At 36.9% G+C, this 125,253-nt stretch overlaps 1 protein-coding gene across 1 annotated transcript; it reads left to right on the top strand.

Moving 5' to 3' along the window:
* Positions 1–30,113: 30,113 nt before the first annotated feature.
* LOC146004774 (uncharacterized) lies at positions 30,114–90,657 on the top strand. The gene is made up of 4 exons (XM_083143789.1): positions 30,114–30,502; positions 56,021–56,182; positions 66,417–66,544; positions 88,443–90,657. The coding sequence occupies exons 1-4, from the start codon at positions 30,374–30,376 to the stop codon at positions 89,635–89,637; spliced, it is 1,614 nt and encodes a 537-aa protein (XP_082999915.1). The 5' UTR covers positions 30,114–30,373; the 3' UTR covers positions 89,638–90,657.
* The last annotated feature ends 34,596 nt before the right edge of the window (positions 90,658–125,253 follow it).

Here is a 125,253-nt window from a genome sequence, read left to right as displayed (position 1 = left end):
AATCTCACACAGATATAGAGCTTTGGAATTATTATAGATAAGTGATTGCCATGAAGATAGATATTCAATATCCTATTAGACACAAACACAGTATCAATAAATTTATAATATCTTTATATTTAATAGAACTGTGCTGTGATGCTGGTATTGAGAACAGGATTCAAATCATAGATAGGTGATTGCCATGAGGATAGATATTAGACACAGACACAGAATCAATAAATTTATAATATCCCTATACCTAACAGAGCTGTGTAGTGATGCTGTTATTGGGAACAGGATTCAAATCATGGATAGGTGATTGCCATGAGGATAGATATTAGACACAGACACAGAAATAATATTTATCCATCAATCTATACTCAATATCCCTATATTTAATAGAGCTGTGTAGTGATGCTGTTATTGGGAACAGGATTGAAATCATGGATAGGTTATTGCCCTATACCTAACAAAGCTGTGCGGTGATATAATTATTGGGAACAGGATTCAAATCTTATACAGATACAGAGCGGAATTATTATGGATAGGTGATTGTCATGAAGATAGATATTAGACACAGAGCCTTGCTGAGCTTGGAATTATTATAGATAGGTAATTGTCATAAAGAACACAGAGAATGAAATAATATCTAGTAAATAAATTTTTGTAAATCTATACTCAATATTCTTTTGACAGAGCATTGTTTCTTTATAAACGTTTCAACATACATTCCAGCAAAACTGTACCTATTAGGGTATGTATTATTCACATCTTATCCATAACATATCAGCAAGGGTAAATAATATTTTCAAAGCAACCTACACAACACAGCTCTGTTAGAGATAGGGATTATGACAATAACAATATCAACAAGGCTCTATATCTATGTGTGAGATTTGTACCTATATAATTTGGATGTGTTTCTGTATTTTTTCAAGCTCTGCTGTTACAAACACTTCCCTGTATACATACTCTGCAACATATGGGCCATCACTATAATAATATTTGCCACATGTTCTGTGATCTGTAATCTTGTAATAATTATTCCTGTCGGTGATACAAACATTGTCACAAATTTCCTGTCTTGAGGAAATATCAACAAGGCTTATTCTTCACAAACAAATCTCATCTAACAATTCCATAACAATTCCATGCTCAGCTCTGTGTCTGTGTGGGGATTTGTACCTAATAACATCAAAACAACACAGCTCTGTTAGAGACAGAATATTCAATTCTTCACAATTCCATAACAGCTCCATGCTTAGCTCTGTGTCTGTGTAGAGCAAAACAGCACAGCTCTGTTAGAGATAGGTATATTATATAAATTTAAAAATTATTTCATTCTTCACAAACAAATCTCATCTAACAGTTTCATAACCGCTCCATGCTCAGCTCTGTGTCTGTGTGAGGCAAGCACAGCTCTGTTACATGATAGGAATATTAAGTATAGATTTAAATTTCATTCTTCACAAACAAATCTCATCTAACAGTTCTATGCTCAGCTCTGTGTCTGTGTGAGGCAAGCACAGCTCTGTTAAATATAGGAATATTAAGTATAGATTTAAATTTTATTCTTCACAAACAAATCTCATCTAACAATTCCATAACAGTTCTGTTCTCAGCTGTGTGTCTGTGTGGGATTTGTACAGCAACATAGCTTTATTAAAAACAAAATAGATGGGTATAAATATTATTTCATTCAATTCTTCACCTCCATATCCATAACAGCTCTGTGAAATTTATTCTTCACATCTAACAATTCCCATAACAGTTTCATGCTCAGCAAGGCTCTGTGTCTGTGTAGATAGGGATATTAATATTTTTTTCTTTCATAACAGTTCCTGTGTCTGTGTGGGATTTGTACAGAGCACAGCTCTGAGATAGGGACTAACAGTTAGGCTATAATTAATTCTTCACATCTATTGAGTGTATAGATGTTATTTCATCCCTATGCCATGACAGTTTCAATTCTGTATTTGTATGGAATTTAAAACTTGTCTGAAAAAGTGGCAATCAATGCCTTTTGTTTCTATATAAACGTTTCAACATATGTTCAACATAATTTAAAACTTGTCTGAAAAGTGGCAATTAATGCCTATTGTTTCTATATAAACGTTTCAACATATGTTAAACATATGTTGAAACGTTTATATAGAAACAATAGGCATTGATTGCCACTTTTCAGACAAGTTTTAAATTATGTTGAACATATGTTGAAACGTTTATATAGAAACAATAGGCATTGATTGCCACTTTTCAGACAAGTTTTAAATTCCATACAAATACAGAATTGAAACTGTCATGGCATAGGGATGAAATAACATCTATACACTCAATAGATGTGAAGAATTAATTATACCCTAACTGTTAGTCCCTATCTCAGAGCTGTGCTCTGTACAAATCCCACACAGACACAGGAACTGTTATGAAGGAAAAAAATATTAATATCCCTATCTACACAGACACAGAGCCTTGCTGAGCATGAAACTGTTATGGGAATTGTTAGATGTGAAGAATAAATTTTACAGAGCTGTTATGGATATGGAGGTGAAGAATTGAATGAAATAATATTTATACCCATCTACTCTGTCTCTAACAAAGCTATGTTGCTGTACAAATCCCACACAGACACACAGCTGAGAACGGAACTGTTATGGAATTGTTAGATGAGATTTGTTTGTGAAGAATAAAATTTAAATCTATACTTAATATTCCTATATTTAACAGAGCTGTGCTTGCCTCACACAGACACAGAGCTGAGCATAGAACTGTTAGATGAGATTTGTTTGTGAAGAATAAAATTTAAATCTATACTTAATATTCCTATCATGTAACAGAGCTGTGCTTGCCTCACACAGACACAGAGCTGAGCATGGAGCGGTTATGAAACTGTTAGATGAGATTTGTTTGTGAAGAATGAAATAATTTTTAAATTTATACTTGATATCCCTATCTCTAACAGAGCTGCGCTGTTTTGCTCTACACAGACACAGAGCTGAGCATGGAACTGTTATGGAATTGTAAAGAATTGAATATTCTGTCTCTAACAGAGCTGTGTTGTTTTGATGTTATTAGGTACAAATCCCCACACACCAAGCTGAGCATGGAATTGTTAGATGAGATTTGTTTGTGAAGATCTTTAACAGAGCTGTGCTTGCCTCACACAGACACAGAGCTGAGCATGGAACTGTTATGGAATTGTTAGATGAGATTTGTTTGAAGAATAATTTCTAGATGTTTCAGTAATAATATAATTAAATCTATACTCAATATCCCTATCTCTAACAGAGCTGTGCTGTACTGACACACACACACAGAGATGTTATGGATATAAATGTGAAGAATTAAATGTCTCTAACAGAGCTGTGCTGTACTGATGTTATTAGGTACAAATCCCCGCACAGACACAGAGCTGAGCATGGAATTGTTAGATGATATTTGTTTGAAGAATAATTTCTAGATTTTCAATACTCAATATCCCTATCTCTAACAGAGCTGTGCTGTACTGATGTTATTAGGTACAAATCGCCACACAGACACAGAGCTAAGCAATATCAGATTTGTCCTCTCCATACATTGTGAGGTCCCTGTAATATTGTGTTTTGTACTTGCACATGTTCTCCCGGAACTGGTCATTACAAACAACAGGCTGGGCAGTATTGTGACAGAACACAAATCCCTCAATTTGTTCCAGGTAAGGGAACAGAATTGATTTCTCAGATTCTATTTTTTCCCAGAATTCAGGATTCAGGTGCACAGTTTTTCCTTTGATTATGTTCTTGAACCCTGCTTCTTTCAACATGTCAAGTGTCTTCATGCAGGGTCTCAGGAACATGCCTGTTGTTGCATTGTAGATGTCATGCACATAGACCTGCCGGCCTTTGGGTATGTAAGAAATGTTGTTCTGGATTTTTGGACCTACAGCCACTCCATACACAACAATTGTATCGGTTGATTTGACATTGAGAATTTTAAAGAGATTTTTCATTATGGGATGCATAACTCTTGAATATTTTTCTAGGCCATAGAAATTGCCTTGAATATTGTATACATTTCTACTGCAGAGCACAGTGTGTATGCCTTCCCGATATAGAAGAGCTATGCATGCACCATCAATTTTATCTGTTATTACCCACTCATGTTTAGGATCTATAGGGTATGAATACCTCTCATAATTCAACATATGTGGGTAATAGACATGTTTCAATTAGGAACTTGAAGAATATTTTCATATAATTATTTAAAGCTGTGACATTGGTTTTTTTTCTATCAGAAATTTATCCATGTAAGATATTGTGGATTCCAGCAACAAATTTTTTACAAATTGATCTCTTACATTTAGGCTTGATTGCTTTATGTTATCCATTTCTTATTTTGAAAAAATCACTACAATGTTTTTTGATTTCTGATTTTGGAGCACCTGGCATTGTATAGGCCTTATACCCTTGTGTTTTGTACTGAAACATGTTCTTCTGAACTTTGTGATCAGAAACAACAAGCTGGAAATTGTTGTGATAGAACACAAATCCCTTTATATGATCTAGGTGAGGGAACATGATTGATTTTTCAGATTCTATTCCTATCCAGAAATAAGAAGTTACATGCACTGTTCTTCCTCTGATCACATTCTCAAAACCTGCCTCTCTCAACATGTCAAGAGTCTTGGTGTAGGGTCACAGGAACATGCCTGTTGTTGCATTGAAGATATCATAAACATATATTTTTGATTCTTCAAACATGCAATACATGCTGCTCTGATTTGATTTGTAGCCCTGTCTCTACACCATGCACAACAATTGTGTCGCCATCATGGGCATTGACAATTTTGAACAGGTTGGGCATTTCAGAACCCATGCATGGGCAATCCCTGTGGCACAGCACAGTGTCGGACCCCTTATTGTATACAAAATGTATATGGTCCCCATCCAGGCTGTCAGTCATGACCCATTCATCCTGAACATTTACAGGGTGTTCATACTCATCTCAGGTCAATATTTTAGGATAATTGAATTCATCCATCATTGTGCATACACAACATTATATATGCATATATGTATGTATTATTACTTACAGATCATCTTGTATCTTAATTATAACCCATAATTTAAGAACCTTTTCTTCTTGTGTCTTAATGGGCCATTCTATAAATTTGAAAAACATGTTCATGTAATTCCTCAGAGCTGTGACCTGGCAAGCACCTATGTTGTAATCATGCATATAGGATATAGTGCTTTGCAACAGATACTTTTCAACAAATTGTTCCCTTACATGAGGATCTGATTTTTTCAACTTGATCATGCCATGTTTGGAAAAAAATTTGAAGCAATAATCTATGATTTCTGTTTCTATTGCCCCGGGACTCACATAATTTGTGTATCACTGTAATTTGTAATTGAACATGTTTTCATGGAATTTTGAATCCAATACATCAGGCTGGGCAGTATTGTGACAGAACACAAATCCTTTTATCTGTTTCAGGTGTGGGAACAGGATTGATTTTTCAGATTCTATGCTCTCCCAGAATTTATCATCAGAGTGCACAATTTTTCCTCTAACAATGTGATAAAACCCTGCCTCTCTCAACATGTCAAGGGTCCTGGTGTAGGGTCTCAGGAACAGCCCTGTTGTTGCATTGCAAATGTCATAGACATAAACCTGTGAACGTTATGAAATGTAAGATATGTTGCCTTTGATGTTGGGTCCTATCACCTCACCATGCACAACAATTGTATCTCCCAGACCGGCATTGATAAGTTTGAACAGTTTCCACATTGCAGGGTGAATTGTTTCTGCATAATTATCCAGGTTGGTTGCAACATTGTATTTTTTCCTGCTACAAATCACAGTGGGTGATCCTTCCTGATACACAAGGCCTATGTGGGACCCATCCAAGCTGTCAGTCATGACCCATTCATCTGTGGGATTTACAGGATAGACATATTTTTCACGGTTTAATATTTTTGGGTAATTGAATTTTGTTGTTGTAATCAACTCAGACATTATTGACAGAATATAATTATACTCAAAACTTACCTCTATAATATATAACAAGCTGCAATAATCTGGGTGTATGAGATGTTTTATTGATTTTATGTTTCTGTATTTTTCAGGCTCTCTTGTCGGAAAAAACATGCAATTTACACTTGCAGCAAATATTTATTTACCTTGATTGCTGTCTCTGCTGAAATAATCAGGGCTGCGTGCTGCGGGTTGATGCCCAACTGCCAGATTCCTGTACCTGAAATCACACTGAGAGGCTGGACAAAACTCTCCCACAGTTGCATATGCCATGCAAATTATTCTGCCCCAGTGCCTCAACAATACAATCATAAGTGCAATCTCTAAATTTTTGCCTTATAAAATACATGACAAGCTCATTCAAATATATATAGTCGGAATAAGATACAAACTCTGGATTGAAATCTTCACCACTGTACAAATTCCCATTATCAGTTGTAACAAATTCAATCTTCTTATATTTAGATATCTTGTTAATAATTTTATTTGAATATTTATAATGTCTCCAATTTAAACTCTGAGATGCAATCATGGCCATCCTATACTCAAAACAATTCTCATAGCAATTGTTAAACCAATAATTGTCAAACAATTTCAACCTTAAATCATAATGGCACCTGTCTGTATAAAAATTAACAAACAATCCAACAATTCTCTTGTACTTGTTGTATACAAGCCTTTCAAACTCACTGATAAAGTTGAGAAAGAGGCATTTGAATAGCCTGTTACTGGCAAGCACTCACTGCATTTCAGTTTCATTCTGCACAGCAAACAGATCATACTCGGACAGGCCACAGAATCTAAGCTTTAAATCATCAACAAGTGACTTAGATTTTATGTATTTTGAAATTATAATATATATATAAATAAACCAGAAATAGGCCACAAGTGGACCGGAAGTAGGCAAACCGGAAGTAGACCGGAAGTGGACCGGAAGTAGACCGGAAGTAAACCGGAAGTAAACCGGAAGTAAACCGGAAGTGAACCGGAAGTGGACCGGAAGTGGACCGGAAGTGAATATGTGTGGGTGGGCGTGGGTGGGTGTGGGTGGGTGTTAATACGTTTGGCATAGTTTCAGGTGTGGTCAAAAAAAATATGAGGAGGGGCATATTTTTGACAGGATTATGGACAACAATCTCACAGAAGTGCCTTTTATAAGTATAGGCAAATCAATCTGAGGAGGCTCTTCCTTTCTCATGGAATCCATAAGAGCATTTTTACAAAAATCTTGGATTAGACAGGGTTCCACACTTGAGCAAAAAGCTCATATGGGCATGTTGAGCTTGTTTTAAGTGTAAGCAAATCTGCTCGAGGGGGGCTCTTCCTTTCTCGGGTTTATAATATCACCTTTTATACTACTAACAACCCTACATACCAAAAGTTGATCCACCCCCCCCCCCACGTGAACTTTATATACGCCCATGTGCATAACAATATCCCATACTGAAATGGTACGATATATTTTGAATTTTGTACTGCGAAAAAAGCAGCCTCATCTCGTTACCCCGAACGCATTAATTGGTTGGTTCACAACTTCACCACTAAGGATCCTATCAAGAGGAGACATGGCAGCCTTGGTCTCGTTCTGGTTGAGAGTTGTAAATGTCTGTCTCGTGTTTATTTGTAAATGTCTCATTGACAGTCTCGTCTCGATTTATAAACATCCGTCTCGGTTTGCGAGGGCAATTCTCGTTCTCGTCTCAAGTCTCGAAAAATATAGAATTAACTACGTACGCAAAGGCTTATCATTAGGGCTCGGAAGTTGAAGACCTATAAATTGCCAAAAAAGGACCCATAAAAAGACCTAAAAATACCAAAAAAAAGGACCTAAAAACGGAAGAAGGGCGTATAAATGTGATCCAAATTAATTAATAACTTCGTTTTAATTACATATTTAACGAATAAAAAAATTCAAAATTCTCTTGGTATGGAACACACAGTGTGAAAAAACTATATGAATGAAATGCATCTTCTTCCAGACATTACATATTTTTTAGATTAACATTATTTGAAGAATCATATTTGGCCTAACCACAGTAGGGTTACAGAAATAGGAATTCGGATCCTATTTCAGTCGTCCAAAAATGTTTTCTCTCGTTTCAGGGGTGGTTCAAATATATTTCTTTCTTTCTCATTTTTTTATTTCTTTACTACAGAAAGGACTTTGAAGAGGTGATGATGATGATTCGAATTGAGAATGTGCAGTAAAAACGTAGTCGAAAGAAGGTGAAGTTGCAAAAAAAAAGCCGTTAAGACCTAAATAAGGACCAATTAGCCAAAAAACGCCGAAAAAGGCAAAAAAGGACAAATAAAACCCACCTTTTTCTGGCCTACAATGACCCAAAATGAACATATATTTTGTTGGGCATATTTTCCTCAACTTCCAAGCCCTACTTATCATTATAAATACAAAAAAAAAACTTTCATAATATATATATTTTTTTGACTCCTCGTTTTAACGGTACGAGCCCTCGAAAACTGAATATTATCTTGCTTATATATGTAAACCAAACCGCAGATTCAGAATTACCAGAAATGAACTGGCGTTGTAATTATTATACACAAAATTCATGATTTATCTGTGGAAGTCGCATGTTCCAGGTTTGACTCTCGACCTGGGCATGACTGTTCCCTTGTGAGTGACATTTCATTGAACTGGAAATTGCTACATGGGAGGATGTTTGCTCGAGACTTTGGGGACAGCTAGGGGGATGCTTCTATTGTTAATGTTAGTGTTGCTCACGAGACGAAACATTTTTAGTCTCGTCTCATAAAAGGAGATGAGACAAGAACTAGTGAATGTTTTAGAAATGAGATGGGACAGAAGAAAAAGTTCGTCTCGTATCGTGGCAGGTTGGGTGATGCTTAGATTGTGCTTGTTGTTGGTGGTGGTAGTGTGTGTGTGTGTGTGGGGAGGGGGGGAGGGTGTCCTTCTGGACCCCGACTTCGAATACTGCTTGTAGTCATTCATCTTCATTGTAGCGATTAGCCAAAAGTGGGAAGAAATGTGATGTTAGAGAAGATACATACTAAATTAACCATGCGTTCTCATCGTTGCGGTTAAACAAAGTGACGGAAAAGCTACGTAAAAGTAGGCTAAATACAAAAATTTGCAATATATATATTATCTGAAGAAAACTGTCATTAACTGAAGGAAATATAAAAACTCCCCGTACCTTTATATACCGTATCACCTCTTATATTGCAGAAATTGGCGTGTAAAGCAGAGCGTTCTGAACGTATTATCTTAAAATTTGCGAAGAAAATATTATGACGAAAATAATTGTAATTCCAGAAAAGGCATTCCTATAACATTAAGTTCTTGCCAGTCAGAACCAACCAGCCATTGACTGCTACAAGTTTTGCTTTGTCACCCTAATGGGAAAACCCTCTACCGAGTGACTGAATTATAGTAAATTCTGCTATACTGCTAGGGTATAATTCATCTCCAAGAAATGGAGCACAGATTATTGCACTGGAAGTTACAAGATACTTGTTTTACACAGTAACAAGTGACGTTACTCTCGCTTCCGCGGCTCATGCTAAGTTGACGGGATGAGGAGCAGAAGCCCAGCCTGCACGCATTTCAAAATGATGACGTCAGAGGGCCTCGTGTTTGTGGAGAGGACGTTTTCAAATCCGTGACGTAGGAGGTGAATTTCAGCGGTGTTTGAAAGCGTGTTTCTCGAGAACCAAAACAAATATCACCGAGATATTTTGGTCATCTCATGTTTGTGTCATTATCTGTAAAATGAATGGATTTAAAACGTTTTTCATGTCAAAGTGGAAATGTCCATTGATCTCGTTCATCTGAACTTCGAAATAATCAGCGTTGGTGCACGCGGCCATGAGGAGAAGAGTCGCTAAGGCGAGCGAGTCGTTAAGGTGCTCCACGACTCTTCGTGCCGTCTCGAGAGTCGTGAACGATGAGGGAGGAGAAGAGTCGCTAATGGCCGCGTGCACCAACGCCGATTATTTCGAAGTTCAGATGAGCGAGATCAATTTTAATCCACTCTAAATGAACTTGGTTTAAAGACTTGCATTGCACCAACGAAAAACGACGTTCACGAGATTCCGTTCAAATGATCCGAGATTAATTTGTAAGGCTATACCTGATTAGTTGGCTAAAACAAATGACAATCAAGAACCCCACCGAGTAGTGTGATGTGTTAAAGTATCAACGTGTAGGAGAAGAAAGTAATTCGGGCCGCAAACTTATCTGAATTTGAGAAATGTACTGATCAACCTTGTCGACGAGTACAAGGATGTAGTAGGGTGTAAAGAAATAATAATCTTAAAAAAGAACTGACGGCGCAAGACAAAAGGATAAGGAGAAAGCATGGAACCTTCATCTACGGGTCTTCAATGCCTTACGAAATGCATTCGCGAGAGAACAGCGTACGCTCATATGGTATGGTACGCTCGCCCGCTCAATAAAGATATTTTATTATTATTATTACTGTATTGTGGTAAGTATTTAAATTTTTCATTTCTTAATTCTTATATATTTATATTGTCGTGTCGTGTAAATAGCCAGTAACATGTATTTTCGTAAATTTATACAATCATATTTCCTCTGTTGTAATTTACCTTGCACATGCATATGTTTTGTGTTGTGGGATAGAAAGTACAGTATTTAGAAACATTTCGATTTTGTGCCACAGAACCACAAATTATTATTATTATTTTGGCAGTTTTTAGTTTACTTTACACATTTCTCGAATTATCGGCATTGTACATCCAACATCTCTAGCGTTTGCACGCCCTCGATATCACTTTCCGCTCTTTTTATATTAAAAAAACAACTGCCTGCAGTCGAAGCGTCAGTATCGTGAACCAGGATCAGACACCAAAACGGTGGCGAATGGCCGATCAGAAGATAAACTCGTTTTGATGTTCCTAGATCGCGATCAAGTGTTGAACCGTCTTGGTGCAATGGAATTTTCCAGTGATCCTTTCCCGATCCGAGTTTAAAATTTGATCTTCGTTCGTGCACACGGCCATAAGGCGAGCGAGCAGTTAAGGTGCTCCATGACTCTTCGAGCTGCCAGGAGAGTCGTGAACGAATGGTGGGGAAAGAGTCGTGGGACTGTGCTGTGACTCTTCGTGCTTTTTAAAGAGTCGTGAACGAGCGATGCTCTTGGAAATGCAAGCATGTGTCGCAGCGCAGGACTCGCTTTCTCACATTTGTTGCGATATGAAAACCACTGATAGAATGCAAAAAAGGAAGAATATTTATCTAATTGCACGATTACTAAGAAAAGGTTGATATAATTAGATAGCATTTCTGTGCATGCTATCGTACTGCATAATTTGCATTATCCGCAGGATGAAATGCAAACTGAAACAAGATACAAATATAGAAATCTCACCCATGAGGAAGAGTAATGAAAACAAGTATGTGCAATAAATTTTGTTTGTGTGTGTGTGTGTGTGTGTGTGTTTACTGTTTACACATATAGTATGTATATCCACACACACACACACACACACTCGTATTTGTATTTTTCTTATTTTGTGCCGTTTTCTTCAAATTTTAAGGAATCACAACGATGAGGATGATGCGTGATGATATAGGTGAAGGACACTCGTAAAGAATATCCTAGCCCAGACCGGGACTAGAACCCGGGAACTTCTGTTGCAAGATCAAATGTCGATTACTTCAGAATCTTGGCCATCTAGTCGGCTACACGCACACACACACATACACAAAAATGCAATACACTTTATTAATCTTGAAGGACAGAGGCTGATACGTTCCATTGTGTTCGTTTATTTAAATACAATCATCTAGGTTCAACACTTCCTACCCCCCTTCCCCCCTCTTCAGGCATGTGTTTCGAGGAAAAGAAGATTGACGACTCTTTTGAACGACTCTTCTCAGTGAGCGAGCGCTCATGAGTCGACTCACACAAATGAACGGCTTGAACCCATCACTACTTCAGACACAGATTAGAAATAGCCTCCAGATGTTTGATCTTATCATATAGTCAACACGCATGCGCAGTATACATTATACAACAAAATCATCCTTAACTACCAAGACTACAGCCGCAGCCATTCAACACAGTTTCTACCTGACTAATAATAACCTTGGTTTCTGTATTTGCATGTTTAACAATGGCCGTAAAAGTAAACCGTGGCTACTAATGTGAACTTTCAACTTCAGCGTTTCCAAGCAGGTCGAGTGTATCGTTTCCCCCCTCTCCGCCTTCCAATCATCATGAAATATGGCCAAAATTCACCTAACTATTAGATTGAGACCAACATATGAATGTCAATGTTATTTTATTAAGGTTGTGTCTGCTGCCACGTTCTTTTTCTGCCAACCTCAAAAGAGAGATGCGCGTGGCAGCAGATTCGGTCTTTGGTTTATCGTGATTTCATCATGCTATGTATGCAATTACATCTAGAACACATACTGTGTACTTTTAGCGATTACTTACACAAAAATGTTTTAAGATTAGGTCCCTTAGCATTCTTCTAATAACAAACCTAAATGCTCTCGTAGTTAGTTTAGGTCAGTGATGTGCCGTAGACTATACGTTTACGTCTACATGCGTTGTCTACACGTAATCTACGCGTAGATTACATTGGGTTGTAGTTTACATAGACTACGTAGACAATCTAAAGTGCATTACAATTCATTTGCAAGGGTTTCATGAAAGGAAAGTGACATTTTCAACTGTATTGGTTCCCAACGAAATGAAAAGAACCCTATTTACAACAAAATTTCTCGTCTCTTCTATTATCAACTATGGAAGAAGATAAATAGTATACAAAAAACAACAACAGATGGCAGTCGTGAGGCAAGAGTGGTCTTTTTCCCATAAAACACTAGAATATTCCCTATATTAGGTTTATTCCTAGGTGAGAAATTGTTCGAATTTGGAAGGAAGCGTATGAAAAATTCTCCTCGCACATCAGCAACTGATACGCAGTATCATTTTGCTTTACTTCCACGGCGCCCTTCGCTAAGTTATCACCTTTCGCCATGTTATTTACATAGATTACGTAATCTACGTGTATAAAATAGTCTATGTGTAGAATGTAGACCAGGGCTGTTTCAGTCTTATGGGAGATTGGTTGACCGTAGTTAGTATTCTGTGGCCGCGTCCGAATCGGCAGCAGATGTCACCTAGAGCACCGTTCCATCCGGGGACTCAGCCAACCTCCGTTGTCCGAATTCGCGGCAGACGTGGAGTCTGAGGGGAGAGCAGAGAGGCGCGACAGATGCACGCTTGAACTCGCTGTGACGCTGCGCTTGGCAGCCATATTCTAACTTTCACTTTGTACAGACAACATTTACTGATTAGACTATGTAAAACTCAGTGATACTTTAACATTTTATCGATAATACTGAATGTAGAAAAATTATAAATGATGAAATAGCATGTTACATTTTTAATATGAGTAGTAAATAGGTGGAAATCATTGTGATGTTTGTTTGGCGTCTGCCTTCCGCTTCCGTGCGGTGCGCCTGCGCCCCAGAGCGCGGTGGGTGAAGTTCGGGCTGACACCTGGCGGGAAAAGTGACAACCATACTACAAGGGGACATGCAGATTCGGACGACTTGGACGTGACTTCGACGGCACGCGAGAACAACGGGAGAGAACGGTACGGAGCGCTTGCCAATCCGGACACGGCCTGTGTTTCTACTGTTCCTCGCGAACCGGCTGAAGTCAAATTCGTGTCCATATTCACGAACCTTTTCTTGTACTAAATTTTATTGCGAGAATGTGAGTAGAATACGTGCAATATTTACAAATAGCACCAGCAATGTACGTATTCTACAACTCTTTCATCTACACACTATTTAGTTTTTAATTTGGATAAGTAGCTTCATCCGGCCGACCAGTGCCAGTCTGCTTAAATTTTGAAATTGTGTCGTCTGATTCTTGTCATTAGAATATTATTTTGGGGATGCGGTAAGTGTTGCCTAATGTAGTTAATGAAATCATAATTTAACATTGTATGAAATCACTGCGTAATACTTATCAAAGTTTTTTTTCAAAAGTGATAAAGAAGTATCGCCGAACGCGAACCAAATTCCGTTCATTTCATACATCACTACAGGCTTGCATTCAGTATCGAAATCGAACTTTCTGATTGTAATTGTGTATCATTTGTTGTGTAAAATAAAAACTCAGGAATTTTAATGAAATGGTAATAATATTATATACTGTTCTGTAAGGGCCAAGTTCCATGTGTATAACTTAATCTGTGATGTTATGCTTCTGCAATAACTTATTTTTTTAAATTTCTCTCGTATTTGCTTGCTTGCTTGAGTGGTTTAGGTGGACCAGGTTTGGTTCTCTTACTTTTATAATTATACACACGCGCGGAAATAATCAGATAATTAAACATAATGATCCTAACCTACTTATGTTATGATTCCGGTAATTATTTTGCTAGTGAAAATAACCCTACATGCTATTCTCACCACCTGGTGAAAATAGTCGCAGCCTTTTTTATTTGTATGTAGCTAATCCTTAAGGATCATTTGAGGTAAATGCAACTTTGTATTGAAAGCAGCATATTTTCAATTACTATTTTCACCCAAGTGGTCAACCTCGTTTTTGTGCTATTTTCACCTAAATTCATGATTCCTCACAATGTGGGAATTATTTTATAAAACATTCACGTTCTCTTGTAAGATTTTGTTTTGCAATGCTTGTTAGGTTCTATGTCTCAAAAAATAATCATCTATACCATGTGATATCACTGCTCTCTCTAAAAAGTGGTAATAATAACCAATAATCAGCATTTTTAATTTGCAAAAATTGACAATGTGTGAAATATAATAGCTAATAGATACCAGGATGAAAGAAAATACCTTGACTAACGTTGGAAACCTTAGAAAAACTCATTTCCGTAAGTAGTTTCTTCTGTAAAAGTGAAGAAATGTGTCTCCGATGTATGAAACTGTTACCATAATAATAAAAAAAACCTGCTGAAAATAACTTGTTCTGCTCGTCCCAACACCTCATGAATGTAGTTGCACATTTTTTTTTTTATTTTGAGAATAATTACTGAAAATCATGGTTCCCATTGTATGAAGTTTTTTTTAGAAGCTATACAAGAGAATGAAAAGGTGCTTTCAGTACTGCAAACAACTGTAGGAATAACTTTGCAGTTCGGAGAAACCTTTCTGTGGAAAAAAAACAACACTTCAGAGTGTGATCATTTCCACAATTTATCTATTTTAAGATGAACATTTTTGTGTTCAGTAACATTCATGTATCATGATACACACAGTACAGTGGTTACTGATATAACAGATTAATCAAGTCCAGTGAGATGTATGAAAGTAAGTAGTCTCTGCTGCACACTGTTTATGCTGTACTTCATTAAATACTAGTTGCTCATGTTATAAAACTATGCATAATAACTACAGAAAGGAGGTATGGAGTAGCAAGGTCCAATATGAATTTTTCATTTTTGTAATGGTGCTCGTATGTCCTTAGGATAAAGCAGCCAAAGTTGATAATAAAGTCATGCATTTCTTAAAGTGAATACATTAAGTACATTATTTTTGTTTGCCATAGCTTTGGTCGACTTTATTTTGCAAAGTGTACTCTCATTTATGTGGTGAGCACTCTAGCATGTTGGCTACTGAAATGTTAGTGTCACCAGGGAAACTATGTTACCCATTGGGCAGTTCCCAGTACATATTTTTTTAATAGTATTTGAACATGAAAACGCAAGAAAATTAATCCCACTGTACAGCACTAGAGCATTTATTTAATTTCTAGGAATTATCCACCTGTGTGCGTGTTTTATGCACACATCAAGATAGAAGAGATACAAATGCAAAGTTCGGTATGGGACTTGGACGTGGGAAGTGTAATAAATATGGCACTTCTCTGTTTAAGTCTCGTATCAGCTGGCACAAAGTTCATCGTGGAGGGAAATAAATCAACATTTCTTCATTCATGTTCAGCTATTTAGTAAATGATGAGTATTTGGTTTTTAAATAAGCTGTTTTATGTAAGAGATATTGTAGATATTATTTTTGTTAATATTTTCTGTGTATTTTTAAAGTAGAAATATTAATTTTCAATATTACCGGTTTTCATTCTTTCAATTGCTTTAAATGCTGAAAGAAGTCTTCAAGGAACAACTATTAATTTTCGAAAATATGTTTTCATACTTTTCTTTCAGTGTAAAAGCATACATGTATAGTAGGTGCTGCTACACTTGCTACAATAAGATATGAAATTTCACTTCAACTTAATGGTCCGTGTCATGACAGTAAATTTGTGTTAAAGGCTGAACTTTTTCGTAGCATTCAACCTAGTACTTTTCATTTATTTGATTTTTGAGAAAACGTCCGAGCATTCTCTTGGTAATTATTATATTTTTTTCTGTGCAGACTAACCTATTTCTAATCAGTGCCATAAAGTATGTGAACTGATCCCTGACAGTATTGAAATTTTTATTATCGAATGGAGTGTAGTTGCTGTACACAGTAATTTTTTCCGTTTTAATATGTGGCAAACAAAATCTTTTTTATTGATCAGTGTAAAATCTTGCAATACAATCCTGTATAGACGAAGGATCAATCAGGGAAAAAATATTTTTGCAAATATGGATTAGCATGACATAAATCATTCTGAATTCTTGTATACTTATTTCATTCTAGGAATTATCCACCTGTGTGCGTGTTTTATGCACACATCAAGATAGAAGAGATACAAATGCAAAGTCCGGTATAGGACTTGGACGTGGGAAGTGTAATAAATCTGGCACTTCTCTGTTTAAGTCTCGTATCAGCTGGCACAAAGTTCATCGTGGAGGGAAATAAATCAACATTTCTTCATTCATGTTCAGCTATTTAGTAAATGATGAGTATTTGGTTTTTAAATAAGCTGTTTTATGTAAGAGATAGTGTAGATATTATTTTATATATATGTATATGTAGATATTCTTTTTGTTAATATTTTCTTAGTATTTTTAAAGTAGAAATATTAATTTTCAATATTAGATGTTTTCATTCTTTCAATTGCTTTAAATGTTGAAAGAAGTCTACAAGGAACAACAATTAATTTTCCAAAATGTTTTCATACTTTTCTTTCAAGCATATAGTATGTATAGTAGGTGCTGCTGCACTTGCTACAATAAGGTATGACATTTCACTTCAACTTAGTGGTCATTGTCATGACGGTAAATTTGTGTTAAAGGCTGAACCTTTTCGTAGCATTCAACCTAGTACTTCTTATTTATTTGATTTTTGAGAAAACTTCCGAGAATTCTCTTAGTAATTATTATATTTTTTCTGTACAGACTAACCTATTTCTAATCAGTGCCTTAAGGTATGTGATCTGATCAGTGGCATGCCCAGGATTTTCGAAAGGAGGGGGTTATGGATACATTTTTTAGTAGTCAGCACTCATGTTGCCATCTTTACCTGCATTTGATGTTCTTTTTTTTTTTAGGGAATACTGGGCCAAAAGGGGGGGGGGTTATAACACCCACCAACCTCCCTTGGTCACGTCACTGGATCTGATCCCTGACAGTATTGAAATTTTTATTATCGAATGGAGCGTAATTCCTGTACACAGTAATTTTTTTCCATTTTAATGTGTGGCAAAGAAAATATTTTTTATTGATCTGTGTAAAATCTTGCAATACAATCCTGTATAGCCGAAGGATCAATCAGGGAAAAAATATTTTTGCAAATATGGATTAGCATGACATAAATCATTCTGAATTCTTGTATACTTATTTCATTCCATTTCTCCACCGAAGAAAAAAAAGTCACCTATTTTAAGACTGTCATTTTCGAATGATGAAGATTTTTTTAAAAAATGATTTTAGAGGAAATTATATATTTCCGCTCAAAGTAATAATGCAATGGACATTTCCACTCAATTTTTTTTACAACAATTTTAAAAACTACACCCTGGAAAAATGACCCATGCAAGTTCTCGCGTTTCTCTGCGTCCAGTTTAAGGCAGAAACGAAACTTCCAAAGTTGGGAGGCTAGCGTTGCGCTGAAAACACGCCGCCGCCATGTTACTACGTCACTCCTTAGGGAAAGCTCGTTTGCCGTCTGCTTCGAGCGTCCAGTTCCGGATGGGTAGCCCACGGTGAGCGAACACGTGCAGCAGTTTTACAATCTGTACCGATTTAAATACTGGAAGAAGGAGCGATAGGAGAAAGGAAAGCTATGCTTTGTAATGATCATTCTTCTATGAAATATCCGTGCTGCTCACGTGCAAGGTAAATGGAAGGGTTCAGTTGCGTGTGTGTTCTCAGGCCATGCGAAATATATTGCTTATAAAATTGGTTGCTGACCAGACACTCAAAAATATTTTTTAAACTTATATTTATCGATATTTACCGTAACCTATGTAGTGCAAAATAGGAATTTTCACATTCTTCACTTTATTTATAAAGCCTATTTAACTTTCTTTTCCATAAAGCAATTTCAGTTTGTGTTCCATTTCTGTTGCGCAAATTATGATAAAATATTTTTGTGCAGATAAGAGAAAATACACTGAGAAGATTACATTAGTTGCACAGTACACATCTATACTTAGTTTATGTATAATTATTACAAGGAAATAATGTGTATAACCATGGGCGTATTTAAGGGGGATTCAACGGGTCCAACCCCTCTCTTTTTTTGGTTCACTAAAATTACCAGTTTCCTTGTTCTATCCGCTTGTTCATGAAAAATTCCTTAAATTAGAGACGTATAGGACGGGATACGGATGGGAAGGAAATTTCGTAATTCCACACACCAGATGGGACTGCAGACCAATATCTGCAATTTCCTGATAGTTTCGGAATTTCTGCGATAAGAAACTACATTGAGACTGTCAAATCAGTTATTTCCCCCCCCTCGAATCATATTAAAGAAATTTGGTTCTTAAAAACGTAGTGACACAAGATGAACAGAAAAGTATCAATACTAGCGTGACTTATTGACTACATACACACAACTTTGTCGGGTCCAGCACCCCCTGTTCCCAACAAGTTTCCGACCAGCAGTGTCCTGGATTTTCACTTAGGAAGTAAAACAACCCTACATACCAAAAGTTGATCCACACCCCCCCCCCCCACGTGAACTTTATATACGCCCATGTGCATAACAATATCCCATACTGAAATGGTACGATATATTTTGAATTTTGTACTGCGAAAAAAGCCGCCTCATCTCGTTACCCCGAACGCATTAATTGGTTGGTTCACAACTTCACCACTAAGGATCCTATCGAGACGAGACATGGCAGCCTTGGTCTCGTTCTCGTTGAGAGTTGTAAATGTCTGTCTCGTGTTTATTTGTAAATGTCTCATTGACAGTCTCGTCTCAATTTATAAACATCCGTCTCGGTTTGGGAGGGCAATTCTCGTTCTCGTCTCAAGTCAAGAAAAATATAGAATTAACAACGTATGCAAAGGCTTATCATTATAAATACAAAAAAAAAACTTTCATATATATATATATATATATATATATATATATATATATATATAATTTTTTGACTCCTCGTTTCGACGGTACAGCCCTCGAAAACTAAATATTATCCTGCTCATATATGCAAACCAAACTGCAGATTCAGAATTACCAGGAATGAACTGGCGTTGTAATTATTATACACAAAATTCATGCCTATCTGAGGAAGTCGCATGTTCCAGGTTTGACTCGACCTGGGCATGACTGTTTCCTTGTGAGTGACATTTCATTGAACTGGAAATTGTTACATGGGAGGATGTTTGCTTGAGACTTTGGGGACAGCTAGGGGGATGCTTCTATTGTTGATGTTAGTGTTGATCAGGAGACGAGGCATGTTCCGTCTCGTCTCATAAAAGGAGATGGGACAAGTGAATGATTTCGAAATGAGATGGGACAGAAGAAAAAGTTCGTCTCTTATCATGGCAGGTTGGGTGATACTTAGATTGTGCAGTTGGTGGTAGTGTGTGTGTGTTGGGGGGGGGTGTACTCCTGCACTCCGACTTCGAATACTGCTTGTAGTTATTCATCTTCATTGTAGCGATTAGCCAAAAGTGGGAAGAAATGTGATGTTAGAGATGATACATAATAAATTAACCATGCGTTCTCATCGTTGCGGTTAAACAAAGTGAATGGAAAAGCGACGTAAAAGTAGGCTAAATACAAAAATTTGCAATATATATTAACTGAAGAAAACTGTCATTTACTGCAGGAAATTTAAAAACTCACCGTACCTTTTTATACCGTATCACCTCTTATATTGCAGAAATTGGCGTGTAAACCAGTGTGTTCTAAAAGCATTATCTTAAAATTTGTGAAGAAAATATTATGACGAAAATAATTGTAATTCCAGAAAAGGCATTCCTATAACATAAGTTCTTGCCAGTCAGAACTAACCTATGTATTCGCAATGAACAAGGCTGTTCACGTGTTCAGCCATTGACTGTTACAAGGTTTGCTTTGTCAGCCTAATGGGAAAACCCTCTACCGAGTGGCTGAATTATAGTAAATACTACTATACTGCTAGGGCATAATTCATCTCCAAGAAATGGAGCACAGATTTTTGCACTGGAAGTTGTAAGATTCTTGTTTTACACAGTAACAAGTGAATTTTCTGTCGCTTCCGCGGCTCAAGCTAAGTTGACGGGACGAGCAGAAGCCCCGCCTCCACGCATTTCTAAGTGATGACGTCAGAGGACCCCCTGTCTGTGGAGAGAACGTTTTCAAATCTGTGACGTAGGAGGTGAATTTCAGCGGTGTTTGAAGGCGTGTTTCTCGAGAACCGAAACAAATATCGCCGAGATATTTTGCACATCTCATGTTTGTGTCATTATCTGTAAAATGAATGGATTTAAAACGTTTTTCATGTCAAAGTGGAAATATCCATTTCAGGAAGTTTTGGTAATAGTACGTTTTCCGTATAATTTTCGTATACTTTTATTTTTTTTTATATAAATCAATTTTAATGCGAAAAGTTTGTAATTAAACGAAATCATTGCATATAATTAATTTCCGCCACTTCTAACTACGTTTAGTCAATTTGCGCGTATAATTTATTATACGCGCAAATCGCCTGAACGCGGTTAGAAAGTATCGGAAAGCGAATGGTACGGCACCAGGGTTGGCAAAATTTGTGTTTTTTTTAAAAAGAACAAAACAAACTGTTTTTTTTTGTTTAAAACATGTTTTTTTTGTTTTAAACATAGTTTTAAACATGAGTTTAAAAAAACATGTTTTAAACAAAACAAATTCAACCTTTTCCCAGTAAATTATAGTTAAAGTCGTTAAAGAGAAAAAATACTCATTTTTATGAGTATAATGGCGACAAGGACAGTTTATTTACCTTTGGAGATAAGGTTTACCATACTGCAGGGTAGGGGTGTGGGGTACAGAATTTTTTGGGTCGGGACGGGGAAAATTCTCAATTTCCCGAAAAAGTCGGAAAATTTTCGGGACGGCATGTGTTCGAAATTTCCCAAAGCTCTTGAAATCTCGAATTCTACATGTAATTTCCATCTTAAGTGCTTGTTTTTGCACTTCTGGTACAAAACCACAATGCAGAGAATGTCTAGAATTGACGACGTTTTAAAATGACCATTCGGAATTTCCAGACTGCTTGGGATCCCAAAACGTCGGAAAGTCAGGATCGGGACGGAAATTTTCTTTCCCGATCCCGGTCCCGACTTTTCGGGATCTCGCACACCTCTACTGCAGGTATAGGCGCCGACTCCATGGGGCTTAAGGGGGGGGGTCGAGCCCCCCAATATTAACAATGTGGGGGCAGAGCCACCCAAATAATTTTGCTTAAGAAGATCTAATGTATTATTTTGCTTCTCTTGTAAAGTTTACTCTGAACTGTGCCACATGAACTTAACTTTTAATACATATTTAAAATTTTCTACACCATCAACTTTGGTGGACTAAAACCGCTAAACCGTCAACTTTGGGGAGGCTATGACCAGAGACAGCAAAACGCATGATTTATTACTAGTATATACTAAGTATGTAATTATGAGTATTGTTAAAATTTTTACTAAACATGAGTTTCAAAAGACGATGTGCATGAACTAGGGTAGTGGATGGGACGTTCGGGCTACAAATGGCTCTCGCATGACATTCAGAACGAGATCATTGATATATTAGGGAGATCTGTTTTGCGCTCCGTGGTAGCAGATAATAAAAGTCGGGAATATTTTGCTATTATGGTTGACGAAACTTGTGACATATCCAACCGTGGACAATTAATATTCTGCATTCGAACTGTGAATAAAAAAATGACATTTTTGAGGAATTCATGGGCTTTTATTAGGGGTGTGCGGGACGGGAAAAATTTTCAATTTCCCTACTGAGTCGGGAAATGTTCAAAATTTCCCGAAGCTCTGAAAATCTCGAATTATACACGTCATTTTCATTTTAAGTGATTTCTGGATTAAAAACTAACAATTTACGGTAAGTTCCAGAAATTGACAATGCAGACAACGTCGAGAAATAACGACATTTTCAAATGAGCATTCGGTATTTCCCGACTGCACGGAATCCCGAAAATTCGGGAAATCATTTCCCGAAGTCCGGATCGGACTTTTATGAGATTCCGAACACTGTGGCCAAAACTTAAAAAAGGGAGAGAGTGAGTCATTCAATAATTTATTTCAGTGATCAGAGCCCCCCCAATAATTTTGACAAGTCGGCGGCCGTGACTGCAGGGACAAAAGTTGTGGGTAATAGCCCACCTTTTTCCGCCACTACTGAAGTAGGTTAGGATTTATATTCATCTAAATTTCAAGAAACTAAATATTATAGAATTCCTATCCTCGTCCTGAAAAAATCACGGTGAAATATTTCCTGCTGCCTGAACAGTTTATATAGCAGAAAACAACCTGCAGTGTCATAATAGATTCTCCAGATGATTTTTTTCAAAGTACAAAATTATGTTTCCAAAAGTAAGCATCTGCGCTTCATTCAGTTATACAAACCAATGAATCGTATCGCAAAAGAAAAAAAATCACGTCACGATCAAAATCACGCATTGTGTATTTAGATATTAGTTTCCATTTCAAGCTTCCACCAGTCTCAAACTTACAGGACGATACGAAACAAGGAACTGAGAGGTTTCGATTTCTACAGTAAAGCACGGGTCTTTCTTGTCGCACAACAATCTTGCTACCTTGTGCATAGATTGCTAGCCTGCCTAACCTAACAACATAGGCATTTAGCCTAAAATTATAAAGCTTTCTCCTGTGACGTCAGAACATAAGGTTGCTCAAGTGTTGTGCGATAAGTGAGACCTGTAAAGAACGGATTAATTGACACAGATTCAATGAAAAACAGGGTTGCCAAACAAAATAATTATCACAGACTATAAAATATCTACCACCAAAATGTGTTTTAAACACTTGTAAAAAAACATGTTTAAAACAGATTGTTTTAAACGTTTAAAACATTTGTAAAAAAAACAAAGCCGTGTGTTTTAAACGTTTAAAACAAAGTGTTTTAAACACTTTTGTTTTAAACATGCCAACCCTGTACGGCACACGATAGTGTTTTGTCGTTTCGAGCAATACACGAGCCCTTGCGCATTGCGTTCGTCTTCTGTTTTTCCCCGACGGTGCTGCCGTCGGTGGTCGCGAGGAAACGACCTTCCAGTACCGCCATACTGTCAACCATTTTTAACCCGCAGCTGTAACATCTTGTAGTAGTATGTCTATGATGTAGACTATCGTTGTTTACGCGTAGACGCACATCACTGGTTTAGGTTCTGTTAGCATTAAAATAATATCGCTAAATGCTTTCTAAAAAAATAAAGTTCTAAATTGCCTGTACATTCATTCTCACTAGTCGAACTTGCATTTTTCTTGTCTTCATCTGTTCTTAAGATTTGTAACATCCTCTTAGAAGACGAATTACGTGGCAGGAGCAAATTTAATGCTCTTTCTTACTGCTGACACGCGCGTGACAGCAGACTCGGCCTTATATTAATGTTGCTTTAACTTACGGATGTTTGTTTATATTGCTTTTATCATGTTGTATAAAATACTTTGTACGTAAAGAGGATAAAGAAGAAAACAAATTGTTGTTACCATAGTAACGGAAGTCAATAAGTACAAGATATGGTGATGGAAGTGATTCGCGTACGAGCGCTCGAAGTGATAGGTTCAGTCGTAAAAAGCGGTACATATCCGACAGAGCAACACATCGCGAGTGATTGGTTCAATTTCGACGACTTTATTCTCAAGTTAATTAAGTGTAGAGTGCAGTGCAACGATATAGTGTATTTTTCCCCTTGGTGTATACCCTAGCCAGCGACCCATTAGAACATCGTGGCTTCCGGCGGGCAGCCGGCTAGCATGCAGGATGCCGCAATGTTGGACCTGAGAGAGAGGACGGCGGCGGAAGGCTTAGTCGATCTGGCCACACAGGAATTTCCATTAAACCAACATGAAGATGACATCCCCATGACCGACTCAACGATACGCTCAGGTAAAAGGACACTGGACGAGGTGAGTAAAACCGAAAGCAAACAAGAGAAACTATTTCGCCCCATTCAACCGGAACCAAGACCTCCAACTCTTTGGTATTCGACCGACACCACCGGCCCATTTGTGGTCCTCTTAGAAGGACAAAATCAAAACATTGGTAAACTTTCTAGTGGCAGTTTGGGCAACAAATTCCGGAAGGCCAACATACCCGTGAGTTTAGTGGAACAATGTGGCAAAAACAGGGTCCGGGCCACCTTTAAAACAGCAGATACAGCAAACGCGTTTGTTCGGAACGGGACCTTTCTGGACTCAATTGGAGTCCGAGACAAAATACCACACAGTCTGATCCAACGGGAAGGGCTAGTGTATGGCCTGGAACTTGACGTGACAGAACAAGATATCCTAGACGGCATTGACTCACCATTTCGGGTAACATGCGCTAAACGACTAAAGAAAAAAATCTGGCGAGAGGATGGCACTTCCCACCTCGTGGACACCAAGTTGATATGCCTTACCTTCCATGGTAAACACCTACCTGAAAAAGTGCTAATAAATAAGGAAATCTTTACAGTCAAACCGCGAGTACGCTCGGTGTTACAATGTTCTGGCTGTTATCGTTATAATCATTCCCAGGGTCAATGCCGGTCTAAACCACAATGTGCTAACTGTGGGCAAGAAAGACACGGGGATGGATGCACCAACCCCCCTCACTGTAGCAACTGCAAGGGCCCCCATGGGGCACGTGACCGCAAATGTACTTTCTGGCAACGAGAACAAAACATTCAAACTCGCATGGCGGAGGAAAATATCTCCTATTACGAGGCGAAGGCCAAACTTTCCGGTACCTTCCAACCACCCCTAACCCGGGAAGATATTTTAAACCCCCTGCTCAACAGGCGCGACTTCCCCAAATTGTCTCCCACACCCACCTCGACCCCCACGAATGGAACACGCCAACTCGGCGCTTGGGACAACCCTTTTCATACTTTACAGACGCACTTTGCATCTGCACCTCCCACCCCAAGCGATCGTCAGACCGCCACACCGCAGGCAGTGAAAACAGCCCGCTCCACAAACAAAATCCACCCCCGCCGCTGGACTGGCAAGTCCAATACTCCTGTGCCCCATTCCTCCCACCAGGAACAACACCCAGATTTACAAGTTCAGGCACCCAGCCCTAACGTTGACAAAACAAGAACGATTTCCAGCTCCTCGACATCAGAAGATGAATTTACCCCCTCTCCCCCCATTGGGCGTAACGCTCATCCGGCCCGGAGGGCCCCCCCGGACAAGGTACCACCACCGTCATCGGAACCACAGCAAGTTCTATATTCCGAACAACAAACAATCTACAAATCACTCCTGGACCTCATAACAAACTTATGGGCATCAGTGCTCCACATATCAAACATACGCGAACAAAAGATTCTCATTCAGCAAATACAAGCCCTCACGACTCAACTGTTATCAATAATAGAAGACTGATTACCCATCCATTTTTGTTTCTCTTTATTCTTCGGTTTTTCTTCAATTTTTCCTCGTTTTCTTACCCTATTGACAAAATGAAGATATTACAACGGAAGCCCGTCAACTCCGGCATAGACCGCCTCCATGAGTCTCCCTCCCTTTTTTATTTTCCCTCCCTTCCTCCCCCTCCATGTCATTTCCAGTTATTATTCAATGGAACGTCCGCAGCTTTTCGGCCAGAAAATGTGAAATACAGAAACTTGTGGCGGATTATAAACCACATCTCCTCAGCCTACAAGAGGTGAAAGGAACTCGCTCTGAGAATTACAGACTCCCACATTTCATCTCCTACGGTCCCCCTTTCCCCGCAACACAACGAGGTGTTGCCATTTACGTCCATGAAAATATTCCACATTCCCCCCTCACTCTCCCCTCCTCCCTTCCGTTAATACATCAGTTCAATGTCGAACTTGTTGCTGTACGCATCCAGTTCCATCAACACCTATTCACACTCCTCTCCCTCTATATTCCTCCCCATCATTCTTCGCAGAATATCCCTTTATCCACCCTCACAGACCTCCTCGCCCTACTCCCAGGACCCTATCTCATAACCGGAGATTTCAATAGCCATAACCGAATGTGGGGCAATGTACAGACCGATAGATTAGGTTACAACATTGAAAATTGGATATTTGAGAACGACTTTATTCTAATGAATGACGGTACCCCCACCCACTACCCACACAATGGTTCCAGCCCGACCGTCATCGATTTAACAATAGTGTCCCCTAACCTCTTTCCTCATATCAACTGGACAAACGATTTAGACTTACGAGGGAGTGATCACACGCCGATATTTATTTGTTTACCAAATATCTTTCCGAATACAGGCGTGACTGACATCCCTGTCCGTCGATGGACACGAGAATCTATTAATTGGAATACCTTCCGGTCATATTTCCTTAAATTATATTACATGGACGACATACCCTCTCACCGGACAATGACGTACACCAAATTTCTCCAAATGCTTACGTTAGCGCTTGATCGGAGCGGTACGCGCCAAAAATTATTTTCCATTGACCGATTCCCTAAGATTCATTGGTGGAACAAACAGTGTGCCGCCATCAAAAAAAAAAAAAACACACTAAAAAAATTTTATGCCAAACACCCCACGCCCGAAATATGGCTGGAGCTCCATAAACTACAGACGCTCGCCAAAAATACGTATACCAAAGCAAAACGACAGGCGTGGAAACTATTCTGCCAGTCACTCGATGTGACTCTCCCCATAGGAGCCATTTGGCGTAAATTCAACTCCTTACGACACCCCCATATTCCCCGCCCCCGACCGCTCAATAATGCATGGGAAGTGGAATTCATGGACCTCCTCACACCCCCTACGGTTACCTTACCTCCCCCATCCCTAACCCCGACAAACTTTTCCTTTACAGCAGATTTCCCTACTGTTACCATTTCGGAACTCCAACATATCCTAGAGAATACCCCCTCTACTGCCCCAGGATATGATGGCATCACCTACGACACCCTTAAACACCTCCCAGAACAAGGACTTAATATCCTCACGGCAATTTTCAACTCTGTTTACCGTAGGGGTAAAATCCCGCGAGGCTGGACCCAACATATTGTCATTCCAATATTAAAACCGACGAAACCAGCTACCCATGCGACGTCTTACCGTCCCATTGTCCGTATACCTGTAATGGCTAAATTATTCGAAAAAACATTACAACACCGAATAACTTGGAATTTAGAGAAACGAAACTTTTTCCCCCCCTCTCAAATGGGTTTTCGAACCGGACTCGGCAGCCAAGATGCTATCTGTACTCTCACAGTGGCAATTCAGAATAGCCAAATCTTGAGACAGTATTGCTTTAGCTTATTCATAGACATTGCTCACGCCTACGATTCGGTCCACATTCCCATATTATACCAAATACTTAACAATATTCACATTCATCCGGGGGTAGCCCAATTAATATGGCAATTATATCACGAACGAATATTGGTTTTTTGGTTCTCCCATAACGTTACGGGACCACGAATAATTCGGAGTGGTGTCCCCCAAGGCTCCCCGCTCAGCCCAATTCTGTTTAATATATACACACAATACTTGCATCAAACACTAAATTCTAATCACCATATACTGCAATATGCCGACGATTTTTGTTTTTACAATAGCACACCAGATGCCACTCGAGGCATATTAGACCTACGCAAATTCATCATTCAATTACGTGATCAATTAGCGCTCCGCGGCTTATCATTTTCCCCGGAGAAATCACAGATCATTATTTTCAATCCGTATACGCTCACCCGCTATCCCAATACGTTAACTCATTTACATCAAATTCCGGTGGTCCAAACCTGTAAATACTTAGGCATCCACTTCGACCGTAAATTAACTTGGCAACCACATCTCACCTATTTGCACACAAGAGGGAAAAAATTGATCAACATTTTGAAAGGGCTCGCCACCACCAAATGGGGGGGTCACCCCTCCATTATGTTATTATTTTATAAGAATTGCTTCCGCTCCCTTTTCGACTATTCGGCGCCCGTACTGGGAGGGATGTCTGATCGCTGGCTCCAAAAAATGGATATCTTACAGCGACAGGCACTCCGAATCTGCCTCGGACTAATGGCATCTAGCCCTAATGTGAGCGTTTATGGAGAGAGTACTGAACTGCCTCTCTCATTCCGATATCAATATTCTACAACGAAATACATCTTGAAAACATGGGAACGACACCCTCACCCCTTTAATACCGTATTCGCTATTCAACGCCAACTGAATGCAACTCTCAATCTCGATAGCTCTCGCCTTCGGCTTTTCTTTTTATCTTGTTATAATATCGATAGCGACGCCTACCATCTCAGCTTTACATTTACATCCCCATTGATATACACTCTCCCAATACTCATCGCCCCTATTCCGCATATTAACTTTACTGATTTCGGAAGACATGAATATTACAAAGAACTCTGGCCCGACCATATTTTTATCTACACAGACGGGTCCAAAAATGCTGACCGAGTTGGATGTGCCTTTTATGTCCCCCAATACAATGTTGTACGACAATTTTCCCTCTCGTCAGAAGCATCTATCTATTCGGCTGAATGCTATGCCATTTATCAGGCCTTGATTCACGCTCGCGAAGCACACTACACGCAAACTTTAATTCTTACAGATGCCCTTAGCGTATTATTCGCGATCGCTCGTTGCGGTAAGGATGCTTATCGGTTGCAACTCTTTCCCATCTTAATCTTACAAGAGTACTTTCACCTCCAAAACAAAGCCCAACGCGTCCAGTTTACCTATGTCAAAGCGCATAGCAATCTTAATCCTCACCAAGACCTTGTGGATCATTATGCCAAAACAGCTGTGGACGTTCCTTCCCCCTCTACAATACGACTCGCCTATACTGATCTTCTCCCACGGGTCAAAAAAAAAATCCAATCTCAGTGGGAAAATCGGGTTCAAGACGCAGTAGCAAAAACCACTACTTACAAATGGTTTTATGATAAACTCCCTATTCGACCTTGGTTTCATCATCTAAAAATACCCCGTGAAGTGATCACCTGTATCCTTCGCCTAAGAACGGGACATGTGACCACAAACGAACATCTGGCACGCATTCATCAAACTCCCTCTCCCAATTGTACCTGCGGAGAACATAAACAAACCCCCACCCACTTATTTTTCCAATGCCCGCTATGGAACACACAACGCCAGGCACTTTTCCACAGACTACATCGACAACAGGTTGCCTCTCCTTTCTCCTTGCCCACACTACTTTCATCTCCTTCCCCCTCAACTATGTGGATTCTCTATGGCTTTGCCCGACAGTGCGAACTTCGCTTTTGATTCCCGCCCTCATCATTACTGTACTATAGTGACTGTGAAGTGAAGTGAAGTGTCAAATAATATAGTGATGTACATCTTAGTGCGCGAACTCCTAACCCTCAATGTTCTCAGACCGTTGCCCAAGACTGCTATCATCTAAGCGGTGCGGGGCATGAAGAAGAAGAAGAAGAAGAAGGTGATGGAAGTGTTGAGATTTCCTGCGCCTGTGTTGTATTTGTTTAAATATAACGATTATCGTTAATTACAGCAATTTTATGTGCATTGGTAATCGTTCTTCAAGTTTAAGCGGCAGTTATCAAATCGACACGAAAATGTGCAAGCCACGAAGCCAGTATACTGTGATGGTATTTCGTCTGTCCTGCTTATTTGTAAACAATCAGTTTGGCAGATTGTTCACTTTTTAAGTGGTTCGGATCGCACTTTAAACTGTAGGTCCGGTCCCAATTAGCCTTACTGTGCTTAAAGTGGATTTAAAACACCAACTCAATGTTGACTTTTTAAGTAAATTGCATCTAACAGAAAATTATAGTAAATGAGTAATGTAAAATAGCAAAGTTAAATCTGAATTAGTTGTATGAAATGATGGCATATTCGAAATGCTTTTTCTGTTCAGAACAAATTACATCAAACGATAGTATAAGTATTATGAAGGCAGAAGAAAATGGAATGGATATTCTAAGGAAAATTAAGAATTGCCTTGGTGTATGGGTAAGCATTAATCTATATGAAATGAAACATTATTTATTTTATATTCTTCGGTAAATCTTTATAAAACGTAAAGTAGAGAATAGTATTGGTACCAGTTAGATATGGTGAAAACAAATTTAATTCATTTATTTCCGAATTATTTACATTTGTACTTAACCTTATATGCATAGCGGAACATTTTTTAACTTTGGATTATGTTTTTTTCACAGAAGAAAGCGTAACTTTTCTAATTACAAGTATTTATTGGTCGTTGCTAATTCACATTCGTTACACACAATATGGCGGGCAAATCTTGACTCTTGCGTAAGCTGGTAAATATGCTATATCGCCTGGACGGATTTCTTCAAATTTACAGGAGAAAGTACTTACTGAAATGAGTTTCTTTAGCATTCTGGACGTTCTTGGAGGTATTTTCTTTCACGGAAAGTAAAAACTTCGTAGTTTAATGCCGCCGAACAAGAATTAATCACTTTTTACGTACGAAATTGGCATTGCCTGCCACATTATGCCCTTGTTTCCATTGTGTGCGTGCAGATGGCGAGAGCGGTGAAAGTCACGCGATCTCTGCCGTGTTTTCAAACGTGCCTTCTTTTTACGAAAATTTCTATTTTTAACTATGTTCGCCGCGCTTTCTTTTTTCGATGAATTTAGGGGTGAAATGAGTGCTAATGGAACCTTACCTAACAGGCCTAACCTAACCTTGTGTGAATGGTTTGTGGGGCTGTCCATGGATGGTTTTTGGGGTTAACGTCAATGGTTTGTGGGGCTACCCGTGGATGGTTTTTGGGGCTAACGTGCATGGTTTGTGGAGGTAAACATAAAAAAAATCGAAATAGTACGTAATTTTCCGTCATGAAGGTTTGAAACACTGCTTGTGCACTAAAAATCGACAAAACACAAGCTGGCGCGTCATGATGCGCGATGATCCATTATGAGTGCACGGCATATTGTCTATTACAGAAGCGGAACAAGTAAGACAAATAATCAATCGTAATATGAAAAGTTGACAGTATTTTATGGAAAAAGGCATAACTTCACCTTAAAGAATGTTCCGCAAGGCAAAATAGGTAAGTACCAGTGGTAAAATTAAGGAAATAAATGAATGAAAGGTGTCCGGGCGTTATCGCATATTTACCCTGATATGCAATGTTTCCAAACTTATGAACCGAAAAATGCCGCACAAACTATTCACAAAAGGTTTTTAAGCGAAAATTGATCCACAAACAATTCACGGAAGGTTAGGTTAGGCAAACAGACCTCTCACACGTCATCTTGTAAAACTACCGCATGGTTGCTACACTAACACTTATTAACCGAAAAAATGATGGTTTTTAGGCTAACATTGATCCACAAACCATTCACGGAAGGTTAGGTTAGGTTAATTTCGGTTAGGCAAACATAGAAAATTAAATTGAAAAAAAAAAACAACTGCTCACACGTCATCTGGTAAAACTACCACGTGGTTGCTACACTGACAGGGGGTTACATATTTGAACGCACGGGAACATTTGATTCACGTAGTCAACGGTAATGGTGGCATGAGCTATCGTGCAAAGGAGATACATTAATGGGCCCAAGTTCCTTTTGTTTTATTGCGATTTCATCATGCAATGAATGCAATTTTTACATGGTTCGATTTTGATGTACGTCTGTTAACACATACTCAGTAGCGAAGCATCCTATTAGGCCAGGAGGCCGGGCCTACCCACACCATTACTCTTCTAAAGGTGTTTTTACTTATTTCGTCAAATCAGTAACATTATTGTATGAGGGAAACGAATTTCTTCAAATTTACAGGAGAAAGTACTTACGGAAATCATTTTCTGTAGCGTTGTGGAAGTTCGTGAATGTAGTTTTGATCCATTTTAATGCGAAAACATGTCATTTTCTGCGAAAATGTCTGTCCGACATGCTGTTTCTGCTGCCGCCATTTGCTTTCTGCACGAGAGTACAATATTCCGTGTGTTAAGATGACGCAACCCCATAGTCAGTGTTTCAGCCGCGCCGTGTTTTCACTAGAACATGGCTTGTCGAGTATTTTTAATTTTCTTTTTTTTTTAACTATGCTTGCCTAACCTAACTTAACTTGACCTAACCTTACAGAAAATGGTTTGTGAGTCTAACGTCAATGGTTTGCGACGTATTAGCATAATTTTAAATCTGGGCATGAAAGTAGGTATTTTCCGGTGAACGAGGTTGCAACACTGCATAAATCGACAAAAAACTCTCACAACACGCCCTGAACCAGTACGCTATCAGCCGCCATAATGTGTTACAGAATCGAAATAACAAGTAAGAGTAAGTACTCGGTAATGTAAGAAATATACATTATCTTAGTTAGAAATGCATTATTTCAACTTAGGAAATGTTCCGCATTCCAAAATAGTACGTTAGCAATGTAAAAAAGAGAGGTTCTTTATTATTACATATTATGTATTATATTAAATTAAATTATAATTAGGAATTATAAATATATGATTTATAGGTGTTTCCTTTATACTATAATAGTAGCCGTCAAAACATATGTAATGCAATGGAAAAGTTTGAATTTTCATTTATGATAATTACAAATAAATTCTAACCCTGTCCAGTATACGAACTTTCCCCGGAGTGAGGCACATTTGATGGGGCCTCTTCTCTTCACATTCCATCGTACGGTCGTATATGCGGGAAGCCTAATCTTACGAGTACTGTACATATGCTTATAACGTGCTCGTGAGGCCAGCCTCGCGGTGTTACCAACTTGGACGAACAGAATATCAGCAACACTGCATTTCTGCCAGGGTTGGAAATTTGTGGTGTACCAGCATTTTTTATAAACATTAGCCTGTGTTCGTGCAGAGAGATTTCTATTTCATTGTACATTCTCCATATTTTGTATGAAACAGGTTTTCCTTCCTTTCATCGACAAGTGTAAGTTAAATTGAAAATTACGGAGTGCTGTAGTTCTGACTTCATTTTCAGTCAGAGTGCTGGTGGTCTTGATTGATTGATTGATTTAGTTTATTTTACTTCGCGTTTTGTGCCTCGTGGCTAATTTGCGAAGATGACGATGAGTGATGAAAGGATGAAATTGATGAATGGACATTCACAAACAACCAAGCCCGACCAGGATTCGAACCCGGGACCCTTGGCGTCGCAGCTGCTGGTGGTCTTGTCGATTCACCCAACACTGTGGCGTGAACAGAAAGTCTAAAGAACTTATATTTGTAAAGTAAGTCTTCATACCAAATTATGTAAATTAAAATGCTAGTTAATACGCCTCATATTTACAAAGTAGTTTTACTTTCACTGGAAAGAGAATAATTTATTTTTATCGTGAATGGGGATTCCCTCGTTTGTTCCCTGTCTGTGAAAACTTGCCTCCTGCTCAGGATGCTAGAAGGGAGCGTGGCTCGGAGCGCGAGGTTCGTGATGGTAGAGCTGTGTTTGTGATTCGTGTTGTGTGCCGTGATTAGATTTATGCAAGAAGTGCTGGACTGAAATGCAAGAACAACAACAATCTAGTTCTTAATTGAGTGAAGATGTAATCATCGGTACACAATAGCATGTGTACCGTTAATTTTAGCATTGATACTTACCTATTCTGCATTGCGGAAGATTCTTGAAGGTGAAATTGTGCCTTTTTCAATAAAATAGTGTCAACTTTTCATATTACGAGTCATCATTTGTCTTCCTTGTTTCGCTTGTGTAACAGACAATATGGCGTGCACTCGTCAAGGATCATCGTGCATCGTGCTTGTATTTTGTAGATTTGCAGTGCGCAAGCAGTGTTTCAAATCTTAATGACTGAAAATTATTTACTATTACGATTTTTTTTACATGTTTCCATGATTCTTGCATGATTAACTCCACGAACCATGAACGATAAGGTTAGGTTATGTTACGTTAGGCAAACACAGTTAAAATTTGGGGTCGTTACCATTCACGTAAGGTAGTTCACAAAAGGACATTTAACATCACAAATCATGAACATTGAGACACATTAGGTTACGTTAAGATAGTTAAAAGTAATTCATGACTAGATAAAATATATTATCTTTTCTTGTACATTGCATTTTATAAGTTCAATTAACACAAGATGCGCTATTTACAAGTTCAATTAACAAAAGACGCGCTATGTTCCGTGTGCTTGGAAGGTCTATTTTTGTACTCACATGTACTGAACGGTAGCTGCTTGTTTAAAAAACAGCCACTACGTGTCGAAAAGATGGTTTTCGATTTCAGGAAACAAAAGGCGTGTTTGGAAACACTGACACAGGGTTACGTCATCAAATGCAGGCAAATAGCAAGAAATTGGCAGCAATCACCTCTGCGTGTTGGAAATATTTCTCAGGAAAGAAAAAGGAATCTTGGCTCAGAAAGCTTAAACGATCAAAGAAAACACCTTCACGATCTTCCGCAACGTCATAGAAATTGATTATAGTAATTAGTTCCTTCTGTAAAAATGAAGAAATCCATTCGGGCGATACTATATATTTATAGAATAGTTTATGTATAACTTTTACTAGGGCGGACCAATTTCTACACTTGAATAATTCCAGTGTAAATATTAAGAGACTACTATCCGTGACAAGAATATTGATCCCTCGGTTTACGTGCTTGAAAAATTGTACTCAGTAGGAGAAAAAAGTCAAATGTACCTCACTGGAAAGTTTCAAGTGTCTGCTTTTAAGTGGGGACTATGGCGCAGATTGCCTAAAATTGTGAGTAGATGTAAGAAAAAATAAATGGAAGTCTCAAAAAATAACAAATGTATTAATATATTACATAATAACGTACAGACACTCTCAAACAAGTTTGACCAGATTGAAATTCATCTAGATGGATGTAGTAAGCCTGATATATTGCTTGTCTCGGAACATGGTCTTAAAGCTGAAAATTTAAATTTAGGCAGTTTTATGGGATACAAACTTCAAGCTGTTTATCATAGAACAGGGCAAAAAAGTGGTGGGACTGGTATATATGTAAAAGATTATATTAAGGATGTAAAAACCCTCACTTCTTTGGACAAACTATGTCTTCAAAATGTTCTAGAAATTGCTGGGATAGAAATGGCAACAGAAGAACATTCAATCAAAATAGAGTAACAATATGGTATAGTGAAAACACATTTCACTCACTTATTTCCTAATTATTTACATTTGTACTTACTTGTTATGCATAGCGGAACATTCTTGAACATGGGATTTTGCTTTTTTCACTGAAAAAAGTGTAATTTTTCACATTACAAGTATTTATTGTTCGTTGCTAATTCACTTTCATTGCACACAATATGGCAGGCAAATCTTGACTCATGTTGTCTATCGTAAGCTGATATGCAGTGTTTCCAAACTTATTAACCGAAAATTGCCACACAAACTATCACAGAAGATTTTTAAGCAAAAATTGATTCATAAACCATTCACAGAAGGTTAGGTTAGGCAAACATAGAAAATTTAATTGAAAAAAAAAATGCTGTTTCACTTTCACTACACATCTTGTAAAACTACTGCGTGGTTGCTACACTAACAGGTGGTTACATAATCGAACGCATGGAACATTTGATTCACGTAGTTGACGGTAATGGTGGCAAGAGCTAATGTGCATCGGAGACACATTAATGTCGAAAAATACATGATTTACCAGCCGAATAAGTTGAACATAGGGAGAAAACACTTCCACGAGCTTCCAAAAGTCTACAGAAAATCAGGTCTGTAAGTACTTTCTCCTGTAAATTTGAAGAAATGTGGTTTCACTATACCATACCGTTACCCAAAATAGTAGTCGCTTATAGATCACCCAGCATAGAATCAAATCTATTTCTCGATCATTTAGATAACATGCTGGATCAGGTAACTCACACTCAAAGTAGATTACTTTTAATAGGAGACATAAATATAGACCTTTTAAAATCCGATGCAATAAGTTAACGATATCTAAATATTCTAAGATCACATAATCTAAAGCAACTAATAAATGAGCCCACAAGAATTACGGAAACATCAGAAACACTCTTGGACCATGTAGTTACAAATATCTTGTCTAATAGTATTAAAGCTGAAGTATTATAAAGAAATAGGGGTTTTTCGTTCGAATCTAGATTCTTATGTTAAGGCAAGGACTTTTAGTCAGACAATATCTGGAGGGAGTGGGTTCGGATCTTACTTACACCAGGCATGGGTCATTGTTTACAGGAATAGAACCTGAAAATAAAGTGTAACACCTACATGGGAGTAATGTTTTCGTAACGGCCCAGAATCCGGCCAAAGGATAGGAAATGTTTAAATTTCTTATTCCATGGTCTTCAATCACAAGCCAAGCATATAACTCGTTGTTATTATATCAAAGTAATCAGGACATGAGAAATAATGTAAAGAAAATATTTAATAGAAGCACTGCATACTTACAATACCTCACCACACATTACACTTTCACCTTCTCTTGTCAACAAACGAGTTGACTACCCATAGTGCACTGGGACAGAACAATTGAATAACGCGAGCCCCTGATAGCAAGCATTGTGCAAGAAAACACCAATTTACATAAGTAACATTCTTATAGACACACCTTTCCTCATCGTGAGATTAATGAACTAACTTAACATCACAGTATATAAACAAAAACTTGTAGCACAATATGAGTTCCAGTGAGGAGAAAATTCTTTTCTCCTTCGAGGTTGAAGAAAGCTGTTGGAGAGTCTCTCTTGAAGTTCTGTCTTACACCCCCGTTCTCTGAGTACGCTGTTACAGAGAGGGATTGTCCTCGTTCCCTATTGGTCTATACACTTTAACTCCTCCCACACTTGACTCAATGTTTACACTGAAAGGGAAGATCACTTGTTCGCCAAGTATGTGGCTCTAATTAAATGAAGTTCCTCGTGAGTCCGCTGTGAGCACTTTCCGTTGACAAGGGGTTAAAGTTATGCTTTTCTTTTCTGTCAAATCTCCAGTGGTGGAAATAAATATTCTCGAGTAAGGTCACAGTTCAATTCTTCGTCTCAGTCACTTTGACAGGGAGATGTTCAAACTGTAGACTGGCTGGCACGTTCGCAGGAGTTATGTCGTCTGCTCCGGTCTGTTATATGCGGAGCTGTTGTTTTGGTTACGTGCCTGGGTAGCTGCTTACTCCCTCGAGAACAGATGAGGGCGAGAGTTGCGTTGGGAGTTTTAAATTTAAAAATGCTTGAATCTTCATGATTAGGTGCATCTCACCATTGGCCCCCTGCTTCTCTAAATTTCAACCATGAAGCCGAACGTGAATTGATGGTGACATGAGCCGAATGTAGACCGGATTGATTCAGAGTTTATTGCGGGAACACACTGGCTTCCTTCTCTTGAAGTAGGTCTGGTGATTAAATATAGGCCTGGCTTCATGGGAAAGAATGCTGGTTCGTTTGAGACAGCTGTGTCATTTTCTCAGAGAGCAGAAAATTGAGATCTTGGGGAAGTGCGGAGACAGACCGATGGTTATGGTAAATAGAAATTGATACATTGGTCATAGTACTACACACCTTAATCTCAGATCATGCTTGCCAGATAGTCCAAATTAACACAAATGAAGGCCAATTATAGCTTTGTAAGCAAAAAAAGACAAATGACGAAGCAAAATCTACAGCATTTAATGTGTGTATTACAGAGAGAAGAGTGGGTGGAAGTATATCAATATACTGATCCGGATAGTATCTGGAACTCTTTCATTAGTACCCTGACACACTACCTTAATATAGCTTGCTCAATAGTAAAAATGGAACAAAACTATAGAAATAAGAAAATACTTGTAAGTAACAAACTTATAGAATTTAAAAAACAAATGAAAGAAGAATATGATAAATTTAAGAAAACAAAATTAGTAATTCATTCACAGAAATATAAAGAATTTAATAAAAAGTACAAAAATGAGATTAAACAAAACTAATATTATTTGTAAACAAATTGTAAATGCAGAAAACAATATGGAATATTGTGAACCAACAGAAGAATTCAAACACAAAAAATAATAATGTAAATATAATACTAGAAAAAGAAGGAGTGGAAGTATCAAATCCAGTGGATATCTGTAACATATTCATAAACTCAACTAAAACAGAGCCTAATATAAATCAATTCTCAAATGATGTTTCAAAAACATTGTGTAAAGTGCGGCAATTTGAAATCGAGACTGGTGCTGTAAGAAATAAACAAGTCTTCATAGAAAGTTACTTGCCTTGCATCATTCAAAGTAGGACCCTCCTGCATCCACACATTGTAGCGCAATCCATACCAGTGCATAGAAGGATTGCTGGAATTCGTTTTGTTTAATGCTGTTTAAAATCCATGTCGTATCCATTTTAATTGTTGATACATCATAAAAGTAGTAACTTTTCAGTGCTGATTTTGGTTTAGGAAATTAAAAAATAATCACTTGGAGCCAAATCTGGTGAGTAGGCAGGGTGTGACAACACAGAGTTGATTAGGGCCAAAATGTTCTTCTCAATTACAGTCTTGTGACTTGGGGCACTCATGAAGCAGGCGTCAACTGCATTCATCCTGATACTCGGGCCTCACAGTGTTATTCCTTCACCAAACGTTTCAGTACCTCAAGATAAAATGCAGCGGTAACAGTCTGTCTGAAATTTCAGTCATCAGTAATGATTATTTTCACTTTCTCAACCACTTTTGGTGTTCTCACCGTCCCTGCTACACCTGGATGCTTGTCATGTTCAATTGGCTCCCGTCCTTTACTGAAACGTCTGAGCCATTCAAATACATGCATACAGGATAAACAATTGTTCCTATAGACTTGCTACAACATGTCAAAAGTTTCCGCAACAGTTTTACCCAAGAGTGCACAAAACATGATGTTTGCTCTTTGTTCCATGTTGAAATCACGATGCACTTTGACGACACGTCCCCACATTCAACAACACCACAAGCGGCAATGTCGCTCAAGGTCAACGAGCTCTGCGTCGATTGTTCGTGAGATACCCGTTACTTGTTCACACCACAGAAAGCTTGCACAGTGGCACCACCTACCGAGAAAAAAAATCAGTCTCGATTTCAAATTGCCTTACTGTGTATATTGCAAACAGTATATATCTAACAGAAATAAACATAAGTGAACTACAGTATGTCATAAAAAGCATAAAGAGCAAAACATCTGCTGGGCCTGATAAATGGTCCCCACAACTAGTAAAATACTGTGCCCCACACATAGTTGAACCATTATCGCATGCAGTAAATACATCTATTAGAACTGGAATATTTCCAAATGTACTTAAAAATAGTTTGATAATACCCATACATAAAAAATACTCAAAAACAGATGAAAAAAATTATAGGCCTATTACCTTGTCATTGACATTTTCAAATATTATAGAGAAAATTGTCTCAAATAATATAATAAAATTCTGTAATAAATATGACATAATAAACAATTCTCAACATGGATTCTAAAATAATAAATCAGTAAATACGGCTATAGGTCAATTTGTTGAGTATGTAACAGAAATATTAGAAAGGCGTGAAGTGGCAAATACAGTCTTTCTAGATCTGTCAAAAGCATTTGACAGAGTAAACCTTTTAATTATGTGATAAGAGGAAGACCATTTAATCTAATTCAATCATATTTGCAAGATAGAAATCAGTACACACAAATACAATATACAATAGATAGTGTGAAAACGATTTACAATTCAGATAAGAAATGTGTTGAAAGAGGAGTACCACAAGGGTCAGTATTAGGGCCTTTATTAATTATATTGTATATAAATCATGCTCTCCAACTTCGTGGGTGCTCCGGGGCTCGAGCACCCACATAAACAATCTTGTGGGTGCACCGCACCCACAAGATTTTTAGTTTGATATAAACAAAATAAAATAAATATTTCTCACTTGCCATTATCAAAAAATAATAAGCAATTAAACATTGAGATGGAAGTTAAAATTTCTAACCTCTAAAACAATATTGTTTCAAATGTGTTTGTGCAAAGACAACCAAGCAACACATTCCCCCCTTCCTTGCCTGTCTCTGGCCAAGTCAAAGGCAGTCCCCACAATAACAATGGAAGTGTATTGTATTGTGAATAGAATCCTATCTTCTCGACTTGCTTTGATGTTTCCTTACAAGTGACACATTACAATACGCCCACTCCATTCATCAACAATTATTTTAAAATAACTACTTGCCGATATTGAGCACTAATAAAGAATAAACCGAATGGTGATTCTTCGTGAATTAATATACAGTAATTTGTAAGACATTCGCCAAAGAGGCTAGCAGTTTTTCAATCGCTACAAGAAGCCAACGAAGATGGTGGTGTAAAAAACATTCCCAGACTGACTTTGCGACCATTTGGTCCCACAAGATGGTGTGTGAGGGTAAAATCACTACAATCGTTGGAAAGTAATTATGACGTTCTCTTGAAATTTTTGGAAGATCTGTCAGAAGGAAAAAGTGAAGTCGGTGGGAAGGCTAGTGGATATTTTTCAAACCTACATCAATTCAGATTTCTTATTTTCCTGAAAATGTTAATTTCAGTTTTCGGCAGGATTGAACAACTTCATTCTTCTTTTCAGAAGAAATCATTGTCATACCGAGAAATCAAAACTTTGGTGGAAACTTTGTCTGCAAGTTTAGCTTCACAAAGGGATATATTTTTTGAGTTGTGGAATGAAACCATGAGGAAAGGGAAGGAATTGAACATTGATAAACCAGTTTTGCCTAGAAAAAGCAAGATGCTAGAACGCTACGACGAAGGTAGTGATCCTTTTACGTATCAAATGCCGGAGGAAATGTACAGACAAATATTTTTTGAAATAATTGATGTGGCTGTGGATTCGCTTAATCGTAGATTTCAAACAAAGGTTTTGGAACTTATTTCACAACTTGAAGCTTTTGCTATCGGTCAAATTGGTGCTGATCGAATTCTGCAGTTCTATGGGACAGACTCTGATAAAAACAAGCTAACATTGCACAGGGACATGTTTCTAGATGTGTGCAGAACGAACAAAGAAAAAGTGGCCAACTTGTCAGACATTACAAATATTTTAAGTAGAGAAAACAGTAGTCGTATGCGTGAAATGCTCACAGAATTTGTTAAGTTTGTACGGGTGATTTTAACTATACCTGTTACTTCTTGTATTTCCAATCGGTCATTTTCAGCACTTAGACGATTGAAAACGTTTTTGCGGTCAACAATGACCCATAAAAGATTGAATGATTTGGCAATTTTGCAAGTTCATAAAGAAATGACTAAAAATATTGACATTACCAAAATTGCAAACAAATTCATAAGTGCAAATGACGTAAGAAGGAATGTGTTTTATATTGAAAATTAACATGTCATTATTATTATTATTATTATTTGGTACATAAAATTAGTCATTTTGTCGTTTCTGTTCACAACAAAATCCTTGCATAGTTCTTTCTGCAATACAATTAAAATTATTTCCGTTTATGAAGTTTTTTCATTTTAATTTGTATGAATGTGGTATTTTCTTTTTGTAACGTGTTGATAATATCATTGCATCTTGCAATCATTGTTCATGTAAGTTGTTTAAAGTATAAAATACTTGATAATTGCAGATCTAACCACCATTGATATGCACCCACAGAAATTTTGGAAAGTCGGCGCCCTTGATATAAATTATATATCAGATTTTGCACACAGTAAAATCATCAACTATGCTGATGACACAATACTAATATGTGGTGGTAAAGAACCAAATACACTAGAAATTAATACATATATTGCTGTAAATCAGCTAGTGCAGTATCTTCCAATGAACTACTCACAAATAATGATAAAACCAAATTTTTAACCTTTAATTCTGGATCAAAAGTTGAATATGAAGCACAGATATCCATGCAAGATGTAAATATTGAATCAGAACATTCAGTGACATATAGACAGTATCTGTAACAAAATATCGTCAAATCTCTTCTTACTTAAATTTCTCTCAAAATATAACATATCAGAAATCAAAACAAGCTTATATTCTTATATACCCATACATTGAGTATGGCATAGTGATTTGGGGAGTGGGCCTCATCATAGTACTGAGAGAATACTTAAACTACAGAAGCGTGCTCTCAAAATAATGTATAAATTGGGTTACAATTCACCATGTAGGCAGATATTCAAAGAAAAAGGCATAATGGCTATCTATTCCTTATATGTATACAAGACCATCTTATATGTCCTAAATACTGGTCAAATTATAAAGAACAAAGAAGTGCATAGGTATAATACCAGACAAAAAGTAGATTTTCACAGGAAAACGTTGAAACTTAACATAACCAAGTCAGCTCCGACAAATGCAGGTACCATATTCTACAATAAATTACCAAAAGGCATAAAGTTAATTCCTCAGAAAAATATTCAAATCAAAGCTATAAAAATGTATCTCACTGATAGAGCTCTGCACAATGTAAGTGAGTATATGGAAGAATAAAATATAATACTTGACTATTTCTCACTTCGAAGTTATGTATAACATTTTTTAATATTATTTTTTTAATACTTTTTACAAATTGTCAAACTGTAAAATAATTTTTATGTATTCTAACACATGTAATTACTAGAAATGTTAAAACGTAATAGTGTGTTGATACATGTAATTGTAAATGAATTGACCTGTTCAACATCATGTACATTATGATCTAATGAACAGAAAAAAAACATGAATTAATGAATGAATTAAATGCGCCATCGAGATTTTTGGGGAAGGTATTTTCCCCTTTCAAATAACATAAAATTCAACATTTATATATTTTTCTAAAATATATCTAAAAATGTTATACCTTAAATGCATCATATTTAATCCATTAGATGAAGAAAAGAAAGTACTTAGGGGTAGGGGTGGTCATAGGGGGTTTTGTGGATCCACCCAACTTTGGGGAGAAGGGAATTTTTATGATGAAAATTTGACGTAAACAATATAGCATTGGACATAAGTTACCATTGCTGCTGTAGCTATAAATAGCAATTTGTAGACTTCAATGAGAATTGTAAACGGTAACATGTATTATCGGGAAAAATAGGGGGAGGGAGTTGGAGGGAAAGGAAATATCCAACTCTTACATATTGACACGTGAATTTGAGGGGGGGGGGTTAATATCCAACTCTTGAATATCAGTGTTAAGTCTTAGATTATGAAGTGTATTTTAGTTAGGGGATTGAGCGTTATATTGAGGTGGTATTCAATTCTTGTATATTACTATAGTCTAGACTGCTGCGAAAATTCTGGTGACTGAGAAATATTGTTTTGAAGGAGGCAACATCCACTGTACAATGTAAACAGTAAGTCTAAAATTGGCACAAAAATTTTGGTGGGAGGATTGAATATTAAATTTGAGGGGGGAGATATGAATCTCTTGATAAAGTATTAAATCTTAGATTGTCAATGAATTTTTGTAGTGAGGGAGAGTTCTAATAATATATTTAGGGGACTCTATTTAGCGATATGGTATTCACAGGTTTCTTGCACCGAACATGCAAAAAGAAAAGCTGGAAAAGAGTAAATATCGCGGGATCCTAAGAAAGTATTGATATCCCATTAAATTAATAATCTTGAAAGCCTGAAAGAAATGGATATAAAAATTTTCTTGCTCACTTTGCTTGCTTTCTTGTGTCACGAAAATGCGTGTCTCGGATTTTGCTAAAATTTTATACTATACCTGCATTACAAGACATGAATTACATTCTCGAATTTGATTCATTACATCACTTCTGATAATATAATGTTTATAGCAGGGGTTCCCAACCTTTTTCGTTTCAAGGTTGCCTTTGTGTTTCAAGATTTTTCCGTGGCACCCAAGTCAGAATGTAGACCTATCTAACATTTGCAATGCTCAGTTAGTGTGGTCAGGTTGCTTTCCTTAAGTTAAAAAAAAAAGTAGGCTAAACACATATTTCAAATTCAGGAATATTTTGCACATCAAAAGTACTAAATAAGGACATACATTGGAATAAGTGTCAGTTTGGTGAAAATATTAGGAAATTTTGCGGTGCCCCTGTAAGCCATCCAAGGTGCCCCATAGTGCCACGGCACACAATTTGGGAACCATTAGCTTAGAGTGTTGATATTTTACTTAATTTAAAGGATGATGTACTTCTATCAGCAGTATTATTGTAGTATTGATTCTGTAATAATTGTACTAAGTGTACTTCATAGAGTAAGTAACACCTAACATGTTACCCAATAGAAAAGAAACGTATAATTTCTTCACGTTTCTAACATCTTGTCTCAGGACAATTTCACTTTAACAAGTGACATTTTCACTGAAGATACCGTAGAATCCACGTAATTATTGCTATGGATTACTAAAATCATTATCCCAAGCAGAGGGGCTGAGTTCTTTGAAGGAGGAACTGTATTAAATTTTCACCATTAGCTTAGGAATTTTGAGCTATAGTTCTGTAATGTCTCGCCCTCATGAAACAATAATTGATTCGGTTGTGCGGTTGCAGCATGTTATTTGGTTTGCCCAGGTTGAATTTTTTATCTTAAGTTGTGTAACAATTTCTGTTAAATACTCAAATTGTGGGTTTTATAAATTCCATTATTCTTATTCTCCATTCACAAACACTGTTTAAATGCATATTTATATAATTTAACCAATCAATATGCTAGCTTTCCGTTATTTCAAAAATTGGACTATTAAAAAGACATAGAAAGTTTAACATGGTATTGTAATCAAATAAACATTAATTACACTGCATGTCTTTACTTAAATTCATATAATTATAATTACCTATCATATTTCCAAATATGCAGCATAGTTTATCTTAACAGAGCTCGCAGATTGTTATTTCATATAAATTTAAGCAGATTAAAAATGATAGTGTATTTTATGATGTTAAATATGTGAGAGTTATCCTTATATCCATACCATGTAGTTTGATGTGGCAATTCATGGTAACAGTTCGTTATATCAGAGACACATTAAAATGGGATATTTTGTGTTTCGTGTGGTTCGTACTTACCAATTGTGTATTGCGGAACATAGTTCAAGGTGCAATTATGCTTTTTACATGAAAACAAACACAATTTTTCACATACAGAGTGATTTTTTGATTCCTTTCTTCGCTTCTGTAACACACAATATGACGGACACATTTTGTCTCATGTTCTGGGTATGCAGTGTTTCCAACCTTCTTCACCGAAAAATACCTACTATTGTGTTTGTCACGTGTGAAAATTTTACATTATACACAGTTAGCTGATGGATAGCCCTGGTACCTGACGGATAGCCCAACGAATCATTCACGGATAACCCCACGAACCATTCACGGATAACCCCACGAACCATTCCCGGATAGCCCCACAAACCATTCATGGATAGCCCCACGAACCATTTCTGATAAGGTTAGGTTAGGGTTGGTTAGGTTAGGCAAGCATAGTGAAAAAAATAGGGGTTGTAAACACTGACAGGGTCTTACGTCATCAAACGTATGAAACGTGCAGTTCACGTAGCGAAAGCAATGGCAATTGTGGGTCAGTGAGATATTTCTCTCGAAAAATACATGATTTCCCGGTCAAATATATTCCACGATGAAAGAAAATACCTTGACGAACATTGGAAAGCTTGGAGAAACACATTTCCGTATGTAGTTTCGTCTGTAAAAATAAAGAAATGTGTCTCTGATATAACGAACTGTTACCCAATTCATCTCTTATCCCCTGATTAATGGTAAACCTTGATCATACTAGATGCAAAACAGATCATCAAGTCTGCACTTTGCACTACACAGTATTTGATGTTATAGTGACATATTAGATTAAGAAAGGGGAGTATCAAGTGAAGTGTCCATTAAAACTGAATATATATATACACAATATATCCGGAAACACTGTCCCAATTAAATACTTTATGGGGACTTTGGGGGGGATATGTCATTGGATTTTGGGAAGGATTGCACCATTGGCCTTGGGGGGGATGGGCACACCTGCTGTTTTTTAAGAAGTGTTATCTGAAAATTAATATTAACTTTATTTTTTTATTATAACAAAAAATTCTGTAACGGTTCAGATTGCTTTATGATTTTTTTTTTCAAATTCTCCTAGATGGAAGACTAATTATTGTAGAATTTTGGAAATCATTGTCACATGAAATTTGAACCTTAAAATAATGAGCAATGTTTGGATTCGTAAGGAGTTATTTATTTTGAAAAAACGAACTTAAAAATTACTTTACGCAAGAATGCACACTTCCCATGGACAAGGTATTCTCCATTGAGAAGCAAGAGTAAGTATTGTAGACTAGTGGGAATTAATGTGGAAGTAAATCGGAACCTTAATAGAATTCATCTCGGGACTTTATTTTAATGCTAAGAGAACCAAAACTGACCTGTCTAACCTAACCACGACAGCATATATTGAACAAAATCTTAAGTAATAGCTAAAACTTCGCAGTATGTGTTAACAGACGTAAATCGAACTTGAGCCATGTAAAAATTGCATTCGTAGCATGATGAAATCGCAATAAAACAAAAGTAACTTTAGCCAAAAATTTACTGAAAAGTATAGTTTTTTCTTCCAATTTTCATGAACTTAACACCATAATCAACTGTACATGTAATATTGAAATTTTGTTTATTTGAAGTTTGATTATTTTTAGGTACACCTCTGTGGAAAAATGAAATGCATATTTTTACTAGATACTTCAAAAATGGACATTTTAGGGAAACCTACAAACTTGAAATGCATAATTGCAAATTCAATGAAATTGCAAATGACTGTTGAACAGAATAGAATAGAATGCTTTATTGTCATTAAGCAACCTCAAGTTGCAATAGACAATACAAATATAATATAGTACAGGATACATTGTTAGTACAAGATACATTTAAACCATAGCTTAATAATATCAATTCTGTATTACAAATTGTCTCTTCAAATTCTTCTATATTATGAATACAATTATCTATTAGCCAATTTTTTGTGCATTTACGCAAACTATTTAGAGCCAGTAACCTTATCTCCTGAGGTAGTTTGTTGTACAATTTCATACCAGTATATCTATATCTGTTTTGGAATTTGCATAGTCTTAAGAAATTCACAGTCAAGATCATATCTCCTTCTAGTATTATAATTATGTACTTTCTGTAAACAGAGAGATGTTTTCTCTTATGAGTGATAGTACAGAATAAATATATAATGAGGAATCTGTTATGATCTCAAGTTCCTTGAAAATAGGTTTACACGATGTCATGTTTGTTAGACATTTGATACCCCTTATTGGTTTCTTTTGGCATTTAAATACCATGGAAACTCCAGCCGAGTTTCCCCACAGTATTGTACCATACTGTATACGGGAATGAAAGAAAGCATAGTATGCATCAATAATCTGCCCCTCACTTACACACATTTTCAGTTTACGGAGTAGGAATATAACACAACATAATTTACTACATATTTTTTCAGTGTGAACATTCCATGCAAGTTTGGGATCACATTGAATACCTTGCAACTTGACAGATTCCTTTTTATTTATATTTTCACCTATGTTATTCAAGGAAAAAATATATGGTTTGAGTTTTATTACTATTAAGTATGAGCTCATTTTCATATAACAATTGAGGGCCTCCCTGATGGCACAGTGGTAGCATAGTCACCTTATAATCAAGGGGTCCCAGGTTCGATACATGGTGGTTCAGATTCCACCTTAAAATGTTGGTTCAGTCCCGATTAGCCTTACTGTGCACAAAGTGGACTTAAAACACCAACTCAAACTCATGTAACCATTGAGTAGATATCCTTTTAACTAACTAACTAACTAACTCCCTAGCCTTCTTAAACCCGAAGGTTCATGGCTGCAGCAACACAGGCCTTCCATCTGTCCCTATCTTGAGCAAGTTCTATATACTCTTTTCCATCCCTACCGATTTCCTTTAGGTCCATCTCAACGTTGTCCCTCCTTCTTCGTCTTGGTCTTCCTACAGGTCTCTTACCATCAGGTTTCCCAACAAAAATCCTGTAAACTCCTCTTTCCTCTCCCATTCGTGCCACATGGCCTGCTCACCTAAGTCTTCTTGATTTAATAATTCTAATAATATCTGGACATGAATACAAATTATGTAGTTCTAAATTATGTAACCTTCTCCACTGACCTGTCTCCTCATCCCTTTTAGGTCCAAATATTTTCCTAAGGATCTTATTTTCAAATACTCTCAATTTGTGTTCCTCTTTCAATGTAAGGGACCAAGTTTCACATCCATATAATACTGGTTGGTTGGTTGATTTGGTGTTTTAACTCCACTTTATGCACAGTAAGGCTAATCGGGACTGGACCTACAGTTTAAAGTGGGATCCGAACCACTTGTGCCTCCACCGGGTATCGAACCCGGGACCCCTTGATTACAAGGCTACGATGCTACCGCTGCGCCATAGGGAGGCCCTCCGTATAATACTACAGGCAAAATTACTGTTTTGTATATTTTAACGTTTAGTTTCTTAGATATTAAACGAGAAGACAAAAGTTTATGAAGAGAGAAGTAACATGCATTTCCTGAATTAAGCCTACTTTTTATTTCCTCTTTAATATAATTTTCATTTGTTAATATTACTCCTAAGTATTTGAATTTGGAAACTGGTTCAAACGAGTTGTTATCAATAATTAGATTTTGATTATTACCTAACACTTGGTTTCGGCTTGTAAGCATATATTTAGTTTTCTCTTTGTTAACTTCCAAACCTATCTCTTTAGCAGTTTTGAAAAATATTTTAGCATTATTCTTAATTGTATTCACATCATCCCCCAGTAAGTCTACATCATCTGCATATGCTAACAACTGAGTCACACCATTTGATTTTAGTCCTTCTTTAGTTTCTTTTACCTTCCTAACAGCATATTCTAAGGCAAAATTAAAGAGCAATGGAGATAATGCATCTCCTTGTTTTAACCCATCATGAATTGTAAATTTGTCAGACATATTAATACCCACACGGATATTACTTTCTGTTTCACTGGTGCATATTTTTATCATACTAACAAGCTTCTTAGGTATTCCAAACTCTACTAATATATTATATAATTTATCTCTTTGGACCGAATCATATGCTTTTTTTAAATCAATGAATAGCTGATGAACATTTTGATTATATTCCCACTTTTTTTCAAGTGTCTGTCTGATGTGAAAAATTTGATCTGTAGTTGATCTGTTACGTTTAAATCCACATTGATAATCACCTATAATTTCATTAGCATATGGGGTTCTTCTTCTTCTTATGGCGCTACAGTCCACTGATGAACCTTGGTCTCCTCTGTGATTTGTATCCATCAATCACTAACTTTCGCCACAACTTTCCAATTTCTATACTGGAGCTTCCGAACATCTTCATCCACTCCATCCACCCATCTTAATTTAGGCCTTCCTCGTTTCCTTTGTCCACCTGCGCTATCCAACATCACTTTCTTTGCAGGGTCACTATCACTCATGCGCATCACATGACCTGTCCCTCTTAATCTAGCCGCCTTTATTACACCAATAACTGTTGGTTCTTGATATAAGTCATAGAGCTCCTTATTAAATCGCTTTCTCCATTTTCCATTCTCACATACTGGTCCCAATATTCTTCGTAATATCTTTCTTTCAAAGATCTCTACCAACTCTTCATCTTTCCTTGAAGTGGTCCAAGTTTCCGCAGCATAAGTCAATACAGGTCTTATCAGTGTCTTGTAAAGTAAAGTATTAACTTAGTTGTTCTGGACAATATGGTGCTCTGAAAATGTCTCTGTATTCCTTAATAGGCCCTATTCGCTGCTATAAGTCGTGCCTTTACTTCCTCCTGTGAATCATTTTCATATGTCACAACAGAACCCAGGTAGATAAAGGCATCCACTCTATCAAAGGTATAATTAGCCATTGTTATGGTCGGTGATGGATTATATCTGTGTGCTTTGCCTGCTGCCATGTACTTAGTCTTCCCTTCATTCACCACCAATCCCATCTTTTTTCCTTCCCTTTATATGGCCAGAAATGCTTCTTCCACTGCATGTAGAGATCTTCCTACTATGTCCACATCATCTGCATATGCAAGTATCTGGATTGACTTATAATATATGGTACCCCTAATTTGCACCCGAGCTTCCCATATAACCTTCTCTAAGGCAATGCTAAACAACAAACAGGACAGCACATCGCCTTGTCTTAGTCCATTTTCTATTTCAACAGGTTCTGAGAGTTGTCCTCCTACTCTTATCTTACTATTGGAGCCCTCCATAGTTATCCTCACCATTCTTATTAATCCTATTGGAATTCCGAGATCTTTCATTGCCAGATATAGTTGCGTCCTGTTTATACTATCGTATGCAGATTTAAAATCAAGAAATAGGTGGTGCGTTCCTATCCCAAACTCCAGCGTTTTCTCCAGTATTTGCCTTAAGGTGAATATCTGGTTAATTGTAGATTTCCCTGGCCTGAACCCACATTGATATGGTCCAATGCACTTTTCTACATATGGTAGTAGTCTTTTATATATAATTCTTGCAAATACTTTATATGCAACGTTCAACAATGTAATTCCACGATAGTTTGCACACTCCATCATGTCCCCTTTCTTGTGGATAGGTACTATGATACCCGTCCTCCATTCACTTGGCATCTGTCCCTTTTTCCAGATTATGTTTATTATTTCCTTCAAGCCTCTAATGACACTCTCGCCTCCATGCTTAAGCAGCTCTGCTTGCAAGTTATCTATACCAGGTGCTTTACTATTTTTCAATATCTTGACTGCCTCCCATACTTCATCTAACTTTGGACTTTCTATGCCCTCTTCTCCTTCCTCTTCTTCATTTAATCCTTCTTCCAGCATACCTGCTACATCTGCACTGCCATTCAATACATCATTAAAATGCCTTCTCCACCTTTCTAAAATTTCATTAGTGTCACTAATTATATCGCCTGTTTCATTTCTACAGACTGTTGTCCTTGGTTTAAAAACATCTTTTGTATTATTTACCAGCTTATACATCTGTCTTACATTCTTCTGCTCATGCAGGCTTTCCAACTGCTTCATCTCTTGCTTCATCCATTCCCTTTTTCTTTTCCTATGGACTCTCTTCTCAATCCTTCTTTTCTCTTGATATTCATCCCTAGCTCTCCTTGTTGCACTTCTTTGCTGCATCCTCTTATATACATCATTCTTTTCTTTGGTTACATTTTGACATTCCTCATCGAACCACGTTTCTTTCTTTACTGGCTTTTGTGTTTCAAGTATTTCCTTTGCTACATTACTGATCCTCAGCTTATATCTATCCCACCTCTCATCTACATTTTCCACTTCTGCCGGTTTCATCCCGACGAATCCCTCTTGTAGTTTACTTCTGTACCTCTCAACCACCGTTGGATTTCTTAACTGTGTGACATTAAATTTAATCAGGCTAGTTGTCTTCATTTTTCGACTATTAGATATTCTTGCTCTAATCCTTCCCATAATCAAATAATGGTCGGAATCAATATTAGCCCCTCTAAAAGATCTAACATCAATGATATCTGATCTATGTCTACAATCTATCAGCATGTGGTCAATTTGATTGTAAGTTTTTCCATCCGGCGCTCTCCATGTCATTTTATGAATATCCTTGTGCTGGAACAGAGTTGTTGTTATTACTTGATTCCGAGATGCTGCAAACATTATTAGCCTCATACCATTGTTATTTGTTACTTTATGCATACTTTGTTTACCAATTGTTGGTTGATACACGTCTTCAATGCCTATCTGGGCATTGAAGTCTCCAATTACTATTTTTATGTCATTTTTTGGGCAATCATCAAATGCTTTCTCTAACGCATCATAGAAATCTTCTTTCACATCATCTGTGGATACTTCCGTGGGTGCATGTGCATTGATTATACTGTAACTAAAGAACTCTCCTTTAACTCTTAATGTCGATAATCTTGAACTTATAGCTTTAAATCCTATCATTAGATGTTTTAGTTGTTTATGTATTATAAACCCAGTTCCTAGCATATGCAGCCTTTCATCACAGCTATAGAATACAGTTGCTTCTCTCTTTTCCAAAACTCCTTTTCCGATCCAACGTACTTCTTGCAATGCCACTATCGCAGGCTTATAATTATTTAGTTGATCCAGCAACATCCTCAATGCACCTGCCCTATACAAAGATAGCACATTCCAGCTCCCTACATATAGATCCCTTCCCTTTCCATAATTCGCTTGTCCATTGTTCATGCCAGTCCATCGTCGGTAGATCTGTCCGGCTACATTTCTTTGAGGTCTCGTAACGTGGTTCCTTTTGTGGGATGGGGTTGTCGGCCCCACGCCCAACCCCCATTCTTGGAGGACCAGGATTTGTTTAGGGTTTAGTCCCGTAGGGCAGCTGGCTTCACTATGCCTTACGAGTCTGCCCCACCCTTGGTTTTCTGTCAGGGTATCCTTCCCTTAGCCTTTGGGGATCCCTCCCCTCCCTGCAAGGCAGCAGGGGCTGAGCTTAGTTAGTGGTGGCTCTCCTCGCCACATCGCAGGATTTTCATTGGAGCCTTGCAGTATTTACCGAGATGCAGTTGCCACTCCACATCTCGCTGCCTCCTCCAATCCTGCTGCTGCTTGTCCGCGACTGTTTCCAGCTAGCCAACATATCTGCTGGCCGTTCCCCTATCCGCAACCTGGGAACGAGCCTGGTGGCATACAGCTCTGCCTCTGGGAAGATAACCCAGCCCAGGAGCATATGGGGTTAGTCTTGTTAAAAGAATGTTAGATAATATTTTATATGTTGTTGAGAGTAGAGAAATTCCACAGTAATTATTGCAGTTCATTTTATCACTTTTTTTAAACACAGGAACAATTATGGATTCTTTCCACTGTTGAGGGATTTCTTCTTTATTCCATATTAAACAAATTAATTTATGAATTTGACATATTAATGAATTTCCACCATATTTAAATAACTCAGCTGGTATTAAATCAATGCCAAGTGCTTTGTTATTCTTTAGCCATTTAATAGCATCTTTAACTTCAGTCAAGTTAGGTTCTGGAACTAAAGGTTCTGCTGTGTGGACTTCATTTACTTCTGATTTATCTCCTACATGGACATTTAAAAGGTCATTAAAGTAGTTCTTCCATCTATTTAGAATATCGCTTGGGTCAGCTAGAAAATCACAGTCTTTATCTTTTATCAAGTTTACTTTAGGTTGCCACCCCTTTCTAAACTCATTTACTTTACACCTTTATATAAATCTCTGATATTTTTATTTTTGCTGTTTGTTTCAATGTCGTTAATTTTGCTTTTCAAGTAATCTCTTTCTTTACTTCTAAACGTGCGGTTAACTTCTCGCTTTATTCTATTATAATTGTTTAGATTTGTATCATCCGAGTTATTTAACCACCTAAGTCTAGCCTGATTTCTTATTTCTATTAGATTATGACATTCATTATCAAACCATGGCTTCTCGGTTTATGGTATCCTATACTTTCTTTAGCTGGTGATTCTATTGCATTACGTATGTGCTCCCAATTCTTATTTACATCTGTTTCATTTATATTTTCATCATCATTTAAAAAAACATCAAATCTATTTGACAGTTTAATTTGGTAATCTTTCTTAATTCTTTCATCAGTAAACTTTTCTGTATCAAATTTTATAACTTTTAGATTTTGTTGCTTATGATTTATCACTGAGAGTCTTTCTCTTAATTTAGGAATTACTAAATAATGGTCACTGGCACAGTCAGCACCTCTATGTGTATGAATGTCAGTTATACTAGTATGCTTTCTCTTATCAATGAGAATATGATCTATCTGATTATGAGTTTTAGCATCTGGAGAAGACCAGGTATATTTATGGATATCTTTATGTTTAAAAGTGGTACTTTTCACAATTAAATTATTTGAGGTTGCAAAAGTAATCAATCTTATACCATTATCATTACTTAATTCATGAAGACTTTCTTTACCAATCGTGGGTTTAAGATATCCTTTTAATTTTATTATTCTTATTGTGTACTATATATTGAGATCTCCAGAAGTAATGTACAGTGTATTGTCTGCATAGAGGATAGTTTTACATGGCAAGCAGCTGGGGAGGTCATTCCCATATATATAAGAAATGGTAAAGGTCCCAGAACTGATCTCTGTGGAACACCACTTATGACTTCAAGCAAGTCAGTTTGTTGCTTCTCGACCTTCACCAGTTGGTGTTTATTTGTGAGATTTTACCAGTTGGTGTCTATTTGTGAGATATGATTTGATGAGAGCCAATTCAACATCCTTAATACCATAGTACTGTAGTTTGGTTACCAGTATTCATGGGAGTCAAATGCTTTACTCAAATCAATCAATGTAGCACAGGTTATTTCACGAGCTTCAGAGCTAGTTATTATTTCATTAGTCAGACTTTCAACTGCCTTTATTGTTGATTGACCTGGCCTGAAGCCAAACTGACTGTCAGATATTAGCTTATTACCTTTCAAGGTAGTTACATAATTGCTCTCTTATGTAATGCTTGGTTATCTTTGAAAATATAGTTACTAGTGATATAGGTCAATCATTTTTGAAGATGTTAATTCACCACTTTTATATAAAGGCATCGAAACTAAAATTTTTAGATGATTTGGAAAGGTACCCTTTGTTATTATAAAATGAATAAGGTATGTCAGTGGTAATAATGATTTCATGAATAATATTTTTAAGTACTTAATTAGAAAATCCATAATAATCCTCACTACGTGAATTATTTATTTTATCCATTATCCTTAGTACTGTGTTGGGACTGACCTCAGTCCATTTAACACTAGAGGGCTTACAAACTAGCAAATTTTTGTGTGTGACAGGTTGCACATAATCGGTGTTAATTTTACCCCATGGGGGCTGATTTTCCTTAATATTTTTCACACTGTTTATAAAGTAATTGTTAAGATGTTGTGCTGTTATGGGTGTTGTTGTCGTTTTCATGTTAGAAAATCACTAGGTTGTCTTTATTTATGTACACAACACTTTACACATAATGTTTCAACCCTATATCAGAGACTTCTTCAGACTAAGAGCCAAACTATAGTGAGCATAGCAAAAAGTGCTTAAAACCAGAAATCACACGATTGGGTTTTTGGAAGTAATTTTAATGCTAGCACCCCTGTCTAACCTAACAATGAAAACATTTAGGACTAATACCCTTTCATACTTATGTCACATGACTTTTTAGCAGCAGTCCATATCAAAACATCTTGTGGTATTTTCCAACTCAATGGTGTGCAGAAAAAAAAGTACTTTCATCCGCATGATAATAAATACACATAGACATACTTTGAGGCATGGCAGTCACCAAAATCTAAAGAATACACACATTCATGTGGTGGGCCATGCCAGATCAAAATCATGTACATGCACAGTTTAAAACCTCGTGAAAATAGCTCAAAAGCTAGCTTCATCACTTCAGCATCTGGTAAAGATAGTCATTCTATGTGCGCGTAAGCATATAAAGCACAAATAATTATAATTATAATATTATAATAAGCATAATTATGCTAGCTGTGGGTCTAGATGTCAGAGCTGCATCGACATAGTTTTAATTCATTTATCACATTTTTTTTTCTTTCAGGCAACAACTCAACTTGATTCAACAGATGCTGTATGCATGCAATGCGAGCATAAGATCTTTGGCTATGACGACTTCCTTCAAAAATGTATTAATGCTGATATGATGTTGAAGGATAATTCCTCCATGAAGAGAATGAAATTCATTCAACGAGAGAGAGAACAGGTAAATAATGTTAGTTTACAAAAGTGTAAATTAGAACAAGCATGTGACAATATTGTGAGTTTCTGGAAAAAAACGCACAAAACATTTTAATTTATTTGCACATGGATGGACAGAATATTTTAGGTAGCCCCAAAGATTATCACCATGATACTTGATTAACGTAAAATCACCCAGGCCATGCAACCCACCAAATCAGATTTTAATGAAACTTGGTGTATTTGTTGATACTAACAAGGTATGAACACATGCAAAATTTTTATTCTCTAGACCTCATGGTTACTGAGAAACAGGAGGCTGAAGTTTCCGAATTTTGCTCGCATCGGTCATTGCCGAGGCCATGGTTGTGGCACGCAGTGCTTAAATTTGAAGCATTGTGAAGACATTATGAATGAAAAAAGCTGCTTTGTAAAATAAGTATATTGAAATGTAGAGTTTTATTGTGCAGAAAAGAAAACAAATTGAATATTTTCCATTTTCGGTAGGGGGTCCCTGTGCTCCATGAACTCCCTTCAGGTGACTCCTCTGAGTAATATACATTATTTATTTATTTAAAGACATGACACTACAGGCAAATGTCCATTTACAGTGTTTTTGTATTATTACATTATTTCTTCGACAGAGTTTGCAATCAATACAATCGATAAGGTACAATAATATGATAATTAGTTAAAGTAATATTAAAAGTAATATGAAAAAGAAATAGAAAGTAGCAACCTGACAAATAACAAAACAACCAAAGAAAAACTTATGAGCCACACATTATATACAAATGAAGAGGTATTGAAATAATGGCAGTAAATAGCAAAAAAAAACTGGTCCTTAACCCTAGAACACTACCATATGTAAAATTTACGTATGCTTTGCACTCAAATCCCTCCCACCTCACACCCACTCACTCCTCCACCTAGCAGTACCTCAAGCAGTCTGTCGGACGTAAGGCACCACTGTGGTAAGGAACGTGCAAGTGCTGGTGTTCTTCACTTGGTTTGTTATGTTGTGAACTGTACGTCAATTTTAAGTAACAGTGGTAAATCGAGAAAAAACTTGAAAACAAAAGTTTAGAAGCATGCACTATTTTCTTGTAAGACTACATTCATTCCTTATTTACAGTGTTATGAATATTATTATTGTTTGTTTATCATTGTTTGAACTTTTTGCCTTCATTCTTAATGTACATAGGGCTTTTCAATCAAGACATTCTCTTAAAATATTCTATGTTTAATAAAACCATGTTTATACATTTCAAAGTGAAGAATATAACTCCAATATAAGGAAAATAAACAATATAATGTTCACAAACAATCGTCATTTTGTTTCATGATGTAGAGGTTGTGTTAAAAATTGATTCCTTCATGTACGTAAAATTCACATAGCGCTAGTTACACTGTAATATTGGAACACGGTAGTGTTCTAGGGTTAACATCAATTTCTCCACCTGAAAAAGAAACAAGTATGTACAGGGTGTTCATAAAGTCCCAGTACCATTACAGAAAAAACATAGCTCTGAAACTACATGCAATAGAAGAATGCTGTTGATTCCAAAATGATGGTTTGTTTGTAATAATTTTTCAACAAGACAGGACAACCCCTCATTGGTCCAGGGATGCTCGAAGTCTTCTGGATAGACATTTCCCTGGCAGGTGGATAGACCGTGATGGACCTATTATCTGGCCACCATGCTCTCCTGATATCACACCCTTGAATTTCATCTACTGGGGTATGTCAAAGATTGTGTTTACCACACTCCTGTTCCAGATGTTGCTGCTCTTCGAAGAATAACTCAGAGTATCCTTACTGTTACTAGTGTCCTTACTGTAAGGGCAGAAGTGGATTACCACATTGTTGTTCTGAGAGCAATTAGAGGGGGTGCACATTGAGGTGTATGGCATATAAATGTGGAGAGCTGTATCTCATTTTGCAGTCAACAGCATTGTTCTATTGCATGTAGTTTCCGAGCTATGTTTTTTTGTAATGCTACTGGGAATTTATGAACACCCTGTACATAGAAAATAACTGAACAGCTGAATAACGTCATGCATTGTTTTGAAAGTAAGTTTCAATTTCCATTTTGAACTTTGGTAAGCTTTGAAAGCTTTGCAATTTGGTTGTACAACGTACACATTTTCTGAGTGGGTTCCGCATTTGCTGACTTTGTTAGAGCTCTCGGTACTTGAAACAGCTCTCTTCGTGGTCTTACCTTACTATATGACACATAAAAAGGGATTTCCAAGAGCAGTTGAGAGGAGTCTAACGAGTTGTTTAGAAGTTTATGTAAAAATAGTAACTGATGTATATTTCTTCTATCATATAGGGATTGAAGGTGGAAGTGTTTCTTTAGGGTGTCATAAGGAGTATACTTGGGGCAAATGCCATCTTCTTTCAGTTTTAGGAATCGAAGGAACTTGTTTTGTAAATTCTCAATTCTTTTGGTTTCATTTGGTTTTGTAGGGACCAAACGATAGACGTGTATTGCAATTTTGGCCTTACGTAGGTATTGTACAACATTTGGAACATTTCTGCCTTTTGTCACCTATTCAGATGACACAACTGTGCTTCCTAGATGTATCGACCCTAGAAACCTTGAAATAAAAACTTTTATCACTGTAAACCCACTGGCACAATACCTAACTTTGCACGGATTAATAATAAACAACAATAAAACGGAATTTATATTCAATACAATCCAAAACATGTAGTTTGAGTCATAAAACGCTATGCATAGACAATGTGCTCATGGAAACTGTATCTTCGGTAAAGATTTTGGGAATAACAGTAGATCAAAAATTAACGTGGGAAGAACAAATTAGCAACATCTGCAGTAAACTATCATGTAACCTGCTAAAACAAATGGCTGAATATAATTTAACAGAAATTAACAAATGCATTTATTATGAACTAATTTACCCCTATGTTAAATATGGCATAATAGTGTGGGGTGGATCATCTTATAATAATACTGTCAGAATACTGAGACTTCAAGAGAGAGCACTTAGAATAATGTACAAACTAGGCTGTAGGAAATCTTGCAAAGAATTATTCATGGAGAAGCAAATAATGACAATATACTCCATATACATCTATAAGGCTATAACGTTTGTTCTAAATTCTAGAAGAATGACTAAAAATAACCAAATACACAACCACAATACAAGAAGGAATGATAATTATTACCAGAACCAACACAGACTCAATATCTCAAAACAATCACCAATGAATGCTGGGAAAATATTCTACAACCAGCTGCCTCATGACATAAAACTGATATCTCCAAAAAATAAACAAATACAAACAATAAAAAAAATATTTGACAGAGAGAGCTCTCTACAGTCTCACAGAATTCATGGAACAAGACAATACAACTTAGAAACATTCTCAATGTGTATACACTTCACAAACAAACCTCATGATAGTTGAACTAAAGAGTCCCCCTGCCTAATATTCCAGCATAATAATAATATTAATAAATGTTTGCTAAAAAAAATATTATTCTTATTCTTATTTTGATGCAAAGCCAATATACTGCACAATATATATTTTATTTTTATTCTTATTTTAATGATGCAAGGCCAAACATTATGTATTTCAATTGTATTCTTATTTCAATGATGTAATTCTAATCTGTTTTTATCTCTATTGTAGTATAATGAAGTGTATTCTTCAGTTTTTACTTTCGTGTAGTGATGTAATGTAATACACAATGTTTCTTCTTTTTTGTTATGGTGTACTAAACTAAATATGATTTTATTTTGTATCTTGACGTTTTCCATGCCCTTTTAATCAAGTCAACGTAAGATATTAAAATTCAATTGAGTTCTTAAAGTCGTTTCCCACTCTTATTATAAACCCAAGGTTTCTGTACCCTTCTGCCACAATGTGGTCGATGTGTCTTCGGAAACTGTTATTTTCTTCAAACTGAACACCTAGATCTTTATAGCTTGAGACTCTTTCTAATGTGTGGTCACTGATTATGGAAGTGTGCATATAGGGTTGTTTCTTTTGAGTGAATGTCATAATTTTACATTTGTTAAAATTGAGTTTTAGTTTGTTTTGAGTGCACCATTCTACGAGGTTTCCAATGTCCTTTTGCTGTTTCAAGGCATCATTATCATTCGTTATAGTCTTAAATATTTTCAGGTCGTCTGTGTACAGGCATTCTGGGAGATCGTTAACAATCATAAGAAATAGCAGTGGTCCAAAGTTCAATCCTTGTGGGACACTCGAAGAGGTCTGAAATACAGTAGACACGCTATTATCATATCTTACATACTGTTTCCAGTCTTTAAGGTAGGAGGAGATACGTTTTAAAACACGGGCTGAGAAGTTTAGATAGTGAAGCTTTTGGAGAAGTGTATCATGATCAACAAGATCGATCACCTTTGAAAAAATCAGTATAAATTACATCGACTTGCCGTCTCTTATCTAGCATCAAGTTTATAAAGTTGGAGTTTTCTAATAAATTTGTTACAATGGATCGTTTAGGTATGAATCCATGCTGATGAGGGGGCAGTAGTGGGGGAAGATGCCTGGAAATGTATTTACATAAGATTTGTTCGAAGAGTTTGGCAGGAGTTGAAACGAGAGCGACTGGTCTATAGTTGTTGATATCAGCTTTGTCGGACGTTTTTTGAATTCGACACACCTCAGAAAGTTTCCACATTTCCGGAAACAGTGAAAGGTTGAATAAGATGTGTAGCAGGTATTTAAGGCTTTCAGAGCATCCATTTATCATGTAGGACCATGTCTGGACCTACCGATTTTTTAGGTTTCACTGATACTATTTCATCTTCCACGTCAGTAAGGGGAATTTCACAAATGTGGAGCATGCCCAGTAGATGCTGGGGTGAGTTTTATATATATATATATATATTATATACTAAGGACCAAAATCTTTTGTGATCGCATTGTATACCTTATTCGCAGTTTAGCAAATATGTATCGTACGCCTTGGAGATGTTTTCTTTAACATTCTTCCCCATCTCTTTAAATTTAGCTTCATGAAAGGCAGCATCTCCAATCTGTCTTTTCCATTTTCGGTGATCCATAGCTTTAAGAGCTATATCCTTTTTTATTATGTTGGTGAACCAGCGACTTATCAAACACGGAATTTAAAATATCATGGAATTTACGGACCGCATTATTTACATCTTTATTATTTTTCAACATACCCTGGTTTACTACTTGAAATTCTTGTAAGAGTTTTAAAAAATCATCTTTTTGGAAATTATATTGTTTTTTTCGTACTTTGGGTTTGATTTTGCATGGTTGCTGGTGAGAAACACATATCATTAGTGCCGGGTGGTACTTATCCTCAGGTACTACCAGCAGTTCGTTTCTTTCAGCAAATACGTAGTTCTTATTGGTTATGAGTAAATCTAACATTTTGCCATAAGCATTCAAAACATCATACAATTTTTTAATGAATAAAATTCGAGGAAATTTGTCAAGTGTATGCACGTGTATCTGGAATTTAGTAAATCTAAATCTGACCTGACAATTTCTGGAATGTGAAAGTCGTCTGCTAGAAGTAATCGACACCCATTTGCAGAATATGCACTTATGTGAGTAAACATTGTATCATGAGTTTTAGATGGGGAATCAGGCAGGAAGTTAGTTTCGTCATCCAATTTTACCTTAACAATTAAATATTCAATGGAACGATCTTCGAGATTGCAGTCTATTTTAGAGGCTTGGTATTTGCATTGAACAGCCAGCAGGACTCCTCTGCCTTTGGTTTTCCCTGAGACGATTGCATTATGGTCTGCCCTGAATATGACGCATATGTCATCAAAGAGTTCTTCTTTAGCATGCACAGACGTTAACCAAGTCTCGGAACATACCACCACATCATAATCATTGGATAATGCACTCGCACTCAGGTAAAACGGTTTTGTTTTCATTCTGATATGCAATATTAAAGTGTTTGTTATTATGCGAGTTTAACTGAGCAAAGGTGTCTCTCATTTTATATTGCAATTTACTGTGTCACAGGCAAGAGGGTCACTTTTCTTGCATTCCTGAATTGAGGGAAACCTCACGATCTCATTGCTTGGGTGGTCAGGGACACTCAGCGTCAGTTTTTGATTTTTGATTTTGGTTTGATTTAGTTTATTTTACTTCGCGTTTTGTGCCTCTTGGCTAATTTGCGAAGATGTGGATGAGTGATGAAATGATGAAATTGATGAATGGACATTCACAAACAACCAAACCCGACCGGGATTCGAACCCAGGACCCTTGGCGTCGCAGCGCGATGTGCTAACCACTCGGCCACAGGGTCGGGCTCAGCGTCAGTTTTTCTGGATGTTGCAGATAATAGGTGCATCAGCTACGTGAAGGTCCTCAAGCAAGTTGGCGGTCTCTGGGATCCCTTGGGTGAGAGAGAGAAGGGTTCTGATGTTGACTAGCAGCAGAATGACCTTCAGTGGTGTTTCGCTCTAGATTCTAGGCATCTGCAAACTCCTGCAGGTCTCATTGCTTATATTTGTGACCGTCGATCACGAGGTGTCAGAAACTCAGGTGGGATCTATGACCTTTTCTTCGGGCGTTATTCATGAATGGAAGCAGCAGTTGGCGTTCCTTCCCCATGCTGAATGAGAGATCTTCATGTACGAAAACTGTAGACGCTTTCAATTTGTGTCTGTTTCTCCAAACTTCATCCTTCTTCTTGTAATAAAGAAATCTGCAGACAATTGGGGAGTGTTCTTGTTCCGAGCATGCCTTTATTCTATGACAACGTTGAATATCATCCTCATCTAAATGTACTTGCAGTTTTGTTTCAATGAGGTCCTTCACTTTCTTCTCTGTTGTCTCCCGATCTTCCTTGCCATCCTCCTGGGGGATGCCAAAAAATGACAGTTTCTCGTGCATCCTCCTATTTTCTTGGTCGTCCAGACAATTCTAAAGCCAGTTGCAGTAACCTTGTAACTCACCAACTTCATACACAAGTTTGTTAACATCACTCTCCATGACCGATACTCTGTCCAACAAATTTGTTACTTTTTCATTCATATGCTTCTTTAACGATCGTTCCGTTGGAGCACTGCAATTGTTTTAACAGTTCACGGATTTCACTCATTTCCCCTTGTTCTAACATCAGAGGGCCCGGGTTTCTTTCTACACCACCGATAACTAGTTATGTAAACACTATCACACCATATGCATAGAAATATTAAGATAATATACATTGAAGTCAGTAAAATACGTAAATGTCAGTTGTTACCATTTTGGTCTAATAGTCAGTCTTCAAGTGGTCAATTTTCAATCTTGCCATCAGAGTTGTTGAGTTCATGTCATAAGCATCCAAGTATGCATATCCTTCACCATCATCTTCATCCTTCGCCATTTCCTGTCTCTGGCATTGTGCCTCTTCATCAATTTCATTTAATATTCACTCACTCTCATGGTTATGATTAGCCAAAAGAGGCAATTTTGGATTATTTTTTTTACCACATTTTGGGGCATACCAGAAGGCTGCTGGGGAAAATAATATATGATACCATTGTTCATCCACAATGTGCAACACATAAACAGCATATTATGTATGGCATTATGGGAGTCAACATGGTCAAACCTATGCTACAAGGAATGAAGAGAGCAATGGAAGAAGGAAATAAGATAATTACGTGCAAAGCAATACAGAAAATTATTGAAAAATGACAGAGTTAGTAATAGCTTCTTTTATCCACATAAACAAAGTACAATTAAGACAAGTTTTACCTTCGAATAATTATATTTTGTTCTCATAGTTATTATTTTTGAATTGAAATATATTTTGCATTAATGTTTTTTGTGCAATAATAAAGACATAGTTTTAATTTGCATAAAAACATTTGTTGCATGTTCAATAAAAAAAAATGTGCAATAGCTGACTATGGGGATCCGGAGGCCAGAGAATATATTTTTTAATGATATTCCAGTTCTTCTTTTGAAATACAGCATTTTTTTTCGTGTGTGTTGTTTAAATCAGTAATTATGTCTCTTTGACTAGTTTCCACCCATACATCCACACAAGACATAAAGGTTTCACCATGTTATAGTGTCCTTACCTCCATTCCTCTTACCAAAACCGCAACGTGTGCCATGGTTGACAGTCGAAAATGTTGCTACATCTTTTCTTCCTTCTCGTCTATATGCAACGAGCCCTCCTCTGGGTCACTGCATTGCCCAGCAGGATGTACGTGAGGAAGGAATGAAGACATGGATGTTAAAGAACAAAGGGGCTGAAGCTGATCTTTCACCACTTTCGAAAAGTGCTCAAATGAAGAAGGGCAGAACATTCACCTGTGCTACCTTCTCCTTGTCCAGTTTTAGAAGCAGGGGTGGGAGTGGCAAGATGCCTGGCAACTCCGAACCAACCATCCTTTGTCAGGGTGTCCTACACCCCTAGATTTATGGCTAGGGTTTTCTCTCAGATTGGGGAAAGAAAGAATGTTATAGCTTGGAAAAGCCTGTACACCTAGAAGCATACATTGCCCTTAAAAAACAATGTTCCTCTAAAAACCTTTACATCACATCAGCAGAGAAATCTGCACTTTAGCAACTGAGTTCTCTCCCAGGACTTTGTTATACTGTCAGCAGGGATGGAAATGCTTTTGTTATACTCCAGTCCACATCATATGGCAGGGCTTCCCTGAAACTGCAGTTTTAACATTGTCACCTTGTAATCAAGTGATTCAAGGTTCAATATATGATGGAGGCATGTACAGATGCTGATATGCTTCCATATATGTGACTTTGAAGTATTCACACACCTATGAGAGACTGTCTTTCCACCACGGGTTGTGTTCGATGTGACAAACAGCACTCTTGACGATTGCCCGACAGTGCAGTTTTCACTGGAGAAGACCTCATTGCAGGTGTGCAAGGGGTATATTATTCCACTCTCATTGGGCCGCTTTCCAGATGCTGGAAAATGTGTGCATCTTACGAGAAGAGTCAGTGTTTCAGAAACCCAAGTGCACAGTAGTCCATGGGAATCTTCACGGGGATGTTGGAGAAGGGAATAGAATAGCACAAATCCCAGTACTAGTTTCCATCTGAATGTAGAATGCCAGTGATGATTTGGCTGTGTGACTCGACGCCTTGTCCTGATGCAGCTTCATACAGTTGGTATCCGCTCCACACATTGTGGGAATTTCATTGTTGTAAATATCAGTTAAAACATGTTCCTTATAATACGCAGCATTGATTTTCACATTGCTTGCAACGCAATGTAGCTTCAATTTTCTCCTGTAAGAAAAGCCAGCCGCAACCATGAAACCGTGTGGATAACACTCTGTGTGTGGATTCTCCGAGGTCATCAATGTCTTAATGCTGAACAACACCGGTGGTGTCAGCTTCACTGGGGTCTGTTTCAGATGTGGCTTCGTTGGTGAATCACAGTCTGGGGGAGGTCACGCTGCATATCATCGCACTATGACCTTCACAGTGGAGCATCCAACAGCAAATCTGTGTTCGTGGCATTGTTTAAATATGCTGGAAAACTGAAGTGTGCATCAGAAAGTGCTAGAATGTAGCCTTCCCAGAAGCGATTCACTTTCGGCCAAATACATTTCGACCAACACTACTACTTTCTAGCCGACTACTGCCTCAGTGGTGAAACTTTCATATGTCTGCGCTGCACCTGCTCCGTGCCATGCCCTTGCAATCTCGTCTATATGGAAGCCTATCAGCCTCTGTAGTCATTTGGATTCCACTTTTAGTGGAATCGAAACACAACTCAACTGTATACTTCTCTCAAGTTGCAATAGAGAGGTAGACCAGAGATCTTCTGATGAAATGTGCATTGCCAAAAGAAACCAAGGACAGATTAATATCAAATGGAACAGTAACACCAAGAATGTATGGAATTCTCAACATATACAGAGTGATTCATAATTCACTCTTGGCTTTCAAACGTTTATAGTACAAGAACTACATACTTACAGCAAAAGGTGCATATCAGTACACAAAGAATCTCTCCTAGTTTGCACTCGTAATATGTCCCATCATGTAATTGAAGATTTAGCCTCTAGGTGGCAGTATAATGCAGTTAATGCAAGCATTGCATGCACTGGTGAACACAAAGTTTTCTGTATCTTATAATTCACTAAATGTGAGCCTGTTGCAGGGCTGCCCATTATTTCTTATACAAGTTAGTGAGCATTATGTAGCTATAATTTGCATTTCCAACATCAGTTAAAATTTTATATTACATGAGTGATATTATTTTAAGCAACTTTTACTTTTTTCCCCCAGGTCACAGTGGTGAGTGAAACTTCAGATGATGACAGTGATTTCGATCAGTCTCAAGAAAATGACTCTGGATTTGTTGATTCTAACCTGAGATTTGGAAATAACTCAAAGAACCAAGCAGAAACATCAGGGTATGTATCAATTCCATGTAGCAAGTTACGATTGATTGATTGATTTGGTGTTTTGAGTTCACTTTATGCACAGTAAGGCTAATTGGGACTGGACCTACAGTTTAAAGTGGGATCTGAACCTCTATGTGCCTCCACCACGTATCGAACCCGGGACCCCTTCATTGAAGGACGACGACTCTACCACTGCGCCATCGAGCAAGTTACGAGAAGGGTATTGTTATTATGATTATTACTCCAATTGATCACTTTGAGGTACGAAAACATGTTGTCCTTGATCCATATCTGGGTAGTGTTACCAGTGTCTTTATTCTCTGAAATACTTCATAATTCTTGCATATCCGAATCAATACAAATGAACATTTACTTCTTTGTGGCAAATGTGTAAAATTATTAACAAACCTTTAATAATTTGAAATCATTTAAGGGATTTTTTTAAGTGATTCTAAGAAAATATTTAAATAAGCTATTTTTTGTTTTATATGAAATAAAATTTGCTGTTTATTCTGCAAGTTACCTTGTTCATAATTTCTAAATGAAATATTAACTGGTTCAAACACAGAATAAAATATTTTTCGTAAACCATCACTAACATGTTCTGTTTTTAGCGGGACTTTCTGTGTAAACATCTACATACAGATGGTGACAATAATAACCTGTGCGACTACGATGCCAGGGGTTCCGGGTTCCAATCCTGGCCTGGGTATGGATGTTTATGAGTATCCATTCATCAATTTCATCATATCATCACTCATCCCCATCTTCGCAAATTAGCCAAAATTGGCACAAAAGGCAAAGTAAAATAAATCAAATCAAATCAAAATCAAATAACCTGTGGGGGCCCGTGCCTACCTACTGACTACCAACTTAACTCCCACCAGAGTGATGATCATTCAACCTGTTTCCAGGTGACAGCACATCAAACCCCTCAGTTGTTGTTATAGGTTTTCTACAGGTTACGCTACTCATAGCTGCGTGCCCCTGTGGCAGAGTGGTTAGAACATGGCACTACAATGCCAGGGGTCACAGGTTCGAATCTTGGCCTGGATGTTTGTGAGTGTTCATTCATCATATCATCACTCATCCCCATCCTCACAATTAGCCAAAAGTGGCACAAAGGTGAAGTGAAATAAAGCAAATCAATCAATCAATCATTTTTAGCTCCCAAATTTCCTCAGCATGGTGAGCAACCCACTAGTCCCATACACAGGCTGAAATCTCAGGAGAGAAGTGTTTCCCTTTCCCTCGAATCTGCATGCATCCTATAGCGAGAGTCCAAATCTTGCACCATTAGACTAGATGGCCATGGTGTATATACAGGAGGTCCAAAAAATGTATACATTTTAAAGAAGGTGTTAGAATGGGGATTCTAATTCAAGACGAGTTGTTTGAAAGTCCCTGTTTTTGCAAGGTATTTTGGTTGTGCGAGGGAAATTTCTCTCAGTTTCACACGTGAAATTGGGGGAACTCATGTGTCAAAAGTGAGTTTCTCAACTCGTCCTGGCTTCGGGACGAGAGAGACGAGTATACTGTAGCCTTTCACGAGCTGTGTTTTTCGGGTACCAGCATTTTTTTGACTTGCTCAACTGGCCAAATTTTATGTGATGTAACCATTTTAGCCCACTTGCCAAAATTAACTTTGGTGATCCATATCTCGAAAACAACAAGAGATGGAGCAGAAAGAAAAATAAACTGTCGAAATGTTCGACTTCAAAGAAGCATTTTGTGATGGTCGAGGATCCACGTACCAAGTTTGGAGGGGCTATGATCAATGTTGGCCCACGCCAAAAATTTTTGGTGGTTCATGGGACACATTGATTAATATGCAAAATCCGAACTCTTTGCGATCATTCGTTCAGAAGTTATAAGCAGTCAAATTAATTTTGCCAGGTGGGTCAAAATAGGGAGGGGACATGGAATTTTACGAAAATGTCATGTACGGGTAGTTTACCCCACATGCTTTTGGTTAAGCTTTTGCCGGATTCAATTAAGAGTATGAAAACTAAATAATTTGTTTTGTTTAGTGACAATTACAAAACCCTATTATTATTTTCTATGATGTGGATAAATAATTATAAATAGGCTAGTTTCTAGAGCTAACAGCTGTATATTGGAGCTATGTGGAGTGTTCTTAGTTATGATTTCTTTGCATACTTACCTTACCATCCAGCTCTAGCTCTACAGCCCTTTGTGGGCTTTGGCTTCCTCCACTAATCACCTCCAAGCTTCTCTTCCCCTTCATCAACAGAGCCATCTAGGAGGAAGTGTCAGAACTCGGTGAACAAGTCAACATTTTCAACACCCCTCAATCTTAAACTCTCTCTGCCAGCAATAGGGGATGACAGTAAGCGTTAGACAAAGTACTTCGGAGCTGAATGTATCGTCTCTTAAGACATCATATATTGTAAAAATGTCTTTATTTTACATATTTCTCGTACCGCCGTATGTTCTATTAGACTTCTTCAAGAAAATTGCCAATTAGTGAAAGCTAATTGATCACAACAGCAAAAGGGGTTAATGTAACCCATACGAGAATATGTTAATTGTTGGTTTCTTCAATCCAGACAGATGGGTTGAATTGAAACTGGGATATTTTGCATTTTCTGGTAATGAAAAAATGGGGGAGACAAGCCGAGCTGGCTGTGCCCCCCCTCCTTCCCAAATTCAATACCGTGGTGATCGCACATGCCACTATAAACTGTAAAAAAATATAATAATAATAATAGGATGAAGCTTATTTCCACGTAATAAATCTTAACCTATACAGTTGTAAAATCTGGCAATGGATGGATGTATTTTTTTTTTTTTTTTCGCTTATTTCAATGCCAGCGACCATGATATGCAATGTGCATGTGAAGAAGGGGGAGACGGATAATTGACATTTCGATTTCTATACTTTGCTACTTACGATTCACCTGCTATCTAGAAACTTCCGTGGGCACTGGACGATAATTTAAAGATGGCTAGGAAAGGAGAGAGCAGTCTTGCCTGTGCGATGAAAATGATTTTACATGCGGCTAAACAAATTTATCATGCATACGACTGTCTCGTGACGTGAGGTTGAAAGCAAAGCAAGCGTGTGTTTCTGTGTTATTTTATCTTGACTACACTTAGAAGCATTAACATCATGACTGTGTTTTCAGCATTGCAGAATATATTTATATATCACGTATCAATTAGCGTACAAACAGATTTAACTATAAGTTCACTATAAAATCTGGTACAAGTGAAGGTGAAGGCAGTCTGCTTATTAACCACCCGTATATGCCTAACAGTTCAGTGGCAAAGTTGGAAGCATTGAGGGGGTAAAAAAAATAGTGACAGGGGTCACATCAGACAGGTGATCCTGGTAGATTGTACATATCTAAAAATACATTCTTACAGAAAAAGGAAATGGAGAGTTAGAAAAGGTAAAAAAAATGTTATACGTATGTCGCTACCCGAATGCACAGAGAGTCTCCAGCATAGATGTTCTATATCTTCCAATCCTCAGCCTACGAGAGAAAATTAATTCAATATACTTAAACATAGAAGAAGAATGTCTAACCTATAGTCCATTTCACCTTTTGTGTTGTTCAGTGTATGTGTGATTACGGCAACTAACTAACTAACTAACTCTCTAGGCTTCTCAAACCCGAAGGCGGCAAATACAAGCCTATCCTGATCTGAGAGGCAATCGAGACTAACGTATACATGTGGTCGCTTGGCATACTTTCTTCAAAGAGGATCACAAGGTACTCGTAACCAAAAATAAGAAATTATGTCATAGCTTGCACAACCCCTCGGGTTCTGACAGTTCTAGTACTTCTGACGCTTGAGAGAGAACTTCCACGGAATGCCGGCAATAAAATGCATATATGGAATCTAAGGTAAAACCGGGAGCCAGAGATTGAGGCAAGCACCAGGAAGCACATATTTTGATGAGTGCAAAAATATTAAGAAGTCACAAGCCCTGAATCTCTCGGTCTAGGCATGGATGCTTAAAAATTTCTTCTATGTCAATTTGCAAATATTGCAGACAGGCACGAAGTTTTGTTCATGGACATATGTGACCTTCATTGATGGTGTAGTGGTAATGTTGTTGTTGCCTTGTTCCCATCGATAACATTGCTACCTTCATTTGGTGCAAAGGTACATAAACCTTAATCTTAAAACTCAGCTAGCGTATCTACAGGGTAGCGTTCTTTGTAGACAACGAAACCAGACAGGATGCCTTCCAATGGAGACGTTTAAACGAATATATTATTTAAACACAGGATACATGGAGTAAGAATATTTACATGATAAGCTACTTTCTTCTATAATTTTCTCATTTACAGTCAATTTTCATCTCAATCTGCTTTTTATTATTTATTTCCTCTATTTGAATATTCTTCTATCTGGACTTCCTTCGTAATGGACAGATCTGGATCTGGACTTCCTTCTTAATGGACGGTCTGGATCGGGACTTCCTTCTCAATGGATGGTCTGGATCTGGACTTCCTTCTCAATATGGAGGATCTGGACTTCCTTCTTAATGGATGTTCTGGATCTGGACTTCCTTCTTGTCTTCGTTGTGAACTTCCCTGTGGATTTCAATTTATTTATGTTTTGACAAATTAACGAATTCCTTGATCCTTTTCCAGTTTTTTTCTTTTAAGCTTTGGGAATAATACTAATATCCTCCCTTGCGGCTGCGATTGGAATGCGCCAACACTAACTGGGTACAACAGAGTGTATACTTGGTGCAAAGGATTGACATGCGCATCCAAGTAAGTGCTACAGTTAAAACGCGCACGCCACTGATGTAAACAAAATTTCCACTATGAGAATGATAAATCAATCAAACAGATGCAATATCTGTTCAAAGACACAAACTTGTATCAGTGCATTGACTTCCTTAATTTTCATATTAACTTACATATGATCACTGATTTGATTTATAAAATGTATATATTAATTTATTTATTTCATATTTATTCTTTGTCTTCTTATAATATATTCTATTGTTTTTCATCTTTCCAATTTGCTTTGTTCTTATTTATAAAGTTATTCACATATATTATGCCAATTCTTAACCTTGCATGCCTGGTGCTGCCATCTCATATATGAAAAATAGCTTTTTGATAGCTTTCTCTGAAGCTTTGCTCACCGGATGTGTTTTACAAAACACCAAATCTCCTTTCTTGATATCTATTTTCTTAACTTTCTTGTCGTCCTTTGTCTTTCTTCTATTTCTCTTTTTATACAGCTCTGATATCACTTTCTTCATTTTGCTCTTTTGCTCCATCGTATCTGGCCACTCTAATTCTTCAAACACATATGGTTCCTCCGTGTATCCCAGAAATAATTCAGCAGGGCTTCTTCCTGTTTCTTCTGACAATGCGTTATTTAACAATTTAGTTATTTTATTAACAACAGTTGACCATCGTGTATGGTTATGGTGGCAGTATGTTCTTAACAGTCTGACTATTTCTCCATTGTATCGTTCTATGGGATTCGAGCTGGGGTGGTATCGCGTTACATTTATTACTTTGACTCCTTTGAATTGCATATAGTCCATGAAATACTCCGATACAAACTGTGTACCAATATCTGTACCTTTCTAGGAATGCCATAGTGTTTAGTGAAATAGTCTTTGAAACATTTAACTATCTCTTTTGATGTTGCTTTTCTTATGTTGTAACACATTACAAATTTACAACTTATGTCCATGCATGTAAGGATGTATTGGAATCGTTTTTATCTCGGCAGTGGTCCAATTAAGTGTATGGATATTAAATCCAATGGCCTTCGAGCTATAACGTGTAGTTCTTCCTTTTCTTAATTTCCATTTAGATGGCTTAGTCTGTATGCATACAACGCAGTTTCTAACATGGTCCACAACATCCTTTTTCAGAGTCTTCCAAAAATAAAAACGACGTGCTATCCTCAAAGTTTTGTCTGTCCCAAAATGTCCTGACTCTTCATGTACTGTTGTTAAGATCTTATAGATCATTGTTTTGGGTACACATAACCTTACTTGGTGTGGATTTTCAATGTTCACTTTAAAAATCATGCCTTCTATAATTCTGTAATTCCCTTTGATTCTGGCTTTTCTCATCTTCCTTTCTCCAACAATGGTTTCTCCTTCCAATATTTTAAATATAGTACTAAGTTCTTCATCTTCTTTCATCTCTTTTATCCATTCTTCTTTTACTATATTCTTCATTTCTTCCTCCACAATCACATTTATGGACAATTTGATTATCTCTTCTGGTTCTTGTTGGGGTCTTATTGGAGCTCTGCTTAATGCATCGGCAATTTGATTATCCCTGCCCTTTATATCAATCACTTCAAAGCTATATTCTTGTATTAACAGGGCCCATCTGGTAAGTCTAGGATTCCACTGCTTTGCCGAATTTTGCCAGACCAAGCTTTTGTGATCACTGAATACCTTAAATCTCCTTCCTTTGAGGTATGGTGAGAACTTTTGTATTCCAAATAGGATGGCTAGGCATTCGAGTTCACTTATAGTATAGGATTTCTCAAAAGTCTTAAGAGAACGGCTGGCATACTGGATGACTTGGTCTTCTCCATTCCCGTCCTTCTGGAATAGGTACGCCCCTAGTCCTATATTAGATGCATCGGTTCCCAAGCAAAATGTTTTCTCGAAATTCGGTTGGCTTATGGCAGGCGATGATATGAGATCGATCTAAAGCTTTATCTTCTTCTTCTCCCTGATTCCACTTGTTAGTTTTCTTTAATAGCTCATACAATGGTCTTGCCTTTTGTGCAAAATCTCTAATGAACTTGCTTCTCCAATTACACATTCCAAGAAATCTCTGTAATTGTTTCTTTGTAATTGGCTTAGGGAAAAGTTTTATCGCTTCATCCTTATCTGTACATAGCTTAATTTCTCCACCGGATATAACATGGCCTAAAAACTTAACTTCCTTTCTGACAAAAGAGCATTTCTCCAGTTTGACGGTTAATCCTACTTTTCCTAATTTGCTCAATACCCAATCTATTCTTCTTCTATGTGAATCCCAGTCTTTACTGTGAATGCACATGTCATCTACATATATGGCTAACCAATGCTTAGTTTCTATCCCAAATATCTTGTTCAACGCAGTCATAAATGTCGAAACAGATGAATTTAAACCATATGGCAATCTTCTGAGTTGAAACAATATTGAGGCATAGCTGAATGCTGTATACTTTCTTGACTTTTTCTTCTCGATCTCAACGTGAAAGTATCCCAGGGTCAAATCAAAAGAAGTAAAGTATCTGCTTCCTGCAAATGTAGCATCTCATCTATTCTATCCACCTGGTTTCTTGGAAGTAATACGTGTTTGTTTAGTTCTCTCAGATCTAAGACTGGTCTAACTCCTCCATTGGGTTTGTCAACTACATGCATCGGGCTTACATGCATGCTATTTGAATCTTCTATAATTTCCCATCTTAACCATTTCTGAAGTTCTTCTTCTACAGCTTTTCTTTTCGCAAAAGGTATTGGATACTGTTTAGATACTATAGGTCTTTCTGTATCTACTTCTATTTCATAGGAATACCCTCTGGTGAGTCCTGGCTTTTGGCTAAATAAATTCCTATGCTCTAACAAAGCTTCTTGTAATTCCTTCCTCTCTTCTTTGGAGATATCTTTGCACTCATCAACCTTATTCTTTATCTCTTCAACAGATGCAGTGTATTCATCATTTTCTTTATTCATTTCACTTTCAATTTCTTCACGTATATCATTTGGTACTGCCTTCATCTGTCCGTACATTAAATTGAGGTTGCCAATGCATTCTTTTGTCTCCATTTCGTTGTTTACAGTTTCCATAGGAACATCTAGTCTTTCTTCTTCCAATGACTCTAGATTCAATCTTCTATCTTTGATATAAATATGACCAACATATTTTTCCAAAAATGGAATTCCTAATATCATATCACTTCTTAGACCTTTTACTACGAGGAATCTGACATGAAAATTTAACCCTTGAAGGTTCATCATTACGCCGACGGTTCCCTGTATTTTATATTCTTCTTTCCCTGCTGCCATGACCAATCTTATTTTATCCCTTTCTGATGCATCTAGACGAGCTTGTGGATATTTTCCTTTTATCCTTTTCCAACAATCATAACTCATTACTTCTACCACACTACCACAATCTATTAGGCACTTTACTTCTAATTCTATAATTTTTGCCTTTACATAAAAAGTTCTCCCTGGCTTCAGGTCATTGAAATTCGGCTCTTCTATTAAATATAACTCAAGACTTTCTCTTTCACTATGTACATTTCTATTTACAATTACTCCCTGCTTTACATTTCTCTCTGTTTTTGCTCTCACACCTGGGAGATTCTGCAAGAGCCTTACATGTTTGACCCTCTATTCTCTTCTGCATTCCTTGGATCTTAATCTGCTCTAATTCCCTCTTGGAATCTTCTTGCTTCATTACAATAATTTCTGGCTAATTCTATGGCTTCGTCTCTTTCTACATCCGGAAGTGCATTTCTTCTTTCCATTTCTTCATTGGGCACACTTACTCGGTATTCTCTTTCATTCTGTTCATATATGTTCCCCCATCACTGATTTCCTCCTCTTTCGTATCTTGGGAAATTATTTCGGCCTCTCAAGTTTCTCTAATTTCCTCGATATCTATCATCGTTTCTCTCTCTTTCTTTCACAGAGTCTATGTTTCTTTCATATCTTCCATTATTTCTTCCTATGTCTCTTCTTTCTGCACTTGGTCTTTTGTTTCTAACTTCTGTTCTTCTTACATCAAATTCCTGTCTCCGGAACTTTGGTTTTGAGCGCCCTTCTTCTTCTGAATGTTACCTCTTTCCATAGAATCTTCCTTTCTTATCGTTCCAGGAATTCTGAGTTTTTCTTAACACATCTTCGGTTCTTAGATATTCAATCAAATCATCAACTCCTTTTATCTTAACCGCTGCTATAGCTCTCTGTATTCTTAATGGCAATGTTTGGACAACTTGTTTAACTCATTGCTGGAACTCTCTTCTCTCAGCTCTTTCTTAACATTCGTTTCTTCACTTTCTCGAAACCTAGGATGTATGTTTTCTTCTTTGATGAATAGCTTTCCTAACTTTCTTTCTACTTCTTCTACTTTCTTTTCTGTCTAATTCCTTTCCTTTCTTATCTGCTGCATTAATTTTATTTTGATTTTCCGCAATGTCCTTCTCCATACTGCTAGTTTTTTTCTTGAACTTCTTGCAGTTCCCGCGTGCTTACTTCTCTCAGTTTTAGAACTTCCTTTTCCATTCTATTGCTTGTTTCCCAGCTTCTATCTTCCATTAGGACCTTTGCTTCCTCTATCTTGCTTTCATTTTCATCTACTCTACAAGATACTGCTTCTATTTGTGATTTATTTTCAACAATTTTTCTTTCCATACTGTTGGTTCTGTGTATATTCTCCTCTCTAAGTTTTGAAACCTCTTCCTCGATCGTCCTATTTATATCCACACTTTTGTTTTCAATTAGCAGTGTTGTTTCTTCTATCTTCTTTTCCAATGATCTTCTATTTTCTTCACATGTCTCGGTTATTTTCTCGTACATTTTCGTGCTTTCATCTCTTACTGCTTCTAATTTTCTACTATTTTCATCGAGCCTTTCTTTCACTTCCTTGTTATTTTCTTCTAACTTTTCTTTTACTTCTCTGTTGTTCTCTTCTAACTTTTCTTCTACTGTTCTATTACTCTCATCAATCTTCTCCTTCAATTCTCTGTTATTTTCTTTTATCTGCATTGACAGCTTTTGGAACATTTCCATCAAGTTTATTTCTTCTGTTTTCTTCTGCTTTTCTTTTAGCTTTTCCTTCTTGCATTCCTTACATGTATTATCTTCTTCCCTTTTACTTATTGATATGTATTTCTCCTTTCTTATTCCTTTGCACGTCCAATGTTTCATTTCCTTACATGTGACACAGAAAATAATTTCATCCTTGTTTCCTTCCTCTCTGCAACAAAATAAAAGTTTCCCTTTTTTCTCTGTCTTCCTTCATTGTAGTTTCTCCATTCTCATTTCCATCTTTATCCTTTTCCTCCATTTTCAATTATTCTTTCTCCCTTCGCTGTCTGGTTCCTAATTCTCTAGCCCCAAAAGTTGGTCGCCATTTATTAATGCTACCTACATTTGGTGCAAAGGTACATAAACCTTAATCTTAAAACTCAGCTAGCTTATCTACAGGGTAGGGTTCTTTGTAGACAACAAAACCAGACAGGATGCCTTCCAATGGAGACGTTTAAACAAATATATTATTTAAACACAGGATACATGGAGTAAGAATATTTACATGATAAGCTACTTTCTTCTCTTGATCTGGACTTCCTTCTTAATGGCCGGTCCGGATCGGGACTTCCTTCTCAATGGACAGTCTGGATCTGGACTTCTTTCTCAATATGGAGGATATGGACTTCCTTCTTAATGGATGTTCTAGATCTGGACTTCCTTCTTATGTTCTTTGTGAACTTCCCTCTGGATTTCAATTTATTTATGTTTTGACTAATTAACGAATTCCTTGATCCTTTTCCAGTTTTTTCTTTTAAGCGTTGGAAAAAATACTAATATCCTCCCTTGCAGCTGCGATTGGAATGCACCAACACTAACTGGGTACTACAGAGTGTATACTTGGTGCAAACGATTGACACGTGCATCCAAGTAGGTGCTACAATTAAAACGCGCAACCAAAAAGTGCTGTGGGGTGTCGATTGGAACGCGCACACCACTGATGTAAACAAAATTTCCACTATGAGAATGATATATCATTCAAACAGATGCAATATCTGTTCAAAGACACAAACTTGTATCAGTGCTTTGACTTCCTTAATTTTCATATTAACTTACATATGATCACTGATTTGATTTATAAAATGTATATATTAATTTATTTATTTCATATTTATTCTGTGTCTTCTTATAATATATTCTATTGTTTTTCATCTTTCCAATTTGCTTTGTTCTTATTTATAAAGTTATTCACATATATTATGCCAATTCTTAACCTTGCACACCTGGTACTGCCATCTCTATTCCTCTTTGGCAAACTATTTACATTACTTGGTCCTATTGGGTACGTAACAACATAGTGGTTACACCAACACCTTACTGTCCCCTCTTAAGGTGTATACTTAAAATTATTTAACTACTCTTTCCGCGTCTCTCTCCTATCTTCGTATCAAAAAGTTTTTTTTCAAACATTTAGACGATGGCGAAAACGTTGGAACGTATGATGTAACGATAAAACATTGTCGCATTGTAATCAATTAAATTCGTTGAACACGCTAAAACAGTTCTCTCCATCCTAACTGAACATTGAAAATAAAATTAAACAATTAATGTTACTAGTATACTTAAACATTTGCCACTCTGAAATGGCGACAGAGAACATCTTGGTTATCATATCATAATTTTCAGCAAGATAATATCAGCATAATAATAATAATATGCTTATCAGGGTAAATATGGTATATTATCTTTGGCCATACAAGTAATTCTATTTAAGTAATTAAAATCAATTTTTGAGCTCATTTTCATAATCAGCTTCATAATATTCAGAATATTAAGTAATGATAATGGTATAAGATTGATTACTTTTGCAACCTCAAAGAATTTAATTGTGAAAAGTACCACTTTTAAACATAAAGATATCCATAAATATACCTGGTCTTCTCCAGATGGTAAAACTCATAATCAGATAGATCATATTCTCATTGATAAGAGAAGGCATACTAGTATAATTGACGTTCGTACACATAGAGAAGCTGACTGTGCCAGTGACCATTATTTAGTAATTGCTAAATTAAGAGAGAGACTCTCAGTGATAAATCATAAGCAACAAAATCTAAAAGTTCTAAAATTTGATACAGGAAAGTTTACTGATGAAAGAATTAAGAAAGATTACCAAATTAAACTGTCAAATAGATTTGATGTTTTTTTAAATGATGATGAAAATATAAATGAAACAGATGTAAATAAGAATTGGGAGCACATACGTAATGCAATAGAATCACCAGCTAAAGAAAGTATAGGATACCATAAACCGAGAAGCCATGGTTTGATAATGAATGTCATAATCTAATAGAAATAAGAAATCAGGCTAGACTTAGGTGGTTAAATAACTCTGATGATACAAATCTAAACAATTATAATAGAATAAAGCGAGAAGTTAACCGCACGTTTAGAAGTAAAAAACGAGATTACTTGAAAAGCAAAATTAACGAAATTGAAACAAACAGCAAAAATAAAAATATCAGAGATTTATATAAAGGTGTAAATGAGTTTAGGAAGGGGTGGCAACCTAAAGTAAACTTGATAAAAGATAAAGACGGTGATTTTCTAGCTGACCCAAGCAATATTCTAAATAGATGGAAGAACTACTTTAATGACCTTTTAAATGTCCATGTAGGAGATAAATCAGAAGTGAATGAAGTACACACAGCAGAACCTTTAGTTCCAGAACCTAACTTGACTGAAGTTAAAGATGCTATTAAAAAGCTAAAGAATAACAAAGCACCTGGCATTGATTTAATACCAGCTGAGTTAATTAAATATGTTGGAAATTCGTTAATATGTCAAATTCATAAATTGATTTGTTTAATATGGAATAAAGAAGAAATCCCTCAACAATGGAAAGAATCCATAATTGTTCCTGTGTTTAAAAAAGGTGATAAAATGAACTGCAATAATTACCGTGGAATTTCTCTACTCTCAACAACATATAAAATATTATCTAACATTCTTTTAACAAGACTAACCCCATATGCTAATGAAATTATAGGTGATTATCAATGTGGATTTAAACGTAACAGATCAACTACAGATCAAATTTTTCACATCAGATAGACACTTGAAAAAAGTGGGAATATAATCAAAATGTCCATCAGCTATTCATTGATTTCAAAAAAGCATATGATTCGGTCAAAAGAGATAAATTATATAATATATTAGTAGAGTTTGGAATACCTAAGAAGCTTGTTAGTATGATAAAAATATGCACCAGTGAAACAGAAAGTAAAATTCGTGTGGGTATTAATATGTCTGACAAATTTACAATTCATGATGGATTAAAACAAGGAGATGCATTATCCCCATTGCTCTTTAATTTTGCCTTAGAATATGCTGTTAGGAAGGTAAAAGAAACTAAAGAAGGACTAAAATTAAATGGTGTGACTCAGTTGTTAGCATATGCAGATGATGTAGACTTACTGGGGGATGATGTGAATACAATTAAGAATAATGCTAAAATATTTTTCAAAACTGCTAAAGAGATAGGTTTGGAAGTTAACCAAGAGAAAACTAAATATATGCTTACAAGCCGAAACCAAGTGTTAGGTAATAATCAAAATCTAATTATTGCTAACAACTCGTTTGAACCAGTTTCCAAATTCAAATACTTAGGAGTAATATTAACAAATGAAAATTATATTAAAGAGGAAATAAAAAGTAGGCTTAATTCAGGAAATGCATGTTACTTCTCTCTTCATAAACTTTTGTCTTCTTGTTTAATATCTAAGAAACTAAAAGTTAAAATATACAAAACTAATTTTGCCTGTAGTATTATATGGATGTGAAACTTGGTCCCTTACATTGAAAGAGGAACATAAATTGAGAGTTTTTGAAAATAAGATCCTTAGGAAAATCTTTGGACCTAAAAGGGATGAGGAGACAGGTGAGTGGAGAAGGTTACATAATTTAGAACTACATAATTTGTATTCATGTCCAGATATTATTAGAATAATTAAATCAAGAAGACTTAGGTGGGCAGGCCATGTGGCACGAATGGGAGAGGAAAGAGGAGTTTACAGGATTCTTGTTGGGAAACCTGATGGTAAGAGACCTGTAGGAAGGCCAAGACGAAGATGGAGGGACAACGTTGAGATGGACCTAAGGGAAATCGGTCGAGATGGAAAAGAGTATATAGATCTTGCTCAAGATAGGGAAAGATGGAAGGTCTGTGTTGCTGCAGCCATGAACCTTCGGGTTTGAGAAGGCTAGAGAGTTAGTTAATTAATATTCCGAGTTCAATGAATATAATTGTTGTGAATCATTATGGATATATACTTAGCATTCATTACAGTAGATTGTATGCAGTTCAAACCGAACATTGTGCTACTTTTAACACTCGGTAGATATAATAATTTTCCAATTTACACTATTCACTTGTTTTGTGGTGTTACCAAATCTATGGAAATTCTAGGTTTACTCTAGCCCCCTGCCTGGATGTTCACTTTTAGCCTTTTATAACCGGAATTTTTGTTATGGAACAAAATGGCAGTTTGAAACATTTATTTGTACGGGTTAGACTTCTTTTGGCTGGATTGACAAACAATTTTTTTACTGACATTGTAATAATACTAATTAAAATTAATCGGGGCCTGAAAGTCCCCGACAGGCCACTAACGTTTTGTGTATGAACAAAGAAATTATGTATATCATATGGTGCTTAGTTATGAAATATATACCTTCTTCAACACTTACATGCAAAATATCTACACCCTACATGTTACACACTTTAGAACATACTCCTCAGAAGACAAGTATTAAAAGACAAATGAGCCAGAAAGAGTAAATATAAAAAAGAGTCATCACTCTTGACACCCAACAGTGGCGTGCCCTAGATTTTGGCAAGAGAGTAAGTTATATATACTTTTTATTAGCCAGCCCTTATGTATTATCTGTCTCCCCCTTTGATGTTTTTTTTAAAAAAAAACTAGGCCAAAGGGTAGGGGCAGGGATATTATTACCCCCACCAACACCCCCCTTGAGCATTTCACTACCTTATATTCATTGTTATTATACTCAAGTGGTGTTTCTTCATCAGAAATATTTTCTGCCAGTCACTCATCAATATCGATATTTGTGTTATTGCCCTATAACATCAAGAAAAGCTGTCTAGAACATTGGGGTGTGCAAAGAGAGAGAAAGAGAGATTGGTGAGAGTCATATCCCCCATTTGGCCCAGTATTCGTAAAAAAAAAATAACGTGAAAATTAGGAAAAATGGTAAAATAAGGGCTGACTGCCAAGAAAAAAAGTGTATTTACCAACCGTTTTGAAAATCTGGGGCATGCCACTAGCTTAAGAGTACTGAAAATATATTAATATATTTTTGAGCAAAGTACACACCAGAAACCTGTCGGGACTGCACAGTCCAAAGTGACATTTTGCACACAAAACAATTTTCTGATCATATTTGACCAAATTATTTTATAAGCATATTTATGTAAGTTAAGAATAAGTTATAAAAAATTCTGGGGTACTTACAGTTATTCTAATATCTAATTTTCATAAATCTAAGACCACTGAACCTTCATGAGGTCAATATGGCTGCATTACTGACACTTAGGCCTAAGAAATTGCTTGCTGCTCCCTTTCATATACTTCCAGCAGCTCCTGCCATTTGTTGTGAGTGGTAAACACTACACATAACAAGGACACACAAATCTCGCTGAGACAGAAACCAAAAATGTGTTATGTGTCAAGCGTCTGTAAATTGTATATAAATAACACCTATGAAATTTTGGAATGGAGCCGAAAGCTAGCTCTTGTGGTCTTACCCCGGAAGAGGGTACGAAACCCTGTGATCAGTGTTAAAAAAAAATACGGTCTCTAATATGGCAAGACACTTGAAAAAATGTCGGTCGTGGGCAAGCAGCAATGAACCTCCAACTAAGAAAACGTGCACTGAATTGGAATGCACTGGGGGATCAAGTAGCGATGAACTTTCAACTAAGAAAACATACACTACATCGGAACATGCTGCCCTGAGTGGAAGCATGTATGTGGTGAAGTTTCATTCAGGTTCTGATTCTGATGAAGCATGCAATGTAGGCCCCTTCCTGGAAAATTTAAAACCGGAAATTACACTAGTCAACATGAAATCTGTTACAAGGCATGTGAATGGTGTTCTAAGTTAAGTCAATGGTTCTGAATTCGAAAATAAAATCAGCAGGACCAGCACGTTCCTAAGGCCAGGGACCTTCCTCCAATTGCAACAAATCAAATCGTGAATAAGAGAGAGGCATGGCAACACTGTCAATGAATCATGTCCGAACACGTAGAATCACAGTGTTGTTTGTTGTCATGTGCGTGTCAGCATTGTGAGTTCTGACGGAGTAGGAAATGATTGCCTTTGATTAGGTTGTGATTCAAAGTTTCAGAAGTTGTGTGTAGTGTTAGTGCTTAAGAAAATGCCTCGTACCTGCGTAAATAGCCCCAATTCGTTTTGTTATATATGTGGAGAGTTGACATGTAAGTCACAAAAGCGACGAATTACCCCTCTTATAAAGAAGTGATATGAACTTTATTTTGGGTGTCAATTTGGGGACCAAGACAAAACATGAGCCCCCAACATATGATGTTTGACCTGTGTTACACTTCTGACAAGCTGGTTAAAATGATCATGTCACATGTCGTTTGCTGTTCCCATGGTTTGGAGGGAACCATCAGATCACACAACAGACTGTTATTTGTGCCTGACCAAAATAGCTGGAATTATGTCGAAAACAAGGAACACTGTGCTGTACCCAAATTTACTATCAGCCATGAGACCTATATGTCACAATGAAGAATTCCCGGTACCAAAGCCTCCTGAGAATGTGACTGTGAGTGAAGATGATTGTCGTGACCAACATGGTGAAGAAAGTGCAAGAGGTGAAGAAACTGCTGACCCAACATTTAAGAAGTCCGGTTCATCAATGGAGCCACACTTATTGTCACAAGGGGATCTGAACGATCTTACGCGAGATTTAAATTTGTCTAAGCAACAGTCTGAACTTTTAGCTTCGCGACTGAAAGGTTGGAATCTCCTCGCTTGTGATACGAAAGTATGTTTTTTCGTGACCGCCATACTATTTTTTCAGAATATTTCTCCCACGAAGGAGACATAGTTTTTTGTAATGACATCTCATCCATTATGGATTGTCTTGGCCATGAATACAGTTCACACAATTGGCGTCTTTTCATTGATTCCAGCAAAGTTAGTATGAAAGCTGTACTTCTCCATAATGGAAACAAATTCCCATCAGTACCAATTGCTCATGCTGTTAACATGAAGGAGACGTTTGAGAACTTGAAACAGCATTTGACAAATATCCAATATGAGAAATACAAATGGAATATATGCGGAGATCTGAAGGTAATTGCAATTTTGCTTGACACGCAGCTTGGGTACACAAAACATTGCTGCTTCTTATGCAAGTGGGACAGCAGAGACAGAAAAAATCACTATTGTGGGAAAAAAGGCCTCTTCACAGTAAATTAGTGTCTGGATAGAAGAACATGGCGAACACTCCTCTTGTTGACCCCAAAAATGTGTATCTCCCTCCTCTGCACATAAAATTGGGACTAATAAAAAACTTTGTGAAAGCCATAGGCAGAACTTCTCATGGATTGATGTACTTGCAACAGAAATTTCCAAGAATCAGCGATGCCAAATTTAAAGAAGGACTATTTGTAGGGCCTCGAATAAGGGAATTGATGAATGACGAGAATTTAATTCAACAATTAACAGATGTTGAATAAGTGGCATGGTTGTTTTTTACAAGTGTATGTAAAAACTTTTTAGGCAACCATAAAGCAGAGAATTATTGCGATATTGCACATGGACTAATTAGATCATACCAACGTATTGGATGCAACATGTCCCTAAAATTACATTTCTTGAATGATCATTTGGACTTCTTCCTAACTAACCTTCGTGCCGTTAGTGATGAACAGTTTCACCAAGACATTGCTCTAATGGAAAAGCGATATCAAGGCAAATGGAGTGCCGCAATGCTGTCCGACTACTGCTGGACCTTACGAAGAGATGTTCCTGAGGCAAAGTTTCGTAGGAAATTGGGAAGGAAACATTTTTAGGTATGTTTATACACTTTCATGTTACTCATTTACTTCATTCCTTTGTATACTGACACAGAGTTATTATTACCTTTTACATTTGTATCACTTTTGTGAAAGCGAGTCCTTTCAACCAATACATATAGAACATAGGCTGAGGTAGGAAAATAGGCTGAGGTAGGAAAATACAAAGAAACATGTTTACAGGAAATCTTAGCCCGATGGAGAAATTCTGAAATTAGATCTGCATTCAGGGGCTCAGCAACTTCTAGAAACAGCTTTTTTTGTTCTTGTAACATTCGCAAATATTTTTTTTGTAGACCAGTGAAATTCGATTATGGTTAAATGCTGTCGCTATCAAAATTCATTTGCAGCTTACTCTTCTTTACCAGAAAGTGAGAGGTAAGGAGTTGTCTTTCACTTTCTATGCTGGGCTAGAAACTTTACATTTTGCTGATGGTGATAATCTAGAAGAAATAATAACCAAGCAATGTAAGAAGCTTGTCTAGAAGCAGGAAGTGTTCGAGGGAAGTGGTAGTGGACTGAGTCTGTGTGGTCGCAATCATGTTTTAGAACTGAAAATGGTTAAATACAAGCCACTGCATAGCAGCATCGACAATGTACCTCTAAAGCAACAACATGACAAACCGAGTCCAAAAAAAACTACCCCTCACATTGTGAATAAAAGAGCTGTGCTAAGTATAGAGAGTAATGACAAGAGAAGTTTCTTGTGGTGCATCATTGCTGCTTTGCACCCTGCACCAGATAACCTTCATCATCTCTCTAACAACATCCAATATGAGGATCTATATAAAAAGATTACGAGTGGGATAAGATATCCTGTTGCTTTACGTAACATTGCCAGATTTATACAGCAATACAAATCTGAAAAGGCTCAACCTATTCAGTTTGGGGTGTATGATCTTGATGATGATGTCAATGTTCGCCTTCTCCGATCTCTTGAAAAACAAAATTATGCAGAGTGCAGTGTGGTGAGGCTTCTTTGGATAGACAACTAGTACTACCTGATACTGCACTTGTTGCGACTTATTAGACGTCAAATCACCAACTATTGTACTAAAATAGAATTTTGTGATTGTTGTATGACAAAATTCTACAAAAATGGTGATAAGACAACGAAGGAGGAATTGAATAAGCACCAGTGCCGCGAAACCATTCAAGAAGAAACAAAAGATGTGGTGCTGGAGCCCGGAAGCGAGATGTTGTTTAGCAATTATCGCGCACTGCTACCTCACCTTGTCCTCTATGCAGACTTTGAGGCTATTCAAGTCCCTGTTGCCTTGTGCGATCCAAACCTGGAAACATCAAGCACCACCAGGATTTTCGAACACAAAGCTTGCAGTTTCTATGTTTACAATGAAAAAACGGATGACCCCATCTTGTATCGTGGTCCGAATCCTTCGAGATGCTTTGTTGAAAAGTTAGCAGAATGTGGAAAGGATCTTACTCCTAATATGAAAGGAACTAAAATCCAGCCACCTCCTCTCACAAAAGATCAGCAAGAAAAATACGACATGGCGTCAATGTGCGAGGAGTGCAAGCAGGACTTTACCCCCGAAAATCACAAGGTCATTCATTCATCACAACCATCACACTAGACTTATTATTTCGACGATCTGCAATAATTGCAATCTGAAAATCAAGGAAGCAGGCTACATAGTTATGTTTCTACATTGCGCACAAAATTAGGACAATCATCTTTTGATACAACCTTTTCCTCTTCTCGGTCCGAAGCAGACCGTCAGAGCACGCAGGACAACAGCAGGTGTTTAGACAATTTAATAGCATCCTGGGAATAAGTGGTCTTTCTTTTTAAAAAGGGGAACACCTTTAAGTGGAATTTTTAAGTGTTTTTTTTTATAGGAATGGTAACGTGTTTCTAACAAGTGTTTTTTAACCAAACCTTTTAACCTAATCCTCTTAACACTTTCGACGTGGTATGAAATGATTTGTGCCTAGAGGAGAGCGAACCTGAGGAAGGGGGCAGTTGAACCCCAAAACGTAGTTCTCAAAAATTCTATTCTCACCCACGTAAGTAAACTATATTATACAATTTTTGTATAGATTATATGGATTTCACTCCGATTTTGCCTTTGTGCTCGCAAATATTGGATGACGAAGCACACCATATTGTTAGATGCCATTTCAATATGATGCACCATGCTCACATACTAAACCAGCTGCAGCATGGCTGCTTTGGGTGTTGGAAGAAAACATTCCAGACTTTGTTGCCACCAAGCATGATTATTTTCTCTCTTTTAGTACAGGAACATGAGTTGGGTGAAACTTACTTTTTGATTTTATCTTGTACTTTGTATAAAGTAAAAAAAAATTTGGTGTTCCCCTGTGCTTTACACCACGGCATGAAGGCGTATATGTGGTGTGGAGTTAGGGCTCCAAACTTTCTTGTTCTCAGCCGAAGCTAGGGGTGATGTGATCAGCATCACGACTCTGGCTGCCTTTACACCCCAGAGTTTCCTTCACGTACCCACTTTATACGATGCTGGGTGGGTGCTGGAGTGGCATAAACACTAGGAAATATCCCAGTTCTCTTCCGCCGGGATCTAATCCGGGCCTCTCGCGTGGTAGTCAAGACACACTAATGGTTCTTTGTACAGATAGGCATGTTAAATTGAGACAAATATTTTTTGTCATTGCGCACTAAATAGGAGTCAAAAGGAGTAGACAGAAGATTAAAAGATACATTTTTTCAGGGAATTTTATTTTTGATTTTGGAAATAAATCTATCTGGCTAGCATCATTAATTAACTTCTAGAATTTTCAGAATGGAGTATACTCAGAACCAAAAATATTAAAACTACGTCAGCAGAAGAGTATTTGTTATGCAAAGAACCCACTAGAAATATTTCTTGCAGTTTTACTGTTATAAATGGTTATTTTATGTTTTCTCGAAATATTGAAACACACTGTATCAGTAAGTAATCCTGTATTTGTTGTACCTTCATATTCACCCATCACTCATCTTCATTGTCCAGTTTAACTCTTCCTAAATGTTCCGATACACCAGTAATTTTAACTTTAATGTCAGAACATTAAGCAATTGTAATTACTTGAAGCTAGAGACAGGCGAAAATTTAAAATTTTCTCAATCTTACCTAACTGTAGTGTTTGACGGTTAAACTTCTGACTAACATCAAATTGATTGATTGATTTAGTTTATTTAATGTCACATTTCTGCCACTTTGAGCTAATTATGCCAATGAGAATGATGATATGAAATGGATAAAGAGGCAATCACATGTACAGACAACACAAGTCCCGCATAGGATTAATCTTATACCAGAGTCTCATTAGTCTGTGAAATTCAGTTCAGGGTGTACTACGTGGAAGAAATTTTGACATTTAGGTGTTTCCTGAAAGTGTCACCCTATACACTTCATTTTACACAGGAGAATTGAACAGTGTGTACACATTGAAGCAGTCATTTTCATTATCTTTTGTTCTTGTTTTTTCTAAATACTAAATATTCACAGAGCTGTTTAAATGTAAATGTACTTATTGAGTTATTGCTCAGTCAATAAGTACATTTAACTTTTAGGTATGATGAACCTTATTTAATAAGGCTAATAATATCAAATGAAGAACTATGGAGAGAAAGTAAACAGCCAATTGCAACCCAAATAAATAGAATAAAATGGAGTTGGTTACGACACCTTACAAAAACCAGGAGCAATATAGGTAGCAGCCTTAGACTGGAACCACCAAGAAGCCCGAAAAGTAGGTATTTCTGAAGAAAACGTGGAAGAATAGTAGAAGAACAAGGAGCTGAAAAGAGAAAAAAACATGGAGAGAGCTCAAGGAGTTGGCATGTCACAGAGCTAAATGGAGGCGTTCCACTGAAGCTTTATGCTCCTGATAGAGCAAAATGAATTAAATCAAGTAAGTCACAATGAACCTGTTCTAAAGTTTGATAAAGTAATTAATTCTTTGACAGAATGATAGTTCTATTTATGGGGTGTACTGCACGGTGATGATTAAAAATGTTCTGTTGCAGCTTACATTGGCAACAACCATTCCTTACTTTTCTATCTTGTTCTAGGGACTTAGTGGAAGCAATACAGAAGGAGAAATCTAAATCCACAATTAATCACCCTGAAGGTGGTAGCAGTGATGAATCATACACCTGCATAATTTGTAATAAAACATTGTCTGCTAAAAATGCCTGCAAGAGACATGTGTGCATTCAGACACATCAGAAAATACTTTCGTGTGATATCTGCAACAGCAAGTTCCTGAGTAAATGTCCTTTGGAAAATCATTTACTGGCTCAAGAGAGTGAAGAACCATATTTTCCCTCATTGTGTGAAAAATTAATTCAAGAAAAGGATAGATATGATGATCACTTGCGAAGAGACACTGGTGTGAATAATTACATTTGTGATGCATGTAAGAAATTATTTACTGCAAGGGTCTCTCTAAAGTTTCATTCACCTTATGCAGAAAAGAAGTATGACTGTAAAATTTGCGGTAAGAAATTTAGAACAAAAGGTGCTGTGACCTATCATTCAAGTGTCCATATGACTGAAAGACCATTCCAGTGTGAAAAATGTGAAAAGAATTTCAAACGTAAATCACACCTTAATTACCACATGCAATGTCATACAGGTGAAAATCCATTCCAGTGTAACATATGTAAAAAGTCTTTCAAGCAGAAACAACACTTTAAGAACCACATGCGGTGTCACACAGGTGAGAAACCATTCCAGTGTGACATATGTAAAACGTGTTTCATGCAGAAGGGAAACCTGAACACCCACATGCAAACTCATTCCAATAACAAACCATTCCAGTGTGACTTATGTAAAAAATCTTTCAAGTATAAATCATCTGTTAACATTCACATGCGGTACCATACAGGTGAAAATCTTTTCCAGTGTGACATGTGTAAAAAGTCTTTCAGCCAGAAACCAAACTTTAACATCCACATACGAAGTCATTCCAATAACAAACCATTCCAGTGTGATTTATGTAAAAAATCTTTCAAGTATAAATCATCTGTTAACATTCACATGCGGTACCATACAGGTGAAAAACCATTCCAGTGTGGCATATGTAAAAAGTCTTTTAAGCAGAAACCACACCTTAAGACCCACATGCAGTGTCATACAGGTGAACATCCTTTCCAGTGTGACCTATGTGAAAAGTCTTTCAAGCAGAAAAATCACCTTAATCAACATGTGCGTTGTCATACAGATCAAAACAAATCTAGTGCAACACATTTAAAAAGAGTTTAAAAAAGAAATCAAACCTTACAGTGTAAAAAGTCTTTTGAGCAGAGTTGAAACTTAACATCCATGTATTGTGTCATAACAGTAAAAGACCATACCAGCGTTCATATGCACACTTCTGTTTGCATTCATTTTAGCTAAGGTTCCGCTCTGGAAGTGATCGTGTGTGTGGCAGTATACCCGACATAAATCACAAGAAAACAGCACCTTGTGGTGTTTCATAATGACAAATTTTATCATCATTTAGGTAATTTTTTGAGTTGCCAATTCAAAAGAAAGTGTTACATGAGAGTTTACACTTTAAAAACTAATGCACTTGTAATGTATTTTTTGTTCTTAAAATTTACATTTCTCTCAAAAGTACTTCACAAGCTCTATGAGTTTACAGCATGCTGCTCAGCCTATGCTTCTAGTGTAAAAATGCATAGTTCTGATTCTTCTCGCTAGAGCACAGCACCTCTCAGCGTCTCTCTGTCTCTCGTTTGTTTGTATATGTTGTAAAGATACAAGAAGTTTCGACGCTCGATCACACTGTTCCTGATTACTATGCGATTAACTAAAATTTTTACTCATATTGTTCTTTGAATACAGTATTGTTTATAGAAGTCCCATTTCACTGCACGAACATACTTTTGAGTTGGGTTTTTGTTCGTACTCGTCAGTTAATGATTTCCGTAATTTGAATGTAAGTAGTCGTTGTTTGCATATTCTAAATAAGCCTGTAAGGAATACATCAACCACTTGACAAGAACTGTTTTGCACAAACGAATGGAGTTTATACTGCATACAATTTGTGCTTCTTGAAAGAGAAAATCGACAATGCACACATGTGCCATGAGTCATTTTGGAAGACCTATTACCATTGTGCTAGCTTAAGCAATGCTGTTGCTTGCAGATCTCATTTCTTTATCAAGATTATGGTAATGCATTGCACTAGTTCTACTGTGAAAAGGACGAACACTCTCAGGTAATCCGAGCTCTCGATTTTGTGGTATTTGAACATTATACTTATACAGTGACCTTGTGACATATTGCAATGTTTCATCAAAACTCAATGCATTTAAAAATCTTTTTGTAATGTTGAAAAATTAGTGAATATTATCCGGGAGCATCATAAGAAATTGGCTATTTGTAATGTTGCTCAGGTGGCAAATAGATTGTTCTAGTGTATTGTGACCATGCCAAATGTTTGCAGCCAATTGTTGAAATGCAAGCCTGCGACGGGCTTGATGAAGTTATAATAATATTATATAATAATAAATAATAAATTAATAATAATAAAAAAGCATTCGTAAATTCACCATTTGTTTAATTAAGGTGTTTCTCTTTCCTATATACTTAATTTTCGAATCTGCAATATAAGTCTGATCAACAATTCAATCCCTTATGCAAAAACCAATTTTAATATTTACTGGGTACTTAAATTCCTCTGCATTACTAATTGTTTGTGAAGCGTCAAATTACTTTATGAAGGGTGTATCTGGTACACCTCCTTGTTCAGAGTTGTTATCTTGAAGTGTTAGAAAACTGATTGGTGATATTTGTGTGCAATATATGTTAAATGTAACATACTAACAGAAAATTTAAAAGTTTGGAACAATATTCAACTTATTCACTAAACAGTGTGTAACAGTATTTATGGCTAGACTAGGTAGTCATGTTATATATACCTTCTGAGATTATGTCTTATTTCGATATTAAGAGCATTGCTGTAACGGTTTTTTTCTTAGCATAGAGTAATCAAGTACTTGAAGTGTACATTTTGTAACATTTGTTGAGTGTTGGTAATTAGTAATCTACAGGGAGTCCATAAAGTCCTGCAAAAAACTAAAACTCTATAACTTGAAAACTATTAAGTTTATTAACAAAATATTTTGTGTGTACTTGCAGCAAGGTTCAAAGTTTATTTCCTGCTTGTTAGGTTCATCACCAAACCTCCAATTGTGCACCATTCACGTCTAAACACTGTTGCAGTCTTTTTGTGAAATCGAGAATTGCGTGCTGATGGTGCTCTCCTGGGATATTCAGAATCACATCTCATATTTTTTCTTCCAGGTCATCCAGATTAGCTGGTTTCTGTGAATACACCTCGGTCTTTACATGTCCCCACAACCAATAATCGCAAGGTGGCAAGTCTGGTGATCTTGCAGCCCAAGGTGTGGGCCCTCTTCGGCCAATCCATCTACCTTGAAATTGTTCGTTAAGAAACTGCCGAACTTCAAGGGCAAAATTCGGTGGTGCCCCATCTTGTTGCATGTGGACGTCATTGATGATGCCTAACCTATTAAGTTCTGGCACAAGGAATGTCTGTAGCATGTTCAGATAGTTGTTGCCATTTACCGTGTCTTCCTCGAAGAAAAATGGACCAATGATATGGTCCATTGAAATCGCACACCACACATTCACCTTGGGACTACCCCGAATTTGCACTTCAAACTCGTATGGATTTTCAACTCCTCAAATTCGGCAATTGTGCCTGTTCACTTTTCCCGACACATGAAATGTGGCCTCATCTGAGAACAGAATCCGAGACAGAAGGTCATCATCACCTTGTAAACGTGTAAGCATTAACCCACAAAACAACATTCTCATGTCACAGTCTTCGTCTTTCAGATCGTATACAAATTTTAACTTGTAGGGCCGGGCCTTCACCTTCTTGCGTACGGTCTTGTGTAATGTTGACTTCAGTATTCCCAGTTCCAGTGATCTTCGTTTCAGCGATTTTATTGGACTTCGATGCATGCTGTCCTGCACTGACTGAATCACATCGTCACTCGATCCTGGCTTTCCACTGCATGGCAAATTTGACACACTTCCCGTGGCCTTGAACTTTCATGCCATCTCTTGATACTTGAATTTGCTGGGGGTAGTTTCCCATATGTTGTCTGGAACTTTCTCAGCATTGAAACACAAGATTTTAACTCGACAAACCACAGATCACACTGTGCCTTTTCCTGGATGGACGCCATCTTAAGTCACATGATCACCAGTGCAAGCGTCACTGAGCAGTGTGGCCAGAACAAAACTTTAAACTTCCACCCTTCTCACCCAAAAAAATGTGTATTGTTAAACGCAACAGCTAAAAAGTTATAGAGTTTTAGTTTTTTGCAGGACTTATTTTAATGATGATACAGATAGAAACTAATTTATTTGGTAACAATGATATCATTGTCATTCTAGTCAAGCATTGTAACTTTATTGTTTCATGCATTAGTCATAATATTGTGCACACAAAACATATTTAATGCATGTATTGAAAGTCCTATTTATGCTTGGTAACAATTGATTGTATCCTTTGTATTTTGAAAACTCTGATCATCAATCAATGAATAAACACAATTGGTTAAAAATTGTAATATGTATTTGTGATTTATAAATCAAGCAACACAATGCAATAGTGTTCTGTGTTTTGGTAAATGCTAAAATAGAACTGCATCTTGCCAGAAGTATATATATTTAATGCATGCAGTGAAAGTCCTATTTATGCTTGGTACCAATTGATAGCATCCTTTGTATTTTGAAAACTATGATCAATCAATGAATAAACGCAATTGGTTAAAAATTGTAATATGTATTTGTGATTTATAAATCAAGCAACACAATGCAATAATGTTCTGTGTTTTGGTAAATGCTAAAATAGAACTGCATCTTGCCAGAAGTATTAAGCATGTTAGTATACAGAGTGTCCATAAAATAATTAACTATTTTCGTATTTCAGCCAACTTGGAACTTTCATTGTTTTTTTATCTTTTGCAGGGTGATTACCAGGCACAATGTTGGCCATTGCTTAACATGTTGCTGTTGTAACATGGTGCCATATGATGAGCTACGACGACTGTTTCAGTGGAAATTTTGGAAAATTGGACTTACAGATAAATAATCCATATGGAGACTATTGAAAAAGTTCCAACGAACAGGTGAAGTTGCAAATGAGTCTCGACCAGATTGGTCTTCCACAAGTGAAGCTGACGTTGAATCTGTACGTGAGTCAATTGAATGGAGTCCTAAATCTGTGCATTCTCTTGCGCGACAATTGGGCATTCTCAAATCAACAGCATTCAAAGTGCAGAGATTCACCTTGAAGAAGCATGCATATCATTTGCATTTGCAGATGTTACACCAATTGCATGCAGAGGACTTTGCAGACCTTATGACAAAGTTCATCAATTTATAGGATTCTGCAGAGACCAATGTTTTAATGAACAAAGTGCTATTCAGCAATGAAGCAACATTCCATGTAAGTGGACATGTAAACCTCTATAACTGTTGCCTTTGAGCCAACAAACCTCCATCCCTGATGTCATTTAGCGCATCATACACAGGCCAAGACCAATGTGTGGTTGCGAATCAGGCAGACACAGATCTATGGGCATTTTTTGGATGTACTGGTAGAATTTCTGAAACCGTTGCCACAGCTTATCGTATGTACCATGTAGATGCCATGGTAACACATTCATCAGTGGTCAAAACTATAACTGGTAATCATCCTACAAGAGAAGAAAAAAAGAATGAAACTCCTACTTTGGCTGAAACATGAAAATAGTTACTTATTTTCTGGACACCCTGTACAAGTTACAATGGTTACAGGAATCTATATTTCTTTGTATGGATATAAAATTCTCTTACTATTCCTATTCCAGAGAGATTTACATTTTCTTATTTAACTTGAGGGATATGCATTCAGTTGTGCATCTTTTTTCTACCATAACAAATAAGGCTAATCAGGTTGAGGGATAGAGAATGATTGTATTTTATCTGCATATGTTCGTGACTACACTACCTCAGGTTGTAATCGTCCTTGCCATAGCTTCCACTTGATTAGTTAATTTTCAGTGCCACACACCCCATACAGCACAACATGGTTTCAGATATGTTATGGATACGTAACTCGTGAAACATTGTAACATTGCGAAACATTACTGTGATGTTTCAGGTATGTTTCAGCAATGTAAAAATGTCCGCGAATCTAACATAACTTTCGTAATGTTACAGAAACATGTCAGTGCAACATTACAGAAATGTGTCAATGTAACATTGCAGAAACATGTCAGTGTAACATTACACATACATTTCCGTAAGGATTTGTGATATTTCAGCTACATTACAGTGATATAATTTTACATTATGGTTATATTGAATGGAATCAGTACTGTATTCACGAGTGAAATATTTAAGGAGGCTTATTGGGGTTAGCCCCTTTATTTAAATATTTATTTGTAAATCATTTCCTGAAAAAAAATTACAATGTTTGATACCTAATTATATTTATTTTACCTCTTCTCAAATGACCACATATCTCAATTGCTACAATTATTCTCGAGGGGGGAAAAAGTGCACAAAAGTACGAAATACACATTCATTCACACCAGACAACAGTTATAACTAAAAAAAGAAAAATACTCGTATTCGCCACCAAATCCTAAACTACCTTCAAATGTGTGTAAAGTTTTACATGCAATAATAAGCTCTCTGTGGTTTGTTGCACCCTGTCACAAAGAAGGTGGGATTTGAGTGATGTGATCAGCATAATGCTCCCATCCCCTCTACTAATAGATGATAGGCTCGAAGCATTTTAGTGTTGTATGAAATTCATTCATGATTCTATGAGTCACGGTCATCTGAAAATTCTACTCTAATGTCATATCTGTATGAATGAAAACATTTTTCCTGGACAGAATTCATGTTCCACATGTATGGTTTTCAACCTATATGGTGTTCGAACTTTCAGAATTACACAACAATATTCCAAATTAATTTCAAACATCACAAATTGAGCACATGTCTTCAAATATAACTTTTGGATACTAAAATTTACTATGTGACATTCTCACCTTTTACGTATCTCAAATAAAAATTCAAAATGAATGTAATAATTAAATAGCAAACTTGAATGCTTGTACTTTAGCAAAACCTTGTACATAGCTACTGGAAACTCTGGTAGAGGCACATTGCAGTGATACGGATCCCATTTTGAATTGTAGGTCCAGTCACGATTACCTTATTTGTGCATAAAGTGGAACCAAATAAATATAAATAAGCATACTTTGATACATTTTTTTACACCAGCGAGTGATCAGACACTATCCATGTCACCATTGAACTCTAAAAATTGGACATGCATCACTTCAAAGAAAAATTATTATAAAAATATTTTTTCATAAAATATATTCTTTATTTGTCTAAATTTGTCAAAATACAATTGATTCTGTTCTGTTAAGAAGTATTTCATTGCAGGTTCTTCGCTATAACCTCTTGTTGGAGTGCAGTAACATTCATTTTTTCCTGAAAGCAAATAATAACATAATATCAATTCTGGTCAGAATTTTCATTTCAAAAAAACAATATTTTGCACAAGTAAAATAAACATCTTAGCCATGAAGAAAATTGCGAGGCAAAATCAAGAATTTACATTCTTCATGTCAGCACCATTCAGATTTTTTTTTATAAAAGTAACCTTGGAGAATGAAGTAAAACCGATTGAATTTTGGCAAAAAAAATTGCTTTTACTTCATATTATTTGCTCAGAACTAGCAAAAAGATTTTTAGTGAATGTTGAATATGTTATGTAACATCCAAATCTTTAATATTAGTGAAAATCAGTGTTTCCATCTACTTTTTTAGAAAATTCCCAGCATTCCGCAGAAAAAAATGTCTTATTTCATCTTTCTTTTAACATGCCAAATTAAATACAACATCTGCAACTTGTGCAATCGTGCAGTATCATAATTAGATTTTAACCTTTTATTTTATTTTTGTCAATAATCCATAATTCTACCTACCTAATTACGAAGAAATGATGGTTGTATGGAATTTTAGCATAGAAACAACTAACTATTACCAATTTTTTACTTCTTGAAACTTAATAACAATTGAACCTCAAATGACCTAAATCTAGTATATTAAACTTGTTTTGTTTCAAAGTTTTGAATTATTGTAACTTGAAATCCAAATTTTGTCCAAAAATGATCATTCTTGCGAAAGAAACTAATATTAAATCAGCCATAAAATACTTAATTACTGCTAAATCTGCATAAACACTAACTGTTAGAGTCATAAACATCTTAGCCTTGAAGAAAATTGCAAAGCAACATCAAGAATTTACATTCTTCACTCAGCACCATTCAGTTTCTTTATAAAGGTAACCTCGGAGAATGTTGTAAAACCGATTCAATTTTGGCAAGAAAAATTGCTTTTACTTCATATTATTTGCTCAGAACTAGCATAAAGATTTTTGTGAATGCTCAATATGTTATGTAACATTCAATTCGGTAATATTAGTGAAAATCTCCATCTACTTTTTTAGAAAATTCCTCTGCATTCCGTAGGAAAAATTTCATGTTTCATCTTTCTTTTAGCATGTCAAGTTAAATACAACATCTGCAACTTGTGCAATATCATAATTACATTTTAACCTTTTATTTTATTTTTGTCAATAATCTATAATTCTACCTACCTAACGAAGAAATAATGATTGAATGGATTTTTAGCATAAAAACAACTAAATATTACCAATTTTTTACCTCTTGAAACTTAATAATAACAATTGAACCACAAATGACCTAAATCTAGTATACTAAACTTGTATTGTTTCATAGTTTTGAATTATTGTTACTTGAAATCCAAATTTTGTCCAAAAATGATCATTCTTGCAAAATAAACTAATCTTAAATCAGCCATAAATACTTAATTACTGCTAAATCTGCATAAAAACTCACTGTTGGAGTCATAAACATCTTAGCCTTGAAGAAAATTGCAAAGCAACATCAAGAATTTACATTCTTCATGTCAGCACCATTCATTTTTTTTATAAAGGTAACCTCGGAGAATTTTGTAAAACCGATTCAATTTTGGCAAGAAAAATTGCCTTTACTTCATATTATTTGCTCAGAACTAGCAAGAAGATTTTTAGTGAATGTACAATATGTTATGTAACATCCAAATCTTTAATATTAGTGAAAATCAGTGTTTCCATCTACTTTTTTAGAAAATTCCCCAGCATTTCGCAGGAAAAATGTCATATTTCATCTTTCTTTTAACATGCCAAATTAAATACAACATCTGCAACTTGTGCAATCGTGCAGTATCATAATTAGATTTTAACCTTTCATTTTATTTTTGTCAATAATCCATAATTCTAATTACGAAAAAATGATGATTGTATGGATTTTTAGCATAAAAACAACTAACTATTACCAATTTTGTACCTCTTGAAACTTAATAATAACAATTGAACCACAAATTACCTAAATCTAGTATATTAAACTTGTATTGTATTGTTTCATAGTTTTGAATTATTGTAACTTGAAATCCAAATTTTGTCCAAAAATGATCTTTCTTGCAAAATAAACTAATCTTAAATCATCCATAAAATACTTAATTACTGCTAAATCTGCATAAAATCTAACTGTTGGAGTCATAAACATCTTAGCCATGAAGAAAATTGCAAAGCAACATCAAGAATTTACATTCTTCATGTCAGCACCATTCAGTTTTTTTATAAAGGTATCCTCGAAGAATGCCGTAAAACCGATTCAATTTTGGGAAGAAACATTCCTTTTACTTAATATTATTTGCTCAGAACTAGCATAAAGATTTTTGTGAATGCTCAATATGTTATGTAACATCCAAGTCGTTAATATTAGTGAAAATCAGTGTTTCCATCTACTTTTTTAGAAAATTCCTCGGCATTCCGCAGAAAAAATATTTCATGTTTCATCTTTCTTTTAACATGCCAAGTTTAATACAACATCTGCAACTTGTGCAATCGTGCAGTATCATAATTAGATTTTAAACTTTTATTTTATTTTTGTCAATAATCCATAATTCTACCTATCTAATTACGAAGAAATGATGATTGAATGGATTTTTAGCATATAAACAACTAAATATTATCATTTTTTTACCTCTTGAAACTTAATAATAACAATTGAACCACAAATGACCTAAATCTAGTATATTAAACTTGTATTGTTTCTTGTTTTGAATTATTGTAACTTGAAATCCAAATTTTGTCCAAAAATGATCATTCTTGCGAAAGAAACTAATCTTAAATCAGCCATAAAATACTTAATGCTAAAACTGCATAAAAACTAACTGTTAGAGTCATAAACATCATAGCCTTGAAGAAAATTGCAAAGCAACATCAAGAATTTACATTCTTCATGTCAGCACCATTCAGTTTTTTTATAAAGGTAACCTCGGAGAATGCCGTAAAACAGATTCAATTTTGGCATATTCATATTATTTGCTCAGAACCAGCATAAAGATTTTTAGTGAATGCTCAATATGTCATGTAACATCCATATCGTTAATATTAGTGAAAATCCGTGTTTCCATCTACTTTTTTTATAAATTCCTTGGCATAATCTATAATTCTAACTACCTAATTACGAAAAAATTATGAATATATTATATGGAGGGCATCACAAGCCTCATGAGAAACAAAACTATACAAAACTACATGACAGAGAAAGTGAGAGGAGATTAACATAAGTGAGTAACCTAACAAGTGATTAAGAGATAAATATAATTAGGAATTAAATTTTGTCACAGAAAATTACCCATGTGGTGATTGATGGCTGGAAATTTTGGAAAAGCTAGCTTTGCACATTATCTACCTAACCTGATAAGGAGCATAAGAAAATGAAAGTATTTACCCATGTGGTGATTGATGACTGGAAATATAGGAAACGCTAGCTTTGCATATTATCTACCTAACCTGATAAGCAGCATGAAAAAATGAAAGTATACAACAAAATCTCTTCTGATTTTGCATGTATTTCATAACAAGAATTTCTCACATTATAGTGGAAAATGCGACAGGTCAAAATACTTATATAAACACTAGCTTGATAGCCTGGCATAGCTAGTAATTTTCTTATAATATACACTGTCTAGTCATGGCACTGTGACACTGCTAGTAGTCATGGCATACTGTCACTTTCAGAGGGCTGTGTTTTTTTTTAAAGCCAGTATCATGTTTTTTTGTTTATAATTGCACTTCATTGTAAACAGAATTTTGATTATGACTGCTATGTTCATTTGAGCTATTATTAAAGGTTTTTTCATAGGATAATTTTATTCTTGATAGCTTGTGCAACCAATCGAGAGTTGATCTAACAAGTATGACCGTGGCTGTGGTGCTGCCATAGACTTACATTTCGTAACGATGTCACACAACAAATTATTTGATTCGTAATTTGTATTAGATAGAGGCTCTGAACGTAACATCTTACGTGGTATTCTACGCCTCTTCTCTACACACAGGGAAGTGAGAAAACACATTTTTTAAAAAGAAGAGGACAAGTGTTGTGCAAAATGTAGGGGGGGAGTCATATACCATAAACGAAAACTATATAGATATTTTTAACAGTAAAAACATGTAGGGAAATACTTTGCATCTCGACCATTCACTTTTTCACTACACACAACACAGGCAACTTATTTCTCGCGATTATAGTTTAATGAGGTGGAGAAGTTCAGTGCTTCTTTATGTCCACATATTTTAATTAAACAAACAAAACAAAATACTTCTTTAAACACTGGCTTGAACTGCCTTGTTTCCACTCACTTTTTCACACACGTTACACAACACAGATTAAATATATATTACGTGCTTAAGTATAACACAATTCAACACACTTTGGCATTAATAATATTCAACTTACTGCTCAACAAACAACAGTATTCTTCATAAGATGTGCACGACTCCCGGTCAGCATTGGAGGTAACAACATGGCCGCCACGCATGCATGATAACTGAATCCAACGTTGTGGAAATGTCTCTGAAACATTTCTCAGAGATGTAAGAAAAATGAGACGTTGCAGAAACTAGACAATGAAGCTATAACATTGCAATGTTTCACAAAAAAAAACTGGGACTTCATGTGATGCTTTCTGTAACATCAACGCGAAACCAGAATGTTAGAAACCTAAATGAAACATTGTAATATTTCTGAAATATGTCTGAAACTTGGTGTGCTGTATGGGACTGAACAGTCCAATTTCACAAATGAGGTAATGTACATGTTGGAGGGAATATTCATGAAGAAAAAAGTTATTACAAAAACTAGGGCAGAGAAAAGTTCTGTTCAATTCCTTCACTTGGTGCAAAGGCCCTCTTTATTCTAAAACAGTTCCCCCTCCCATACCCCAAGGTGTGGATGAGGGATTACTTTCATCCCACCAAGGCAAATAGCAAAATCATTGACACCCAATATGTGGATGAGGAAAGAAATATATATTCGAAAAGAAGAAGACTAATCCTCTTCCTCTTATAGTCCAGATAAACATAAGGCAGGAGAACCCACTCCCCCATCAGTGACTTATCCCTGCTACAGTCAATAATTCCTCTATATTTAACAGTGCCTGGTAAAAATACAAAAATAGTGAATTAATCCTATGTCACTCTACTCAAGCGACTTTTTGTTCCACTGCTTTTCCGTGTACACATGAATCTGAACCGAAGGTATAAAGTTCACAAAATCAGTACATGCTGTATACATGGATTAAGTTCTGATATTCCAACTTTGATGAGATCATGTGTGTCCACTCTGTGGACAAGCTTCTCAATGTGAGAAATATTGCAAATCATTAATAGTTATGATTAGAATAATAAACAATATGTATAGAACTCATCTGAAAATTATGTTTGCCTTGTATTTCAATGGAGTAACACAATGACTGAAAACATTTTGTCTCTCTCTCTGGACCAAGATAATTTCATGTTTTTATTATAACAATAACATGGGTACCTGGGGGAAACCCTGGGGGGTAAAGGCGGTCAGGGGCGTGATGCTGATCACATCACCCCCACTCACGACCGGATCAAGAAAGTGTGGGGCGTTACCCCCACACCCCCTATATGCCTTCATGGCGTGGTGCTATGCACAGGGGAACACTTTACCTTTTTTTTTACTTTTATTATTTGTTGAAACTGAAACAACTGTAATTTTAGACCCAGTTATCTTTTCAAAGTGAGTTCTTGTAGATTCGAATATATTTATTTCTTTTCTTCAACAAATGAATAAGATAAGACATTGATAAGTAAATAATTAACCTGCCAAATCTGTGGTAGTTTAAGATATTTCAATAATGTTTCTGAAACTGACTACTCTTAAATTTACTTAATTCTGAGTAAGAAACTAAAATAAATTTAACGGTCAGAGGAAAAACCAGGTAAGTCAATTGTCTGTCGTATGCCAGGTAGTGGTGGTGTCATTTTCTGCATGTGGATGCTATATTGGACTTACCAACATGTTCTCTTCCGTTTTATACACTTCAACTTCCGTTCATCAAAACAGATGTTCTATTCTTTACACGCCCAGTAAAGTTTTGCAATTAAAGTTAATTTTTCTGGGAATTGACATGTGTTGACTTGAAACAACCTAACATCAAAAGTCCTTGGATGAATTGTTTAGTCTTGAAGATATTTTGTAAAATATTAGGAGTTCCTTGTAGGCCCCTAATAACTGTACTGCAATTTTATGGTCTACATGTAACCATTTCCAAAAATCATGCTTGATGTATTTCTGCTCCTCATCCAATTCCAAACACCTTAGTCAAATCAACCACTTCAATGGACTAAGAAAGAAATGTCAAGAAGCAGAAAAGACCCAGAAACTCATAGAATATGGATATTTTGTGTACTCAAACGACTCCACTTTCTCAGGTGTAACCTCAACAAGTAGTTTGAAAAGTGGTAAAAAAAGGGGAGGCAAGAGAAATTTGAATGGAATTTATGAAACATAAGATTATGAAAGAAAGTTGAAAAATATCAAAGTGATTGCAAAAATTACAAAGTTCAGACAACAATCTATTTCATATCTTGCTACCCCAAGGAAGGAAGTGATGACTTTGTCAGAGTCAAACACCACTGAAGAAACTGAAAAATGACTTGTTTGGTGAAGTCATCAGACCAGATAATGAAATACATCGAAAAAGAAGGTTACACAAAGAAGCAAGCAGCTAAACTGCAAGTATTAACATTAAAGATGTTAAAAAAGACGAATACCATGAGATAGAGCTTACACTTCAAAGATAATTTTTATGATCGAAAAGAAATAAAGTTCACGTCTACTTTTCACTAAGGAAAAGGTTAGGTACAGAAAAAGTTTGCTTAAAAGGGAAATAATACACAAATCCACTTGATGGAGATGAAAGTCCCCTCTGTGGACAAGCCAATTTTACTAATTTTAATTTTACAATTAACTAGGAGCAAATCATATTGGCCAAGTTTACCATGTGATTACGTTCTTGAAGGACAATATTTAATTATTTTTACAAAGTTTCAACAAATTTGATTTTTCTTTAAATCATCTCCATATTCATTTAAAGAATGACCCATATAATTAAGGACTAATAATGACCCATATAATTAAGGTCCAAGGTCACGGGGTTTTGTTGGGAGTTAAATATATATATTTCCAAAACGTATTACAGTACATAATATATAAAGCCAAGACGTATATTCACACTTTTGGCAAAAGAAGTTTAGAAATAAACACAATATCCATTAATCTGTGATGCAAAGTAAACATATATCTACAGTCTCTATCTTCCAAAGTAGCTTGTGTAATGTAGGTTAATGAAGTTTTTGTGTTAATCATTACATTAGCTGTATTTTTAATTATCAACAGGTAAGAGCATCTAGTCCCTCAGATTTACTTCATTGGGATGTGTGATCAATTAGTTGATTTTCCCTGATATTTCCATGAGAACTTCAATTTTTTTTTCAAATTCCCTGAGATTTTCAAGGTTCCAGGTTTTCGAGGTGTGTCGGTACCCTGCATATGTACATTCAGACTCTTTTTAGCTGCAAAATCTTTGTTTCAAAGGCTTCTCTTTGGTGTGAAACCTGATATGTACGTTAAGAGACCCTTTTTATGATAAACTTGTTGCAAATTGAACAATTGAAAGGCTTCTCCTTGGTGTGAAGACTCATATGTTCATTGAGACTGCTTTTAACAATAAAATCTTTGTTACAAATTGAACAATTGAAAGGCTTCTCTTTGGTGTGAAGCCTCACATGTACACTAAGATGCCCTTTTTGAGAAAAACTTTTATTCCAAATTGAACAAAGGAAAGGCTTCTTCTTAGTATGAACTCTCACATGCGTTAAAAGGCAAAATCTTTGTTGCAAATTGAACAATTGAAACACTTCTCCTTGATGTGAAGCCTCATATGTACATTGAGACTGGCTTTAACGGTAAAATCTTTGTTGCAAATTGAACAATTAAAAGGTTTCTCCTTCGTGTGAACTCTTTCATGAATTATGACACCTGCTTTGTAAGAGAAAACTTTGTTGCAGATGGAACATATATATTGTTTCCTCTTGTTATCATTTTTTGGTGTGGTCAGTACATGCTTTGGTTTCAAGGGATATTCAAATTTTCCTATCCCATTTGTATGTCCTGCATTATCTTCTGGATGTTCTTGTTCATTTAACTCTCCTGCAGATACTTGCAAATCTGGAACTGACCTTGGAAGTTCTTGAATCTTTCCTTCCACATAGTTGTTGTTCACGTGTCTGAAAAGAATACAATAACACACAAATGTAGTGTCACTTCCTAAGCAGGTAACGTATTTTACATGCAGATAGTAGAATAGACTGTTAATGAGGACATACTCATAGAAATGTAAATATGTTATTGATTCAACAAAAAATATTTATATATTTTTCTTACCACTTAGACCAAATGTTATTGTCAATATACACCTTAACTTATTTTTAGTAATAAAAAGATGTGAAATTCCTCACAATGCATTTCCTGTAGTTATTGTAAATAGTTCGCTTCAGAGAAAAGTAAAATTAGACAACAGTACTGAGCTAGTAGAACGGGTGTGTCTGCCCATATAAGCAGAGGGTAAATCCCATCCCTGAATCAAAGGTCAAATTGACCCCTCTGATCAAGTCGATTCTTTGAGAGGAATCCATCAAACCCGGCCACGCAAAGTTGGGGCTTCACTCGTCCCCCCGATAATGGCTTGTTCCCTTTTATGGCATTTTTTAACCTGTCATTTCCCCTGTGTCTAGGGGGCAAGGTCATAGTATAGACTACAATGTTGGAAATGATAACTTGTTCTCTTTTATGTTATTTCTTAACCTAATCATGCAGTTTCCTTGTTTTTGATCTTCTACGGAGGGGGATTGATAATAATGGATCAATTATTCTCTTTCGCGTGCCGCTTCTAAACCTACATATACAGGGTGACTGGTAATTAGATGTATTCCCTGAAAGGGGTTAAAGTAGAGACAATTTGCAATAAATGTGACTATATGATACCCCGTCCGAAAATTAGTAGTTTTTTGAGATAATCGAATTTCAATTGTTTTTTTAAAAAAATTACAATTTTCCACATATAAAGATGAATTGAGAAAAAACTGCTCATTGTATGGAACTTATTTCAGCGTTTACTGATAGCTAACAAATAAGTGGTTCGTTGAAAAAAGTTTTTCCCAAATAACAATCACATGTAAGTAACAGCTGGGTCTAAACTTACAAGTGATGATAAAAAATTGCACTCTTAGTTTACTTGGCAACATGTTAATAACAAAAATGGTATGACACGAAGCGTACAAATTACTTAAATTACTTCCGTGTGACATCTGCTATCCAACAAGGTACAAAAGTTGCTGACATTCACATTTGTGTACAAGAAATAATACTTCATTCATCTTCATGTGAATGGAATCAATGAACAATACAATTAAAGAACATTATATGTCTTGCTCAAAGTGGGCACCTCCGTTATGAATGCAGGCACGCAGGTTTTTACGGACATTTGGTCTCTTAACTCGTGATGTGATGGTGTCCTTGATGTGTTGACCAGCTGATAAGATCCTCTCCCTGAGCTCTTCTAGCGAGTTTACCGGTGTTTTGTCATGTGGCTCCAAATGTAAAAGTCAGCTGGTCAACACATCAAGGACACCATCACATCATGAGTTAAGAGACCAAATGTCCGTAAAAACCTGCGTGCCTGCATTCGTAACGGAGGTGCCCACTTTGAGCAAGACATATAATGTTCTTTAATTGTATTGTTCATTGATTCCATTCACATGAAAATGAATGAAGTATTATTTCTTGTACACAAATGTGAATGTCAAAAACATTTGTACCTTGTTGGATAGCAGATGTCACAAGGAAGTAATTTAAGTAATTTGTACGCTTCGTGTCATACCATTTGTGTTACGTTGCCAAGTAACCTAAGAGTGCAATTTTTTATCATCACTTGTAAGTTTAGACCCACCCGTTACTTACATGTGATTGTTATTTGGGAAAACTTTTTTTCAACGAACCACTTATTTGTTAGCTATCAGAAAACGCTGAAATAAGTTCCATACAATGAGCAGTTTTTTCTCAATTCATCTTTTTATGTGGAAAATTGTCATTTTTTAAAAAAAACAATTGAAATTCGATTATCTCAAAAACTACTAATTTTCGGATGGGGTATCATATGGTCAAATTTATTGCAAATTGTCTCTACTTTAACCCCTTTCAGGGAATACATCTAATTACCAGTCACCCTGTATACTTGTGTTGGTCATGTCTCCCAGTGCGAGGGATGGATAAGTGGTGTTTCGTGAAAAGAGAGCGAGAGAGGCACACGACTTGCATCTCTCTCTCTCTTTCTCGACAATCGACGTACTGCTGGGATGCTGCCTGAGAGGATGTGGAGGACCCTCAGATTGTGTGGATTTTTTTGGCTTTTGCTTATAATCTAACTACTTTGTAACAAAACATTTTTTTTCCTTGCTTACTACCTTCCACGATAGCAGTTTTTTTATGTTGGGGGTTGTTTGGCGTCTATGTTTAAAATCACATTTTTTTTATTTGTTAAGAAATCCCTGGCTCCCAAAGAAAATTATCCCACCAGGGGTGCATGGTGCCCAACACAGTTCTACCAGCCATGGCCATATATATATATATATCCAAGCCATGGCTCTGTAGAGCTCTGTAGGACCTCTGTGTGTGTCTTGCATGCAACGTGTGTATGTAGCTATCGATTCTAGTGTGATTGATGGTTTATTTTGTTACAGGTAATGACAATATAGGAAAAAATAGAACCTATCCAAAAATAGCATATTCTTAATGAATCTTGATTAATTAACATGGATGAATGGAATGTGTACTAACTAAAATTGCATGCTTATTTTCCTAGTGTGATAGGAGGGGGGAAAAAGTGGATTTCAACACCTGAAAAAAAAATTGTAATATATTAAAATATTATATTCAAGAGTAGTATTAGTGCGAATGACATTTTTTTTGATAGTGCTAAAAAATAATATGAATAATTGCTACTTGTTTTTGAATCTTTGTCAATTTGTGCAAGTTTTCAGTGCAAATTTGCAATTTTCTAAATGGTGCAAGAAATGATATCAACAAAACTTTGCTACTTTTTTTTACTTGAAGCTTCTTCTTCTTCCTCATCCTTATCTCTCCATATTATCGGTATTCAAAACTGCTCCGTCACTCTCTCATTCTTGACATCGCTGACATAAGTCTTCTCAGCGATGAGGATGATGCTGCACAGGGTATCGTCAGGCAATGCATCGTGGAACTCGCAGATGATTTTGATATTGGTGCGGTCGTTGACCACGACCTGCTTCCTCTTTGAAGTGTTGATGATGAACATAGGTCTGCGTGCTTTGAACTCGCTGGGGGGTGTAGTACATGTCCGCATTGCCTATGGTCACCCTCTCTTGTAAGCGGTGTACGCTTCGTAAAGCTTTAAGTAATCATCCTGGGTGATGTCGAGGTTGTAATTCTCGTGCGAAAAGATCTTGTTGCACTGAAAACTAGATCTGCTTTTCCTGGCATTGTCCTACTTCATCGTTGTTGTAGATTAGACAATAATACTTCCTCTTCATCAAGTTGTCCTGCCGGTTTTTAGTGAGGAGAGGAGAGTACGCTTTTTAAGAAAACCAGTTTTTTCACTCGACATGCCGTGTAGTCTGTAACACCTTTGAACTCATTCATTATCATAACTCTAGACTAACTTTTAGGCTTCTGTGCAGGGATTAATTTTGTCTCAGAATTTTGCTTCATTTTCACCAATTTGGATTTTGCATAAACTGTTGAGTGAGAAACTTGTTATCAACAGGTGACTCACCTAATTAAGAAAGGGATTTGTTCAAAAACTGAAGTGAAGTGTTTGAGTCAAATATCTTGGCTTTCCCCACTTGCGCCTGCCATTGCATTTTCATCAACAGAAGGTTCTTTAGATTTAAATTCAGATAGTGTCTTTCTGCACTTATCACATATTTTCAAGGGAGTGTGAAGCGAATATATTGTAGAGATATGGAGATTACGAATACAAGAAAACCTCGTCATGGTAATATTTACGCTTTTTTATTTCCTGGAATTGTCCGACCAGCGGGCGAGCCCAAGAATGCGCAAACTTTGTAACTTCCCTGAAGCAATGACTGAAAGGCAAACGCGTGGACCTAAACAAGATCCAGCGTGTTCGAAAGGTTTAACAACCTTTCGAAGCCTAAGATTATAAAAGGAAGCTCCCTCCCCGAGCTCGCTCTCATTTGGAACATTACGCTCATTGGACTCTCATTTGGATTACTTGTATCATCGAACTCTCATTACACTTGAATTACGCTACGACACATTACAACTTACAGAACTACGACGACGGAACACGAAGTTACGGCTGCCTAAGCACGCAGCGATTCACGCGGGATTGCTCGGATCAGTGAGCCAAGGGTCACGGAATCGAACCTTGGCATCAGTCACAATTCGGTCTGCAAGAAGCATCTGGACAAGAACATCACTCACCTACCAGGTATGAACAAGCGTAAATAACCTTTAAATTCAACCTTCCATATCTCTTCCCTCTTAATCGGAGCAGGTTCAGCTAACAGGTACAATTAAGCTCTACCTAAAATGTATTATTGAAGCATCCCTGTGACCTCAGATCCCAGGTAAGACGGGATTACATGGTGGAGGTGCTTCAGGCCCTTTTTGCAATTGAGTACCCTTCTGCACAAATTGCTTTAAATTAAATTAGTCTTCCCCCCTCTCCCATTTTGGGAGCATTTTTGAAAATACATTTTTAGTAGCTACAATTTCATACTCCCCCAGTACGCTTAAGATGCGTCAGACCCAGTGACAATTTTGTATATTACCCTATGGAATACAACCCCTCTTTTCTTTTTGTACCGAGTAACCCCCCACAAAATCTAGTTCTTCTACATAATTTTCATTCTGGACGTATTTAAGCATCATTCACACAGGAATGAGAACAATTGCTTATATTTATTTGACAGACGACATATTAATGAAATAAATAACTGCATACCCATACTTTCATTTGTTCTTTGGTCAGCACGACGAACTTTAGTCTATGAATACGTCACAGATAGCATTGCACGAACACCTACATTCCTCCCTCGACCAAATCATAGCGTTAGCTACTGCAATTACGGCGAACCCAGTAAATTCACAACCTTTATCAACAGTCCCCTCCCCTCCACTAACACAGTTAAGATCTGCTAACAGAAACTACCCTCAATTTGTACTAGGACTAGAAACACCCAGCAGAAACCGACACCAACCCTTAGCAAGCACTGCAACTAACATCCCTACTACCTCTAACAATTCTAATAGCCCTGATAAAGTTACTGTAGAAATTCCCACCACTAACATGGCCACTCAAATCCCAACTGCGTTATATCCGACGCCTTTTAGCGGAAACGACCCCAAAGAAGTCGAACCCTTTTTCCTCAAGTTTCAAAATGTAGCACACGCCGCGGGATGGTCGGAAGCTAAGCGTAAAGAGATGTTACCTTTATTTTTGACTGACACCGCTTTGACTTATTTTCATGATATACAGAAACGACCTAAATTTGTAGACCTGACATATACACACATCAAAAATGAACTAAGTACTTTGTTTAGAGGCTCTTATCTATCTGCGGAGCCCGTTCAAATAGTCCTAGCGAGGAAACAACTAATTACAGAACCAATTCACACCTATGTTATTGCTAAGAAGGCATTAGTCCAGCAATATTTCCTGAACGCCACTGAAGAACAGACTCTATCCTATATAATCACGGGACTGCGAGCCAAGTACATTGGTTGTTTAACTAATAAGCACTTTGCCAAAACAGAGGAATTAATAGCCCACCTACGAAATTTCGAACGCCAACAGCTATTGATTAATTCCCGTATGATGGAGGAGAAGTTTGAAATTGATCAAGCAATCGCACAAGCAAGCATGCATCAAACATTGACCCAGACGCCACTTCACAGCTGTTCTCATGCACAGGTTTACTCCCCCCTCCCAAGTAACCCGAATCAGCAATTTGTAGCATATAACCAGAATCCATCCTTTCTCCCCCCACACCCCGCTCATCAAGTCCAAAATCTGCAATCAACTCCCGCTCCCGTCATTCCCTCCCAGACAGTTTATCAAGGACACAGTTTCTCAGTTACACAACCTGTCATGCCATCTCGACCAAGTTCCGAAATTCCCCCTGCATGGCACCACCAGCTGTGGCCAGCTCAGAACTCAGTCACAATACTGCCTCTGGTGACGATGTAAATAAGCTTTCGTCTCAACTTGGTAATCTATGTTTGCACTCACACGAACAATTGAACACAGCCTCCTTTTTTACTTTCTGCTCAAATGTTTTTGAACTAGCGAAAAATGCTAATCAGAGCGCACATGATAGAGGTAATAGAGTTCAAAACAAGGGGAATAATAACTCCCCTTCCTACAGAGGTAATTATAGGGCTAATCCAAGAGGAAACTTTAGATCGAACTCTCGAGGCCAATTTAGGGGTAATAATAGGTTTCAACGTCGAGATCAGACTCGAAATATGGGTAATCGCGACGATACAAATCCATCAGCCTGTACGTTCTGTGGTCGCTATAATCATTCGAGCGATAACTGCTATTACAAACCACAAACAGATAGTAGTTTAAACTAGATTCATCTTCGACTTGCAGGAACGAAATCGAAGATAATGGTAGACTAGACAAAGTTCCTATCATTGAGAAAAATGGCTTATATTATATCAATAGTAGCATACAAGGGAAAGAAGTAGATTTACTTATTGACGTGGGTTCCCAAATATCAATTTACCCCTCCCACCTCCTTCCTTCTGAAAGAAAAACCTACAAGGTAAAGTCCACAATCCAAGGTGTGTCCGGATCAAAACTGAGTCTGTCTGAAATTGTAGCATAAATATTCGCACCCGTTTAGGATTATAGATTCAACAAATGTCCCTCCCCTTTTAGGAAATGACTTTTGCGAACACAGAGGTGCGAGATGTCGTTAAAAGACAATACAATAACACTTCATCATTTAGGACGTACTCCAAATTACAGTATTTTGAGGTCAAAGTACAAAACTCACCAGGTGTCGCATGACATATTCAACCAAATTGAAAATGCAAATGTGTATACGGGAAAAGCTACCCTTTCAAACACAATTCAGTTAAGTCCACGATCAAAAACTTATATCAATTTGAAAATTACCACTACCACACCTAACACCCCTAAGCCTGTACTTTTTACCCCATTTGCTTCCCTTATGACTCAGCATGCAGTAGTCCTTCCCAATGCTACAGTAAACCCTCAGTCACTTGTCATTCACATACAAACCCTACTGAAAGCACAATCACTTTCGAAACTGACACAATATTATGTGAAATATCGACGTGTGAAATTTTAAATGACGTCACTTCCATTTGGGAAAATAAAAGCGAAGATGTCGCATTTTCATTCGCTTGTAATGAAAATAGCACAATAAAACAACAAATCAGTGAAAGTCATCAGAAATTTGACCCCTCTCTCCTCACAGTTAACCCTGATATTCCCCAAGAAGAAAGAGAAAAAATCCTAAAGCTTGCATACACGTATGCAAATATTTTTCTCTGGCCAGGGGATAAATTAACTAAAACTAACGTTTTGGAATATGACATCAAGCTGACAGATGACACCCCAGTGTATGCCAAGACCTACCCTATACCCTTTCATTACAGAGAACCCATGAAACTGGAAATTCAGAAATTACTAGACCAAGGTGTTATAGAACGCTGTGAAGGGAGTCCCTATCGACACCCAGTCCTATTAATCAAGAAACCCAATGGGACTTATCGTTTTATTTCTGACATTCTCGCCTTGAATGAGGTCATAGCTCCGATCTCATTACAGTCCCCAGATATCCAAACCATCATGGCAGAGATGGGTGGTAAGAAATACTACTCAATTTTGGACATGCCTAGTGCATTTTTTCAAGTTTCATTAACAGAGCGTTCTAAGGACATTACCGCCTTCTCCATTAACAATCTTGGTAGTTTTAGATATACTCGGTTATGCCAGGGATTGAAAACATCCCCCGGTGTAATGAACCGCGTAAGCGAACTTGACCTTAGTGGAATAGACAGTTCAGAACTTTCTGTTTATACTGATGACATTATTATTTACAGCTCAAATCTCCCACACATGATTAACATACTGGACAGAGTGTTTCAAAAGTTACGAAAGGCATCCCTTAAATTGTCACCCTCTAAGTGTAGGCTAGCTTTTACTGAAGTAAAAGTCCTCGGTAACCTGGTATCTCAAAAGGGAATTAAGATTTCAGAACATATTCTTAAAGTTATTTTGGAATATCCCACCCCTAACACCAAACGCAAGCTTCGTAGTATTCTAGGACTTGTAAATTTCATTCGGCGATTTGTGCAAGGATTTGCAGGACCGACAGAATGTTTATTCAAGCTTCTCAAAAAGAATGTCAAGTTTGAATGGACTGATGAACACCAGAAAAGTTTCGAAACACTAAAACAAATGATAACTTCCGCCCCTATCCTCCGCCCTTGACCCTAAGCGCCCCTCATATGTGTTCATAGATGCAAGCAGAGAAGGAGTTGGCGGAGCGCTGTTACAGTCTGACGAAGAAGGAAATTTACATCCATGTGCTTATTGTTCACGAGCCTTAACACCAACAGAGAAAAAAGCTGACACATTTTCCCTCGAAATAACAGGTGCATATTATGTTTTGAAAACTTTCAAATTCTTTCTTATGAATCAACGATTTGTGGTTCTCACAGACAACAAAGGATTATCCTATCTTCGTTAAACTAAACACCACAGTTCTATTTTGGGAAGAAGAGCTCTTTATTTTCAAAATTTTGATTTCGAAATAAGGCATGTCAGCGCCAGTAAAAATGAACTTGCGGATGCACTTTCCCGTGCAAGCTTACCGCTTGAAAAGACTAATCCTGACAAGAAAAATGATGATGATGATGATGCCCTGTTCTTTCATCAAGTATTTCATACACAATCAGAAGGTTTTGATATTAACTCAGAACAACGTAAAGACCCCTATTTAAGAGACATTATTGACGTTTTAGAAAACAAAGATCAAGCTAGTAATCCTAAGCTAGAAAAACTTTCCTATTCTTATGTACTCAAAAATGGCGTCTTATACAGGACTAATAAAATCAAATCTGGTTGTCGGGATAGACTTTGTATTCCCCATGCATTAAGAAATCAAGTTTTCGATCTTATTCATGCACATAAAATGAATGGAAGTCACCAAGGCGCACAAAAGTCATATAATTTAATGCTTATGCGCTACTTTTTCCCGAATATGAAGAAATTTGTGTACGATAAGGTTCGACATTGCATCCCTTGCCAGATATCAAAGAAACCACAAGGTTCTAAACCACATACCCTACAAACATTTCAACCTGCCCAAATTCCTTTTCAACGAATTCATCTTGACGTCTGTGGTCCTTTAGTCTCTTCTAAAACACACAAATACAAATATTTTCTATCAGTAGTTGATAGTTGTACTAGGTACGTCATTACAGCTCCTTTGGCTAATCATGATGCACAAAACATAGCAACAGCTCTAGTTGAGAAAGTCTTTCTAGTCCATGGCCTCCCGGAAACGATCTATTTAGATCGCTCAACACCCAATTCAAGTTTACTTTTACGGGAGTTAGCTAACATTACAGGCGTACAACTAAAATATGTAGATACTTGTGCACATTTCACGAATGGGCTAGTTGAGAGTTCATTTAGCTACTTAAAGAAAGTCATGAGAGTTTTTGTGTTGGTGAAGAAGGTTTCGTGGTGTGACTATTTAGCTAGTGCGACGTTCAGCCACAACATTACAATCCATTCTGGATCCCTCCAGAGCCCGTATTTTACTTTGTTTGGCTACAATCCAAGGATCCTAGCAGACGCAGTCCTTCCTTCGAACCCTGACAATATCTCCCAGACGAACGCACAGAGACTTGAACTCCTGACATCCATACGTAAGACCGCTCATGACAACTTACACAAACTATTCGAACAACAGAAACAATACACACACCGCACTTCTAGGCAAATACAGTACTCACCAGGCCAACATGTGTGGATTCTAGATGCCACTCCGATTCCCAACGTGTCAAAAGCTTTTTCGTCCTCCTATAAGTACAAAGGAACTATTCTTCGAAAAGTTAACGAGAATTCCTATGAAGTTACTTTCATCGACGGCAGAAACAAAGACAAAACCGACACAATTACCGTCTTGACACAAATAACGACTAGTGCCATAAGAACCCCACTAACATATACACTAACATTCTTTAACACTCCACTCCGTTATCATTCTCTTTAGCCTCCTCGCTACGTACATTGCACATGTTAACATCCCATGATCCAGCATTTTCCCACGCTCATCCACCCCCCCCTTCTTCACTTCCCGTGCTCGCACTGCACTTCTGCATCAGAACGAACTCATTTTTATTTTTAACAAGCCCAGGATTACAGATCTCAATCGTCGGAACATTTATAATAAATCCCTTGCCTAATAATTAATTTCTCCTGATATTTTAATGTTATTTTATAATTTGCGATTATACGCATAGTAATAGTCAGAACATATCACTTAGCTGATTTGACTCATAAGTACTTAGCGCGTTTATGGTTCTAACTAGCAAATATTTTTTACCCATTTGCTGGTACATATACGATAAAATGAAAAAAAAAGAGTACAAAGAAATAAAGAACTAAGATAGAACAAGATGAACGATTTAAAGAACAAATGAACTGCGTAGAACTTGCTGAACTTTTGGCTTTTAGCCATAGCAATTTTTTTTTATTTACGCTCAGGTGTAACGCGACTTGCTTCTTTGAAAGCTGCAATGCACTAAATATGTTAACAAAGCATATAATAAATATAGGCAAATGTTCCCATTCTCTCCTCTAATTTTATAGTTCAATTATTCATAGCATACAACATGGTATAGCTCATATCCCATGAAATTAAAACCTACTCTCGTTCCCATGAACTTTTATATAAATCTATTACTTACTCTTTTTCACTTATTTTTCAATTATTTTTTTTGGTTAGCAGCGAATCGAAGGCGCTTAATCCTTTGCCCACAATACACGTAAAATTCTTGCAATTATTTTCTATACGACATTTACACATATTACAGACGGAAGTGTCTCGTAATCACTTAGTTCGTTCTATTATCGCTGAACTCCCCTTTCTTTTCTCATTTCAGACTCCTACCACAAGATGTCTCCCTCTCATTATGCTATTATCGCATCCATCGTGATAGCTCTTCTCGGCATACTTGTTTTATTGGTATTGTTAATTATATCTTGCTGTTGTTCCCCCAAATCACGTGTCGCAACACCCCACAAACGATTAAAGAAACCTTCTACCAGTGCCCCGGAGACAACAGTTATTCCCCCACCACCCCCTCTTCCCCCGGCCACTTTCTCCTCTGGTACGAAACAACAAACAACTACTCCAAATCGATGTACCACCACTTTTCCGAAAGGGCGTCGACTTCCGGCACCTCAAGTTAAACCACCGCCGCCACCGGCCCCTATCCCGGCTACTCCACCTACTCCCCCCCGTTGCCCCCCGGCGAACTTTCCTCATGTAAACCTGTCATTCATAAACAGGTTCTCTTAAAAACTCTGCGTCATATAAGTAACCCCGACCCTTCGCCGTCACTTCGATCATTTACTACCTCCCCTCCCCCTCGACATTCTTCCCCAGTCTCATTTGAAAGTCCTTTTTCTGTCGACTTTATCACCCGCAATCATTTATTATAACTCTGCTCCACTACCTTTTGCATTTTCCTAATTTTTCCCTTTTGCGCTTGTTTCATTCTCATCGCCACGATTGCTGCCGGATCATTCACCATGACGACCTCCTGCCTGTGCTTCCGAGAGAGAGATATAGGCTCATTGAAGTGAACGGATGACGATCTTGTGGACTTCCAGCACCGAAGGACCCAATTCTGTCTGGACCGATTGGTTCATTTCTCCATCATCCCGGCCGCGCTGCAGCTCTGGAACGTTTTACCCAGGACGTCTCCCGCCTCGCAGCGACATCGTACGCTTGAGATACAGATTGCCATTTCCATGACGTCACGGCGACCTACCTCGGCGAAGCCCCTCCCACTCAGTGCGTGTTGACATTGCTTACCTGCCATCACGTGGTACGCATGATTCCTTTCTTCGGCCGCAAGTGTGTCTCAGTGTTCGGCCTCGTTCAAATGACGTCACGCTCACATAATTCGTGTGCAAAAATGTCATATACATCGCCAGGTTCGTGACCACGGATGATGATTTATATTTAGTGGATTTACATTTTCACGCCCTGTGTGAGATATGATTCTTTGTTTTGTGTTTTATCGTCTGCTGCCGAGTACGCTCCGCCTATGGCGACGTGCAGTTTACGGCTTTGCCATGGTGACGATAGCTCAATGCTTCGCCCAACCTTGTGCGTGTTTTTCAGTGTGTACTTTGAACTCCGCAAACAGTAAAGAAACCCAAGTGTGTTATGCAGCGTTCTTTCACTGTGTGATGACTTGTGTTTTTCCAGCTGTTGTGTTGTTGTCGTGTTTTATTCAAAACTAATTATGTGTCAATACTACACGATTATTTCTTTTATATGCCTCAAGACTTCGTTTATTGGTGCTCCTACTCTTTGAGTAAACAAGAGGCTTTGACCTACAGTTTATTTTTTTCTTCTCTACGTGTTTTATTTTTTTTCTCTCAACGGTGTTTGGTGCTGACTCTTTTGATGATACGAATATTTTGATGATATCAATATTTTTTTTGGGTGATGTGAATCTTATGGTGAATAGTTTGATGTATTGGTATTCTACGGATTTTGGAATTTTAATAAATGCTAATTTTAAATATAACCTCCTCCGGAGATGGTCGACCATCAAAGAGTGGATCGATTAACTTAACAAGGGAAATGTAGAGATATGGAGATTACGAATACAAGAAAACCTCGTCATGGTAATATTTACGCTTGTTTATTTCCTGGAATTGTCCGACCAGCGGGCGAGCCCAAGAATGCGCAAACTTTCTAACTTCCCTGAAGCAATGACTGAAAGGCAAATGCGTGGACCTAAACAAGATCCAGCGTGTTCGAAAGGTTTAACAACCTTTCGAAGCCTAAGATTATAAAAGGAAGCTCCCTCCCCGAGCTCGCTCTCATTTGGAACATTACGCTCATTGGACTCTCATTTGGATTACTTGTATCATCGAACTCTCATTACACTTGAATTACGCTACGACACATTACAACTTACAGAACTACGACGACGGAACACGAAGTTACGGCTGCCTAAGCACGCAGCGATTCACGCAGGATTGCTCGGATCAGTGAGCCAAGGGTCACGGAATCGAACCTTGGCATCAGTCACAATTCGGTCTGCAAGAAGCATCTGGACAAGAACATCACTCACCTACCAGGTATGAACAAGCGTAAATAACCTTTAAATTCAACCTTCCATATCTCTTCCCTCTTAATCGGAGCAGGTTCAGCTAACAGGTACAATTAAGCTCTACCTAAAATGTATTATTGAAGCATCCCTGTGACCTCAGATCCTAGGTAAGACGGGATTACAAGAATATGCTATCCTACAAGAGGGAGCACGTAGCCTATCCACTCCAACTTCACTCTCACCTTCAAGCTGGTGGACCCTGTTAAGCTGATCAACCCAGCCCAAAGTTGAGGTAACCAATCCCTTCGGCGGACTGGGTCAGCGAACTGACGAGAGACGGGGGTCCTGGCAGGTACAAGGGAAACCTTGACCAAACCTGTCAGGATGGTGCGAATCGGCAACAAGATTCACATCTGCTTAGGCAGCGGAAATCTCAAGTAGAATAACGGACGCGCGCAAGGTACAGTGAGAATACCTACTGCGAGGGAAGGAGACTCTCTGAAAGCTTGGTGAAGGCAATCTCCTAGGAGTCTGGTCTCTAAAATCAAGTCCCCTTGTCCTCCAGGTTGGGAGTTGGTCGCAGGGCCAACCCCCCTGCACTAAAAAAATAACCTTGTTCAGAGACCAATCATTGAGCCTCGGAATAGCAAGTCCAAACGTAGACGACAATGGCAAAGGAAAATGGATTATGATATGGGCACATGGAATGTTAGATCACTATTGAGAGCGGGAATACTGGCAGCAATGGTGATGCAGATAATGGAATATAAATTAGATGTGATCGCAATACAAGAAACAAGATGGAAAGACAATCAAATCAAATACAAAAAACCACACAATCTTCAGTAGTGGAAGAGAAAAAGATTGAGGAGTAGCATTCGTAGTAAGCAAGAAACTAAAACAGATAATATTAGGTTTTGAACCGGCAAATAATAGAATGTGTGTACTAGGACTAAAAACAACATTCTTCAACATATCTATAATTAACATTGATGCACGAACAGAAGAGAAGAATGAGCAAATAAAATAATCCTTCTATCGAGAATTGGAGAGAACATATGATATAATACCATCAAATGATATCAAAATGATCATAGGTGATGCTAATGTAAAAATTGGAAAAGAGGAAATGTATGGAGGAACAATAGGAAAATGGAGCATACATGAAGAATCAAATGATATGGAAACAGACTGATAGATTTTTGCAGCCAGCAAAAACATGAGAATTGTATCAACATGTTTCCCACATAAAAACATACATTTGGGGACATGGATGTCACCGAACAAGAGAACGGTTAACCAAATAGATCATGTATTGATAGAAAAGATAGCTGCATTCAGTATAATAGATGTAAGGGCATACAGAAGAGCTAGTTGCTCGACGGATCATTTTCTAGTAAAACAAAATTTAGAGCAAAGATAAGGAAGATCAGTAAATCTCAGAAACAGAAGGACATAAAACTAAATTTAGGAAGATCAAAAGAAGATCAAATAAATCAAGAACTAAAAAGGAAAATAACAGAAAAATTGGTGAAAATCAACAAAGAAAGGATAGTGCGACAGAAGAGATTGAAGAAAATTGGAAAGATACAAGAAACAGCATCCAAGAAGCAGCAACAGAATTACTGGGAGAAAGACGAAAAGAAAACAGAAACCCATGGTTTGATGAACAATGCCAACAAACAATTAAAAACAGGAATGAAAAGTATAAACAGTACATTAGTAGACGAACTAGACAGAGGAAATCAGAATATGATGAAGCAAGAAGAAGAGCAGATAAAATATGTCAGATCAAAAAAAGGAGAAAATACTTGAGTGAGAAAACACACATACAAAAAGACTGGGAAGAAAATAATCTGAGAGCAGCATAGAAGGAAATTAAAAATATTAAAGAAGGATATAAATCAAATACCAACGTAATACAAGATTAGGAGGGCAAACTAGTTGGAAGTATAGAAGGAATAAACAGGAGATGAAAGAAATAGTTTGAGGGAATGTTGAACGTAGAAGAAAAAGGAAAAAAGGACAATGAAGGCAAAGAAGATGATAGAGACATGGATATAAACTATGAGAGAGGAAAATATCAACATCAATATAGAGACACACTAGAAGAAACTAAAGAAGTTATAAGAGGACTAAAAAATGGGAAAGCCCCAGGTGTGGATAGAATAGCAAATGAAGTAAGGAGGAGAGGAACTTGCAACAAGTTTACATAAACTCATAGTAAAGATATGGGAAGAAGAATATATGCCAGAGGTATGGAATAGCAGCTGCATAGTACCCATACACAAAAAAGCAAGTAAACTGGAATGTAATAACTATAGAGGAATATCTTTACTGTATACAGTATACAAGATATTTACTTGTCTGTTAAAAGACAAACTAAACCCACTTATAGAGAATTTACTGGGAGAATATCAAGGAGGATTCAGGAAAGGGAGAACTACAATAGACCAGATATACCAGACAAATAATGGAAGTCTTCTGGGAGAATAATCTAAAATTAACACAAATATTCATTGACTTTCAGAAAGCATATGATAGCATATACGGAACAAGATCTACGAAATCATGTCACACTTTAAAATACCACAAAAGCTCATAAGACTTACGAGAATGACGATGATACACACAAAGGCCCAAGTAAAATTATTGCATGGAACAACAGACGATATTGCAGTTAAAGTAGGGCTAAAACAAGGAGATGGACTGGCACCTATTCTGTTCTACATAATATTGGAGTATGTAATAAGGAAAATACCAGTAAATGCAAATACAACATTGGAGCACAAAATGGTACAAATAGTAGGATATGAAGACGACCTGAACATCATGAGTTGAACACAAAAAGAAGCAATAGAAATATTCCAAGAATTAAAGAAGAACGCAAGGGAAGTTGGCCTGCACATAAATCCCAATAAAACCAAACCAATGATAACAAAAATGAAGAGAAGGAAGCCAAAAGAACTAACAAGTAATTCTCAAAAAATGGAAGTGGTCACACAATTTAATTATTTAGGGGCCTGGATTACAGAAAATAATGAGGAAATGGAGGATATAAGGAAGAAAATCCATCAAGCCAATAAAGTATATTAGTCCTTGATATCAATTTTAAAATCAAAAGAGATACATTATAAAAGGAAAATAACACACTATAAAGTAATGATAAGACCATTAATATGGCATGGCAGTGAAACCTGGACCCTAAATAAACAAGCCGCAAACACCATCAACTTCTTCGAAAGAAAAGTATTAAGAAGAATTTTAGGTCCTGTGAATGAAAATGGAAGGTGGAGAATAAGATATAATCAAGAAATTTATAGAATATATAATGAAATAGATGTAGCGACCACCATCAGAATAAAAAGACTAGAATGGGCAGGACACATAATTTGGATGGAAGATCAACGCATACCTAAAAGAGTAATGCAAGCTAGAATTGAAGGAAGAAGGCCTGTAGGGAGTCCCAGAGATCGCTGGCAGGAGGCGGTAAAGAGAAATGCTGCAATAATATTACGAACAAGATGATTGGAAGCAGCAGAAGCAAATCGAGAGAAGTACAGGCAGATGATCACAGAGGCTAAGGCCCGATTCAGGGCTGTGACGCCATGAGAAGAAGAAGAAGTCTTTCTGCACTTATCACATATTTTCATTCCTGATTTCATATGCAAACTTTTTAAAGAAGGAATCCATATGGTAGCATTACCAGTTCTGCGATGTTGTTGTTGTTGTTGTAACATGTAATGACCATTCCTTTCCTCTCTCGCCATCCATTGTGATGAAAAATATTTCATATAAATATACAGTCAACTTTCGTGATTTTAAAACCACAAGGATAACTTCACTAATGCATAAGTAATAAATCAATTTACACAAATGTTATGTAACTAGAAGATTTCCATGTAACAAACTAAAACAACAGTAAGTTAATGATAACATGAAAGAAACCTGTTGCTTGGTCCAAGCTGAAGCACAACTGAGGCTTATAGACAAGTGAAACAGGACCCAGCAAAAATGGGCGTTTTTGCAGGTACAGACACACACAGTGTGCCACATACTGCACATCTTCTCTTCTGTTATTCCTTCCAAATGAACTGTAATTTACAGATTTTATGGCTTATTAACTGTTAAGTCACAGATCAAAAGGTGTGACATTTTAACTTCTTTAAAAATGTGATCTGACGATCGTCTAATTCTAAAATTTTGCACAAATGCTTACAAAAGGTATTTAACATATATTTTTTCAAATTTTTCAAAAGTGGTGTTTTTTAGGATTTTCCCAAAATTTAAATTTTGCAAAAAGCTAAAATTTGGTTTTCCTTTAAATATGACTGTGTTGCATAGCATAGGAACACCCATTAAAAGAGCTTTAAAATGAGCCCAGATGAACATCCTAGCTAAAATAAGTACCAAAATATTTGCATTAATGTGAACCAGGATTGTGGAAAAATTTGTTGATTTTTTGAATTTTCTGAAGTAAATTTAGAAAAAAAAACGGCATGACTGAACAAAAATTCTGATAAATTTCAGTTTTCATAGTCTCATTGGGTACATTTCATAAACCAAAACTCATTTAAATTTGTGAACCAACAAGGTAACTATTTTGTTATGGTGCTCCTAAAGTTGCTCCCATATGATTCATAAGTATCCTTACTGCAAACAGAAAGTTTTCTTTAAATGTAGAACATAGCCCTTAAAATATTCCTTGTTTGATTTGCAAAATTTTGTTGCAGGATTGTTTAGCATGAACACATGCTTGTTGAATGCCAATTGCTACACACTGTTCTAGTTCAGAGAATACAGTATAATTTAGACAGAAAGCAATATGAGCTGGACAACTACCTCTGCAATTGCCCTTACAGTGTGATTACAATCACAATACAGTTTACTTCTAAAAGAACATGTTAGCATGTACAAATTTTTCACACACAAACCACTGTGACTGATGCCTCTGGCTCATGTGTACCTAGGAAAATAAGTGGTTTTACCAACATTAAAAGAACAGTTTTTATTTATTTATTTACAAATTAAGACTATCAGAAAATACTCATTGTATTAGAGTTAACACTGACTATGAGGAAATAATCATATGAGGCAGAATCAAATTAAAACTTACATATTTCTTGTATTGACATTTATTGAATAGAAGAAGGTATGCACTTACATAATTTTTCAACATAATCTCCGTGGTACACAATACTAGTATTCCAGCATTCTGGAAAAATGCATCCATACCTCTAGGAAAAAACATATTTTGTCTGTGAGGTTGCCACTGGTGCACTGCTTACATCACCTCTTCATTGGATTGGGAACACATGTCTCCTAATGGCTCTTTCAGTAATCCAAAGATGTAAAAATCTCTGGATACAAGGTCTGGGGAATATGATGGATGTGGAAGACAGATCTTGGATGATCGCAACAGTTGAACAGTCAGTTTAGGGTCATGCATTATCATGATTCAACCAAACACTTGCACAAAAGTCTCCTTTATTTAGACTTGATTGTAGGATGCAAGTAGTGCTTGAGTAGATCTGCATATGTTGCACTGGTGACAATTTTCCCTCTGGATATGTAGTGTTCCAAAATGATCCTCATTCATCCCAAAAGAGTGTCAATATAACCTATTCCACCGATCGTTGCCTGTATAATTTTTTTCGAGGGACTATGGTTCCATTCCTTGTTAATTTTTTGGTTTTTGATTGATGGTAGTGGACCCAGGTTGCATCTCCAGTGACAATTCGTCCTAGAAAGTCATCAACGTCAGCTGAAAACCAATGCTCAAGCACCCCACATGCATCAATATGTAGATGTTTCATTTCTGCAGACAGCTGCTGTGCCAACCACTTAGCAGAAATTTTATGGAAGAGCAGATCATCATGGACATATGACATGCTGATTCATACAGGCAGCTATTTCATCCACAGTCACATGCCAATTTTCTTTCACTTTGGCTTCAACTGCTACAATGGCCTCTGGCGCCACTATGCAATATCCTTGACCTGGTTGAAGAGAGAGTGTCACAGAAGAAATGCCATTTTGAAACTTCCTAGTCCATTGCTGGTGACAGACATGCATCACTATTCATTCTTTGATGAATTTTGAAGACTATGATCTATCAGTGCCTACAAAACATATGGCAGAAATCTCTTCTGCTTCTACTAAAAAAAATGAATCGAAATTGAACATCATTTTTGGCTCTAAATTTTAACCACTTGAATTAGAAAGAATGTGCAGAACATAAAATGTACCTTGAAATGTACTGAAAACATTTCTATAATTTTTATTTGATGAGTTATCATTATTATTGCAATTGTCAGCAAAGGCCAAAAATGCTGCAGGTCATTAAACAAGATTAGCCACCATTTTCAAAGACAGTGAAGTTTTAGAAAAATAATGCTTGTTTTGAACTATCCTTGCATATGAGTTACAACACAAAAATGATTTATTTTAAAGATGGTCGAACAACCAGCGCTGGACAATTTGGTATGGATCGACCCTGAAATTTTCAACAATAAAAAAAAAATGTTGCATGGAGTAAAAAACCGACCATTGCCGGGCCCAAGCTCTGATGAGAAAGGAGGAGGGTTGGAGTGAGAGACATGACCTCTACCCGTAAAACATATAGGGCACAAAAGTTATGCTCACTGCAAGCCCAGAGGCAGACAGAAGGCAGCCCCTCCACTGGGCTAGAATGCTGTAGGCCAATCCCCTGCACATTTGAACCTACAATGCTATAAGAAGAACAAGACAGCAAACCGGACAGATCATGATTACGATGAATTGACAAGGATATGGATCAGTGAATGTTGGAACAAGGAATGTAAGGGGTCTAAATGGGAAATAATGTGAATTTACTAAGAGAGCTAAAGGAAACAAAAGTGAAATACCTTGCAGTTACAGAAACAAAGACGAAAGGTAATGGAATTGAAGAACTTGATGATAACATTCTACTATTCTATACTGGAGTACCAAAACAAGAAAGAAAATATCAAGGGATGAAAATTTATAAATGAGAGAATAATGGCAGTAGACAATTTAGAGCAGAAAGAAGAATTAACTTTATTGATAGTGTATATGCCCTTAACAAGGATGAAACTTCAAACAACAAAGATCAGTTTTATGAAATACTACAAAGAACTATTGAAGACATAGATAAAGAAGTTCTTATCCTAAGACATATGCATGCCAGAGTGGAAAATAAAACAGAATGCTGGGGAAAAGTAATGGAAAAGCATGGAGAAGAAGTGATAAATAACAATGGAGAGAGACTATTGGTACTCTGCATAAAAATTTGTTTGATTATCACCAACATTATATACACCCATGAGCAAAAAACCTGCCCACCCTCGAAAATTTCAAAGTCCAAATCTGCACGATGTGACAACAAGATGGGGCAGTATAGCAAACCTCATGTATGAAAAAAGTTGCAGCACCAAAAAGTCGAAACCTTATACAGGGTTTGTCCAGAAAGAAACCGAACTTTTAAATTTGCCCAGCAATGAAACAACCCACGTTTGTTAACTTACTAGCGCCACGTTGAGGGATCCTTTAGAAACAGAGGCGTATTCTGGGTGCATGTGTCAATTGTGGGGAAATAATTATTACTTTCTTTCACTTCAGATCCAAGAAATGTAATATAAGTTTAGTTGAGCTCTCTCGTGTAAAATAAATACTTCTCCTATATGAAGAAATTAGAATGTACAAATGCTCATTAATGTCGTCGCAGAGCAAGCTGTCCGATGTACCGCATCAGCGAAGGAAGATTTTAACGTGGGCAAGCGCTGCTCCCGTGCTTCTTCGCTCCCCTTTCCGCTTCTTCCCCTTCACAATGCCTGAATATCACGTTGGCTGCATGCTGTGAGGTGACAGCTACAGAGAAGAGTATGCTTGTTGTTTCATTGAACAAAGA

Source organism: Lepisma saccharinum, chromosome 22, assembly GCF_977018435.1.
Source record: "Lepisma saccharinum chromosome 22, izLepSacc3.1, whole genome shotgun sequence".
Classification (NCBI taxonomy): Eukaryota; Metazoa; Arthropoda; class Insecta; order Zygentoma; family Lepismatidae; genus Lepisma; species Lepisma saccharinum.
Note: the sequence above shows the minus strand (reverse complement) of the source record. Positions and strands in the feature narration are given on the sequence as shown.

Excerpts from the sequence above, each read along its gene's own strand:
- LOC146004774 (XM_083143789.1), top strand. The coding sequence starts at position 30,374 with ATGATGGCATATTCGAAATGCTTTTTCTGTTCAGAACAAATTACATCA. Across the intron at positions 56,183-66,416 it reads TTCAACGAGAGAGAGAACAG|GTCACAGTGGTGAGTGAAAC; the intron begins GTAAATAATGTT and ends TTTTTCCCCCAG. Across the intron at positions 66,545-88,442 it reads AACCAAGCAGAAACATCAGG|GGACTTAGTGGAAGCAATAC; the intron begins GTATGTATCAAT and ends ATCTTGTTCTAG.